At 38.6% G+C, this 129,065-nt stretch overlaps 2 protein-coding genes and 1 long non-coding RNA gene across 3 annotated transcripts; 1 reads left to right on the forward strand and 2 right to left on the reverse strand.

The window, feature by feature from the left end:
- Positions 1 to 6,304: 6,304 nt before the first annotated feature.
- On the reverse strand, positions 6,305 to 17,393 carry vtg3 (vitellogenin 3, phosvitinless). The gene is made up of 28 exons (XM_046392431.1): positions 17,254 to 17,393; positions 16,815 to 16,835; positions 16,565 to 16,716; positions 15,702 to 15,953; positions 15,452 to 15,613; positions 15,210 to 15,358; positions 14,967 to 15,117; positions 14,503 to 14,660; positions 13,410 to 13,575; positions 13,194 to 13,319; positions 12,863 to 13,081; positions 12,219 to 12,436; positions 11,975 to 12,072; positions 11,768 to 11,892; positions 11,578 to 11,679; positions 11,361 to 11,480; positions 11,041 to 11,230; positions 10,835 to 10,922; positions 10,462 to 10,647; positions 9,793 to 9,931; positions 9,529 to 9,697; positions 8,735 to 8,844; positions 8,556 to 8,642; positions 8,015 to 8,221; positions 7,413 to 7,558; positions 7,081 to 7,219; positions 6,845 to 6,958; positions 6,305 to 6,639 (listed from the first exon to the last, which is right to left on the reverse strand). Exons 1-27 carry the CDS (start codon positions 17,291 to 17,293, stop codon positions 6,851 to 6,853), a joined length of 3,828 nt encoding a protein of 1,275 aa, XP_046248387.1. The 5' UTR covers positions 17,294 to 17,393; the 3' UTR covers positions 6,305 to 6,639; positions 6,845 to 6,850.
- Positions 17,394 to 19,288: 1,895 nt separating this feature from the next.
- Positions 19,289 to 32,703, reverse strand: adgrl4 (adhesion G protein-coupled receptor L4). Its single transcript, XM_046392445.1, has 16 exons — positions 32,547 to 32,703; positions 31,951 to 32,100; positions 29,136 to 29,285; positions 28,286 to 28,435; positions 27,870 to 27,940; positions 26,746 to 26,925; positions 26,217 to 26,400; positions 25,931 to 26,044; positions 25,319 to 25,518; positions 23,661 to 23,840; positions 22,330 to 22,533; positions 21,700 to 21,920; positions 21,108 to 21,174; positions 20,879 to 20,970; positions 20,522 to 20,690; positions 19,289 to 19,766 (listed from the first exon to the last, which is right to left on the reverse strand). The coding sequence occupies exons 1-16, from the start codon at positions 32,590 to 32,592 to the stop codon at positions 19,704 to 19,706; spliced, it is 2,241 nt and encodes a 746-aa protein (XP_046248401.1). The 5' UTR covers positions 32,593 to 32,703; the 3' UTR covers positions 19,289 to 19,703.
- A 7,622-nt stretch (positions 32,704 to 40,325) lies between these two features.
- Positions 40,326 to 102,814, forward strand: LOC124061241. The gene is made up of 4 exons (XR_006843704.1): positions 40,326 to 40,652; positions 42,404 to 42,466; positions 47,158 to 47,297; positions 102,681 to 102,814. It is a non-coding gene; the product is annotated as an uncharacterized LOC124061241 (long non-coding RNA).
- The last annotated feature ends 26,251 nt before the right edge of the window (positions 102,815 to 129,065 follow it).

Here is a 129,065-nt window from a genome sequence, read left to right on the forward strand (position 1 = left end):
TGGTGCATCTCATGTTTGTGTGTGCAGCATCAGCTGACCCTCATCTCTTCACTGCTCAGAACGCTGATAAACTGTGGGGTTGCCGTGGCAACCACTGTTAACGGGCGGGAGGATCACTGGCCTTCTTCTTTCATTGTACACAGGGCCTATAAGACTGCACATGAAGACTTGCTGTGTTCTTGGCTGCTGACTGTTTAAAGCTACTTCACCACCACTCTTTCACTGTGCAGTTTCTGTTGCCCAATTATCAAGCATCTCTTGGCAGTATCACATTGTGCCAGAAGAGAAACAGGGGGATTGAGTTAGCTACTTTGGCAGGGGAGGCGATTTTCATATTGCTTTCTTTGTCCTTTGTTTAAAGTTTATTCAACAAACCTTCACTGCATACATCATATAAAATGTTTGCAAAAGCACTGATGCCGGAACCCTAATATGTTTATGCTTTGTCAGTTAAAAAAGATGATTTATATACAACAGATAGATGCATGCAGATGTTTCTATCAGGGTTGTGTCCATATGTTGTGCACTGCAAACTGTCATTTAAAATATTTAGCATTCTGTGACATGACACTCGCTCTGTTGTGCATATCCGAATTTCTGGGTCTAATGGGTGGAATGGAAGAATAGCACTGATCTGTACAGGAGGACATAAAATTTTCACAAGAAGTAAAAATAGAAAGGAAGGCATCACAAGTAAAGGCTTCTTACGCCACAGGCAAGATCAACAGTGCCCCCTCCTGGTGGTTTGACTAAGTATGTTATCTCCTCAGTAAAAAAGTACGTTTGAACGGTCTCAAGGGTAATTGAATTAGATCTAAAAGTTGCCCTGTGTTTGTCAGTAAACATAGTTATTATGTCTGAGCAGACAATGCTGATGCCAACCAGAGTAATGGATATTTAAAGCTATGCCTGTTGTGCCATCACACAATTACGGTGCTGGAGAATCAAAAGATTATGTACTGCCCACCAAGTTAATGTTTATCCAATCATCCCAGAATGTGGAGAAAATTGCTCCTGTTACTCCCATGAAAGCATGTTACACAGCATGGCTCCAAAAGCAAGACAGGCACATTTTGGAAACCTTTTAACTCATGAATACAACAGGCTCAATATGTCCGGGATAACCATGAGCCTTTAGAGGAGCAGGGGCAGCCTTTCGGTCCACTTCAATTAGGAAGAAAGACAATAAAAATCATTTAACATCCAAAATATTTTAGCTAATGTATGGGAGACGTGAGTAAACATTACATTTACATAATAAATTTAATCTGTCTGTATCTCAACTGTCACTGTGCAATAAAAGCAAAATGTAATGCCCCAGGGATGCAATAATCAGTGATTTGAACAGTGCCTTTATTAATGTTTTGCTTTGCCCGCTGCCTCCTGAGTCTGCAGTCAATGCAGGTACTGACCTCTGCGTGTTTTCTGAGAGAGTCAAGAGACAAAAATATCAAAAATATTGACTGGGCAGCTACAGAATCAGCATTTAGCTGACTGGAACTATTGATATTTGCTGTCTTATTTTAGTCTTTTTGAAAACAGTCACTATGCATCAGTTAAACCTGCAGTACTATAAGTTACTGAATTGGACGCACTGACACGTTGTCGGTTTTTAAGTTGATATAGTAAACATGTTGTCTAACATTTGCTCATTTTCAGTTTAAGCTGACAGAGCCTACTCATTTGGATTAGTGTCTCTGTCCACTTGGTTAATATGAGTATTTGCTCTCGTTTTAGCTGTGATCACTACCATCACCTAACAAAAATATCTGGCTCTTACTTGCTAAACACTTCACTATGTTCACCTGGGATTCACTAACTTTGTCTGTCTGCCGTTTGTGGTTTTCTAGAGCTTTTGTAGATGGAAATGGCTGCCTATTGCTGGGAGCGGTGACAAAAGAACCCAAATCAGTAAAGCTGCATCTGGCTGGAAAATTAAAATGATGAGCTGAAAGATGAAACTGCAGAGCTGAAAGGAGCCGCAGAGTCCGCTTATGGTTCTGCATGTTCTTTACAATCCACCCCTTTCACATACATGTAGTCATGTGATCTATTGTTAATATAAAAACACCATTTAGCTGTGCACATCAAAAAGCTAACTTCCATCCTCAGTCCAAAATTTGAGCCATGTGCATGCATGTGTCTGTGGGTATGCGTGGATGTGCATGTGAGTGGTTTTCTAAGTGTCGTTTAGACTCACTGAGCCGCTCACTTCACCCATACTCCCTTAAGACTAAATTAGGAACGCATCCTCCAAGCAGACTCCAGAGAATGGAATAAATAGAACTACTACGAAGTTGTGCGTGTACATTTCCAAGTATCTTCCAGTTCTTATGAGCACGTCTTGTGGATCATTACTGTTAGTGTTTAGGTCAAGAAAAGCTTATTCTTACTGGCTGCAAGGAGCCTCACTGCAGCTTGGGCCCACTGGCGGGGTTTATGGATTAGTGGTCTACTTTCTGGATAGCTGAGAGTAATCCCAAAAATATTATAGAAGCAAAAGTTACCTCAGGAAAACCATCGTGGTGTTTGGTGCTTCTAATATAGGATTCAGCAGACATTCACACAATAACACATGTCAGAGACTATTCAATTTTGCAACATGGGTTAAAACATGAACGGTCATAGACATTAAAACACATACTTTGTCAGCCTACTGTGCCTTTGCTACGGTGCAGATCCAACTCCCCCTTCTGACTAATTATCCAATTAGAACCAATTAATCAGAGTCTATAACAATTACCAAATAAGAAACGGTTAAAGTAAAACCTGAGATCAGACTTACAGTACTGCAGACCAGCAGATCTTGTAGAGCTCTGGAGGCACCAAACCTTTATAATTGCTTTTTGAGTAACAACAATATTCCAATCTTTGTGTCGTTCATCAGCCTGTCAATAAATATATCATTAATCCACTGATCTATGCACTTTCCATACTGCTTGTCCTGTTAAGGGTCACACAGGGCTGGATTCTATTCCAGCATGCAATTAAAAAAACATCCTCGCTTCATCAACGCTCAGCTTGGGGCAGGCCTAGAAAAATCAGTAATTTCTCACAGGCACGAAGGAACACTCCTAATTTTTTACTTAACAATAAATCACTGAGCTTAATTAACCGGAAACAGAAAGTCTGTACAGCTTTATCAGAACGACTCTTTTCTAAACTCGGAACAAGACACACAGTACACGCTGTCTAAATGAAGATAATAAATACAGATGCAGTATACTGCATCATCTAGAAAACTTAGTGTTAGTTTACTTTCATTTTCAGCTTTTAAGTTAGTAATTATTTTATCATTTGCATAATGGAAGCATGAAAGTCTAACAAACAACTACTCTGCTAAAATCACTTCTATCAGATGTAATCTTGAATTAAGCATTTTGGCTTATTATTCTTCGTGAAATGATATGTCTGTAGTCTTCAAGTTGGTCTCACAGCCTTTATTACCTTACAGGTCCTCAAATGAACAGTGTCTGTACTGGCTCAATAGATATCCACCCTCTTTGTTTCAGACAAGGAGCTCTTACAGCCTGCAGCGTGAAAAATCTCACGACAGCCATCTCACTTCAGTTCTGTTTGTGCAAAAGCCCCACAGAGGATGTCACCACCACTGCTGTTCGAAATAACAGCAATAACACAGCATGGTAATGGCATGGTATTCAAGTATTGACGTAACTAAAGCTAAAATGTGCAATTATCGTGATCATAAACGTATTCTTAAGATGACAGTAACGTCTCCAATGAAGGGGTCGTGCTATACCAAGCTCCTCAATAGTAAGGTCTCAAAATAAATGTGCCTCTCACTGGAAAAACATGGCACAGCTACTTAAGTGCAGGGCAACAAGATTCCTTAATAGCGTTCGGTGAACATGGCAACAAGCTCATTTGGTAAGAGCGGTGGTGAAATTATTGGGTGGAATATTGTGAGCTCAGTGGACTAACAGCAGGCGTGATGTTAGATTTTTTAAACCCCCTGGAGGTGTCGTGAAGTGTCCGTGACAAGGTGTGCCCACTTGATAATGTCACTCGCTCCCACTTGCATTTCACCCTGCATGGAAACCCTGTCTCTTAAAGCCTTAAATTAGGATGAGAGGCAGTTTGTGTCAGATCATATGTGCTGGGGAAGAAGCAGTTCAATTTATGCCTCTTCCGCATCAGCAGACTGATCCTTTGCTAATGCTCCTCTTCACCTGACACCAAAGCAACTCCTCTTACAGGAAATCAGCTAAGATGTGAAAGATATGACGGTGCCCCTGTGAAGTGCTCAGCACCAATATTTGCAAATCCCTTGGACATAAACCCCTAATATCTGTTTATTAATAAATACCTTTAGATACTGTGGTTAGGGTAGTGTGTTGTTGCCTCAGTTAGCATTTTAAATTTTTTAGATTTGAACAAAATGTGCCCACTCTTTGCGAGCCAAAGAGCTGTGGGAGCACTTTGACCGTGCCAAGACATATGTTTATTTATCCTCAAAATGTCAACATCCGCTGCATAGCCTGAACAAATACTGGTGCCAAGCTTTAAGCACTGTGCCAGGCATATTTTAATGTCTGGTAAACACTGTCCTCTAGTGCTCACACTCTAACACACACACAAACACACACACAGATGCATACCACAGGATTATACTCCCCGGTGCCAATACCAGAAATGTGTACTTTTCAAGGAATTAGATTTTTACAGCATATTGTGTCTTCTTTTAAAAACACTACAGACTTCAGGGAGATTCTCAGGATTCAATATATTCATCACACTTTATGTTAATTCTTGTTAACATGTGCTGTTTGTTCAAAAAGTGCTCCCAGTCATTTCCTATAAGGAAATTTCACTTGTTGAACTGGTGGCTTTTATACTAAAACCCGTCATCTGCATTGACCTTTTGTGCCTCCGCTCCATAGCTATGCTATGCACAAAAACATGGAGTAATGGCCACAATTGGACAAAAATGTCTGTAGCCATGCTTTTATTATGTGCCGCCCTCAGATGGCTTTTAGCGGGGCTGGTATCGTCTGCCTAATGAGGCAAGTCACAATCACAGAGTGAGCAGCAATAAAAAGGAGGGGATGGTCTATCCCTCCTCGTCCAAATTACCTGATCAATCATTGACTAATGCTTTCTAACCAGCTGATTTCACCTGTCAACACAAGGTCAGGGTGTCCTGATCTTCTAGATGACAGGAGGTGATGTGGATCTTGAAGCAGGCACAACAGATTTGCAATCACCCTGTCAACCCGCACTTGAAAGCCCGCAGGATATTAAAGATGTAAATGGAACATAATGGCGTCATTATAATTGTGCTCATCCTGTTCAGCCTTTGATGGCAGTGTCTTTTCTCTGCAATTCAACACCATCTGGCTAAATCAGCGTAGGCAGGAGAAGCAGAGCCAAGAGTAGTTAGGACAACCAGTCTTTGGTTAGGACGCAGTCATTATCTTTGGCTAGTGACACATCCCATTTGTTATGACTTTAAGTTGAGACTTGTGCAGGGGCCCAGTTCAGGCGCAGTATGACATTCCTTAAATCTGTTCACACAGTGACACCTTCAGATCTCTGAATGTTAATAAATGTAGTGAATACCAAAGGGCAGAGAGTGTTTTGTGTGGAGGAGACAGTGAACTTTAAGGACATGCATGGTGACTTTGTGTACTGATATCTGCAAACAGTTCTGTTGGATCAGTTGAGTCAACAAACACAGCAGGTCATGCAGACCTTGTAAACATCAGAAACCCTCCAAAAGAGGCATTTTTGAACCAGTTTACTAAATCCATAACTCACCCACAACATTTATTTTGCATTTTGACAGTCAAATGAGATATTTAGAGTACTGTTAACAAAGACTGTTTATTTGCCAAGTTGGCTGGTAAAGTAGACAAACCTGCCAGTCATTTGGCTTGTGTTTTCTGCAGTTTTCCCTCCCCTCTTACATATTGGGAGGAAAATTAAATTTGGCAAATATAATGTTATGCAGATTGTTCTCTTTTTTTTTTTTTAAACAAAAGCAAAAAGCGCTAGAAAGTTGACTTGATCAGCTTCTGCAAGATTTTCAGGATTTCCAGGGATTTCATCAGTACTGCTGAACACCGTCTTACTGAACAACATTGTGTGATATTAATTAATGAGCTCAATTAGTGTAATGTAATATATAAATAATTTCGTTCTTAATTGTCTAACATAAAAAGGCTGTAACCTTTCAATCTTTCTCATTGTATTAACAAGCAGAAACTGAATTCGGTGAAGATTCATTAAATGTTATTGTGGTAAAGGAAGCCTGCACACTGGACACACTGATACAACACACTGCTCTGATGAACAAAGGATTTATACTGACAGAATCGGAACAAGAAAACAAAACTTGCTGAAACACTTTTTGGTAAATCCAGCATTATGAAGATACAATATTTTGGAACAAAAGCATGAACTTACACAATGTTTTGTCAAACGAGGCAGTTCAAATATTAACATGCTTTCAGATGAATAAATCAGGACCTTTACAGGTTATTTCCAAACTGGTGACATCTGACGGATTACTGATGCATCTTTTATGATTTTCGCTTTCATCACGGTGGTGAGATTTTGGTTGCAGCATTACCACTCTGAAAAGAGACATCTGGCTCCCATCTGGGCTTTGTTGTGTTTCTGCAGCATAAAACATATTTTGTAAGGCAAGCAAAACTGGCACAAGTCTTTGCTTGTTTCTTCCTCATCTGCTTTGCATAGAAATCTGTCAAACCAATCCACGGCCATACACACACGCACAAGCACAGAATTATCCAGTATTCAGAAGGACTCAGTAAATTAGTAGGAACATTCAATTAAGCTTAAACGGGTTTATGTAGCTCACATGTTTTCATGCACGTCCAAAGCTGTCTGTTGTTGTGTTTCTGATGTTGTGCTGAAACTCCACAAAACTGGCAGGTGGGAGTGGGACTGGAATAGCCTGACGGTAGACTGTATACTAATGACAAGACAAATGACACATCCATGTAAATACAGCAGCCAAGACTTGTTACAAACAGTGGAGGGATTTCGAAGTTTTGCATAAAAAATGTAGTAGGTAGTGAATGTTTCCTCCAACACCTCTGGGAATTTAATCTTCACATCGATGCTGTCTGCTGAGGCTGCAACAACTGATGCAGAAACCTCCTGCATGGCATTTCTCTCATGTTGCTGGGAGAAACCGAGAAGGAAAGCCACACCTGGGATGTAGCTTTCAAATCTGGGAAAGGTAAAAAGCTCCATTAACAACACATGCCATGTTCATAAACAAGAAAATGTTCTTACCATATTCTGTCAGCCAAAGTAAGTTGCTTCAGTCATCTTCCACTTTCTTCTTCAGCTCACTCTCCTCATCCTCCCCCGACATATTGTTTTCACTGATGCAAACTGAATGTTATTCCACTGAAGCTCACCTTTTGCCCATTTCTGCCATGGCTTCAGGGATCCTGGTCCAGTGTATTTTGGCCTTGAGTGTTGGCTTGGAACCAGGCAGATGTGCATTTGCAGCCTTCAGTGACATTTCATAGGACTGACATTCAGCTCCCCATCTAATGTGTGTCTGGACCAAACACAAGAGATCAGTCATGAAGAGAGTCTCTTCAAACACAATGGCTCCAGCCTCAGTCTGCAATATACATATATATATATAACTTTAAATTGCAAGACTGGAACCTGCTCTCACTCCATAAGCAACTAATCTGTGTTTATATTGTTGTATGATGCTTTAAAATGTGACAAAATTTAAAAAGCATTGTTTAGACATGTACAGTCATTCACAATGATTATGATTATTATGATATGTAGAACTGAAGCTGGTAAAAGAGTGCATTCGTCCATTTTGAAAAAGGCCAGCTGATGTTGATGGTAGCTGGTTGCTGGAGTTTTAATCATGCATCTTTGCTGGTGTTGGTCTTCTCAGGGAAAACGTTGCATGGCATAAGCTAGCAACATTTCATACATCTAAATAAGAATGAAAATAAATATCGCAACAGTCCTACCTGTGTTTCATACCTACCTTTGCCTCAATATGCGCATTCACAATGGTGTCGATGCACATCTTCCAGTTGGTGTCTTCTCCAACCTGAGACACAATCAGTTGGGCATTCTGAATGTTTGCCTCAGGCGTGTAGTAGATGGCTGCATCGTAACCCTCAGGCTTCTGGTTGCCACTCATGGCAAAGGCTTTGATATTGAACACAGCTTCGGGTGTTGAGTCCCATCCCTATTGAATGAGACAGAAAGCAGTCCATAAGTCTGTAATGGCCTTCTGTGCTTCATGTCCAATATCTGTCCATTATGTCGTGTGTGGACTTAGTGGACTGGGGACTGTAAGGGGTAACTGTTGTGAAATAAAAAAAAATGTATTTACTGTATGAACATCATTTCATAAGGACAGACAATTAACTACACTTCTAACTTTCTTTCTAACTTTTTGTAGCAATGGTGGGATCATGAATCGTATGCATGGCCAAAACATTGTAACATGATGACATTAGTCAGTACAAACTGCCTATTTTGTGCAATGAAACATTATTTTGATGACATGTTTAGCATACTTCCATTACGATGCCATGATGGCTGCTATGAGATCCTCTGACGCTTGAGGATGAATCATGGGACAGATGTACGCCCTGGGTCATTTCCTATCAAAACAATTAAGAAATGGGAGAACTTGCATGGATGAAACACCGGAGCAGGTGCAGAGATAATAACATTGAAAGGGTAGTTAAAATACCTTGGAAATCCTCCTTAAAGTGTCAAGCAGTTGCCGTGTGCTCATTGGATGTCTGCTCGGGCCGGCATTAACCTCAAAGTGGATTTTGTCAACAGCTTTGATTGCCTGGACTAATACAAGTGGCACAGGATAGGTTAGCAAAGAATTTAAGACAGAAACGTACAGAGGCAGACCAAATAACACACGCTCACATACAATCTCAGTTTTATCCAATCATCGTCAAACTACTTTGACCGTCCCTGAAAGTCTGGCTTTTGCCGACCGTCAGTGGTTTCACCCACGGCAGTGACGTAAATGTGTACTCTCGGATGTGGCAGTACATTGTGACATCACTGCTTGGTGTGGTTCATTCACACTTCTGACCACACAGAGGAGCAACAGATGTGAAACACATGACCAGTCAGCCTGGTTTTAAAGCATCTGCATAACTTTGATGATTTAAAACCGCTTTCATGTTGCTTTTCTTTGTTGCAGTTTGAAAAGATGATTATTAGCAACCAGTCATCATGTCAGAATTGCAAAACATTGCAGCAGCCGCAATATCCATGGCACAAAGACAGTTATTTTCTCAAAAAATGGATCCTGAAGCAAAATGAGTGGACTGCTGGTGTTGGTCCATTAATAAAATGCTATAATGCATGGTGGCAGCAGCAACTGTGGTAACAGTGTTTGCAAAGTGGGCAGTAAAGTATTGTGTCTCATGTAAGCTTAGCAGCTGTCTGACTGAACTTCTAGATATGTAAGTTGTGATGAATCCAGGACTGTGGTATGTAATGTGTTGGACTTGTGGATACCTGGGACTACTTTGAATGCCATGTATGTGTATCCCAGGAAATAGTACAGGGGATATTCCTCGTGATAATACTCTCTCTTTAATTCAGATTCCACACAGAAACCAGCTCCATAAATGTCACTCGCAGCACACATTCTGCCTCTTGGATGCCAGGAGTTTGGTGTCAGGAGCTGTTGGATTTGAAAAATCACAGATATTAGCCCCTGTAAATCTACTTAATTAGTGATTAACTCTAACAGCAGTCTCCTGAAGGTGTTGACTGTACCTGATCTGAGTCAGGCCTCACAACTGCAGGATCCCTGTGGACAACTTCATCATTGGAGTCAATAGCGCTGGGTATTATTGGAGTCATCTTAGCCAAAGCTGGCTCTGCACTGTTCCTGGTGACTGCGTACACATTGGAGCTGTTGGTTGGAAAGGAAAGTAAGAATTCTTAGACCTCTCACATTGGAAGTATTGTGGATAGTGAGTGTAATACCTAAAGCACAATTTTAACATACACATATGCAAAGTAGATGGTTAAATTATGCTGCTGATTAGATTCAGAATTACTTTTGAACTTGAAATGACAAGTCAGTTTCTTTATTAAAAAATGGATTTCTTGCGGTGCTAAATACGTAAGTTGTGCCATTTTTAAGCCTTATATTGCAATGCAGTGCACGACAAACTATTTATTGATGTTTTCAGTACGCAGCAGAACAGCAACATTGTAAAATTCAACTCGCTCGATGTTCCCTGATCTGTCTAGATGCACTCGATGTGGTTGAGACAGATCATGTCGTTTTGTTACCAACAAGGAGGAGCCATAACATAACATGACGATTGTCAGACAAGGCTTGGATTTTTAGAGTTTGTGAATTAATTCAAAGCTGTCAAAGATAAGAGTTGTATTTCTTTATGTGAAGCAATTCTTTCCAGCATGAGGAAAACATACCTTATTGAAAAGAGTTCAAACTCTTTTTTGCATGGAGGGAAGTCGAGTTCAAACTTCTTTTCTCTGACATTGATCTTGGCTGCAAACTTCCATGGGATAGCGAGAGGTACTTTGCTCTTAAACTCAGAACCACACTGGAACAACTCTGTGTTTACCCCATAGAAAACCCAGAAATCCTTTGTGAAACTAAAAAAGAGAAAGAGGTTCATTTAGCAGTTGTGATTTCACAGTATGTATGTAAGTAGTATACAAATGGAATTGTGGGCAGTGGTGATCAAAATGCTGCCAAATAGCATAGTTTGCTTCTGATGACCTTAATTTAACATGCTGATGCTACATTAATTTTACAAGAAATGAACATGAAATGTTTTACCCAATAAAACCATCAGACTCCACTGAAATTTCAGAAGTCAACAGTTCTCCAAGACGTTCAGTCATTGGTGGATTTACTGCAGCTTTGGCTACACAAGGAAAATTGACTTTCATAATTCCATACATCAAATTGAAAAGGTTTTAGTCATTAATCAGCATTCATTTTATTTGTAAGGCGGCTGAATACTGCTGGATTTGGCTCCTCACCGTTAACAGTGATCCCATTGATGGTTTCATAATATTTGCTAATCTCCAGCGGGAAACCCAGGGTGGTAGCTTGGAAGAAGCGAGCCTCAAAGATTAAGAAAGGCTTTGTCCTATGCCATGATACTCCTCTCTGTAAATTTTCAATCACGGCCCACAGAGGGCTTTCTTTCCCTGCAGAGGGACTGACGGCCTGTGGGTAGGATCAGAGGAGAGCGGGCAACAAGCTTTGTACGCTGCATGAAACTCTGCTCCTGTTTGTTGACTGAACTGACTCGGAGATAAATGAATTATTCTCAGTGTGGTCTTTCTTTTTCTCTCACCCTGATGATGCTCCGAATGAACTCTTTGTTAATATCAGCAAAGAACCACTCTTGTCCAGAGGCACGTGCATAGGCAGAGAAGGCGGGCTTGTTGGCGGGCAGATTTTCCCAGTTTTGAAGCTGAAAAACGACACAGCACAATGGTCACTCAAACAAATAAGATGGGAAATCTCAGTACAGTAATGATACTGCCTCAGAGTTCCAGTTATCTACTCACCACATCGAACACAGCCTGAAAGTCACTAAAACTAAGATCCCCTTTAAAACCAGGAATGCTGGAGCCAAACAGATCCTTAATTCCTTCAGCACGGATACCCAACTTTAGCATTAAAAAACAGTATGTGATTATTATTCATGATTGGTAAGACACATTTATATTCAGTGAAAGTTTTCAATGCATGTTGTACCTCCAGCAGCTGTAGAATTCTACCAATGATAAAAAATTTTCCTTTCATCATAATTTCAGTGGGAAAGACATTTGTGGCACTTCTTAGCATGAAGAATTCTGTGGCTGTTCCAATTAGGAAATCATCTGTATTGGGAAAAATAGGAAGGGTTTTAAGGAAGGGTTTTTAGAGAAATCATTGGATTCAAGAACCTGCACATGAGCATACCATTGAACCAGTCCATGCGCATTGCTTTGCTGTAGCGATAGCTGAGATGACCAAACTTAGGGGCCAGGATTTTCACAGCTACATTGCAGGCAGTTGAGCTAGAGTGGAGAACACAAGAAAGAAAGTTTAAAGCTTAAAGAAAGAAAGTTTAAAGTAGTGCATATAATGTCCAGTGTTCTCCAATACTGGACATTATATGCGCTACACAATAATAAATTGATTATAAAGGTTTTGTTTTGCTCACAGGAAGTAATTTTCTGGTGTGTTGGATCTGGCAAGGCTTCTCAAGTAGGCATATGCAAAACTAACAACATGGAGGTCTTTTTCCTCTTGTAAATGTGCAGTCACTGTGGATACCAAAGCCAATGATGGCTTTGTGTCAAACAGGATCATGAAAGCCAGCATGCGTATCTCGGGAGGGAGGTTCTTTTGCAGGAACAGACTCAAGGTAATTTCTTGGACCTGGAAACAGAAGTATTATAATGAATAGGAGTTCAGAAAGACTGCACTTTCAACCGCCCACACTTGAGGGAATTTCCTTTCCATTCCAACACAGTCAGTTATTTTCTGAAGCGCTCATGAACTTTGAAACACTAATGTGACAATAGCATGAATCAGAATTGCCGTTTTCAGAACAGATTGTTGAAAATTATTCTTACCTGTCACAATGACGAAAATGAAAAACATGTTCCAGCATTAGAGTAGTCCAGTGCTTTGTGTGACTGAACTCTTACTTTGACGTTGACCTTGACAAACTATTTAATTTTCAACTTCACTATAGAACACAATGTGCAATTAGCATAAACCTCTTTTTTCATAAAAATCTAGTATGTAGCTGTACTGAATGAAGAAGAAAGTTCTGTATGCCCTACATAGTTGAGTTCTTACACTGTGAGGGTCTCTGGCAGCTATTAGTCTCATAGACTGCACAGCAGCACTCAGCACACGAGGTGGCAAATCTACAGGAGTGGCAGCAACACCCGGGAGGAACCGCATGATGGTTTTAATGCTGCCTGGATGACCTGCGTTCCCCAGAGCTTTCAGAGTGATGACCATGTCTGCTTCGTTGCCATTCCTCAGACTTTCCAAGGCCATGTCCAGCAGTGGCTAGTACAGATGTTAAACACATACCAAATGATTATAAGGTTCTGTTACGTGTTTCTGTTCTGCATCTTAAATACTTATCAGAGAGAAGGGATTTGTTCCTCTGTTTGATTACCTGAACAGCATTTACTGGACAAGGTGTGTAATAGGCACAGAGCTTGTACACCAGAGAGCCATAGGAAAGAACCACAGTGTGCCACAGATAGGTGTTGGATTTACTGAAGGGCATGTTCAGGAACATCTGGGAAAGAGACACGTTTTGACATGATATGGAGAGCATCATTCTCGAGTCTGCGTTCTCGATTTGTCGATGTCTTTAGCATGAACTCACTTTAGCCATCTCAACCAGCTCGGGAATAGCCTGGAGATGGTCAAAGGATAGCAAAAGAGTTTCCAGAGCTTCTGTCTCAGACACATCAGCAGCCTGGAACCTCATTTCCAGGAATTTCAGGATCCTGGCATCGTTGACCTCAACAATCATGTCTAAAAACCAACGTCTGATAAAGAAGAGAAGGTGAAAGAAGTGAAAATGAATGCATCGAGCAGCACTTAAGATAAGGATTATCCTTCAAATAAATTGAGAGAGCAAAGTTAAAAGATGAAAGTGTGAAGGACAAGTGCAGAAGTCAGGTGTTAGTGAGTGCCTTCATCTTAATGAACAACAGCAGTCTTTCAGTCATCACCCTTCTGTCACCATGTCTCGCATGATAAAACATCTCTCAGCAACTGTAATGTACCAGACTAAATCCTTCCAAGTGGGAGGATACTCTTCAATTAGCTTTTCAGGTCAGAGCGGATCAGTATAAGAAGAAAGAGGACCATTTCTTCACCATCTTATAACACTGTAATGAAAAGCTTGATTAAAGGATTTTCACTTTCGAACCTTACTGCAGTGTTGCATGCAGATAATGGTCTGGTTATAGTCAAGTTTTAGCAACAGTTTTGTCAAAGTTAGTGAATGATCACATGTTTGAAGTAACCCTTACACAGACATGCATCAAATAGCCTATAGAACGTGCTGTACTGCATGATTTTCGCAATATCCCCAGAACTGAAAATTGCAACAAAAAACGCTAAAAATACTTAGAAGTATAAAAGTATTATCAACAAAAAGTACTTACCCTAGTAAAAACACTCATTGGGCAGCTGAATGGTGGTCACTGTAATGCCTTTGTTTACTATATGATCCAAATATCATTACTGTAATATTACTATTAATGCTGTGGCTGGTTGATATGGATTGTAACTACAATAACCGTATAAAGTATGTAACTATTGGGTAGTTCAACCCTTTACAACAAATGACTTTAGAGAGTCGTTTAGTTTTCTATGTAAAATTTCGAAAAGTAAAGTGTAACAAAAATGTGCTGAAGCACAGAGTAAGTGTACCACTGAAAATGATATGGGCTGCCATAATTCTTCACCTGTACTCTTCATTTCCTGCAAATTGCTTCCACATAGCTTCCAGTCCTTCATAAGGCACCACTCTGAGAAGCTGATACAGCTTTATAGTATCCTCAGTAGTTGCACTGTCAATCTGGTATTTATTGGCTTCAGCCAGGTGTTTGATCAGCTCAATAGCCTGTAGAGAGGAACAGGGAGTACAGCCTTTGACAATAACAAAATGAATCTTTGACATTTTCAAATTCCAATGGAAATCATTAGTGTATGTCAATCTAATACGAGGTCCACTGAGCACGAGATTTATCCACTTTATAAGAGATAATAAAGACTTTTCATTTCAGTTCATCTTTGAAAAGTAAATTAATTCAACAATAATCTTAATATCTAGGAATGCAATTGATTTCATTTAAATATTGCCTTTTATTTCTGTATTTATTTTAATTGAATTCAGTTTATCTCATACTGATACATTTGTATACATTACCTTTGGTACTGGGTCATCCAGGTTCTGCATCATAATTGGGACATTAGCTTCTGCATTGACAAACTTGTAAACAAGGTTGCCCTTGCTTTCCATCGGCCCGAACGTGACGGCTCTCGCTGTGTCACTCACGCTGAGCAGCACCATTTCCTTCCTGCAGCAGAAGACATTTAAAGCAGACGATTTGTATTGCAGACAAGCCTGGTTGATGAGCAGGCGTAATGTGCTGATATTTTCTTGTCTTACATCGCTTCCATCTTGAAACTGCCGCCCTTCACATTGAAGGGACTGAAGTGTTGTCGCTCCAGGCCATGAGCCCTGGTAATGAGGCCTCCCTCTGCTGTTGGTTTGACTGTGTAAACATATCTCACTGTTGAAATGATAGATTCCCCTCTCTAGATTGGAGGACACATAAAAATAGGACTGACTTTGGTGTGTTTCATTTGTAAAGGGTAGATTCAGATGCATCTGCAGTGAGACAAACAGACCTGTCTGGAGACATTATCGAGCACAGCGGTTGCCATCCCCCTGTACATCGCTGCTTTCTCCCTGCAGCCGTTGATATCTATAACCTGAGTGATGGTCATTTCCTTTGTTTCGATGTTTTCCTCTGTTGCATAGGTACTCTGACACTTGCCATGGATGCCAATCTAAACACAAGATGAGACATTGTCTTATTTTTCATTGCATTATAGCTGTAAATGAAGAGAGCACTTTCTTTAGCAAGCAGTGACTTACCTCTTCAAGCTCATAGATCCTAAGTGTGGTCTTGACAGTGACTTGGAAGAAATCCAGGATCCCTCTCACAATGTTGACAACAGTGTCAGAAATGTCTGCAGGGGCGCGGATGTCACTAATGTGTCCACTGACGTAGCCAAACATGAAGGGTTTGACAAGCTGGGCGGCAATACGCTGGGTGAGCTTCGGGGAGGCATTAAAGCCGTTTTTCCCCGGAAAGCCATTGAACTCCTCAAAGGCCAAATCTGAAACCTTTCAACCAGGGATGAAAATAAGCAGTTTTATTGCTCCTGTACCACATTCAAGAGAAGTCAACATGAAAAAACGTCTCATCCTGTGCTGAAGTCCATTTCAGATGACATACAGATGAGGTAAGTAGCCCAACAAGTGCTATTTTACCAGACTAAAGTTTACTGTACTACAGTAAAGCAGAGTCTGAACACTGTTTACGTCGTTTGAACGATGACATAAAGGTACTGGAAGAAGACTGAAGCACAGCTGTTGATATGCAAACATTTCTAACAAACCGTAAAAAAAACTGAAAGATTTAAGCTTGTTAGGCGGTTATCAAAAAGCCTTCAACCTTTTGCACCATTCAAAGTTGTCTTAGGGCTGATGAGAGGCTTCAAAAGCCTGTTAAACCTTTCAACGGATGTTTATTAAACCAAGCTCCACATAATTTATGATACATGAATAAATGATAAATGACAAATCATGCACTGCCAATTACCTCACTTGATTTATGAATCAGACGTAAAAAGGTTTAATTAAGAGCCTGTCATTGTTACGCTGCATTACTCAGTCATAGTATTTCTAACATGTCAGGTATTCTGAGAAAGTTTGCAGTATCCTGTCACTTTTACCTGAAGGATGAATGTCTGTGCAGACGCACCAACGATTTTGACCCTGCAAGTCATTCTCACGCCAGACTCTGCGAGGTTTGGCATGCCCAGTCCAAAGTTCACCATTCCCTCATACTTGTACTCATAGGTTTTCTTGGGGTTCAGGTTGAGTTCTGGAATATATTTCCAAATTTGAATGTTATTCTTTTATTCACCTGTTGTTTTATGGAAAGTATTGCAAAAAAAGATTAAAAAAAAAAAAAAAACTCACCATAATGGACAATTTGACTCGCTAAAAGAATAAAGAAGTAAAACATATCGCCAGCATTAGCATGTTTGTGAATATAAACACACATTATTTGTTTTATATTTATGATCTACAAAAAGTTAGTTGTTAAAACGAGAAGATATATTTCTAACATGAGCCCAAAGTACATTATGAAAACAATAAAACCTTAAAAATAAAATGACTAATGACTAAAGTAAAATTCACCAGACTCCATAAATGTTTCTTGATTCACATCTTAAACTCACTCCTGTCTGTGCTCAAATCTCTTGCTGATTGTTCATGACTTTCACGTTGAAAAAGATTGAATGTACCTCAGAATTATGAATCAAAAACTCTGAAACTGAAATTAAAGAAGTCAGGCTGCATGATAATGATATCCTTTTACAAGTTAAATATTATAAGTCAATCAATAAAAACTTACTGGCCAGAGCCACAAGGCAGCAGAGAAGGAGACCCCGCATGGTGTCACAGAGAAGTGGAAGATTTTTCAGATTTGTCGTTTTTATACCAGTGTGGGTTTTGCCTGGGGAAGCTGGCTGCACTGTGAGCAGGACAGAAGTCTGGCTTGGACAGCCGACTGATTTAAAGTCCACACATGCAGCGAGAGCCACGCTGACCTGTGACATTGTCAGAGTGACATGGCACAGCAATAATACGTGAAAGATATCCAGTGGATAAAATCACTGGAATCAGGTCATAGTTTTCATATCTGTAAGTCAGAAGAGAAATTTGTATTATGCTTTCTCGCACAATCCCAGATCTCAAAGCTTGTTTTTATTCTGTACGCCTATCAAAGTAAAAACCTAATTTTTAATCACTCAGAAAATGATGTAAACAAGTTTTTCACAGCAGAATGGAGGAGTAAACCCAGTGGGATCCACATTTATTCCCTCAGTGAAACGCAGCCACTTGGACTGAAAGAGGGAAGAGAAGACGAAGGCTGGTTTACTCTTTCACTTCCTGAATATCAGTGCAACTCCTGGTCTTAAAATGTATACGCTGTCCCCTGGCTTCACAAAGCTCTCCTCGTGGAAACAACCAAGTCAAACAGTGTGACCAATCGCTGCACTTCATGCTGATTTTAAAATCTCCCTCAGCCTAAACAGCTGCACAGACGGCCGTCTTCGTACGTGCAGTTTGAGGGTGATGACATCAAGCAGCAATCAGCCTAAGTGTCTGTTCTTGCTGTCTTTTAGGGTTATGTTCGGATTGCACAGTGCAGGGGTCCCTTGCGTAATCGCATTTAAGGACACGCGCTTGTTTTATTTGTTTTTTTTCCAGCCACCTCATTTCCAGGCTTCAGTTCACTTCATGTCAGCATCAGCCAGTAGAGGGCTTCAACTTCACACTTTTGTCTAAAAAAAATAAATCCGGGAAGTTGGATTATTTTTTATATTATGACACAAAAAAGGGTGGAAAGTAAATTCGCTCAAGTACTATACTTAAATGCAAATTTGAGATACTTTTACTGCACTTTAGTCTTTTCTTTTCACCAAACTGAGAACAAAATACAGAAAAGTCATTTCTCAGGACTTAAAAATACACTCCACATCCAAAAATTATTCCTTAGAGTTTCAACTAAATCTAATTAAAGTGCCTAACATGCTTCTGTGCACAAAAAATGTCTTAGACAACTGTTAATCAGAGTTTAAAAGGACACAAGACTGAGAAATGTCCTCCAAAACAGTCTGAAGCCTTCACTTGAGGAACTGGTGTACACAGAGAGGCACATGAATACATGCTGTTCACACTGCATGCTGCTCTTCAGAAAAGTGATGATCATTCAAGAAATGTAAAGAGAGCTATTTTTAAATGTATTCATTAATAATGAATTAATGATATTTCATGTATTGTGCTGGCTCATCTCTCATATGTTTGTTAATTTCAGCATAAATTAAAGACTCTGGACTCCACTTGGAGACGAGACCGGTGAAGTTTGGATTAAATTGTCACTAAATATCATTGGTTTTTACACTACAGTTTTGTTTGTTTTAACTATTTGAGACTCTTTTGATCTAAAGTGAGATTTATTAGTCAGAACACTGGTTAGCAAATACAGGTTTTTATTTATGTGCTGTCCGGTGTCACAAAGCCTTTTAAAGGGCAACACAACAAACGTTACGTCATATGGCCCAACAAGCTGAAAACAAAAATAAAGACACACGTGGTGTGACATTTGTCTGACCATGCAGACAAATATAATAAACACAACATGTCGCTGGATGAGAGGGACCAGTGTGAGGGCTTACAGTGGAAAGCGTGTTCCTCAATATGTCCAGTAGATGGCGCCACTGGAATACCTAATTTGTCACACAGAAGAAACAGTCCTCACCACAATTCATGTAAGTTAAGGTACGTTTAGTTGTGTGATGTTCAGAAACGTGAGGTGAAGAATGCATTAAACGAGACAATTGATGTTGCACTTAAAAGAAACGAGCATCAGACAAATACGCTGGTTTGCCACGTTTATTTTAATAATTTACAAATCAATTTCGAACACAAAGAAAATAGACTGTGTAGATTATGTGGAGCATAAAGCCGATAGCTGCAAAGGTTTTAAATTAAATTGAAAGTATAAAAAATATTTTGATTCCTGTATCACTGTCAAGAATGTCTTTGTATGCATTGTACAGAAAGATCCTGAACATGAAACAAACAAACACTGTGTATAAATGAAGGTAGTCTGCTAAAGGGAAGACAGAATGTTTAAAAAGTACAAGTGCTACATTTTCATTTATTAGATATCTGTACTAAATTATTCCTCCCACATCATTTTCCAAAAATGAAAGCATGAGTCACAGGATTTTGCAGAGCTGTAGTGACGACTATTATTGTACAAGTGCAGATGATCAGGCATTTGGTCACATTAATTCATCTCAGGCATTCAAAACAACATGGCACGTTTTTGAAAAGCCTGTAGTACTCCTCCTGAATCTGGAACAACACATACAAGAACATTAATATAATATAATATAATATAATATAACATTCTGTAGAGGAAGTTAACTAAGAACATTAACATATTACATTACGTGGTTACATGTATTTTACTATTACTATTTTTTTTAAGTATTATATTTTTACTTTGTTACATTTCAGTGGGGAGATTTTGTGCTTTTTTAAAATTTACTTGTATTTTTGTGATCATTTTATATCACACACACACATGTGAAACTGTAGAATAAGTTGCTGTGGAACAAGCTGATCAAAAGCTTTTACGTTAAAATGACAGTTTGCAGAAGTACCTGCTGTACTTTGACAACATTAAATGCCACCTACACACACTCTATGTATGTATGTATGTAAGTAGTACATATATGATACTTTTTATACTCTGAATGAGGTCATTTTGCATATTGACTAGAGTTATTTTTGCTACAATACTTTTAGCACACTAATGTGTGCTAAAAGTAGGCCTACGTTACTAACGTACTAATGTAAAAGAACTCAGTACTTCGTACATTACTTAATAATAATATAACATAATATTCAAGGAAATTTAGCACTTTCTACACATCAAATAATAGTTTAATATCTATCAACACACTATCATGATTCTTGTTAGGAGAGCATTTATCTTCTACTGTCTTGATTTGAACCATCACATGATGAATGTTGACTAAAATATTTGCCAAACTCCTCAATACTTTTAGAACAAAATCAAAAAGAAGAAGAAACTTAAATGTTACCTTTCTGGATAGGACGCAGAGGAAGATGAAGATGAACATGCCCTGGAAGGCGTTGCTGATGGTGAACAGATAGGCAGTGAGGGTGGTCTCATTGAGGATGTGCAACACTCCCAAGGCCCAGGTGGCTCCCAGCACGAACAGCAGAGCCATGGCACCACGGGCGCAGGACCTGGGGGCGATAACGCTGACTTTAACAGAGTGTGGATGAATGCAACAAACAACAACAACAATGAACTAATTGTAATTTGATCATGCAAGGACACCACATGAGACCGTAATAATCCGCCAGATAAGAAACTTAGAGCCTGATTTTCTGTGTTCCTTTGACCTTCTCGACTAAAGTACATATAATCCTACCTGATGTTTTCATAGTGGCTGATTTCAGGCTTTTTCACAGCAGTGTGCCGGTACACTTTGTACATGATTACTCCAAAAGCCAAGAGATTAACCTTTAGTGGAGACCGACCAAAACAAACAAGACAAACAAACACAATCAAATGAATATTTATCTTTTAAACAATCCCAGTTTGATTATTTAAATTACTGCTTTCATTTTGAAGACAATGCAAAGACACTCTTATCTTACCAGAATGATCAAACATGCAGGCCCAATGAAGCTCCATATGAAGTGGTTTTCTGTGCTCAGCCAACACCTATAATGCAAATATTTAACGTCTTACTTAACACTTTTATTGACTGAATGTGTGTCTTTGTTGCAATAATCTGCCGAAGCAGTAGTCCAACGTTTTATCTAATCTTGCCAAATCTTATTTTTGATCTTACAGGCTAACTTTCTCGTCTCACAAGTACAAAAACAAGTGTTTAGAAAAACTAACTCTGTTTATAGTAATGAACAATTTCTGCTTCTTTTACATGACCTTAGTCTTTTAATTATAACTTGAATTAACAAACAGCAGACTGTTATTTAAAGATTTCCATTCAAACTCTCAGTGGTACCCAAAATCTTTGAGAATTTGTGCTATGCTAATTCAGTTATTACTTTCCTCTCTACAAGAATCTTCCTTTAGGTCTCTGCAGGCCAAATTCAATCACTGTCCTCTCGTATTTATAATTAATGTAATTTGTTTATCTTCCCGGAAAATGCTGCATTCGTTGTAGAAGAGCATTGTCTTCCCGACTCTCTGTACAAAAAATAAACCAAAATATTTTCCTCTTACACTTTATCAGTGCCATAATACTTGGAGCCGAGTGTGGCCGAGATGGCCACCACTACCGCCGGGCTTCCGTAGCCAAAGATGTAAAAATTACGGTGCAGGAAGCCTTTGTTGTAGATGACACCAACCACTATTAAGTACAGATGGATGCCCTCGATGCACATCCAGGCAAAGGCCGCAAGGAAGAAATAGTGCAGCAGCCCTGCAATAATAGAGCAGAAAAGCTGCAGAGAAACAAACAAAAGGAGAGAGAGAGAGAGAGAGAGAGAGAGAGAGAGAGAGAGAGAGAGAGAGAGAGGGAGAGAGAGAGAGAGAGAGAGAGAGAGAGAGAGAGAGGGAGAGAGAGAGGAATTTTACAAGTTAATGATGTGTAGAAATACTGTTATTGTGCTCCTACTGCACTTTTTGTGCATACTTGTTTGTCTAGCCTGATTTATGAGATGGGTTGTGTAGCTAATCTCTTAGCATTTCCATGTCAAAGGAGCCTTTAACAACAGGAATTCTGAAATAGTTGTTCATCATTCCTTAGAACTAGAAATAACAGATTTGTGGGACACACACACACACACACACACGCAAGGAGATTTCCTTTGTTTCACCATGCAGGTTCACCTTTCGTGGTCCCCAGCTCACCTTATGTGTGTTCATGTTGATCCCCACCAGGAAGATGAACTCGGCCATGAAGAGGCTGCAGCACAGGTTCTTGTGGATGGTGGTTCTGGTGCTCTGGATCTCACTGAAGAACCAGAAGGTGAAGATGCACATGGACAGACAGATGAGGGAGATGATCATCCCCAGCTGGGTGATCCGGGTCAGGATGGTATAGTGGGCCACCAGCTGAGAAGCAAATGGAAAGGGAGGTGTTTCATTCACAGTTTCATGGTATGCTGAGGTTGTAATTTGTTGTGTTTTCTGCTTGGAATCATTTCATATAACATGGGAATGGGCTCGGGCTGCAAAAATGTGTTGGAACGCAGCCATAAGAGGTCAGCTCTGATCCTGCTGTATCAGATATCAGCCTGTTGTTGGTACATACAAAAGGTTGGAAAATTTTTCTTTTCCTTTTTTTCCTTTTGATTTTTTATATTTATCCAGAAATTTTTGCTATGAAACAAGGACGAGTGTCTCTTTAAAAGTCGTGGGTGGATAACTCCTAGAGTTTGTCAGTCAGTACATGTAGTGAGTCACCTTGCCTTTAGGAGCTGCAACACGGACAGAGTTTCATTGTTTTTTTGATTTCAGTGGGGACTTTTTATGTTGCACGAAATGCCGTCTACCATCTTATCAAGAATATTATCCTGGGTGGAATTTTGTACTTGGAAATCTATTGGTAATGGTCTTGAAAAATCTTTAGAAAACCTTTGGAATACAAGAGCAGAGGCACATCTAAACAGTGTCTAAGTCTAAATAATGGCGAGATATACAATGTAGGTAAGAAAATTCGTCATGTCCTAAGTATTAATGTAATTTTCTAACAACAAAGATGTCATGTCATGTCAGTTAAACTGAAAGGTTATGGAATGGGGGAGCGCTCCTATTTATCAAACAAATAAACCATAACAGAACATCCATTTCTGTCGCAAAGCTAAATTTTGGCACAAAAGGAATATTTCACTGAATAAGAAGAAACATATAGACACCATTGATATTTTGCTCGTTTGTTGAAAACTGTTTACTGAAAGCATTTACTGGTGATGGAAACACTCGACTTCCTCAGTGAGGTGACTTACAATAAATCATTTTATACTGTAATTAGTAACATCTTGTGTCATTTTCTTCAGAGGAAAATAGAGCAATCTTAGGCGTCACTAAAATACTTGCAGAATCCACAAACGAGATCCATCTCGTGCTCTTGTTCAAACTAATTCACCATGATGAACCTTTCTTTTGGAAAACTGAATGGGGAAAAAAATGGTAATACCTTTGCAGTGTTACAGCTGTGATTTAAATGCATGATCACTCACGTTGGCTCGCCCAGAGGACATGAGGATGGCGAAGTGTGTGAGGTGATTGCAGGAGCAGGTGGTCGCATTGCTGTTGATGTGGATGGTCTTGCAGCCGTGAGTAGCCCAGTGGCCCTGCAGGCCGTCCAGCTCGTACTCCCAGAAGGCGCACTTGGTCACATCGGCTTTAGTGTCGATGGGCTTCAGGGAACAGAGAGGAACAACGATGATGTTAAGTGTGGACGTTGCTGTTTTTGTATTAGCTTTTGTACTGCATTGCTTAGAAATGATATTTAAAATCTTTTCATCAAAATTTTGAAATTCACTAATGTTACTCTTCATAGATTATCCATGGCTTTTCCTTTGATTGTAATCATCTCATTACTTTATGACTTACTAAAAATTAAAATGCTAAATAATCATCATGCATGACTTTGCATCAAAATGAAAGTCAGAGGACATTACGTGCAGCCATGTATGCTGCACACAATGCACTGAGGGAGCAACAGCTCACCGTAGGCAATTTTAGGGAAAAGAATCTCACTGGGATTACAGTGTACAGCAGTCTGGATACTCTGGGAAAGGGCAGATATTTTTGAGTCATGAAAATATTCAGATATTCAGAGGTCAACATACTTCACATGAATTATTATGAGCGTTACTTGAATTACAATGATCCACACAACAACCATGTTTGCAGTAAAAATTAACACCGTCAAGTGACAAGTTAGCATATTATACCTTTAAGTCACTGCATTTTTCTTTCAAATGAATCTGAGTGTTACAATAATACAGAACAAGTGCAAGCAAGAAAAAAAATCCCCAGTGCATCATGGGAAACACCACTTCACTGGCAGGAAGTGTCTGCCTGAAAATGGAGCCCAAATTATTGATTGTTGCTCTTTAAAGGCAATTTAGGGAGGATTTTCCCTGCTCAACATAAATCAACAGCTCCTTTGTTAGGTTTAAGCCTCAAGGGTCCAACAAAAGTAATGATTTCACTTTCTCATACATTTTAATTATCTTAAAAGAAAATAGCAGTACATTAACTTTTAGGGTTATTTCCCTCATTACTCTCTTTCCTCCATCATCTATTCACCTTTCCTTTTCCATTTCCCTTTAACTGAGAGGTCACTACAGAAATGCACAGAACCAAATCTGAAAATTTCACATATCTTTACACAAAGCACTAACTACTCATCCCATGTGAGTTTGTTTAAATTTGACTCTGATGGAAACTCTGGCAGTTATCAGATTATTGCCCCAGTCAGTCTGGGAATAAGGAAGCTATTCCTCACAGCGCAAAGGAGAGCACAATAAGGGCTCAAGTCTGACAAAGATGATTGGATACTGATGCTTCAACCTGAACAGGATCCTATAGGAAGCTCATTTAATAAATTAATCATTCAGTATATGACCCAGAAACGGTAGCAGTGGGTTTAAGGTAGGCAGGGAAATAAAGAAAAATAAAATCATTAAAGAAGTGAGTAAGAAAGAATAACAAAGATTAACCACATAAAAGTGGATCACAAATGCCAAGAAAATCTTGCGAAAATCTCACGCCAGATTGTCTTTTTGATTGTCACAAACACTGATACTCTGAAGCAGCATACATTTCAGGTATAGTGCAGAAGTGGGACAACAATGTAGCCAGCCTCAGCACTCTGTGCAGTCTTTACCTCGCTGTGTCTCAGAGTGAAGGTGACATGGTCAAGTTGGTAAACGTCAGCAGGTTTGACGGCTGCTGCTACGACTTGGGAGTTGACAGTGATTTCCCCTGTTCCTGCATACCGCGAGTAGTCGGTGACACCTGGGTCAGTGCTGGGCTTCAGGATGTCAGCGATGCTGTCATATCGCACAAATACCACCGACACACTTCCTGATGGACAAAAGAAAGTTTTACAAAGACAGGAGGCACTCAGAGTTATTGTATTTTTAATCAAACGTTCAGCTACTCAATTAACACTGTCTCTTAGATCTGTTTGGAAATATTACATTTACAGTCAGTGTGTATATTTGACTATTTACAATTGAATGTACAATAAAGGCATTTAACATCATAAATTGTCTTTGATAAATTGATCCATTTCTGTGTGTAAAAAAATGGGAATTATGTTGGATGTGTTTTCAGTACAAACTGGGGTTCATAATAAATTAAATAAAATAGTTTTTATTTGAATACATTTTAAGATATGGTGCAATAGGCATCAGCGTGTAAATTAATTAAGTGAATAAAATAAATTTGTATTTAGTCGGTCACAACTTGGATAAGGTTAACAGGACTACGTCACCATTTCTGTCCTCCTTAGGTCTCAGTTTTGGAGTTAGAATTATTTGATCTCCTGCCAGGGAAGCAGACAGTTTGGCTTTTATGTGACGAGCATCAAAATTGAAGAGTTTCAGTTCTGTGGGTAAAAAAAAAAAAAAAAAAAAAATTCTCAAAGATCAGAAGGAAAAGTATGAAAATCACAATTATCCCAAACCTCACCCTCCTGCTCACAGGTGGGACTGAGCAGCAGGACAGTTTAATATAGAATGAGCGTCTGTAAGAGCACTCTGTGTTAATAATTATCTCACCCATCTCGGTGGCTTTGATTTCGAGCTCAGCTGGAGTTTTGTAGTTGTTGGCCAGTGTCAGTGCACTTTCTTCAACGGTGTGTAGCAGCTTCGTGATGGTGTATTTCCGACGCTCCTCTTTCATTCTGCACCAAGCAACCAGCTCATCCCTCTCCACTAAGTTGTTTACCGCCTTCACTAATTTCTGTTGAAAAGATTTTTATGACATGTGTATGATAGCACATAATGTAACACATGCCTTTATTGCAGTATGGTTAATGTAGGTTAAAATGGCTCTCTTTTGATGTTTCATGAATAACTGGATCTGGTATGTCTCTTCTGATGTTTGCGCACATAGTGGCCTATCACAGATATATATATTCCCTTCTTGTGTAATTGATTGCAGATTCAGTTTCAATGCAGAAATGGACTGTACAAGATAAGAAGGAAAGGATAAGAACTGCATGCAGTTGCCATTTTTTTTCCTCCCTGCATTTCAGGCAGAACTCCAAACATTAAATGAGAAACAAGAATGGTAAATAAAGATTACTGTAAGAGTTGAGTTGATGACAGATGGTTTGACAGCATAATCCTTTTCTTCTGCAACCAGCGCTGACGCGGATCGACTCAAGACCTCAACATATGCGATCACTTCCACTGAGGTGAGCTCGCCGGACGTTTGCTTGGCAATTTCCTTCAGCAGGCTCTGGGGCTCGGTGAGGTTGCTCATCTAGGATGGAGAGGAAAAAAAGTATCCCTGGTCAAGGGTCAAGTGTTTCAGGGTTCCCAGATCAACTCAAATCCGTCATGGTTTCTTAATAACTACTGATACACTATAGATTTTATTTTGTTGTTTTCGTTTTGTTGGCAAGTTGCAGATTCCAAAGGTAAGCACTGCTTGGTCATTCTCAGATCAGACCAGCCAGGCAGGTTATTGGAGCTGTTCTGACATGTTAATATCACCTTTTACAAATAATGAAAGAAACAGCTAATGAACTGTAACACTCGAGCCCCCTGCAGGCAGGTCTTTTTTTTACAGCTGCTGTTTTGTTGTTTTTGTTAAATAAAATAGAATTAGAATAATGTTTTCACACAGACACTAAATCAATTTCATGTTTGTTTCTCTAACTAAACATCCATGAAATAAGCTTAACTTTCACCGTAAGGCGAGTCAACCTACTGTATGTTAACTGTCACCTAACCAGAGTTAAATATTTTAATCTCCTTCCTTCTCTAGTAACCAGGAGGACAATCCTGAAGAAAAGTGGATGCATAACATGGCACTCCTTCTATTATCCTATGCTCGAATTAAAAAAAAAAAATGTTCTAAATTTCCTGAAATACATATAGGCAACTAATTTACAGCTATTTATTAAAAAAACAAACAAACAAAAACAAAAAACAAAATGAAAGAAACAGCTGTAAGACCCAGCACCCTGCAGGTCCCAAACACTAATGCTGTTATTTTTCTTGCCTGTAGGTCCAGAGCTTCTGGTTTCAAACAGCTGGTTCTGGAAGTGGCTGGTGTTGTGTGTACTTTTAACACAATAAAGCTCAGTGGGTCTCATCTCATGCTCGTCTTGTTTCTCCCCAACAGAGGGCAGTGTTATCACATGTAATTTTTTGGGGGTTTTTTTACCTGATTTGGTTGGACTCCTGAGGAAGGGTACTTACATATTCAAGTGTTTTGTTGACAGTCTGTGTGATGCACCCGATGTTGTCATGGCAGTATTTTTGTGGATGCTCTGGAAAACAACAATTAGTATTTCTTTGATTGCTTAATTCATTTCCACAGTTTCACCAAGATGAAGAAAAGTAAAGTCTGAATTGCATAAAACTTGCGCAGGTATAACATCACATGGCTCTCTTTGCGATCAATATTGCTTAAAACATCAAAAAGCATTTAAGATTGCACACATTTACTTGAAGTATTGCGTAATAGATTCTGCCAAAAAATGTAGTTCTGTGCTGTGTGTGCATGTGTGAATAAAAAATAAAAAAAAAGAGAGAAAGATGAGGAAAGATGTGTGTCCTTGGATGTGAGCATCGGTGCACGTGTGTTTATGTGTGTCCTCCATCCTCATACAAACCTTTACATCTTACTCCTCTCTCTGGATGAAAGTGCTTAGTGCCTGACGCTGGGATGTAATCACGCTGACAGGTGCAATAGAAAGATCCATTCGTATTATGGCAGTGCGAGTTTGGTCCACAGGGCTGTCCTGACTTGCATTCGTCAATATCTGAAAGATGCAAATGAAGAGTTCGGCTTCGATTGAACATTAAAATAATGTGATTAAAGTGACCCTCTCAAAACTGATAACCAAAATGAATTCAGATGGTAAAAAACATGTCTTTAAAGTATTTTTTTTAACCACAAAATGAGTCAGAATCATACTGAAGTGAAGCAAATAAAGAGTGAGGCTCATGTAGTGCCACTCATTACATTTAATACACTGTGAAATTGATTTTGGAGGAGGAACTGTAACTCCAGCATGCATATTACACATCTGAATATTCATAAATCAGCCTCTGAAATCAACTACATGCTTCTGCAGTGTATATGGTAAATGGTGTTTGCCACCCAGTTGGAAGTCTGCAGGGATACTTTATGCAAACAACCCGGGTTGAAGGTGCTGTTCGGCTATTTGCAAATGGAGCAAAAGATCTCAGGTAGTTAGTCACAATAGCAGCGAACGGCCGAAGGAAAGAAATCACTCGCAACATGTTCATCCTCCTCAGTACAGCGAAATAAAAAACAATTCACACACACACACACACAGTCCTGATGCCTTCACAGCTGTGTGGTAGCTGCTTTCACACCAGCTCATGTACATTATATTTTACCTGGTTTCATGTGTCACTACAGTTTATAATATGAGCAGCATGACCCAAACTAATATTTGTACATTCGTAATGCTGAGCGAGTGAATGAAACGTTACCAATGCACTCCGTGCCGTCGTTGGGCTGGAAATCGCCCCGTCCTGTCGATGTGTATCCAGAGACACATGTGCAGTAGTAGCTGCCCGGTGTGTTGGTGCAGATCCCCCTGTCCCCACAGATATTAGTCACATTCTGGCACTCGTTGTCATCTGTGGTGAAAAGAGGAACATAGAAAGTAAACTGGGTTAGATGCTAGAAAATGGAAAAGGGAAAAAAAAAAAAAAAACAAAAAAAACTCATGTAGGATTAAAAACCTTTAGCCTCTTTGAAAAAGATAAATTGGATGAACAAAGAAAATAAAAGATTGATGACCAGAAACTTAGCCTTACTTACTACTTAAAAAGAACGTTAACAAATTCAGCAAGTTAGTTTTAGTTTTTTTTTTATCTTTGAAAATTATGAACTGTTCTTTCCTCAATATATGTTTAGTGCTGGCCTGTTACTGTATGTTATTTGATTAACTGGACTGTAATAGTTTCCTTTATACCCTTGTTCAGTCTACCATGTACTCTTCTACTTGATTTCCAGCATTTCCCAGCAAGCCCTTCCAATGTACTCTAGAAAAACAAACATGTCTCAACATATATATATAGAGAGAGGGGGGGGGGGGGGGGGTATAGATATAGATAGTTAGATAATAATACTTTGATTTGAAACACAGCAGCAAGTTATCTGTTCAATAAAAAGATAACACTGCCTGACAAGCTTAGGGCATAGTGGCAACAGTTCCTGACGCAAACATCCCACACCAAAACAGCACCACGCATTTAGCCATCAGTTCAGAAGTGATGATTTGGTAGGAAAAATGTAGATTTTCCATATTAATCCATTTGTCACTGTCAAGGAATGTAACCCCACACATTCACCGTTGTGGTATATTTCCAGATTCAGTCAAATTTAGGGAAGGCAGCTTGATTTCACACAAATATTGAATTTAACTGTCCTCCACAATTGGCTTACTTTATAAGGATGCCTAAATTTGATCTTGGTTCTGGATCTGAGCCTGGGTTTTGATGAAGTTCAGTTGTGTTGTGTGGCTCCTTTAAACCAGTCTTGATTAAAGCCTTGGCTGACTCCAACTTATGTGCCATTCTGTTGTTCACATTTGTGATGGGCGAGCAGTTGTCTGTGTCTGCGTTTGATTTTGAGAAACTCAAGTTACATCAAATATTTTTCACTTTGTTGTCCAGGTTTTAAAGCTCCAGATAGAAAATCAGTTGGCTGAGGATGCGGCACGCATTATGGGAAATATTGCTCAAGCTTTAATTTCAAACGCACCCTTGTCTCTGGTGTGCCATTTTATTGGAAGTGACCTGGTAAGACTTTCCACTGTTGTTTTCACTTGTGAAGGTATGATGGACATGGTGCTCTTCCTCTCCTCTGTACCTTTTGCACAAAAAGCTGTCCGGGAAGGGAAATCCTTTGCTCTGATCAGGGAGGTGACTGTAGCCAAAGGGGAAATACCTCCATAACACACGGGACCCTTGAACCATCATTGTTGCACAAACATTACATCCGCATACTTTATGAATCACTTTGATGTCTTAGTCTTCATTTTCAAGTGTCCGGTAGATACTGTATGTGCTTTTATGACTTTGTTGCTAAAAACACTAGAAACATTGAATGGATCAGCTTAATTCTGATTATAAAATTTTCTTTTTCTGAATTGTTTTCAGTGAAAAACCTTTTATACACAAAAAGGAAATGCAGCATGAACTAATTCATGGCTCCTTGTTTCACGAATTTTTATGTTAAATGAACTCACACAACAAATGATCAATAGCATTATGTAAATGAACATCATTTGTAAATCCACTACTACATCGTGACTCCACTGACCCTGAAGTTTATTGTGCTTTTTATGTTTTAAAATGATTTGCTGTAAAGATAGTATTATTTTGATTCACTTTTGGCCCTTAAAAAGGTAAGCGGTACTGGGATTGTGGTCAAATTTGGTCAGGAAACAAAAAGCGCTCCAGGAATTCTAAACAGAAACATAACAGGAATAACAATGCTGATTGAGAGGCAACACTGGCCATTAAAAATGCCCCAATAAAGCTGTATCACAGAGATATTGTTTCACACTGCAGTGTTTTCACGGTAATTAACTCTCACTGAGGTGACGTGGAAACTAGCTGGTGGGCAAAACAAAAATTGTGAGTTCCAAACCAACACCGCTGGTTAGACAAAATACAAAGTCTTAAAGTTCAGTCACAAAATTTAAAAGAAAAATTAGCTGGAAAAGATACGTTTCCTTGCAATTAAAAGAAAAATCACTGGTCCCTCGTAGGCGTGTGAACTAAGCAGTGCAGCATTTTGGCTTAAACTCTAATAAATGTTATGTGATTTTCTTTTTTGAGGCAAACCATCTCTAAATTTTAAGATGATAAGAGACAAGAGCCAGTTGCAGATCAGCGACACTGTACAAAACCTGCTCATTTATGCTGATCAAATGATCACAGTGTCATATTTGTGTTAGTGCATCCTGTTTTATATTTTGATGAAGCTGAGTTGCTTCACGAGCTGACATCTAAAGAAGCTTTAACTTTAACAGATTCAGTACCTGAGATATTTTTAACTGCTTGCATGCAAATTATTTTGCACTGCATAGTCAACACAACGCTCTAAAAAATGTTAAAGTAACCCACATGTGTACAGATGTTGGCCTATTGCTGCTGTCTGCTAAAGATAAGAAGTCACAAACAACAAAGGCTGCCTAAAATAGTCAAGGCTTCCATGACAGCTACACAGAAGGCTGGTAGTCTTGCATCATTGTTAGTACTCTGTAGCATACGGGTAGCTTTGTATATTCACCATTGCAAAATGTTGTTCCATCTCCGGTATATCCGTGCTCGCACAAGCAGGCGTTTTTTGATCCGTTCAGGGTCTCGCATCTTGCAAGTTTATGACAAGTAGGACAATTGTCAGAGAGGCTGCATGGATCGATCAGACTGGAGAGCCATGCTGTGTGGATAAAAGTACCAAACACAAGGCTGTTAAAATATATAAAATATGTCATTACAAATCAAATCACAAAGCATTACAAATCTCTGTGACGGTAGGACTGCTGTTTTAGCATGTGTGGTATCTGTGAAAATTGTATCTTTATCTGTGGCTGTGTTAAGCTGCTACTGTAACTACACAAGGTCCACTGAAATAATAAACTGAATTACAGTATATAGCAGTTTACAATACAGCAACATGTAGAAACACAAAAATGTAGTTGTAAATGAAAAAAATCTGTATAATTTAAAAATAATTTGCTATTCTTATATCAAACTCAGATGCGTCCCCTTCACACAGCTCGACCTCATCGCAGTTAATATGGAACACATAAACACATATACATCTAGTACTGTCTCCCTGGAAGACACCTGCGAATATGCCAGAGGTTAGATAAGCTCACATACCTGTCAAAAGTACAAGTTTCATTGGCGACTTGAGCAAAGACTCCATACTTGCGCTGGGTTTGGATTTTACTTTTAGCACAGACGGCAGTGGGCTGGCTGGTGACGTGGTCCATTTCCTTGCATCGGCTTTCCTGTTTCCCTAAACCTGGCCCTTCCTGTCTTGATCTTTAATCTGCTTTCAAAAACATTCAGCTTTCACCCTTCCTTCACCAACCACTCAACACAAAGCACCCAGCACACTTTTTTTTTTCATTTGGTTCCACTATACACCTAATATAAAAGAACTTTTAGCTGCATTCACACACTTTTTTGTGGCATTGTTGACACTGTGATTTATGTCGCCATTTTGGAAGCGTCCACGCCATTGTTCTCACTTGAACACATACAGTAGGTTATGTAAACACGGGTCAAAACAACACCAGCTAACTTCACGGAAGGACGACCCCTCCTCCCATCCGCAATGAACTGTACATAATTTCACGCACACATTCCAGTGCTATGTGTCTTCCAGTGACCATCTCTCTCTCAATGATGGACACTAGTGGACCTAAACATCTGAAATTCTTGCAGGGGTTTTCTGCTAAAACAAACTGATTCAGGCCTTTGGATTTCATTCTGCAATGCTAATGTAGTGCAGATTCTGTAGTGTTTTATCCATATAGGGTTACTCACCACTCATTAACAACTATATTCTTGCTTTATTGGTTTACAGTCACTATGAGTCACACTTTCTTCAAACAAATGAAATGAAAGAAAATATTTCCTACATGCAAATCTAGCCTTAACAATGGCCAGCTCTTTATTTCAGAATTTCTTTTAAACTGTCTGTTCATCCACACATTTCCTCGATCTATTGAAGATATCGAAGATGCCATTTATAAAGTTGCAGTGCTCTATTGTTTAACATTTATGTATAAGACAGAGTAATTGTACCTGCGTGGCTCAAGTAGCAGTGGTGTTGTACAGAAATGGCTATATAAACAGACTTTTACTGCCCTTTGTGCTGCAGTTATAAGCTGAATGTGCCTTTGAAGATAAGCCATAAAACAACATATTTTATTTTTGTTTCTTTGACACCTGTCATGGACTAATGACCCCATTCTCAGAGTAGGAAATGAGTAGGGCTGGGTGCTTGTTTTGTTTATATTGGTGGGTTACTGACCCACACAAAACAAAGTTGTGAGAAGCGGTTTAAATGACTCAAAACTATCCATTTCAAATGCAGATATTTATAAGGTCTAATTCAGCTAATCTGCCATGCCCAGAAATATCAGTACCCAGAACTGTTTTTTTTTTTTTTTTTATGGCACTGGCAGTGGTAGTTAGGAAACAGGTGAATTTATATGTGAAAGTGACAACAGTCCACAAAAGAACTAGCCATTCAGGTGTAACTGAACTCTTTTTAAACAGCCTTCCACTTTCTGGCACACAAACACATTCATTGATGAATAGTTTCAGTTGGAAGATAAGTTCTTTGTTGACTGTATTGCAATCTGTGGAGGTGGTTTGAATTGCTTAGGCAAGGCGTTTAGTTTACTGCTGAGAAAGGCAGCTGCTTTGAATGACACCATTAGAATTGTGCTGCATTACTGTCCTGGGAAAGTGCCTGGTGAAAACTACATCTGAATGTCTCTCTGACACTCTCCTAATAGTAAGGAAGGAAGTGATGTTGTCTAGAACAAACCTGGACTGATTGCACCCTTCCTCCTCCGCTTTTTTGTCTCAGGAAATCTCTCACTTAGTGAGAAATTCAGAAAGCTCTCACAGGAGCTTGCTCGCTCACAATGACATTGTAAAAAAGACACCTAAGAGAAAAGGTCTCTGCAACTGTATGGAGGCAGGCTTGTGTAAATGTTTCCTCTTTTTCTTTCCTCTCTCATGGATATGGAAATTTTGATTCTGCAATAGTAGAAATTTACGTGGGTTTCTCTCTCCCTCTCTCTTTCACTTTCTGTGTGTGTGTGAGCAGCCGAAGAGTGCTGCTTATGCCATTCAGACAATATTGAGATTTGCAATACAGACGACACTGGAGAATCTATTTTGACACTTCTCACACATATCTGCTCTGATGTTGGCCTTATGTTCAGCCATGATGGGAGGACTGAATGCTGGGGCACAGATGGCAGCAACTGTCTCATAAACTTGGAGCTCTTGAATATTTCAGTGCACAAGGTTGAAGAGACAAAGCATGCTGTCTGCTCAGGGTTCAGAGATGCCAGCTGCTGTGCAAGTGGAGACCCCTAAAACATTTACATTGCACTTAAGCATAGGTGGTGGTACTGCTGCTCTAACAAAACAGTCTGCACTCTATTCAGAGGAAATATCCCTCCTGAAACTGAAATAACACCTGTCAGGCATTACAAGAGTGAAAGGCAGGAAGTTCAATTTTGGTTGAAAATGAGATTTTGTCATTTTTGTTTGTCAGCATTTGGTCATGGGAAGATAAGAGGATCAAGAATATCCTCTTATAAAGTCAACAAAATAGCACCATTTCAGAAGTCTTTTGCAAGCTAGTTGCCTGTCCAGTAGAAAAAAAAAAAAATTAATAAAACTTAAATCAATTTTTGTCAGCTTAGATGTTTTGAACTGTGCTTTTGGTCACCACAAACTCTGCCTTACATACATATAAAGGCTGATTGTATGTAACAGGGCAATACACAGTTGACCAAACTGTGTCAACAGTACTACTAGACGTGTTAAGCAACTGTGATCTAGACATCATAAAGTGGTGGACTCTGTGTGTCTGAGGGGCAGAAAACTGTATTTTTATGTTTTAAATCAACTGAATAGCTACTGACATCAACATCTTAGCAGGGTTTTCACTCTTTTACTCCACTGAAATAAAAGACACGTTGGTTAATAGTGTAACACTACAAAATCAATCAATCAAAAAAAAAGATCCACAATTTGTTTCAGGCTGTGGCATGAGAGACTGAGAACAAAATGAGTTCATAAATTTCCTTCAAACATTGCAATATCTTGAAATAAAGCTGGGTGAGGGAAATCAAGAACGTTAAATGAAAACTCTCGACCCATTGGCAGGCTTTGATTGAAAATATGTATTATCACTACCTGAATATTAAACCTACCGAGTACCTGATTAATTAGGATGGAACAGTGTGTATTGTGTGAACATGACTATCGCCCAAACAGAAAATAAAATCATGTATTCATGACAGCCGATGCGCTTATTAAATGTTGTAGGTAATTCCTGTTCAGTCAAATATGGATTAAAAATTATTACATTTTGCAGCAAAATAATTGGTGGTTAATAATTTAATCCTTGCAATTGCTTTTCTGTTGAGTTAAAATTTGGTGGCACCAAATATGGACAGATGATGAATATCTTGAGAGTGGCGATGGCCTTTGAGATAAGGGAAAGTCTACCATGAACGAAGCTATTACAAGCTAATTTAGCAGCTAATTCACACCACTTTCTGGTGTAACTGGGCCTTGAGCAATACAACACGATACTTTTAAGAATGAGATGTGATATAGGTTGTTTATGTCCAGTGGTTTTTCTGACGTCTCGTGTGTTTTGCTTCTACAGAGGAAAACATCAATGGGCTTTTTTACATGAGAAATTGACCAGACAGAATAATTTGCAAGCAACCAATGCCATGCTATAAGGTGACACTCTTTAAAGCTTACATTACCAGTCTTTCTATTTGTTTGGCTCTAAGCTGAAGCTGCTGTTTGGTGGTCAGGTGACAGGTTAGGGTCTGCTTCCTCTCACATCCGAACAAAAGAAACATTTGCAGTTGCAGTGACCAGTTTCCTCTTCAGTCTGTGCATTTACTGCACAGCTGTCATATTTCACAGTTACGTGGTGTTAAGGATCTGATTGTTATTCAACATAGTCTAAATTCTAAGGGTCCTCAACTCTCCCTTTGACCTATTTTTGACCCCGATAATCTCTTGTTACAAATTTGAAGTTGAAACACAGGGTCTTGATTTAAATGTCATTGTAAAGGTAGTTCAGAGAACTTCAAACTAGACTGAACATGATGTAAAGAGGTCTGTAAGCTCTGACTCTTCTCTGTAAATTGGCAGGATAGGATGGCCAATATTATACAGCACTTGCAGAGTAATAACAAATCAGCCATAGTATATGAATGATTTTGAATCAGTTGAAGCTGGTCTCTTAAAGCTTTTATCCTCTCGCTTTTCAAGTGGCCTTTGATACACAAGTGGCCAAAAGCATTCATGACAGCTTCATATGACAGCTTCCATACAAGCAATGATTTTTCCACCAAGTTAAACTTAAGATACAATATTTTCAAGGCCATGGATTTTCATTTGCTACGCAGTAGCATTCAAGTGGTATTTGCTAAATTATTTCTTGAGTCAAAGTTGATGTCCCAGGAAATCTGTCAGGTTTTGCTAACACTCTTGAAAACACTTGTCGTAATTGGATAGGTCAGCAGATCAGCTTAAGTGTATGTGAGTATGAATGGACTGGACTGAGATTAGTTGTCTTATTCTGTAGTTTGTAGTATTGTGCTACTGAGCGAAACAAAGTCCAAAGTCCAAAAATTGTTTCAGTTATGAGAAAAAGAACATGTGTCAGTATTTTTTTTTTTTTTTTTAATTTTTCTTGATGCACCTTAACTTTGGTTTGATGAGGTCAGATTCAAGGTGATACAGAGTGAAAAACATTGGTTAGTTTAGCAAATACAAAATCATGTAGAGAGCATCGCTATAAATTCAATATCACAACTTCTTCATGGTAATTCAGGAAACTCACTAGTTGACTATTCACTTCTGTCTGGAAGCAATTCCTCTATATTGCAGTGATGTCTAATTTTGTTGGAGAAGGAGAGGGCCTAACAAGATAACAAGATTATTTACTGGAGGGAATGAAGGCAATGTTAATCAGCATGAGTCATTCTTCCAACTGGCAAAAGCCCCAGTCTATTATGGATATGCACCAATTGTATTAATATTTGAAATATCATATCACTTGGGCTGTTATGTTATAGCCAGACAAAACTTGCCAGGTTGCCTAATAAGTAGATGTGTACATGTATATAGGAAGTCAATAATTTGTATTTGGGCAGGTTGACAATTGAAGCTGCTTTTCACAGGGCCTTGTAAAATGTTGTGCCAGGAGGGCCAGAGCCATTGCTCAGCTGCTGAGACCAGAGAAACTCTGCAGGAGAGTCATTGGCAGAACTGGGGCTTCTGAAGGAATAAACAAATGGATACTACTCTGATCTTTACCAGTGGGAGGACAGCTCAGAGTTTACTTTTTTAAATTTTGGGGATTAAAAAGCGGATCATTACACTGAAGCAGTGTGCTGCAGTGCAATAATGTGCTGTAATTAGTCTCTCTTCGTCCTTATTGACTGCTAGTTGGAGGGGTATTGTTCTTGAATGGAGGACGGGGGGAAAAAATGCGGGGAAATAATCAAAGTCTCTGGTGTGCAGTGAGTTCAGTCAGAGGTGACACACACACTCTCAGTGTCTGCTGTTGCTTTGCTTTATGGCTTATGTACAGTAAAGTATTCTGGATGTTTGGAGCAAATAAACATTGTTTGAATAAAAGGAGGGATTGAGGTTCCCTAATTAAGACTCATACCCTTGCTTTTCCAGTATTAGCTAAATAACTAGCTAATGCTACCTGTAGCTTGGTGATCTGATGTTAGCTAATACTGGTGCTCAGTTCATGAGACAATGCAAGATTAATTGGTTCAGAGATGTGTTTTGACATCAGTATGGAGTTTATAATTCTTTTCAGTAGGTTTTTGTAGCTGTGTCAGTTTAGTTAGTCTGTTGTCCTTTTGAAATTAGCTTTCATGATAGACACTCAGGAGTGCAGGAGTTTGACTTGGATTTGGTAATTGGACCATATTAAAATGTTAGTCAGGCACAAATCTAGATGCAGTATAGTAGTAACACAAAACAAATGATCAACAAATGATCCAGCGGTCATGCTTGCGCAGGTATGAGACAAAATTTGCTTTGTTTTCTGTGTGAACACCAGCACAATTTCAGTTGTATTTAAGAAGAATGATAGTTGATTGCTGAATCTCATTATACCAACTGATGGCTGGTGATGAATGGCATCAGTGGCCTTTGTTTATATAAAGTTTATATGTTATTATATTGAATTTTATTTATGTTTATATTGCTGTAATTTGTAATGTTTTATAGTTCTTCTGCACTAAATGGAAGCGGAGTTTAACATTTGTTGTGAGTGTTTATGAAAGTGTCAGAGCTGTTTGAATTAGACACCTTTTAATTCATTTTATAAAAGTTTCAAAGAGATCTGTATGCATGTATTTCAATATTTATCATGTGACATTGGGACCTTAGTGCTCTGTCTACTCTCTATCTTTCTGTTTTTTATTTTTATTATTAGTCAATGCAGATTTTGCAAGTCTTACCAAAACGTGGGTCCAGTTAAGCAGAAATGTTCAGATGCTTTGAACTGGCAAGAATTATGAAGTCCATAACTCTTTTTTTGCTTTTTTTTTACAACTGCATACACCTGCATGCTCAGTTGATACTAAGATGCTACACTGCATGTTCAGACTGCCCTCCACAAACAATCCACACAGAATTTTGAATTAATTTTTAATTTAAAAAAATATACATATATATATTTTAATTAATCAATTTGAATTAATTTAAAATCCACAGTACATTAAAATATCATTTTCCCTTTTATGGAGTGATCAGTCTTCAGAAAAATAAACTTTGCCTAGGTAAGTGTCATAGTATGAAGCCATCTGTAGGTCCTTCATGTCAGGTAGCTCCACAAGTTAAAGATTTGCCCTTAGGCCTTGGTGATGCACACTGAACAACTTATACTTAACTTAGTATTGTGCTGGTGACCCCTGCCCTGTGTGTTTTACACATTTCTCTCTTTCAGCACACCTGATTCAAATGATCAAATCATCGTGAAGCTCTGCAGAAGCCTCATAACAACGCATTCATTTGAATCAGGTGTGGACAAGGAGTGCCCATGATCGGAACTGAAAAATACTGGATTAGAGACACATGATTTCAAAGGAATTTTGATAATTTTTAAGTTTTAAATAATCATGGTCTGATCAGGGTTGAACTGCCGATAGACCCTCATGTATTTGTCGTAATGTGCCATATGTGAAGTCACCTCATAATTCTGCTCAACCAAAGCACTTCTCTGTGTAGTTCAACATGACTTTGATGTGCCATTGGTAGTGAAGGTTGGGAGTTCAAGATCCAAGTGCTGCAGAATAAATATCCTATATCTACTCAGGCTGCGTGAATTAAAGGTGAGACTTTAAAGTTTAATGACAATTTTGGTCCTTACAGTTCTGTTAATGGACCTGCCTGTGATTCTAATTTTTCTTCTTCTTACTTTTTAAATCTTCCATCTCTTTATCCCTTTTCTTCTTCCACCTCTAAATGCCTGATCCCAACTCACTGCTGCACAGCAGCTATAATTTCATCTTCAAACATAAAGAATAATATTTTGTAATGTTGTGTTTAAAACTTGACCAGTCAGAATTTAAAATGATGGCAGCTTTACCTGAGATAGAGCCGACCTGACTGACACAAATATATTTTTACACAACTTGAAAAGTAAGTGAAAAAAGAAACTAAAATGAAAAGTTACTTTTTTAACAGCTGAGTTTTGCACTCATTGCACTACTAATACTAAAGTATACATCGATGAAGTCTCTGCCCAGTTGCACAAATAGGAAATAGGCTTTGTTCTGTGTCAATTGTGCATCTGGACTTGAATTTGAAAAAGGAGCAATTTCTCCAAACATCGGGTGCAATTTACAAATGAATTTCCTTCACGCTCGACTGCTTCATAAAAGAATTTGTCCTGACTCAGATTGAACACAGTTGAATGATCCTATCCATATTCCTGACTTCTTTACAAGACAATGTTTTCCATTTTCTCAAACACAGAAGTCTAAAATTTCCATGTTCTCAGGTGCAACAAGTGTTACTGATTGGCCCTTTTTTCTGCCACCAACCTCTTGTTAGGGTACCAACTGGAACAAAATGACACTGGAGAGAACTTGTGCTCTTTCAAGGATGAAGGGGATCCTGTTGAGGTGACAAAGATTTACACTGCCACTTTTCACAACTGCACCAGATAAAATGGTCAGTATTGCTTTCATATGAATGATTTTCCAGTCATGGCAAATGTATTTAGTCATCTAATCTAGTAGAGATGCCTCTCAGTAGATCATGAGTTAACTATCTGAAAAATCTGCTTTCATATTTTCTTTTCTTTGCACATTTTATCTGTGTGCGGAAGCATGACTGCAACCACCAATTATTTTCCTTATCAATGAATCTGTTAATTATTTTCTTGATTAAATGATGATTAAATCATTTGATCTAAAAATGCAACATGTCTGTGAAAAAATCCAATGATACTCTCTCAGTGAGAGAATGCGAGAACGTTTAGCTGACTAATGAATGATTAAGTGATGAATCACGTATTAGCATGATTTCCTATTGATTTTGAGGATCAAGGTAATTATTGTTTGTCCTTACACAGCATTGGGTTGCACAATAAAATGAAAGTTTTTATTCTCCTTTATTCCAGAACATATGCACGAGTAATAAAATTTAGTAAAGAATAGGATGAAAATAAATAGTTGAGTATGTGTGAGCATTCATGCACACATGCCCACACATAAACAAACACAAAATTTTCTCATATATGACCTCATACACCTGCCATTCACACTTCCAAAATTACTGCATGTTATAATGTTAAAAACTGCATTGATACATTCTGGCATGATGTGTTCTAACCTTTGGCACAATTGATTTATGCAAAGCTAAAGGTGAAGCCATTAGTTTCTGGTATGAGATCCCTCTGTGAGGCCGATTCTGAATTTATAAAATTTCAAGAAGCTCTGATAATTTAATTTGGAGTGCCCTTTTATAGGTTAGGTCACCTGCAGCGCGCCCTGCAAATTGAATAAAGAACAGTAATAGAAAACAGGATGTCAGGTGGGCTCCCTGCTTATAAAATCATTAACAACAGTGTGTCTTTTCTCATAAAGGAGCCCATTTATTCTGGGGAGGAAATGTTATGAAAGTGTAGGGAGCAACTCAATTTATTTTTCATTAGGAATTAACTCAGGAGAATCACAGAGAGGGTTAATAGCTGTACATGTACATCAGCAGTGTGAACTAATAGGTTTGAGAAAAGCCTGTTCAAAAGACTGCTGTACATTTTTTTTAAGTAATGCTCTCACCTTGTGTGCCTTTTTAAGTAAGTTGCTGTCCCCATGTTTAGTCTTAATTATATTGTGTATAAAATATTTAATAATGTGTGTATTGTACACATGGCAATCTAATTTTATTCTGATTCTGAAATTATTGCTTCTCAACATAATGTTGTTTTGTAAATTCCATGTATTCATCTTCATTGTAAAGAGGAATGTTAAGAGACAGAAACAGACTGCACCCCACCCCCCACCCCCCACACACATTGGTCTCATGCTGATGGCTTTGTTTGGGTCACATCAGAATAATGCAACAGCCAGGTCAAATCCTCTCCATCTTTAACAGACTTCCACAGAGCTCCTGGTGCTCTCAGCATGATTCAGGCCATGGGCCGCAGGAGGTAGAAAACCCTGCCTAATCCCTTCAGTGCTTTTACAAATATCTATATTTCCTCACTGAGGAGATCTGAAGATTACTGCTACAGCTTATGTATCTGTGGACAATGAGTTATTATTGTACCCACATGGTGGTTTTTCATCTGCCCAGCAATCTATTTTATGGCTCAAGCAGCTTTTCTGCCATGGATCTTGGGAATACAGTAGGCCTACAGTACATGTTGCAGCAGTTGCAAGACTCAGTGTTTCTTGTTCTTGTTTTTGGATTGCCAGGAGATTCAGCTGTAAACGAGAAACCCATCGTTTGCCCAACATCCGCGATCAACACCTGTTTTTGTAAGTTCCTAATATTTTAGTTCTATACTTTTTAAATCAAATATTAAAACAAAAAGTTTTGAAACTGCTCTGTCAGTAGAGTGAATTGGTTTTGGGAATAAGTATTATGGCAAAGTTACTTTTTATAAGGCTGTTGTGAGCTGGAAGTTGACACTGAGACCAGCAATGCTGTTCTGCTTTGAACAATTTCGGACCCTCAGGCAAAACATTTGGTCTTTTGGAAAGCTCTATTCCTGAATTATTTTGGCCAGATATTAAAGGTTGGGTCTAATTATAGTCCAACAAAGGCTGGATTGTTGTGGGTCATAATAGTATCAATGTTTGAGCATTTATGTTCTGCTCTTATATCACAACACATACTGTATGTCGATCTGCTGTCAGCTAGTATTGGGACAGTTAAATTATTGGTCAGACTTTGCTCCAAATGATGACTGGAGTAAATGAAAAAAAACTTGTTGTAATTTAAGATTGCCGTACAGGTCTGTGAGTTGACAGCGAAGCAAAATTAGAAGAACGTCATATGATCATTTTACAGTAGAGATTGTTGTATATTTAACTTCAAGGTGACTGAAATCTGGATCTGAAATGTTAAGCTTAGTCAATCAAACAAGAATTTTCAGATATTTTGTCTCAGTATCTGGCAGAAATGCAAGCTATTTGCTGGTTCCACCTTTTCAAATGACAGCATTTGATTCCTTTGTTTTTGATATATTGTAGTTGAACGAACGTTTCTGGCCTTTCAAATGGATTAAACAAGCACATTTCTGGCAAAAAATAATGAATTGAAAAAAATAACTTGCACTAGTTAATAATAAAAATAATTGCTATTTTACGCTGTAAAGAAATCTCCACTGCAGTTACAAGGTTTTCACCTAAATGCAGTGATAAGACGATGCGATCTTGACCTTTTACTTTAGTTACTGTTTTTACGCTTCCTAACGGAGGGGCTCATACATAATGTCTGGCTTTCTTTCCCCTGCCTCTGCAGATGTAGTCTGCAACTGAAGAAAAGGAAACTCTGTAAAAATAAACAGCTGTTTTACACACTGTCATCTGCATACGTCACAATATTAAGTTCAATCGGACTCACTGTTGCCCTGAGTTTTTGCACTGTTTGCGTTCAGTAGAGAAATCTGCAATGTAAGATATGATTATAATGTAAGACGGAACTCTGAGTATACACACACTTATGGGTTATTCATGCAGGTTATGTAGCTTATTAATTAGTATAGTGCCTCTCTGGTGTGTTCCAATAAGGACTGGGCGTTTGAAGTGTTTCTTTACCAGCAGAGGATGCTCATGGCATCACAGCCAACTCTGCAGAAGAGCTCCTCTTCCTTTTCCCTGAAAGTTCACCCACCAGGGAGGCTCTGCTAATAAGTTCCCTGGGCTAAACACAACCTGCTTTCAGCCTCGTCTCTCCAACACATAGAGGACCAAACATGTATTTGTTCTTGTGGATTTTTCAGTTGAGCTTCTAATGGTTGTACAAAATATTCTGCTGCCTAGTGTGGGATTTTAAAATTTGAGTATTTGTATCGTGAAATATATATAAAAAAATCTTTTTGTGACTTTCAGTGTTCGCTCTTCTAACCACTTCACAGCAGTGAATAAGGATTAAATAAATTGCCTGGGTAAGGGCTGGACCAGTAATGGTCATATTTTCATAGCTTAAATCTGAAATGGAAATGAGAAGCAATTATAACAGTTTTTAATATTACCATTATTCCATAGTGACCCTTCATTTCACACATTTTGGGCACTTTGGTTAAAGCAGACTTGTGGAAAGTCATTCAGGTTTTTGTTTTTCTTTCTCTATGAAAGGGGTACTTTTCTCCGCTTTGACCTCTCGGTGGAGTGCTTTGTGTGCTCACTTTACTATTTTATTTTATTTTTTTCTTTTTCTGCTCGGTCAGGGTGTCTGACTGTCCAGGAACAGTCACCCAATCTGCAGAAGAGGGCTTTTACAGGCTTCTGTGATTTCTTGTGGGGAATCACATCCTCAAGTGTCCTCTATGACCACTGAATTGCAGCTGGCGGCTGTCATTAATGTGATTTCTTTCTGCTGAGTGAATGAAATTGACATTTAATGACAGATTTCATTTAGATACAACACTTTAACATTCAAACTTCACAAAGCTGATAATAGATTCAAAGCAATGAGGCAATTAATGTATTTGTTGACAGAAAACTCATTGGCAGTAACTTTGATAATCAGTTAATTGTTTGAGTCCAAATTTGAGTACAAATTCCTGTACCAGCTTCTCACATGTGAATACTTTGCTTGGTGCTCTGTCTTCCATGATCGTAAACTGCATATTTTTGGATTTTTGGGCTCTAGAAAAATCTGATGGACCTTTTATTTACAATTTTCTGACACTTTAAAAACCACAGGCTTCAATGACTAATCAAGAAAATCAGCATATTGGATACATTTTATTAGATAGTTACATTTGTTGATGAATTAATAGAAGTGACAATGAGCTCGTTCTTAAATCACGATCTTGATTTCTTCATTCTGATTCTTAATCTTCATTTCTGAAATGACAGCGAACATGTATTTTCTTTCCACTGGCATCATAGAGCGTTTGTCCATCTTGAGCTCTCCCTTTGTTCTATTTTTCCTCCTCACTACATTTGTGTGAGAGTGATGCTGGTTGACACATATTTGGACAGGGCAGAGCCTCTTCTATCAGTGGAAGGTGTCCACATGCTTGTGAAGTTATCACCCCCAACAGATCAAAGACAGTTGGCACATTATTTATGCATTGCTGAAAGGTGAGGTATTCAGCTGAAGTCAGGCAGCAAAGCATAACCATCCCTTATTCTGAAGTAATGACTTCCTCTTGATTGAGTGCTCCCAGTCAGACTCTTCTTTGTGTCCTTTTGCTTTGTTCTCCGTAAAAGGCTACTCTGTGAGACATGAGACCCCAAGAAAAAGTACCCATAAACAGTATTATTCATTCTTTTTTTCAAAAATTGCACAGTGAACTATATTCAAAGAGTAGCATAATTAAATTTGAAGCTTCATGTCACACCAGCAAACTAGGATAGAGCAACACCAAATTCCCCTTACCACAGTTTTTATGAGGAGTGGACTTTTGTAATATATATTATAGCCAAAAAGTACATTCAAAGAAATAACTCTTATCTTTTGCTGACTCCATAAAACTTGATAAAAAAAATCAATAATGACTCAAACATACATGCTTAACTTCCAGGTTGCTTTCCCCACACTCTGATGATTCTCAAAAAACATTGTTTTATGGAGGCAACACAGTGTTGAGCATGAGGCTACTCTCGCTCCCCTTTACTCTCAGGTCTAAGGCAGCAACCATGGTCCGTACATTTCAGCAGCTTCCAGAGTTAGACGTACAGGGGCCAAGTGAGCTCAACACACTGCAACTTAAGGAAACACAGCACACAAATAGACAAAACTCGAGCAAATGAAGAAAAAAGAATTTCAGCAACTCGACCACAGATGCAGTGTTTAGAAGTGTGCTGGGTTTCCTGAATCAAAGCCCCCCTGTCCATGATGTTCTGGAAACAGTACAAGAGGTGACAGTAATGCCTTTTGATGTGACGTGCTCAGGTCTTATGATTGCATCTTGTGGCCAAACCAGCTTTGTGAGTAGTTTAATAGCCCTAAGGACCCTGACACACCAAAGTTGGGGCATTTCTGAGCGGCAGTGGCCATAGTTTTTCCTCTGCGTCTTGAACGTTGGAACTAGTTGACCTTTGTTAGCAGTGATTGAACATGTCGAATTTGCAGCAGGACCAGTTGATGAGATTAAATCTGATTGGCTGTTCAGCTGGCTAATACATAAATATTTTCAGAACGACATGGCCATCTATTATGAAGCGAGCGAAGACCAGCTGAAATCATCTTAAGTCAACACTACTGTATCATAGCAGCGGCTGTTTCTGTATTACTTTGTGTTGTGTGTATTTGCTTTGTGTTTGTATATTTGGTTGTTTTTGTTTATTTGCAGCACATTTCTGTGTTGCTTGAGAAAACACATGTTTTCATTGTTTTTTTAGTTACCACAGATATATGTATCTGAATGATTAGCTCATATGTTTAAAACTAAAACTCCTAAAGCTATTGCTAATGCTCATGTCACATTTGACTTATGCACTGTAGGAATTAAGCGATCACTGGTCTTGCTTACTGTTTTGTTTGTCTCAGCTGCTGCAACTGATAATGAGGCAACATTAAAAGATCAGTGCCACTTTAATCAAATGTTTCTGATGACCAGTGGAAGCAGATTTAAGCAACATGCTCACAAAGGACTATTTTCACTCAAAGGTCATCCAGGATAAGTGGGGAGAAGAAGGTACACCTCGTCACTTTTTGAAGGACTAAGTGTTCTGCACTGAAATAGACCACTGGGAGACTCAAATGACTCAAAAGGCTATATCAGCGAGCACTTGTGGTCGACGTTATTTATTTATTAATTTGAGGCCTGTCTACTGACACATCTGAGTGGTCTAATTGCTGCGAATTGACACCGGTTACTGTCCATAATGGGAGCTTGGGAGTCTTTCCTAACCGCGGCTCATTCAGCCGCCCCTCGCTGCAACTTAACTGCCCTTAAAATGTCTGATTGCAACACGGGAGCTGTGGGGCGAGACAGGATTATCAGTCTTTGTTGTGTGACTGTGTCTATTATCCTGACCTCTATTCACAGTGGGCCCTTAGGAGTGTCGCTTCCAGCCACACGGCAAACTACCCCATCCCCGACAAACAACAAGTGAACCAGAGATCTCTCCCTGTCCCAATGCACTAGACACTTACAGCTCCAACACTGGGCAAAGCACTCCTCTGCAGGTAAGGCCATCAAATCCCTATTGATTTAATAAAGATAAATTGGAGGCACTTCCTTTCAATGTTATTGCAGCAGAAACGATTGATTGTTTGTGTTGACTGGTGATATTGTCACCCAGTTGGGTGACTACTGTTAGTTTAGGAAGTTCATTATTACTGAGCAGCTGCTGGCAGAGCCTTCAATAGGGAGATAAAATGCAGGCAAAATGTTTGAGCAGCTCTTAGTGCGCTTGGTTGTTCAACATGCCAGTGATGAACTGTGTGAGCTCTGTAGCTGTGTGCTTGTGTGTGCGCGCCTGTGATTTTGGAGGAGGGATGGGCACGTCGATGTGAGAATATTTTTTGCAAAAAAAAAGTCTAACATTTATTTATTTTTATTCAGTATCCTCTGTTGTGTTTTTTTCTGTTTTGCATATTAAGATAAAAGTTGGCCACATACAGTTTGAGATTACTTGGATGATATTTTTTATTTTATTTACATTCCTGAGTAAACTGTTTTAACGTTTTAACATTGTACTTCTCAATATTGAAACAATTTTCCCTGTAAAACCTAAATTTAAGAAATGTGTGTTCTGTCACTAGATATTTTTCTTCAGTAAAATTGTCTGTGTTACAGACTACATTTTTAGAAATAAGTGTGAGGAAATGGGTTAGAATCAGCAGTTCAGTGGTGATTTTAATTCATTATTAATAATATGTTTTGGTGACCAACATTTCATTTGACATCTGATAGTAAAAAATAATAATGTTGATAGAGTACCTCAATTTGAGGGGAAATTTATCTATGAAGACCCTGCATCAGGAAATTAAACTTGTCTCCTCTTTTATAAATTCATAAAATTTTGACATTGTTATGTATTTGATGTGGTCACCTTTTGTATTAACATTTAATATTATTCTAGATGAAAATTATCTTGCAGTACAAGTTCCAAAGCTTTTTTTCTCTTTGTGCTACTGACATATGGTAGGTGGATGGAATATGGTATGGAATATTGTATATGGTATACAACATCGCCAGAGGACATACATACGGACCCTTTTAACTGCTCACAGAGGTTTGTGGACTGAGGTCTGGCACAACGCAGCACACAGGCATAGAAGGCTTTATAATCCAGTTCCATAAATACATATCCATTAAAGCACAACTGATTAATTTATTATGTTTATTTTCATGGTGAATGTCATGTACCCTATATAAAAACTCTCTGCAATCACAAAGATGTGAGGGTGCCAAAGGTTTTTTTTTTAGGGCTTCTGTGGCATATATTCAGCATTTAAATGTGACCTAAAACCTAAATACACACATGATGAATGAAGGATGAAGAGAGAGAATTGATTTTTTTTTTTCCTTCTTTTGCTTTTAGTGTTCGCATAGTCGATTGAAATGTCTTTGCTGTCATGGCAGGATAAAAAGAGAAAAGGGCATTGAAGTTAACATCATTATTCATTAAGTCTTTTATAAAGCCAAATATGGTGGTTCTTTGGTTTCCCTGAGTTTATTCTTTCAGAAAAACAATATGAGCATATTCTTCTCTATCTGCCTTGAAAACTTTCAACCACAGAAAGTGTGAATTCACTTTGTTTCTGCGAGGCCTGATTCACCGCAGATTGCTTAATGGTTTGAAACTCACCCCTGACAGCACCATTAGAGACTTGTACAGAGATAATTTCCAGTGAGGCCCATTAGAGATGTTTTATGCAATCTTTGTTGCTGAAGAGTATTGAAATGGGTCATTCTACCAGTGTATGCTGTTGGACAAAAGTGAAAAGAAAACATAAACCGGTTTGAAACAGATTAACAATTTCTAAAACCACAGCTTTTAGAAACCCAGAGCAAAAAGCACACATTTTAGGATAAAAGCCGAATGAATTGACAGATAGGGGCATTAGTTGGGTGGTTTTCTACCTCACACATACTGCGTAATTAGACACAGTTTTACAGACATTTGTTGAGAACAAATCGGCAATGGTTTGGCCTCCTCTGGTTACAGGAAATAACTCTTTAAACTCACTTGGTAGATTGTTATTGCTGGGGTTATCTCAAAGTTGTCCCACTGTCAAACAGAGCTGGTCTGCAAACTGCAGAGTCTTACTTATCCTCCCTCAGCCCACTACATCAGATGGGGATGATTGCAGTCTTGAAATCAATGAAACCACAAACCTCCCTGATAATATTCCCTCTTGGGGTGCAGTGGTAGATACAGTTGGGTCACTATTTATCCATCTACCGGAGACTATAGTGGAGACATTTGTGGGCTCATTTTGTGGACTGTTCTCCAAGATATGTTATGAAATGAAATAAGATATGGAATAAAATAAAATACTGCTAACCTGGATTCTCATTGATAATCCAGGTCAGAAGGTTTTGATGTTTGTGCTTTTTCTTCCTCAGTGTTGAGAGGAAACACTGAGGAACACTTGTACATGATGGCACTTTTGTTCTTTGGATTTGTGAGATCACGAGCCTCTGGAGAAACATCCAAGGATGTCTAAGTGGACAAATTTGACAATATAAAAGTCTCTCAAGCCCTCCGATCAATCTTTGCTTTTCACTGCATTATTCCCCAAACAATAAAAAGACTATCAGATTAATATATAGTCTTTTCTTGGGCTGGGATTTATCCTTGTGGGGCGGGCAATGTCTCCTTGCCGCTGAGCAGTAAGTAGGATTTGGTTGACAGAGCACAGCGGGCCTAGAGATGTCTCTGCATTTGAGGTCACTGGTGGAAGCAAAGTTATCTAAAGCCCCAGTTTGGGTCGATTTTCCTCCTCCCTCATTCCAGAGTGAGTGTCAGAGATTAGTAGTGCATCCATCCTCCGTGACCTCTAGGAGCTGAAGAGATACTGCGTTGCCATCTTGTGACATGTCAAACAATGTGAGGCCAAGACTGCCATTTCAATGCCATGCTATGCTACTGGATGTCCCTTTTGTTAAATGCTTTAGAATGGTGGCCTTGCATATAAATTCAGTCAGCAGGCCTATGCACCATCATAGGCACCATCCCCCATTCCCTGAACTGGCTTTTGGAGACTGCAAAGTTGTTCTGCAGAGGCATCTACTGTAGGGGCACTGAAGCACTGAAGTTATGCAGGAATGTTTTAGATGAATTTGCAGATATCTCTTGAGATTGTTAAGCGGCAGTTTCAGGAACATTTTTGTTGTGATGTACTAATTTAGTAAAACATAATTTTTCTGCAGCTTAACTTTCTATGTCACAGCAATTTCCTTTAAAGACATAATTTCACATACCATCTTTATTGTCATTTTTTTTCTCCATCTATTGCAAGACGCAGCCATTTCCTTGCCTCTTACCAACTTACTTTTCTGAAACTGTTATCCTTGCTTAGATGTCAATTGTAATCATACAGAACACAACTGTTGGGTAAAAATCATTCATTGGGGTCTCGCATTTTTTAGCATAATTTGCTACTTGATAAAGGTCCATAGTCTGATGATTAATTGACGGACCTTCACGCATGATTAATCAACCGTTATTAGACATTCAAACCCCAGATTCCGGCATCTCTCTCATTTTGACTGACAAGCTGGTGGTGGAAGAAGACTAAACTAATAGAAATAGTGTCAAAATGTCAAACGGACCATCTCTGAGAACATCAACAAAATGTCTGTATTGAATCTCTCTAAGGCCTCAGTATTCCCTGGCCCAAACCACAGAACTCAATAAAACCAGAAAACTAGCATAAAAACCTCAGTCAGATATCTGACATTCCCATTTCTGAGGCTGTCAGGCCTTCTCATAGTTCTGGCGTTGTGTGATGTATAAATCGTTCCCCTAAGGAAGTGCGAAGAGTTACTCAAAAACCATAGATCGCATCCACCATGTTAGACGTGAACATGTCAGGCCAAAAGGCATATTTTACAATATCTTGTGAAAAGATCTGCAGATATATATCAAGGTGGGTATTGGCATGGTTAATGCATTATCTCAGAATAACAAACTGTCTGTTCTGAATATCAATAGTGATAGTAAAACCCTCGAAAGTGACACACTTCCAGTGATGAACACAAAACCACTTTAAAAAAAAGTAGAGCAGGGGAAACTCCCGTTTTTTCTGAATACCATCCCTCCAAATGTCTCCAGTGAAGCCATTAACTCTGCTTTTAAAGAACGACTGCAAAAGTACATCATTCAGACAGATTTCTAATTTTTTTTCCTTATGCTTTTGTTTTTGATGTATATAGTATAGCTAGTGTGTATATTATGATCTATTATTTATGCCTTGGCCTTTGTATATATGGCCGAAAGTAAAACTCATAAACTCATCTCAGTAGGGACATGAAGAGCCTTCTGAAGCAGGATGCAGCAAGTGCTTCAATCAAAAACAGGAAATCCCCCTTTTGGTGGTTTTCCACATTTTAAACAGTGCAAATTTGTATAGATGGATCTGTTTATTATGTGTATGCATCTGATTAGCTGTTCTTTCTCTTTATCTACACCAAGATATGAATATTGACTTGACATCTGTTCTGGCAAATCAGAAAAGAAAAAGAAAAATGAGGTCAGCTCATGCAATGTGAGACAACTTCCTTTAGTAAGTAATCTACTGTATTTAGATATCTAATTTAACTGAACAGTCTCTTTCCTAAAGGAGTCAGCGTATGACCAGAAGTTGACTTTTAGACATCTCTTCTGTTTATCTGCCATTTCTCACTGCTTGTGGATGCTACATGGAAAGCAGAAATAATAATTTGGGGGAAAGAAAAAAAAAATGTGGCTCATGATGCCGCACTACACCAGGCAGCAAAGGTGTTTGAATTCACCTTGTTAATAGTGTGAGACATGGCCCTTCAGGTCATCAATTATTATAAATTAATGATTTTAAAAACTGCAATTACACCAGGGGTTGTGAATTATTTAATAAGGATTAGGAGGACATTGTCCTCTCTGTGCCAATGTTTTCAAGTAAAGTAGGTTATTTTGAAGGTGTTTTTATTGTCACTTTTCTGCATGGCCATTCAAGCACATGGAGAGAATATATAATTTCACCTATTAGTTTTTTACTTCAAAAATTGTCATGGGGTTCATTGGTTATATTCATTAAAACGGTTTCATAGAAAGTCATAGACAAAAATGTAAACTAAGATTGTTTGTGCTTATGTTATATCATTTGGAGCATTCCTGTGTTCTTACAAGTCAGGACACTCTGCAGCTACATGCTTGCTTAAAGTCTGATATTTATTTACTGGTGTTTTCTGGTTCATTTCAATGCAAATTACACAAGAGCTGCATATGCATAAATTCACAGCAGCGGACATTGTGAATCTCATTTCCATGGAGCCGCGCTTGCGTGCTAGTTTGTATTGATTTCAGTGGTGTGAAAGGAAGCCAACTTCATATACATTGTAACCTGACATTCAACTTCAAATAATATGTCACTCTTGCAGTGCTGCTGCATTTTGTTTATCTGAATCTTAAAGGAAAAACTCAAGTAGATGCTCTGGGTAAAGTAAAATAGAAATTGCTTTTCATTATGCCCACGCTCTTGACTGGAATAAAGCTTGGTGTGTGATGGGTCGTGTTTATTGTGGAGGTGTCAGCAGGTCCACACAGCCAGACTGGACTGTTATAATAAGCATATAATTCAAGTTGTCAGCCCCTTTCCACGTTGCAACATAGGGAAGAAGCTGTCCATCAAGTGCTGCAGCTTGCCTTTTTAAATGGCCCTTTTCAACTGATACTAGCCGCTCGGGCACTTGCATTCCAGTTTCATGCATGGCACTTTCATTACATTACAATTTTAAGAGCACTTTGAGGGCTGTTTAAGTAGTGTTTAAAAGGAAACTATTCATATTACTCTTAACTGGGTGGAACAGGCGGTCAGGACCTGAGTCATACTACCAATGATATGGCCTTGCCTCAATAAGGGTTTTAACAATATGCCTGGCAGTCAGGAGTTAATGATGAGTATTGGACGGAATGTCATTATGTGCTTAGTGTTCATTTCCAAGAGCTTTGCCACATAATGTGCTACCTGGGCCCAAGGCAGAATCTGTGTTTGTACCTAGATAGGACCCTAGCTGTGTGTTCCACAGAGATAGCAAACTACAAAAGTACCCATGACCAAAATGCTGATAATGGAATCTGTGACATTTGATGTGTTAGTTTAATCCCTCCACTTTGAGACTCCCTCACTTTATTTATCAATTCATTTTGCGAATTTGGCCCACCTTGGCTGAGAGGGGTTTGGATTTGTGGCTGCAGGAGGACTTTCAGTTGATTGATATGTTATTCATCTAAAACATGTCTTGATTGAATGTTTAGAACTTTTCTGCCCTCAATGGTAGGGATAGGTTTATAATTTTTGATTCATGAGGAACTTCATGCAGTAAAGAAACCATATCAATGTCTGTGCAAGTATGAGGTGGAGAGAGAGTCCAAGCATACTGTACAAAAAGAATAATCCCACTTAATGAAATGAAAAGGCAACCAAATGAACTGATCAACCAAGGCACCACAAGGCCTAACATCTGCGCTGGATTGTTGACATGATATTACCACGTATATATTAATAACACAATATTAGTATTAAATTTTTTATTTAATATCATTGTCAATACCGGTATATTGCAACACTTCAAATTTGAAACATTGTAGTTCACTACAGCCTCATTGGTTAGGCCGATACTGACCTTCAGGTGATTGTCATTGCAGCATATGATGCATCTTTCAATCAGTCTCTGCATATATTATGGGTTGGGACAGACATGGATGCATGCAGCTTGTCTGGTGTGGGAAAGATACAATCATGAGGCAGTTTAAGTTTTTATTGTTTGTTTGTTTTACATTTTTTTCTCTTGATTTGCAAATCAAACCAACCTCAATGTTGAGAAACTAAGCACTAAATCAATGAATACTAGATGGTGTCCAGTTGCTATCACTTGGTCAACATGAAGCGAATGGATGCAAAATGTCCTCTTAATATCATCAGTGATTTTGCGGTATAGGTCGCCGCTCACCATTTAGCATTAAGAATCAATTCGGAGATATTCTCCCTAAAACCCAGGCATAGGACAGCTGTACTGTGATTCATAGTAGCATCATGTTAGCAATGGAAACCAACTCCATAAAAAATAACATAAATACATTACAACTAAATCCTTCACTAATGAGCAAAGCAGATGCAACAAGGGCATGGAAGATGCTGAATATGAAAAATCAATGAATAAACTGTATGAGTGCCCAGATATCATAGCCTGCTACTGTACATGCTGTATGGGCTTTTTTTGAGATGAGTGAGATTACTATGCTATTACTAGGCTTTCTTCGTTGAATCGACTTCAGAGCAGTCTGTTTTCAGATGCCTCTCCAAGTACTACCACATGCCATGATTAATTCAGCCGTAATATATGTTAATGTATGTTAATCTGTGCCACTGATATGCTAATGATTACCTTACTCCCACAATCCAACTAGTCCGTGATGGCAGCACACACGCATTGAAGGAGGTGCCATGTTGAAATTCTGTGTGAGCATTGTCGTAAAATCTGTATTTATTCAGTAGACCTGTGCTGCTTTGTGAGTTGTTTGTGGCAAACATGAAGCTTCTCTTAACATTTCTATGAAATTATAAAATGGAAACAAATCAGGCCAGTGGTTGCATTATAAATTTTATTCATGTAAAATAAGTTGCTGTCAGAATCATAACCTCTTTATCTTTTTTTTTTAAATGTTTTTTCAAAGTCTGTCATACAGTGAGCAAAATGTTTTAATAGCATGCTGATGTTTCAGCAGAGCAAAATAAAGATTTCTTTGGCACCACTATAAAAACACAAACAAATAATACAAATAAAAAATGGCTAAATAGAGAGTACTTTTAAATATGTGATTTAAAATCTGAGCTGCCCTACTCCCTGTGGTTTTCAAATGCATAACATCCCCAAGCAATATGATCTCTATATTAACAGTAGATGGCACCAAGTCATCGTGATGTAAAGGGTGAGATTTAACTCGGTTATAATTTTGAATCAGTTTCACCATGAATAATTGGGTTATGGGGAAAAGGGAAGATATCTGGTCATCCAGATCCACTGGGTGGAATTATTTTCCTGTATTTATGTGTTTTAAACTTTCACATTTAGAAATGAAGACATAACATACGAGTGCAGTTTAAAAAAATCTGATCAGTCTTATACAGTGTGAGAGCAACCGTGCTGATATTGTTATTACCAAGGTTGATGTTCATTGGAACTGAATGTTCATTGTTTGTGTTGCTGAAGTTGTTGAGTGCAAGATACTCAGTTGGAGAGTTGCAGAGGTGTTTACAGTTACACAAAGATACAATCACTGTGAAATATGTTGCAGTACCAAGTAGAATAAATGTCAGGGACAGAGTGAAGGCTTGTGTTGGCTGGAGATAACTCTCTTTGAGTCTTGACCTGAGGGGTTCCAGAGTGTTGTTAAGAGGCCTGAATGCCTGAATCTGGTCCCTTATCTGGTCAACATACGTCATGTTCTTAAAGGAAAACAAACAAACAATAACAACAGCATATTTCTTTAAAATTGATTCACAGTTCAGGATCAAGTTACCTTTTTCTGTATGTCAACTCCTGCACCCATGTAAAAATGACTTCTGGAATTACTAATCTTCAGGCCAACACTCAAGTGAATATTTCATGATTCTATTCCACTCTATTTGTCTTGCTTTGTGACAATCAAGCCATTGGAAAACAGTTATCAATTATTCACATTTACTCAACAGGCTCATCAAAATTTATCAGAATGGTCAGATGATGAGACACCTGGTAATACAGGAAGAAAGCTGTTGAACATTTTTGTTGTCATAATTAAGTTTTTGAAGACAATGTGAAAACATAAGATTTAATGAGGACAAGATACAAGATGTTTGATAATGATATTGTTGGATCAGGATTGCAATGAGCGAGGAGGAGATTATACAAGAGAGTTGTGTTCAAGGTGAAGATTGGACTCATGTCTGGTTAACTTTCCAGCGTATACAGTACATCATACAGATAATTTAGAATTATAATATATGTATAATTTGGGCAATGCAATATTTTATGTGTTTTATCTTATTTTATGTCTTGCAGTAATAGCTCCTATATTTAACCTTACTAGTTATCTTGCTTTTTTTTTTTTTACTTTTGAACAAATCAATAATTCTACCACACCAGACTCAGTACAATTGAGCATTTCTCTTACAGCATCAAAGATTATTATAGTTTAAGGATTTCATCAATTTCTGATATATAATTGTCTAATATCTGTGCAGAGGTTTAAAGAATTTTAACTAAGAGTTAGTTTCCATAATGGCTAAATAAATGTAACTTCATTTTCTCATTTTCAACAATCAACAGTTTTCTTCATTTTGTTTTGTGACGCAGTTTTTATTTTCTTTTTTCATGTCCCTTCGTATACTTTTTTATCTATTTATTTTGACAAACTATTAATGATCGGGAGAACACAGCTTGCATTTGCATTCATAAACACACTCTGGCCATTTGCTTAGTCAATGTTGTAAAAGATAATGACATGTTGAAATTAAATGAGCCCACTCATAATCATGCCTAATCTGCCATTGCAGCCCTTCTTGCGACAGACATTAATCACGCCTGAATCCAGTGGGTTATTTTATTTGCAACGCCTCGGGATAGGTGAGTGAGTGTAGACACTTCAGCCAGATTTGAGTTGCACTGACTATAATACAATGACCACTAATTGCTAATTATGAAATTCTCTGATGAGCAGAAGCACAGTGGGTTCATCCCATTATTGTTTATTCCTCATTATGTTGAGCTTTGTGTTAATGATTCCATTTTATTCACAGCACATGCACAGAAGAGTTTACCTACTGTCATGTGCAATATACAGTATATACTGAGCTGGATATAGTCATTGCACATAGGTCAAGACTGCACGAAAACAAAGCCTCAAATGGACTGTTTTCACTGGTGCCATTTCATAGTCTTAATTGAATTTAAACGATTGTTTGCTTAGAGGGCCATAAAGTCCCTCAACAAAATGTCTCTAAAATGGAGCCATAACATCAAGTAAAGTCTTTAAAACAGTCAAGGACACATAACAACAAATCTCTGAACAGCTCAACTGTAAAAACTAATTGTTATTGTTTGTGGAAAAACCTTCCACAAAGCAATTCTGCCTTGAATCAAGACAAGATCTAAGTAAATATATGGAATGTAATTTTACAGCTTAGTTGTGTTCCAGCAATTCCCAAATGGTCACCCTCCGGATAGACTAAAGATTGCACCGCAGCAGGGCCACTAATGACTTTAATAGTTTTGGCATTGTGAAAATACTGCTCAGCAACCAGCACTGATCATACTATCTAAGGTTTTGAACATGCAGCGCAGACAATTACTGCATATGGATGCCTTAATACATCGAGTTTCACAGTAGGTCCCTGCCACATGTTGTTTCCGGGAGGCTCACAGGCAGCCGGTACAGCAGATCACCCTCACAGGGCCGCTCATCAGCACTTCTGCTGCCAGTCAGTATCATTACTAATGACTCCTAAAACAGTCATCGATTTCCATCTGCTTGCTGCCCTTTACATATTTCAGCTTCATGTTAAAGTCATTAACTCTATTGAGATATAGAGAAGCATGAGTCAATAACATCAGTGTGGAAGACGGCTACATCTTACTCCACGTCCTTTCTTGAAGTCAGTGTTGTTCTTCTTGAATTGTGCTTTTGTTAAAAATAATTTATATGGGGTAAATTATGTTGGCAATACACTTGAAGTCAGTCTTGAGGCGAGCATGAATACATATGCAGTAAATAATATGGAATAACAGAAAGGATGCTTTGTAAAAGTAATAATTCTGCCACATTGAACCTGCTAGTGCGTCTTTACTTGAACTTTGTCACAACATTGTGTAGTTAAATAAGGACACTTGCAGTTCTGACGTTGCGGAGCAATGATTTCTTTGCAAGCATATGAGCTTCAGCTCATTTATTAAAGTAGGACACCCCTGCGCAGCTTGCCGCTCTGCTCTGCAGTGTTATTGTACAGTACAAGAAGCATGATGTGACAAGAATAGTAATTTGTTCGAGGGGGCATTTTGCTCAGTAATTGACAGTAACTTCTTATCAGGTATATTGCTTCATGCTCGAGTATGCTGTTTATAGGGCATCTATCAAGGTTTTAAAGGGAAGGTCTTTTTGGTCTGGTTTTGATCTTCATTGTTCTTGTGTTAATAGAGGAGCCACTCGCTAATATGAGCAAGTGAAAAGCTACATAGTGAATTTGTCAACTGCAAAGCATTTGTCTATTAACCAACGTGAAACATGAAAATTCATGACCAATTAAGCATCAGAATTAAAATTAAACATCTGTGGTTATTATTTTTTTATATTTTAACACACTAAAAACCATCAAACAAGCTTCTTTAGGACTGTGTTGGTGTCACTTTATCAGATTTGATTGACAGTCACCAAACAACCTCCAAACTGTCTTCAGATTCTGATTCATCTCTTTCTATCTCCTGATTGGTTCATACAAATATATGACATCACAGAGGGGGGCAGAGGGAATACAGAAATCTCTGATATGAATGAACTAAAATGATCTTTTCCAGATAACAGTGTGGTACTGTACAGCTCCACCACTCCAGAAAGAACCACTTTGAGCAGATATATTTCCAGGGCATCTAAAGGCTGGAATGAGTAGTCATAGGAGTAAAGCTGCAACAATTATTAGGTTAATTGATAAGATGATTGAAAGATTATTCATTTTTACCATCTTTTCATGCAAAAGTGCCAAACATGCTGGTTGCAGCTTCTTGGATGAAAGAATTGGGCTGCTTTTCTTTGTCATTTATGGTGGTAAATGAGTGGGTTCAGTTGGACCAAGGAAGAAATCTGAAAATCAAGTCGTTGATTGAGAAACTGTGATGGGCATTTTTCACATCTTTTTGACATTTTATGGACTAAACCATTAATTGATTAATCAATAATGAAAGTAATTGTTAGTTGAAGTTCAGCCCTCCTTTAAGTCTGCTCAAAGATAGATCAAGTGATAAGGATTTTAGGTCTGAATTTGGATTAAATTCTGAGCAAACTCAATTGGAAAGTGAATTTCTTACGAGCTTCTTCCTGAAGAACATTGGATGAACATTTGTTCAGTGTAGAGACCAAAGCTACACATGTAAAGCTCCTCCAGCAACCAATGGGATTTTCTCAATCACTTTAGTTTCACATGACCTATTTAATGCATTCAAATGACTAGGGAGTAAAGCTAATTTAAATACTGGAAAGGTGAGCTTTATTTCACCTGCGGCCATTGAGTGGGCCTTAAATTATAACTCCTCAGTTACAGTAGCTCTCTGTTGTCAAGGAAATATCTTCAGCAACAGTGGTCATGGTCGGGATCACAAGGGTCCTTCTGCATACACTCCAGTGTGCCACAATCTCACACCTTTTCTCACATGTTATTTCATGTTTGCGCATAATAGTAATTCTGCTGTGAAAACATTTGCTGCTGCTGTCTTGTGGTTTTTTTTAAGGCATACAAAAGCAGGTGGTGACTAACAGGATGCTTTTTGACCAGATATTCTGTATTTTTATAACTGGAAGCAGAGCTCTTCTCTGAATGTTTTCCGCCTCCTGGTATTGAGACAAAAGCAGTCTTTATTCAGGTCTCTGAATTTGTCGGAACCTGACTTAAAGTTGCTAACATTTATTTCGTATGGCATTTACAACAGGGTGAGATACAGTATCTCATATTATCCATCCATCCATCATTAATTTTTTATGTAGTTGCTCCAGGGTAAAGAATGAAAAAGAATAGAATTCAGTTGGAATTTGATTTTTCAGGTTTTCATCATTTTGCATTATCAAGAGGAGTCATTTTTGTATCTCATTTGTGATGGCTATAATTTGATTGAGTCTGTGCCACCAGCTCAACTATTATATTCCAAAACACCTCTGTTCTTATATACTTCTTCATTTCTGACATTCCAATTATCTTTGCATCAATCATTAAAATCTATTAACATTTCATGTGTTTTTTTATGGATTATGTCATGCTGCAGTTCTAGTCTTAATGCCGAAAGATTTTTTTCTGGCAGAATAAAAATTTTACTGCTCATTATATTTGATTCTGTGTGTCACTATATCATGCAACATCCAAATGGACCCATATACATTTCCTATTAATCGTGATTATAACTGTATTCTGTGTTTTATGATATGCAGCTTTAATTAAAATTTAAGGTGTTTTTCCCTCCCTCCAACTTAGTAACATTTTTTTTATGAATATGAACCATGCTGTGAATTAACAGTTTTATTACATTGTGTATTTCACTTGGGTCACTAGTACTTTTAAGTACTTTTTGTGTTCTAACTTAACGTACGTGATGACAGAGCCAATATTATATACTGAATGCGACTTTGTTTATATGCATTCAGACAAGTTTCTGTATTTCTGCACTTTTCTCTGTAGCTACATGCCTGACTTTACTGATAATTCTTATTATTTTTATTAAGTTTATCTTAATATAAAATGTCAAATGTAAAAATGTCAGAAAATTGTAAAAATCTAAGGTGTCTTATTTTGCCCAACCAGCAGTCCACAAGCCAAAGATACACTCATTTCTAATTATATAAGTGGAGTAGAAGTAGAATGACCTCACTTTTGAACAGGGAATAAGGCATTTTTGCTTGAAAAATTCATTAATTTATTACCAGTATAGAGTATATTTACCAGTGAATTATCTGTTTTGATGAAGTGTATACAATTTGACACCATGTGGCAAACATCATTCACAAGTTCATAATTCAATACATATTACAGACTGACTGACTTGGCTGTTTTATTTCACTCCCATGCACTTTAGGGTTTACCAGACCAATAATGCCTTTGTATGACAGACAAATTTTTGTCTCCATCCCATCTGAATCTGTCACTCTTTGGGTGGCTTTCCAGAGAAACCTCATGGTAAGATTCATTACAGCCAGGAAGCGGATCAGTGCTGAATAACTAGCTCACGGTGGCTTTTAAAGGCCTCCAACCTCCGCAACAACAGGAACCTGAAACTGTACACCCTCTCCATTAAGTGCATAACTTAGGATGGACAACACCTCCACTAAATGAACTTGATAGAATTATATTTGTCAGCAGAGGATCAGTGTCAGTGTTAGACTTGGGTCTAATTTCTAGTACCAAGATTTTCCTTGAAAAACTCAGAGATTCGAGGTAAATTAGCCAACTGTACTCTTCTGTGGCTCAAACCAGTACAGGGAAGGTCACAGTTTGAAAATGGCAACTCCAAATCACTGTGAAAGAGGAAAAAGATCTTTTGTGTGTCAGTTTAACTGAAGCTCACCTGCTGCTTTTGAGGAATGAAACTCGTCTTTCCTTAAGTACTGCAACTGTGTACACTTGTGAGGGGTACTGAAATAGTTCAATTTTTTGCTACTTTTTGCAAATTAATATTGCACATGCAAAACATGTCATCACTTTATAAAATAAAATACATTATTACTTATTAAAAAATAAGATCTATAGTCACAGCAGCCATATCATTAAACTTTTGCTTAAAATACAGTATAGAAATTGTACCAGTGAAGTACTTTTACTTTTGATACTTGTGATATTTCAGTAATGTTTTGATTGCAGGACTTGTAACAGAGTAGTTTTACACTTTCTGCTTTAACTTATCACATCAGAAAACCTCTTTTAGCACTGCACAATGCCATAGTTTCATTCAAGTGAAAAAAAATAGGGTCTCTGTCAGGGGAGATAATACATCTACATGATATGATTTAGGCTGACAAGATTGTATTTTTCTTGAAGGTAAGGTTTTCACTTACTCTTGCTCTCTCATGCTCTCACTCTTGCCACCTCTCCTATACATACTTTAACACACATACTTGCACTCCTCCTCACTGGCTTCTGCATTTAACATGGGGTATCAAAGAAAGGCCACAAAGGCCTGTATCTGAAAAAGAACAGATTGCAAACTGTCACTTTTCACAGATACAAATAGATTTAAAGAGTTATGAAATTGAATTAAGAACAGAAAAGAAAAATGAATGAGGGTCCTTGGGAAAATAATACACTGTTTTTTTTTTAATACTGATGAGGAAAAAAAGCAGCTCAGTGCCAGTCAAAGAGATTGATTTCCATGTTCACAGGGGGGTCAGCTTTCATATCAAAGACGCTGAGATGTGATTTTGATTGTGACTGCTTCAGTGCAATCCTACTGAGCTGATGTTTTTGGTTGCCGTCTCAGTCGAAACTCCTTAAACAACAAAGTGAAGTGACAAACAGACAGAGAGCGCACGACTCACAAAGAAATGAAACCGATTTCTTAATTAAAAAGTGCTTGTGTGGTATTCAGAGTTTACAAATGTTGTCATGTCACGGTAGAGCAATGGTAGTGTTTATGAGAATAATGAAAGGGCAGTAGTATTCTTTGTTTCCTCCTTTCCTGTATTCCAACAGACACCCAACTCACTGCAACTATGAAGGCATCCAATTAAAGAAGAAAATATGGCCTTTGAGCTGGTAGTTACTGTTCCCAGAAGTGTTCTCGATACAATATTTTCATGGACAAATGTCTGATGATGGAAATAAATATGCTTCCCAGTGTAAAATCAAAGGCTTTGTGTGTCTGACTCCAAATAATGGCCAACCTTATGGTGACACAATATTTTCCTCTGTAGTGTGGCTGTGGTTGTACAGTTTATTATGGCAATAACAGCATAAACAAGTTCACAATTACAAGATGAATTCAGTTTTGTAATGCAGTTAAGCTGAGCTGATAAAGCTTTTTATATATACATATATATAATATAGAAAAATAAAACTGTGTTCAATGGCCATTGAGGATGAATGTGAAAAAAAAAACCACAACTACATTGTGTACACAGTGTACTCAGGCAGTTCATGATTAACTTTTTTCTCAAGATCTATGGCATTAGATGTGTGTATAATTCATCACCTCAAATTAAAGTCATAGCCATGAAGTCATTACAGGACTGATCATTTTAAAAGTGAGGTCACTGTGGTCATTGTAAATCACTGGAGCTGTCACAAATATTTCGGTCATCATGGTAATGGTGTAAATTGTGCTCCAATAGTAAACGGACCGACATTTGGTCTGCGAACGCCTTACACCTTGTATGAATTAGTTCAGCTTTGCCTCCATGCCTGTAATTACTGCCTCCATCTGAATGGGCTTAGCAGGCTAGTATGAAGGATTCCTAGTGGGGCCCAGCGTGGGTCCTTTCAGCCTTGTATATTCCAGCCGTGCCATTTCAAAAAAATGTATTACCGCCTTGCAGCTCTGGTAAATGTCATGCCATTCTCTCCTGTGTGGGAGGAATTGCAGCCATGGCGGTGGTCAAAGAACCCCAGCTCTCAAACCAACAGGAGGCCAGGCATTTTGAGAAATGGGAACAGATGAGCAAACAATACGTCTTGCTCTTTTTTTCTTAACTTTTTTGAAAATGCAAGAGAGAGAGAGAGAGAGAGAGAGAGAGAGAGAGAGAGAGAGAGAGTGACAACAATAAAATGGAATGATGAAGATGTAAGTGAATTTTCAGTATAATGACTGATCAAATTTACATGCAACAACTTTGTTTTGTTTGGCACATTTGAATTTGTGCAGAAATTGGTTAAGTCAGGTCTCTGTTGTTTAGATGGCATTACTTTTGGTGCAGAGCGCATTATGAATCCAGTGAGTCCTAAACAACGACAACAGGAGAAGGAGAGGCACACTATTGGGAAGCTACAGAATGAAGCATTCTCTCAGTTCAAAAAGAATATTAATGTTGAGATTATGAAAATGTCTTGTCTTCACATATGGCAGAATCCCAGCACACATTGCAAAGTTTTTAGGAGAAAGGGTTAATGCGTTATATCAGTCAACTAACCGTTCCAAACATCATGACTTCACTGCAACTTTGTTGCGTCTTGTTGGATATTAACAGATTGCTGATGAGTGGATGTTGGCTTTTTGAGATAATCTTTCTATCTCGTCTCATTTGACTGTCACCGAACATTGCCTTGGAATCTTGACATTTGGTCATTATGAAAGGTGCACCACCAAAAGGAGTATTTAGAGTGGCTTAGCTCTGTGGATGATGTATGTGTTTACGTCATGCCACGCTGAGCCTGAGGAATGGCTTGGAACCAGAATGAATGAGCCGTTGTGGTTTATATAAAGACAAGAAAGAAAAAAAAAAACAGATTGCCAGAGGTAATTACAGCATTTTGACTGCTTAATAATCTCCAAGCACATAAAATCGACATGTTGTGAAACTCAAATGGCATAAAGCAATACACACATACGGTCTTATTTTTTTCCGTCAGTGTAAGATATTCATAATTGGTCAAACATCATTAAAAATAAAGCTCAAAGTTTATTTGAAATATGTACTTCTGTGTTCCAGTTTGAAAAATAAATCAGAAAGATCAAATGAATCTTCAATATGCAGAGGCAATTAGGCAAGTAAGAAGGTCCCCCATGTGCCAAAGGATTCGGAGTGTGTATTTTTACTCAAAAGTGAGCATTCATCATATCGCAGCTTGGTTTCCTGATCAGCTTAAAGTGTCCCTTAGGTGATTCTTCTTTAAGACATTAATCATAAATGCTTATTACACATGACCTGCTGATACCAGGTTTCTCCATTTATCTATGGGAAGAAGACTCCCCTTGTGCACGGTCAAATACTTACACCTGATCCTTCTGAACCCCAGAAACACCTCCCATCCTGCTCCTAATCCCCCGAATAAGGAGAAATAACTTGAAGATAGACTGGTAGTCTGGTGAAAAATGCTGTTGTCTCATTTCTATGGAAGACCAAGAGTCACAATACTTATAATACTTACAAAACACAATACTTACAAAACCGAGAATGTATTGTTTAACAAAGACCAACATTGAAGACCTGTTTAGTAGTCCACTCATGACAGATTTAACTGCTTTTACTTAGTCTTACACCAAATTTGTATCATGTGCTTAAAACGCTTAAAACACATTGTGGTTTAAAATTATTATGAACAGAGGTAGCCAACCAGCTTTATCATCCATTTTAGCTACATTATTGAAAGATATGATAAGTAACATTTCTGTTTTAAAATGTCTTCAGCAAGACCTTTGTTATGTATTTTGTTTAGTTGTGTACTTGCATCAACCCAAATGTTTCAAACAATGTACAAACCCAAAGCAATTCATAATTTAATCAGGGTAATGGCACATTTCATTGTCTGTCAAGTCAGAGAGTAAGAAAGTTGCGACAAAACGTAACGCAAAAAATGTGTAAAACATTAGCTCATCTGTGAACTTAGATAGTTTTTCACCGACAGTGGTAATTGTTTAATAATGCAGACAGCAAGTTCCATGATTCTATATTGGCTACTTAAGTCTTTTGTTTTTACTGAGACACTACATACTGTGCGTTTAACATTAATCCAAACTACTCGCAGGGATGTAACAAAAATAAATCAATGAACGTGTTTCACTTTGACCAAGTTGGAAAATAAACATATCAGCAAAAGTATCTCTTTTCAAGAAAATTCCCTGACGTAACACTTATGACAAGGAAATAAACATGTTCTTTCTTATAAACACTGAAATTCGTAGACCTTTCTCTTTGAAATTGTAAAGTAAATGCTCTTGTAGCAGCAATCAAAAAAGACAGGAAACAAAACTTAGGCCTATAATAGATAGTGCCTTGATGTGGCTTTTAATATTTCATTTTAGCTGGGGCAAAGAAGATAAAAGATATTGTTTTTCAACCTTTGTACTTACTGAAGTTAGTAAAATGACAGAAACCCATTGTAACTGAATCTAATAATTGCCACAGAGGTTAAATCAACAACCCTCTGACACAACAAACAGTACTGTTACTGTAGTGCAGGGCTATATTCCTCAGTTTCACTATTTAATACACTGTTTCTGTTTCTCACCTCTGTAATTCCATTATCTTTTGTGATTAAATGGTATATTAAAAGTTTTTTTTATTGCCTTCTTGTGGCCTTTGAAATGACACTGGTGGAAAGATCTCAGTCACTCTTCTATCCTACTAGCTTGTATTGTTGCACCTCCAAGCCTTAGGACATAGAGCTACCAGGCAAACAGTGTGTCTCTTTCAGTGGCTTGTGTACTGGGAGGGTGAAACAAAGGTTATGGAAGCTCCTCAATATTTTACAGAGGAACCCCTCCCCTTGCCATAATTAGATAGATTACCTGTTAGCCATGCTCCTGTGCGCACAAACGTTTTTAAACTGCTCTATCCTCCAGGCAAATGGAAAGGAAAGTCAAAAAGAATTACACGCTGTTCGGGCAGCAGTGAATGTGCTATTACTGGCCACAGCCCACCCTTCCACCCAAAAAAAAAAAAAAAACAGAGTAACTTTCTCATGTCGAGTAGTGATTAATTTTTTACTGGTTTTGAGTACAAAAGGTTTGGTTAAAAATTTAAAGGCCTTGTGGCTGACAGTGGCAATCAGATGTCGAGACAGTTCAGTCACTCCCTACGCAGTCTGTTTGTGTGCTGTAGCTTCACATGGGATGAAACAGTGTTTATCTACATCCACAATACAGTTGCATATTGGGTAGTACATTACAATAGCAAATGTTGCTGTGGTTGTAAAGTACCAAACAACAATCAGCTGTCAAGTTTCTATCATAACTAAAACGTAACCTACCAAAACAATAAACACTTGGCTAAAAGGAAAATCTTCTCAGTCAGGCCAGCATATAAATTCCTTCTTTTTTTGCAGATAAAGATTTGCCTCTTCATATTATTAGCTGCAGAGCAAGTCTGTTGCATTAGCTCCACCTACCCTCTCTGGCAGACCAACCACTGCTGAGTGATGGAAAATATGTCACTAATTGTGAGCATCTTCCATCATATTTCTGGGAATGTTGCCACAGTCAAGCAGTTTGTAGGCTGTAGACCAGTGCAAGGACTTTTCATCAATGGGCCATTCTGTTACCTCATTAGCAAGAAAAAGTGATTTAACAGAACCTTTTTAAAATGAAAATCTTCATGATTATTGCTTTAATGTCCAACTATGTTATAGTTGCCTGATAATGCAGTTTCTAGCAGTTTAGGAATCTGTCCTTGGTGATATGTTCAAGAACACTTTGACGTCTGAGATTTGAGAGTTATAAAAACACTTTAAGAACAGTTACGTACTGGACATCTGCACGTGCATCCTCTCTCTTTTGATCATCAGTTCACTCCGTTTTCCAAGTTTTCCAATAAAATCTTGGGAGTGAGATGCATTGAGGCGCATGCATACATGTGGCAAGAAGCTAAGAGAGAGGAGGGTTCATGTTCCAAGCAGAAAAGTTTTTTTTTTCTATTTAGTCAATTATATTAGCATTTTTAAGTTTTTTGACCAGTATAAAGCTGAATCATACTTGACAACCTTTTTTAGAACTAAAGTGAGGATTTCAGTGGTCTGTCTGGGTGTCAGAATCAGATTGATTTCTCTTGGTGGTAGGGAAAAGAATCGTTATAAGGTTCACCTTCCTTAAAACGTTTTGCTGTGCTGTTCAGTCTGCTGTGGTGCATCAAGTAGAAAGTATTTCCCTCATACAGTGCTGCAGTAATTAATTGCTTTCTTCTTTTCCAATATAATCACTTATTCTATATTTAAACCGAGTACAGTCTGTATGATGTTTCCCCTGTGGACAGCAGGACCATCTGTGTTGTCATTTTTTTTACTGATGACACCAGTGCTACAGTTGCACAATGTTTCTAAACTGGGCCCAGGCTGGAAGCAATTGCAGTCTGTTTTTTATTTTATTTTATTTTTTTTATTTAATTTTTTTTTTCCATACTGTTTCCTAGATCATTTGCTCACAGAGGTGAGCACTCACATTAGCTCACATTACGTCAGATATTTTCCTGAACATTTTCCAGACTGTGTGGCAGAGTAGCCAAATGAATATTTATCCATCGCGTTAAAGTTTAGAAAATACTGTTTCACTGCGTGGCAACATTTTTGTGTAGAGGTGGCAGCATTACGCTATGATGCATGCTGATGATGGATGGGACACTGGAAGGGTTGTTAAAGGTAACGTGATTGTAACAAAATGCTCTAAAATCCAAAAGGAAAACTAACGACTGCAGTTGCTAATAATACACCAAATATATGGAATAGCTTAAAAACACCTTTGGATGCGTTAATGTCACGGTAATGTCCAAAGGTGGCCAAGTCAGATTTCAATCCTCTTTTCTTTTTGGACCGGATTCAAAAAATTGTTATTTTCCTACATGTCTAGCAGAGCTAATACAAACCTCCTGACATAATTGACCTGCCTGTGTTTGTTATTTAGCATTTTCAGATTTTGACTTTTTTTTAGAAATACTTCTCATTATTCTTTTTCCTGTTTGTCAGTCTCAAACGATTAAAACATTGAAGATGTAAAATTCCAAGGAAGATGAACACTTTCATGACAACTTATGTGTGTGATCATGTGTACATGTGTGCAATTCATAGAACATAATTGAGTTTTAATCTATAACTCTGGCTCACTGCATTAGGGGCAATTTAACCCATACCAGTTAGACTTAGTATAGATAAGGCTCAGATATTTCAATCACCAAACAGTGATTTCTGTCATCTTATATTCATCATGCACCGACACCAGACCCCTGCCTCGGGTGCTTTGATTGAATTTTATTGAGGTCAATTGTAAATGGCAGGAGGGGTTTTAAAAATAAAAGTAGTAGTGAAATCCTGATGCAATATTTCATCTCGAAGAGAGCCCAGATAAAGCCTTTAAAAAAAAAAAGAACCCATCACTGTATACTGTGCTCCTTCGGATGGCAGCTGCACGCCTCCTCACTTAGTCCATCAGTATGCAAAGCAATGGACAAGAGGCGCTAGAATCTTGAGCCTCATGGGACTCCACCACAGAAGGGTTGAGGACATGCGAGTACCTTTCTCACATTTAACTAAACCAGTCCTTTTCACACAGCAGGAAGAAAAGGGGAATTGCGTAAAGAGATGGTTGATCCAAAGGAAACAAGATATGCAGTGTCACCACCAGGCTATCGGGAGACTATTGCTTTTTAATCAAAGGCCCCTATCACAATGTCCACAAGCCTCTCTGCCTGTTCGTTTGCAGTGGTCCGTGCAGAGAGTTGCAGAACTGCCGGCATACTGAAAGCTCTCGCTCTCTTCCTGCTGCGATTCTCTGTAGATCATCTTTGATTGACCCAATTAGGCGAGTCCACTGGGTGATGCTTGCTGCTTATTAGTGTTTCACATTGGCTTAATCATTGGATGCAGTACGTGAATGAGGTGCAGAGTAACCTGGCAGAGGGCTGACACAAGCCTGCTTTCAAGTGCAAATGAATCCAACGGATGATGACCTATGGTAACAGCTGCTTTGGGTACTTATCAAAACCTTTAAGAGAAACCTGACTTAATACAATTGAGAAGGTCCTGGGTTAGAGGAAATATTTACCAAAGTTTGTATTAAGTATAGTGGGGCTTGTTCTCAAACAAGCATGCAGGCAAGCCAATCTAATTTTCTCCCCGTGGCAGTTTTTTTATTTATTTATTTTTTTTTTAATGTTAAGGTTGTATGTCAACCAGCATTTTTTTTGCACAGTATTTTTTTTTTTTAAATTTGTAGCATTTTTGACATTCTTTCAAGACATAATGAAGCAATATTTTATGAGGTGAGGTGTAGAGAAGCTGGATGTGAAAGAGGCGAGCAGCAGAGCATTGTGCTGCAGATGCAGGTGAACTCCCCTGTGTGACGGATGGAGGGGAAAAGGTAATTTGTGAAGAGACCTACCTGCCAAGATGATGAAGAGTTCTCCTTTGTTGATTTTCCCAAAAGTGTCTCCCAGTCAGGAGTCATAAGAGAGCAGAGCTTACAGTGACACCTTGACTGGTAATCAGGGAGAGGTAGTCCATTCTTGAAGCTTTGTGTGTGTTTAAAATAAAGAGTATTATTATGTTTTGATAGGTGTTCTCTGTCATTTGCAGAGGTAATTCCTCTTCTGTGTGTGACATAGATGCCTCTGGGCTTACTATATGACAGTATTTGTAAATAGATTAAACTTTCCTTAAGGAATGCAATAGGCATTCATTGAGACTGTAGTTTCTTGTTTGTAAAAGAAATTGCTCATGCTGCTTCTTTATTGAAGAGTGACTGATGTCAGGAACTTTAACCCAGAGGCTGCAAACACTGTGATGATCTTTATATAAACAGTCATAATTAAGAATTGAGTTGTGTTTTAAAAGTGAAACGCGCCATTCAAATTTCACTGTAGAGTGACTAACGCGCATATCCAACTCGTTGTCCAGTCCCTTATGTCCAACAAGTTATTTCAACAATGCATTTTGAAATTTTGTTTTGACAGTTTGAACTTTTTTACTGCAGTTTCAGTCGGTATTAGTCATTTCTTCTGGTGCGACGCAGTGGGGTTTTGTCTAAAATCCAAACATATTTTGGCCCCTGCATGTTTGTTTTACTGAATTTAATAAGATGGTTACTGAGCTGAGGCATCAGTGCCATTGCCCATGGCATGTTTTTTTTGTTTGTTTGTTTGTTTGTTTAATGCACAAAAGAGCAAGAGAGAGAAAAAAAAAGACCACTGATTTTTATTTCAAACGCATTTTGCTTTAGTGAACCAATGAGTATGGAGAAGTCTTCTTTTGCCACTTTGGTTTCAGAAGCACCTCATAGCAGAGCCTTTCTCATTGATGCCACAGTGTATTCAGCTAGTTAATTCTCCCATCTTCTTCATGGTATCATCAGATATTAAGGACAAAAAGATGTCTGTGTGTTGGGAGCAGATTTGTCATACACAGTTTTATTATTATTTGAAGTGTGATGAAGTGGGTGTCAGCTAATTATTCAGGTCACTGCAGGGTGTCTGTAATCTGAATACTGTGTTCAGAGACTTTGCCATTTTTTTGTTCTGTTTGTCTTTAAATGCAACCTTTTTTTTTACAGGCTTGTACATCTCTTCAAGCTCCTGTATGTTGCATATGTTAAATTCAAAGCCAAAGCTATTTGTTGTTGACTTCAGAATGTAATCGCAAAATGATATATTTCAGTGGGCACCAGTACTGCATATGCAATAGGTGTTTATGCAGAGGTACTTAATATTTCACACATACTGAGACGTACAATAGACAGGTGTTGTTTTAACAAACAGCATGTGCCTGAGAACATCCCTTAAGTGAGATGCAGTCAGGAACACATCAGGATTGCCATCTGTCTTAAAGGGTAGGAGGCTGGCCCAGAGGAACACATACAGGTAGACTCAGTAAAAATCAATAATTGCACTCTCTATGCATGTGTAATGTGCTGTCAAACTTCATGATGGTGCAACATCCTCATTTGTTTCCTCTCAAATTTAATTAGAAGTTTTAAAGGCTTCATGACACACCTCCTTCGAGCAAACTGTTCAGAGATGCAGTCAAGTTGGAATTGCCTTTCCAAAGCTGAGACAATGTTGTATGGCAATGCTATATATTTATTATTGCAACATAGTCTTACACAGCCAGTGAAGGATCCTGCACTCAGTGATTCAGTGATGAATGTCAGGTACAAGCAAACAAATTGAAACGCTTCCAACAGATCTCCATATTAACTGCATTTCTGGGACTGTAACAAAAATGACTACACAATTGAAAATTACAGATTCATCATTTTCTGTTTAAACAACCTGCTTTATGTTGTGAGCAGAACGTTCTCCGTATCTAAACACAAGCTCCTCACACATTAAATTAACATCTTTCTGTGAGTGAAGTGTTGGGCATGGTCAGGAATTTCTGAAAAATCTTAAAAATATTCACTCCTCTGGCCATTCAACTACAAGGGTGTTTGAGGCGACAAGCTCTGTCCTGTTAGAAACATATTTATCTTATACGTATCCTGATATATGACAAAGAATCTAAACTTTCATAACTTTAATGACCTTCAAGCTGTTGAGCAAAAACACTCATTTACTCATATAAAAGGTTAGTATTCTAACTATTTGCTTTATTTGTTCTTAACTTGAGATATCATCGGTGCTGAAAAAACAGCATTTGCTCTATTTGGTACCCATAATACCATCTGTCAGGAGAGTGACGCCCTCTCACAGTTGTCACAAGTGCTCTGTCTCGTGTCTCCCCTCGGACTGCATTAGTGTCAGCATGCGCTCTGCTCTCCTCATTGTGTGTAATCATTGCTTTGTCTCTGGTGCCCTGACACACACCTCACTGCATGCAACTTCCGCAGTCCCACTGGTCCCCCACCACCAAATCTCTTGCCGTCCCCTGCGCCACTGAGCTGCACCCGCCTCACACCTAAAGGGATTGCTGTCACATTGAAAAGGCCAGGCTCGCTATGCCTGACAACTTGCGTATTTGTACGCTGCGATGCAAATGTTTCCTCACTGATATTGTTTTGTCACTTAATGGTGACCCCCACTAGAGTGCCATTAAGAGCCAGGCATTCCACAGGCTCACAAAAACGAGACATTTCTGTAAACTCGTCCCCATAGGACATTTTCAATAGTTGTCCTTCTTGTTATCTATGTGCTATTGTATGCTGCACAAACCCATTTTCTGCTTTATTCGTCCCCCGCTGCATGATGTTGCTAGGAAGCCATGGGGTGGGTGGGGGTAGGTGGGGGTTGGGGGGGCTGACAAGGGCCTTCACCACTTTCTCACTGAAAACTTTATGCTTTTGTGTACAGTCTTATTTCTGTGTTAAGATGACACCTGGGAATAATCCTGGTGGTTTTGGCATGAATGGAATTCAAATTAACTGGATTAAATGCTATAATCATAACAGCCATAATAACTATTACAACTTTGGATGTGTTTTTGGTCATGTCCTTCATTTCATTTTCACTTTTCTTCTTCACTCAGCTCTGAATAAAGGAACATAATTTGAACGAAAGATGTAAATCATATCCTAATAAATATATGTACAATGCTCTACAATGGGAAAATAAAACAATTAATTTAAAATATGTATTTAAACACAAGTTTGTTTGTGACTCCAGTTATTCAGTATTTGCAACCTTGCTATAGTTGGTGTGACCCAAAAGAAATTTCAGCAGAAACTCATATTGCATTTGAAACAATTTACATCCAATAGGAACAGTAATAAATCATGTGTTCCACTTCCTAATGCAGTGTGCAACATATGAGCCATATGGCACCATATTCCTTTGCTGCCACATAAGGGATTGGCCTGTCTCCACGGTACCCCGTCACCTGTCGCCACCTCAGCTTTGTGAGACTTCGTGTCAGCAATCATTGTCATGAGTCACGTGGTTATGAATAAATCCTAGTGCTAACGCTTTAAGGCTTTTCCTTCTCTTGGTGGTGTGCAGGCAAAGCTGTCACGATTGAGTTTTATTTTTAGAAACAATCATTGGTCGAGAGCTTTAAAGCCTTCCTTATAACATTTTTTACATTGTTATTTTAACTTAGTTTGCTGGCTGTAGGCAGCCACAGCGAAGATGCTATTTTGGACTTCTTTCAATAAAATCACTCACAAGTTTGAGGAGCTTGACCTGTCCTTCAAAGTTAATGAATGTCATTACTATTAAAGGAATGTGTGTTGACATTGTTGAGATTTCAAATTGTTTCATACAGCTTCTTTTCACGCCGGTATCGAGTTGGGTGTGTGGAGCACGAGTAAGCTTGTCTCATGAAGTGTTCACTTAAGGTCAGAAAGATTAATTGAATGTATTCCACTTTTTTATACAAGCGCTCTGAACAGTGAGAGGCCTTGTCTCCATTTTATGCAAAAAGTTGAGGATGTGTCAAGGGAAAAAAGTATTCTGTCTATTGAAACCTTGCTGCTTTCAAGGACATGCCACACATAACACATAAATACCTGGGGGGATATGTTTTTTTTTCCTTAATAGTACATCTTTTACAGTATATAGAATGAAGTGCATCCTGTTTCATCCCCTTTTTAATTAATTGTGAAGACTATGGTACTTGCATACTTATGTGGACGCAGTTTCTAAATAGGTAGAGGAGAGCAGAGGAGCCATATGGTGTTGTTTGACATGAAGAAATTAGGCCACCAATGCTGTCTGTTCGTTGTCATCAACCTGGCCACCTGCTTTGCTTCTGCAGCAGGTAAACTAGCATAGACACCCCCACCCCCCCATCACCCACCCACCCGCTTCCCCAGTCCAACTTGTTATATCTTCATAAAACAAGCTTTAACAGAAAGCACAACTACTCAGGGGCAAGTCAACTTTTAATACAAATTAGCTGGAAAGGCCAGTGGAGGTTGTCTGGCGTTACTCCACCGAGTTCAGCACTTTCGTCTAATATTAAAAGTAAACAGATATGTTTGTTTGTGGCTCGAGCGTGATGATACAGATGGTTAGATTGGCCCCTGCCATATCCTCTTAGGTTGTGTCCTTGACGTAGGGATTCTGCGTGGTGGTGCCAAAGCCCACACACAGAGTATGCTTACTTTTAAAATGGCGTCCAACCAGTATTTTTTTTTCTTCATCACAGTCTGTGTAAACGGGACACATTTTTCCTCTGTGCTTGTGAGATAGATGCACACATTTTACCAGACCCTCCAAGACATTCTCCCTCTCAGGCCACCTTGCTACTCTTCATTTGTGATGTAATTGTTTAGTTGAATTTTAGAGAGTCGTGATATGAAGGTGGGAAAACATATGGTGGGACTAAAGCTCAGACCAACAGTCAGCAGGCAGTTACTTAGGTCGCATTACAAGCTGCAGGGTTCCACTCAGAATAGACACATTTAAAGCAGACCTCAAGGCCAAGAGAACAACCTCCAGGGACAGTCTACACACTCTTCCTGAGGCACTTAATTTTTTTCGGTGTCCGAATTAATTTTTCATCATTGTGCTGTAGACTCAGCGAGGCTCCATGGTTTCACTGATCTACAGTGCAGCAAACTGTCATATCCATTTGGCAACAACTCACAGGCTACACCCAGCTGCTACGAATGTGGCTTTGGTATGATGATACAGATTTTTATTTAGATTGTCCTCTGCCGTATCAACTTAGGCTGTGTCCTTGACTTTTGAATGCTGCGAAAAAGTGCCAAAGCCCACACAACACCAGGTAGCTTGGGTTTTAAAACTCCTTCCAACTAAGTCTTAACTCTTTGCTGCCACTACTGAACACCATTAGAGCAAGAATTTGCTCTAAATGTTTGCCAAAAAAAAGCAAAATGGAATTATCTACCAATTTTCAGCACATTATCAATACCATTGTGTTTCGTGAAAGCTGTGGAATGTATTACTTATATGATCTGCCACAAAGCTCTTATGAGGCTGTAGTCCAAACAGTAGATGGATATTGGCACATGTCTTAGCCACTGGGTGAAAAGAGTTAAAAGGTCTCCTCAGTTGATTTGGCCCCATCAGCTGTCAACAAGTCTTCCAGGCCTTTACTTGAACCTCGAATGTGCTGGATTCCGGCCTTGTTCTGGTTTTGCAGGGAGGTTTTTACTCACCCCACGGAGCCTGAGGAAGGATTAAAGATTGATGAGAGCTCTCAGAATCAGTTTATTGCACCAGAGATCCTCGCATGTGTGATGAGTGGGAAGATTGTGTTGCGGTTTTGCTTCATAGAAGTTCATGAGGCTGGCACAGAACTGAAGTGTTTGACAATCAGGTTGGAATTTTTTTTTTTCTCTTTTTGCACAGCAGATAGCCTTTGGATTGCCAGAGAGCTGTGAGTAGGCAACAGTGCATTGTATTCTGATGTGAAATGTGATGAAATGCTTGTTGTATCAGGAAGAGAGGCTTTCATATTTCCACAGACTCATGCATTTTGCCTGACTTCAAAGTTGATAAGGGCCACATTCACTCACTATTGCAGATAATACCTGGACCATCTTGAATAAATTCTCACTTTTGCCCCTTTGCTGCACTTCATCTGTCTGAAAAGAACATGAAGCGTATCAGTTCAGCTTCAGTGGAGAAATATAATGCATCTCAATACTGCTGGATTTGGAGGTACTTAAGTTGAGACTCCGTGCTGTTTATGAACCCTTACGAGAACATTCAATGCATAGAGAAGTTAGTGAGCCCTAACACTCAAACTAGTTTAACATTTTCCAACAGTTTCGACCATCTGAGCATTTTCAGTTTATGCATAATCCAACCTGAGTGGAAACACTGGAAATTGAAAAAAAAAAAAGAAAAAGAAATATTGCAAAAGTGCTTGGCTTAGGTGAAAAAGTTGGTGTTTTTACTAAAGGAAATTGCAAACGTCCACTGAAATCTGCCGCTACACAGAAGAGCTGAAAAACTGTGGCTGTGACTGTAAAATATCAGATATGCGTGGAGGGATGAAGAGTCTGTAACAAAGCCATATTTCCATCACATTTTTCTCACCGTCCTTGTTCATTTGAGGTATCCTTGAATAACTTTGCCTGAGCTCTTCATTATATCATCTCATCACACCTCCTTTTCCTCCAATAGTTTAATGGCATGTGGCTGGAGAAAGACAACCAACTGCTTGACTTGATGCAGCTCCCTCCTAACATTTAATGGATATGCATTAATTTTTTTTTTGGAAAGTTTTTTAAAAGTACTATTAAAATTTGCTTTAAAATTGAGTGGTAACTGTACAATTTCAAGCTGTTGAATTCTGTTTATAGCAGACAAATTACTGAGGTAAGACTATGGTAAAACTGACATTTCAATTTGCCATTAGAGCAAATTAAATAGACACTGGTCTCAGAGCAGCCACATTGCAAGTGAAATGACTATTTTTTTTTTCTTCGCACATTTTGTGCCCTATTGAAATATTTTTTTTATTATTGTAAAGACATGTTGTTTCCCCATAATTGTCTCTACAAATAGGATTATTTAAACATGCTGACTATATAAACCTTTCTTTCTCAAAAAATGAAAAAAGAAAGGAAAAAAAAATTTTGCCAAAATGTTCCTTATAATTTCTCTTTCCTTGTGTTACAGGTTTCTACTCTGCCACATATCGCGTATTACCACAAAATATTGTCTGTCAGTAACTTCAGTTTGTCTGCAAAAACTCATATCTATCAAGCCTTAATGGATACATTTGAAGCAGACCTGAGGCAGTGATAGAAATCTCTGTGGGGACAAATAACAGACTGTATTACAAGACGTTAATTTTTTGGTGTTGAGTTTAATTTTTCATCCATGTGCTATAGACTCAGCACGGCTCCGTGGTTTCACTGATGAACAGTGGAGCAAACTGTCATCTCCATTTGGCAACTACTCACAAGCTACACCCAGCAGCATCCTACAGCACGGGGTGTAGGGGGTGGGGTGGGGAGTCCTCCTAACAACACAGGGCTTTATTACCTGGGAAATTAATGATCTGAGAGACTAAGATATAATGGCTGAACCATCTGCAAGAAATCATCCTAGAAAGGACCTATCCCCTTTCCTATCTGTACTTTTCTATTCAGCTGGAATGCTCCAGGAACATAAATCAGTGAGCTAATTCATATTGTTAAGGTGAAGATACCGCAGTTAACAAACACAACAATATAACTGATTACCTGCAATTATGGTTAAGTAGGTTAAGTCGTGTTTTGAGGATGTTGATGATTTTTCATGGTAATTTATAAATGTCATCGGTGACTGAAATATATATAAATTTATGTTGTTATGTTGATTTTGATTCTGGTCTTTCTACTTTTTTGTCATAATACTTTGCGACTTTTAGGTTACTGGGAGAAGACTGGAGCTCAATGAAGTTGTAGTTGATTTCATTACTGGTGCAGATCTGGTTTCTATGGAATGGTAGAGCTGGGCCATTGATGATTGGCTGACAGGGCATAGGAAAGAGCCAATGGGATCACTCTGCTTGATCTGTGGAGCACACGCTCACCAATAGTGAGTGGGTAAGCATCCCCTGTTGCACAGTTGAAGAATTTCCCCTCCTGGCTCCATCTTCAGCCCTGCAGGGGTGTGCTAGTCCACAGTTTTTAGAGATTATAACCTCCAGTAACAGGCCACAATGCCTCAACAGTATTCTTCTTTAACGGCAGATTTACTCCATAAACCCTGAGGATCCTGTAGCTGGATTTTGTTGCGCTGCTACTGTATAGTCGTGATTTGTTCTATGAAGTAGGCATTGTGTGCTCAGAGTCGGGAGAAAGGACTGATGAGACCCAGGCAATTGCACTATGGCTCTCTCTGTGAAATTTGATAGGATTATGCAGATGATCACACTGTGGGAATGGAGCCTGTCACCAACCTCTGTCCATTTCTGTTAACTGCCGCAAGAGTCCATACAGTATTTGCCGAATTTTAAACCTAACAATTTAGTCACTTGGCCATTTTACCCAAGATTAAATAACATGTTATTAATTTGATAAATTCCATTATTGCCTATTAACTGTGTAAACATGATGATAAATTATTTCCTAACTTGTGAGAAGAGAAAATGACTTGAACATAACCTGCTTTCAGGTTTTGTTGGTTCAAGAAATCAGAGCTACAAGTGATATAATGACTCCTCCAGACCATCCACAGCTGCCTTTTCTAAAAAAAAAAAAATTTATTGACTATTATTATTTTTCTTTAGTAAGGCCATGTTGTCGCTGCTGTTTGTCACATATCTTGTGAAAACATCCTCACCTAGACATCCTTGCCCTTTTAATTGAGCTGTTAGCCAGACTGCCATTCAGACTTATATACTGTACACGTCCCCTCAGCTGACAGGGAGCAGAACCAGGCGGTTCCCCATATGAAAAGCTCTGACCTTTCTTTTGTGGTGCAATCAAATGGGGCTGCCTTGGTCCTTGGCTCTGAATAATTAATTCCTCCCCTCAGTAGGAGTGTTTGCTAAACAGTGGGGTCCTCTGCAGTTCACTTTTTCTGCACCACTGCCACTGCACCCTAGGGGAGAGACGAGTGTATGCTTTAGTCAGACTTAAGATGTGCCTTTCAGAGAAAAGAGAGACAGTCAGGAGATATTGGAAAGCCTCTTTCCTTTTTTTCTCTCTGCAGAGAAAAGACGACTGCATACAAAGGAAGGTAGTGAGCAAACTTTGCATAATTCTTTGCTTCTTTTTATGCTGTTTACAACAGCGGGACTATTTGTAGTCCAAATGAGTTCAAAATGGGACACACTTTTTTTTTTTCAAAGATTATGCTCTTTATCACAGCAGTGTGTGTCTGCTGATCTAGTAAATTCCTCTGTAATGTCAGCTTACTTGCAAATACACCCGTGACAAGAGGTTAATTTTACTTTAGGAGTTGTAATGTAATGGTCAGCCCTGAAGTGGATTGGTTTTCAGGAAGGCCTTAACCCAAATCATTTGTTACTCTTGCCGTCCTGCAAACCAATCCCCTGGGAGGGGGTCCTAATGGAACGCCCCCTACTGTATTTGCCTCGTAACAGTGTCATCCCCACCCTCAGAATGCACTCTTTCATCATCCATACAGAAATAATATATTGTAGGGAGATGCTCCTGAACCGTCTTCCACTGGCAGTGCGTGTGACAGCCACTTTGATCTCGATGTGAGAGGCTGAAGCTCCAGGAGAAATTATCAATGAGATGGGGAAGCAGAGAGACAGGAAAAGAGAGGAGGTGGGCGCGGTGCACAGTGCTGTGATGTGCTATTTGTGTGTGTTGGGTGTGTTAAAAGTGCCCAATCCAATTAGAAAGTGTTATTTATTATTTAGTGCCCACGGCTTATGAGTTGAGGCAAAATGAAAAAAAAATATATATATATATTAAAAAAACAAAAAAGAAGTCACAGCATTCATAAAACACTTCTTTGTTCTTAAATTATAAACATACAAAGCAATAGAAGTTGGTAGCAATTTATTTTTAAAAAACCACGTTCCCTGCACCCTGCAAACATCTAGCTCAGCGTATGCAAGGGGGCAGTGCAGGACTTCATTAGAGGAGGCAAAACCTCACAGCTCAACTTCCATGAAGTCTTCATTGAAGCTCTGTGATGAAGCATTAGCAGTGATCCAGCTCCACACTGGGTCTGCATAAAAGCCAGTGGATTTCGACACAGAATTACTAATAAGCTAACCTACTTTTCACTGGCAAAATATCAGATGATTACATGTATTTCTACTAAACTTCAACTTATTAATGCAGTATTTGTCATCACAGAATAGTGATGCGCTCTAACTTTATTTATTCATAAAATATATATTTCTTTTGTCTCTGAGTAGCCCATTTCTACAAATTATATTTTTGACAACGTATTTCAGCCAATGTTGGCATGTTGCTGCTTCACTTAAGAATGAGATATGCACACAATGCAAGGTATCTTGTTAGAAATCTATTCAGATTTCAATTGTACCTTGTAAAAGATATTAACATAACAGTCTTGACCTTGGCCAATAAAGGGTTTAGAAAACCTGAGAAGTGGACCTTGAGTTAAAATTATGTTCAACTAAGTCAGCGCACATGCACTTTTAATGATATGGAAGCCTCAAATTTACACTAAAACAGACATATCAAGTCAGAGCTGTTCCATGCAATAGTAAAAGGCTTCAGATAGATTTTGATTGACCTACTTAAGACTTTTAGAAAATGATACATAAATCTCAAAGAGCTGTATGTCCACACAGGAAACAATAGAGAAAAAAAACAGACCTGTGAAAAATAAAGCAATATGCTGGCTTTTTCTAAAACTACGGGAAAAAGCTCCACTTGGCACATCTGCATATGAAAAATTGCAGTCTAATGAAGACATATTAGCCTGTAGAAATGTTATTACGGGTGTAGGGAGGGGAATGTTTTTTCATAGGGAGATCAGTGATGGTGCTGTCCTCAGAGTTGCTTTTAGTCCTGATCTCATCCGTTTGGCATGAAGGGGGAGCTGTGGCTCCTCCTGTCTGACCAAGGTTACGGATCCGGGGTTCACGGTATGCCTTGCACATTTTCTCACACTTTTCTGGCTGCGCTGTGCCACATTGATTTAAATGTATCTGTTGAGGGGAAAATAATCAATGCAAATTCCCTGGCAGTGCAGCCAACAAATAAGACATGTCTGATTCATCAAGCGGACATTGCTATAAAGACCACTCTCTCTCCTTTGTCCTATTTCTCTCTCTCTCTCTCTCTCTCTCTCTCTCTCTCCCTTCGTCTCTCTTGTCTCTCTCACCTCTGGGCCACTTCACCCTTTTTTACTCTGTTCACCTTTCTCTGTCTAAAAACTCTTAGCCCGAATTAGTGGAAGGAGCTTTATACTTATACATATACCTGTGGAACTGCAGCATAGCCTTTTAAGGTTTACCTTTTATTAAGGTAGGTGCAAATGTACTTATTAGACATTATTAGTAATTTCTGTGTGTGTGTTTTGCTATTATTAAAATTTTGTAACATTGAATGAAGGTAAAATTCAATAAAGCTAGTCTCCGAACTTTTTCTCAGCTCTTAGTAATACAGCATAAAAAGTGTTCTTTAAACAATTAAAAATCTTAATAATAATAATAACTTTATTTCATTGTTTATCAAAGCGAGCTAATTTGAAACATGCCTCTAGTTCTCTACCACATTTAAAATGAAAGTAAGTCAACATGTTGAACAGGAAGGAAGTCTCACCTGACACCTAACCTTAACATTTTGTTTTGCTCCAGCGTGAACTTGGTCAAACGGTCTGGCTCCTAACAAGAGCAGAGTGTAGCCTGTGTATGTAAATTCACTACATGTGTGAGAGAAATAAAGGCAGGGGCTATTTGGAAATTCCTGTGTGATGAAAGGGAAAGAATATCCCCCAAAAATGATTAATGTGGTGTTCAGGTACACAGAAGATTGAGTGATCCTGTCATCTCACCATATGGTACCAATTTATTCCAGCAAGCATAAGGCAAACTCAGTGGAGGAGCTCTCACTGCTGTGCCTCCGCAGCTCTCTTAAAGTAGAAGAAGAAAAAAAAACAAAATATGTATATATATAGTTGTTATATTTAGATTAAGAACATTAACAAAAGGAGATGCCCAGACTACATCCAGATTTTAAAAATTGTTCAGTTAAGTGGTGATTGTTATCTGTGCAGTGTTATTTTTAATTTTAAAATGTAATTTATTGTGGAGGTGCAGGCTTAGAGAGAGGCCATAAGTAATTGCTCTGGACACACTGTTAAAAACCACTCCCATTATAACCATTATTTTTTTTGGCCTGTTCCCACATTCTTTTTCTTTTATTCCATGCATGGAAAATTACAGTAGCCACTGTGATGCTGGTTCGTACTGTAAGTGAAGGGTGTCTGAAACTTACTGCAATACCAAGTATTGTGAACAGCATCTCATATTTTCCTCCTCCTCCTCCTCCCTCCTCTTCAAATATCAGTGAAGCCAATTCAGATGAACGTTGACTAAGAGTGTTGCACTAAAGAAAAAAAAAATAATAATCTGCCTGTTTTCATATCGATTAAGAAATTCCTCAAATCTGCACCAGCAGATGCAGAATGGTGGAAATGTTTTCAACAATACAGCTTATTATTTTGACAGCAATTCCAGAGGTTTCATGCAGGCTGTACAGTTGCTTTTTCAAATATAGCCAGGTAGGAGACAGAAATGTAGTTTGGATCTGACAAGCCTGTCGAATCAGGCTGAGGGCTATAATTTGACATGGTTTGTTCATCCTCTAGCACTTAAATGTGTTATTTTTCCACAAATAGAGATTTGGAAATGCTCTCTGTAGCTGAACTGACCTAAAAGCGACCCTGCATAAAATATTTTTGGTACAGCTATTCTTATGCAACAGTCTAAATATTAGAAATACAATTTTTTTGCTCATGTTAGGATGTTGTTATTTATTACAAAATTTCAAATTTATTAGATAATGTGTTTTTTTGTTTGTTTGTTTTTTTGTTTGTTTTTTTTTTTTTTTGCCTGCATAGTTTAATATATATATATTGTTTTAAATAAACTATCCAGTAAGATATGACTATCACAGAGGGCAGGGTAGTCTTTCACTAAGCAGCCTATGCACTGCTTGACATTTTGTGACGTTTTTGAGATGCACCAAGTGCAGATTCTTTGAATCACGTGACTGCGATATCTCCTTCTAATGCTTCTCAAACATGACTTTCAACTCTCTAATCTCCTATCTCGAGTCTTAAGCGGAAATGAGTGTTTTTTGAAAATGCAGATGCCATTGGCAGAGGGGAAACAGGTTAGGGAGCTGGACTCCGACCATTTTTCTTTTTCACTACCTTGTTATTTGTCGCCTCACCCCTGCAGGGCATGCTGACAGGAACTGATAAACCTCTTTATGGGCTGAACTGAATTGGCTCCTATTATCCAAGGTGTGGAGCTGCTCAATGGTGGAAATAAAAGACTTTATCCACTGCCCATCTGCCCACCCATCACTCTCTGCCCAGTTTTCGGGATTCCATGAAGCTGTGTCCCATTTATGTTTGCAATAGTTGTATATAGCTAGGTCTGAAAAAAAAATGCCACTGTCCTTTGAGAGAAATGTATTATTTGCCAAATGCCTCATTTGAATACTGGCCTAATAGCCACAGCTTTTGCCATGAAAAATAAATTGCTGTCACAAAAATATTTTAATTTATGGGTGTAACTGCAGTTTTATTATATGGGTGTATATTTAGGGCATAACTGTAACATTGAACAGAGAAAAGCGATTTGCTTATATGAATGGAGCCAGGCCTTTAATGTTGGACTTGTAATCAAGCAACTGATTCTTCTTCTTCTTCTTCTTCTAAAAACAAGGAAATGTTCAAAAATTCATTCTTGTGGTTTTCGCTTCTCTGAATCCTCTTTGTGATTCCACTTATATCATATCATCCTAACAGTGTTTGTTTGAAGAATATTGCTATTGTAGAACTGCTTTACATACTAAAAAATAAAAATAATAATCTTTTTTCTCAATTTTAGAGATGTTTGTTCTTGACTGTGTGCTAATTAATGGAACTGTACTTTAATTAGTAAGGTCACACACAGTCAGTGTTCAAATTAAACAACTGATTTTGTTAAAGAAACAATTAGTTTTATATCAGCTTTATTTATGAATAAGAACGAGGACTGGTTAGTTATTAGTTTTATGTACTCTCAGCTAAATTACAGTACTGCAGCCCTGTTAATCTTTTCTTTACCGGACTGCACTGAGATTTTTCTCTATACTTCGTGTGATCTTTATCACATCAAGAGAATGCTTTTCTGACAGCCTTGTTAGATGAATACTGGGACAGTTAACCAACCACAGAAAACACTAAAAGTATTATTTATTAAATGACTGTGTTAGGGGAGTGATGGTGAACAGATTGCAGAAAATCAGCACTATATATAGACATGCATATATGTGAATATGTGTGTGCGTGTGTCAGTAAAAGAAAAAAATATTAGACAAAAAAAGAAGTGAATGTAGGCCAAGAAAAAAAGCACTGACTGGTAAACACAGATGTAAATGTGTTGTGAGTATAGACGTTTATTAGTATTTTGAGTGCTATTGTATTATTTTGAATGCTGAATATTGACATCCATTAGTATTGAACAGCACCAATCTGAAATGATTGCAGTTTGGCTCCTGACTGCTAAATGGTTGCCTACATATCCAATATGTACGAAATATGTCTTTTCAGTCTGATTATGGGGTGCTAATTACTGCATGTTCTTTATAAAGATGAGAAGATGCAACATGACAGTTAAAGCATATTGCATTGAAAACATATGTGAGCCTTAAGGCTGAGATATGTCTAGCCAGTTTAATGTCTGCTAAGTGCAGAAAAATCACTCTCTAAGTGATTTGTGTTCTAAAACATGCTAGTTTTACAATTTGAGGCTAGCTTTACATCCCAGATGTTTGTTTATTTGTTTGTTTGTTTTAGTTTCACCAGCTGATCAATTCTGTATCTCAGCAGAATAAATTGAGCAGCAGGTAGTGTACAGCTTTGTACTCATTGAAATGCAACAAGGTTCTGCTCTTGATTATAAGGCTACCTGAAAGTAAGACATACTTCATGGTGACTAAGGGTTGCAGACTTTCTTAAGTCACCGAATAAATTGTCATGCTTTGAAAGTGTCATTTGTGGAGCTATATTAAATTATCAGTTACTACTCAAATACTTGAGTCACCTTGAAATGATATAAATATTGAGAGTGCTGTAGATGTGTAATTGTTCTTCTGAAACTGATGAACATGGCATTAAATTCAGGTGACTGTCTGTGCTCCAAAGTCATCACTGGAAATCCAAAGAAATGACTACACAGCCAAATCACTTTTGAATTGAATTTGGAGCTCACCGTTAGTCTCTATTTCAAGTATAAATACATTATTTCACCATGTCAAATAATCGTTTTGGGATAAAACCAGCTGTGATTTGATTTTCAAAGCTCATCCTGAGCAGACTGGTGTTTTAAAGCTGTATTTTTTAACATAGTGCCTGGTACTTCACTTAAAAAAAAAAAACAAAAAACAGAAAGATAAAACAAAACTTATAATATTATATAAGCTATAATATATAATATTGTGTGGCTTATACATTAATTAGCCATTTGTTTGGCATGGATCTTATGGATTTACAGAGGCATTGCTGATTTTGATTTCAAGGATCACATTATAAAACTGTGACTGTTTGTCTGATTTGTCAAAGCAGCCTTTTGAGGGGTGCTTTATTAGATACCCCCATTTTGTAAAATGGCACAATGTCAGAGTTCAGGCTTGGAACAATATGAGACCTCCTTGTAAAAGAAAAAAAGTTAACTTACTGAATGTCACTTTCCACAGATGACGAAAAAAAATGATGTGTCTGGTAAAACGTCAGATTGTTCAAGGTGGCTGGAACCAGTTACGCTCACTTAATATTAGTGTCAATTGACTGGTTTAAGAAATACAGATGACAAGGATCCAAATCCTCGAGAGGAGAGGGTTAGGCTCTGTGACAGGGAATCTCTCCCCAAAGCCAAGTGTATAATGACTCTGTTTGTAATGGAACAAACAGAGCCAAAGATGGATGTCTAGTTTACTGTAGCGCTATCTGTGGAGTTTTGGACCGCTTTAAGCAAGTTATCAAAGCCATCTGTTTGGGCCTACGGGCCGAGACTGATTAATAAAGGCAGGGAATGAGACTGTCACAAAGGAACTAAAGTCACAGGAACCGACTATAGAATTTTGTAAACTAATTGAAGGATTTAAAGCCTCACACCAAACATTTTGATTTCATTCCTTCACCAAGGTAGCATCAAGGATGTTCAAGAAAGGCGTGGCTTCAGGTCATTGTATCATGACTGACTCATTAGAAAAAGTCTGCTATGCATACTTCCGGGGTCATATTTGTTGAATATCCTGTAATCTTTATGGGAGGGTGTTTGAATGATGCACACCCCGGTGAGAAAAATGTGAGTGGCTCTTTGAAGACAAAATTTGGGTCGGAACTGATTCATGCGATGGAGGAAAAAATAAGGAAAACAGCCCTAAGCCAACATACGTATATATAAAGAAAGTGCTTTAGTGAGAATTAAAGATGCAGTGTCCAATTTAAGTTGCCACAAAGTTACAGTTAGTTAGCAATCAGTGAATTACTACATCAGTTATAGTGAGCAATTTTAAAACAGCTCTAATCTTATTAGCATTTAGATAGGCATGCTAAATGGGATATTGCACAAGGACACAATATTAAAAGCAACACCCAATTCATTGACTCTGTGCTAACCACTCACAAATACATCAATAAAAACAATCACGAGTAGTACACTGCCCATCCTTGCCATTTGAATTATTTCAATTCAATTTAACTGCAGTGTCCCACCCTCCCAAGCACCACAACAACATTCAAAGTGCTCAGTGACTTTCTATTTTGGACTAATAATCCAGAAAACAGATTTCCCTTTCAGACCAGTAAGCTAAGCGTCATTGATAGTTAAAGGAAGACATTAGCATGAGTCGGTGGTTAATGACATTGTTTAATGGTGTGTTCACTTTGTTAATATGGCTGACAACACAGACACATTATGCTCACAACTTTGAGTTGTTGGGAGTTCAATATGAAGAGTCACTTTCAAGGATAAGTTCACAAATTTTCAAATCAGTTTTCAAATGGCTTCTTGCCTGGAGGCTAGTCTACAGGGCAGGTGAGTAGGGAGTGATGTTTCAGTCAGAAGTGTTAAACATATGGGGAAAATTGCGAGGGAGTAATTATATGGATTTTTGAAGATAAAATACCCACCCAATGATGCAAAATGATACATTTTAAGACTAGGAACTCGTGTTTTTGAATGATGGCTCACCTGAGACATTGTTTTTGACGCTTTAGATATAAAGACTCAAAGATAGATTCTTCATTTGTGTGAGCTGGTTATGCCATTGTTGAAGTCTGGCAGATTCCATCCCTGAGTTAAATACTCGATTTAACAGAAAGCAAACAAGGGTATATGTTTGTTCCTCCAAGAGACCCATATGACACAGAAATACACACAGAGAGCTCCGATCCTATAGTGAACCTCCAAGATAGCTCAAGTAATTAGTATAATCTCCGTAGGATGCATTCACTCCTTACAGTTAATTATAACAAATTCCCTCTCCATGATCCGCAGTGTGTGAGGATCAAATGTTCCAACTGCAATGGAAAGATAGAGGCATCTGTCACATGTCTCTATTCAGAAACCCTAAGCCCTGTGTGGTCATCGAGAGCTGCATCTCTTAGTCTTCCTGTGCTCAGATGAGGTTATCATTTCATATCTCTAGTGTACTTACATTGCTCTAATTGTGGGATTCAGACTTGAACTCACTCCTTTTCTTTAAAATCCTTTTCATAGAATTCAGAACCCATCAAAAAGCATGATGCACTCAACCTTGAGAGTGTATCAATAATTCAAACACATCATCCTCTCATGATGTAGCTGTCTGAAATTGGGGAGACTGTGTCTGGGGGATAATATTGCACTCTGTCACATCTGAGTAGTTGTCACCTGCTAGAGCATGGCTACACCCAGCTAATAAATGCAGAGTCAAAGCAAGCACATTTTCATGATTTGCGGTGCAGTAACTACTGCCCTTAGCGGGAAATGTGACTTTCATATCCCACAATGTTCAGATAGTAAATAGCTGGGATCTACATATATTACTGGACTGGTCTTGAGTATAAAATTGATTCCAGGAATGCCCTGATCATGCCCTGATTTTTTATTTTTTTTTTATTTTATCTTTTTTTTTTTGGCTCCGATCCTGATCAGAGTTCTTTACTGTTGACCGTCTGCCAATAGTGACTCAAATCCACTACTTCTAAAAAATTATTTGTACTTGTTCTACACACAGCAGTGCAAACTCAGCAAAAAGTGGGCCAACATTAAAATGAGAAAAGAAATTTCATTATGTTTGGAGAGCATCAGTGTGGCCCTGTTGCCAAAGGACCTTCGGGCAGGATTTGGTCAATCTTTTATCAACCCAAGCATGAACAGTTCTACATTTGAAGTTCAAATGTGAAAAATGTTGCTGATTTTTTTTTTTTTTTTTTCTTTTTTAAACTCATTGCTGGCACAGTTTGATAACACATGCTGTCATATCATTAAGTGAAACTGCTGGCTGCTGTTTGTTTGTTCTGTGTGCTCTGCAGTGTGCTCACTCACAGTGCTATGTGGTTGCAGTGTTGGAAAGGTGTGTGTTTCAGGATCTTTTTGACACTTGACATGCCTGGCACAAGCAAGCAAAGAATCTGAAATATATCAGACTTTATGTACAATATTTTAATGATGATACTATTGATTTTTAAATCATGGATCAGCTCTGATCCTCATCCTCAGATTGTGTGAATGTCTCTCTCTAATAAATGCTGCATCTCGGGATATTTATTTTTTTCAGCAAAACACTGTATCAGAAGAATTGTTTAAGTACAAAAATAATTTGTTGTGGACCTGAAAATAAAATTACGCTGAAATTGATTTCACTCCAGAACAAAATGATTGGACAAGATGTCAGTGATTGAGAACTCTAAAAGATGTAAATCAGTGGGGTTAGGCAGCTGAAACTTTGATTGGAGATGAGGTATGGCCTTAGTGAAATAAGAGGCATTTTAATAGTAAGTGTCCACCTCCTTCCTAGCACATATTGACAGTTGAGGGAAATTAATAACTATCACCATTTTGACCTTCCTTTCATTGTGCCTCTTTATTGTCAAACCACCGCCTGCATCTGGAGCTAAATATCCTTCGTATAATCCTTTCAGTGGGAAATGTATATCTCTTTCAGCACATGGAGCATGTTATCTAATAGTGCACTGACATCAAAAATGTCTTGATACTCTTCTGTTTCAAAATCCCTTTGCTAAATTCACATATCATTAGCTCTGTTCTGTGATCTACATTATATATTACACCACAGTAAAACCTGCAGTAACTTAAGCGAAACACTTGAGTTAGCTCTTGAATTTTTTATTGGGTGTGATGCAAGAGTTTGGTGCTGTTCTGTGTCTGTAAAAGGCTATCAATGGAATTCATTATCCATTATATCAACTGTATTAAATGATTCACCAATTGAATGGTGAGGTCTGAATATCTTTTATCTGTTGTCATTTTCACTGATGAGATAGCAGTGGATTTGACTTGACTCTTCAAATTAGATTCATTCATCATTATGGATGAAAATTAATACAAATTTTCTCGATCAATTTGGCCCCCCTCCCAGTAACTTCTGGTACAAGATAACCAAACATGGATAATTAGTAGATAGGAGAAATCATTACCCACTGTTAATCACGGTGGAAGTTTGTCTTGTTCATTGTCGTTTCAGTATCAGCACACTTGTGAGACAAGAATATTCCACTGATGTAATGTAATCAGAGATGTCTATCTCTGAGAAGTTTTGGCTCAATTAGTCCTCCTGAACACTCAAGGCTGAGTGCCATGCTAATTTTGTCCTCTATCCAGCACCTGCAGTGCAGTCAATGCGCTCACTCACAAACTTTGCAATAAGACAATATTCATGAGGTATATCTTGGCATAGGTTACTCACAAGAGATACAATTTTGAGGAAAAGGTACTGTCATCATTTTATTCAGGAAAATTCATGAAAAACTGGAAGTCTGCAGGACAATAAACACATTAAGCAGATTACATCAAACGTAAACAATCCATGTGGTCTGAATTAGAGAACACAGCCATACTCATCTTTGTCTATTTGATAATCTTGTTTGGTCTCCTTTCAACAAACAGTTCTGAAAATGAACAGTCACAGAGAGATAATACCGTTAAGTTTCAGTGGGAACGTGCTCAGCCTCCCTTGGGCTGGAAGACATTTGGACGGTCGAGTGAAAAATTGCCCTGAATTCTGACCAATGAATCGTTTTACACATGCTTTAATGCATTTCATAAATAATCTGCCTGAGAAGGTAATTAGTGCAGGTGTTTACACATATTTCTGCCATCAGGGTGCACAGTAGGATCACAGTTGGCTGAGTGAGTTTTAGGTTATTAAATTAGGCCCAAGGTAACAGGAAGAAGGATGAGCTACAGTTGGGCAGGTATGAGCAACAACATGTTTCCCAATTCATCATCCAAACAAAAAATACACATTCAGGAAATTATGCAGGTTCAAATTATCTTCCATCCAAGGAACAGATTCAGTGTTTGCATAATCAGGCCTGTATGCACAACAAATTTTTCATATTCAAGAGAGGTCAATCGTAGAGACATCTCCCTGGGGGGTTTTCCAAAGACGCAAGAAAGGTTGGACCTAAAAATGTAAGAATTAAGCTGCTTAACTTCACACTACCAAACTGGGAAGTAAATCATTTTCTCAGAAATAATGCAGTAAATAATGTAGTGCAGAAAGCTCAAGAAAATAGGAAAAGTGATCATATTGTTTGTCATTGTCTTCTAAAACTTTTCTTTTGTGGCTCTAAAGCCGTGTAGAAGATCTTTAATAATATGAGAGATGTTCCTGAGCTTGGAGACATAATACATTCAAAACCACAGAGTCTATCAGCTTCTAAGAATGACTGCAACCTGCCGGCTGCTGGATGCAAATACCCTTCTACAATTACTGTTAAAACACCAGTGCTTCTCAGTTTTTCATAAACTCTGCAGGTGATGACAGGAATTTCCCTGAGGTGCATCTGGTTGCTACACTGCCCTCACTTCTTTAACGCAGACAAAGAGCAGCCATCACATTATTGGTTTTTACAAGCCACTTACAGACCATAATGGATTTTGACATGAATGTTAACGGGCGTTGTTACTTTTAAAGGTGTGAATTGATTTGTAAGACTTACATGACATATCCATTGCTGCATAAAAACTTAACAGAGATCTATGACATGAATCGCTTGGAACCTACAGTCCATGTAATGCGACAATAAAGGGGTATTTTATTTAAAGCAAAAAACTGACATTGAGAGAGATGATTTGTTAATAACTCTGGCGTTTACTTTTTATTTTTTAATGAAGGTGTTTTCTTATTCCACATTTGATGACTAAGCAACACTTAAGAATGTTCTGTCCAAAGGAATTATTTATTTTCACAATTTACAATTAAGTGATCCTAGCTCTATGTGAAAAATGCCGGTCTGATGAAGCACTAGGGGTGCCAACATCAACAGCTCCATCAAAATGCTGTAAGATCATTCAGTGAAAAAAAAAAGCTGAACCTGCATCAACTTTTTGGTGCCGTGCTGTCCATGTCATCCAGCAAGGCAATGTTTTGGTCGACCAACAGCATATTCCTGGTGGATTGCTTTGTAGTGCGAATGCGGTATATGCAAGGTTTATCTCACAATTCTCTTGGATTTTGTACCTTGGATTGTATTTTAATCTCTGATGTTACCTGAAGCTACATATCCCCACGAACACATCACTGATCTAAGGTGAGGTTGATTTCTCATTACCCTCTTAGAGAGTCAAGAGTTGCTTTATAGCAAGATGGTCCTGCTTTTCATTATAGGCATAATCGGTGGGCGCAATACTGAGTGGGAGTGGGAGCTCTGTGTCCTTTCACATTATAAAGAGTCAGGTGAAGTGGAGATCATAAATTGCTCACAACTATGTCACTGTTTGTCTCTCTATGAACTGACAACCCTTTCAGCATGCCATGAAGGGAGATAGAAGCCTTATGATGCCTGAACTGCATAAAGCAGACAACATAATGGTCTTTAGTTGTGAGGATGGTAATGTGAATGATTTGGTTTGCAAGTTCAAACACACATTGGTACTGCTGGTGCTAATGAACTAAAAAGTTGGGGATAATTAAAAAGAATTAATTGTGTGGGTTGATGTAACTATAGTCTATCGCCTGCTGGTATTCCGCACCTTTCCACTAACATAACACTATGTTATTTCAGATCCATCACAGTGACTGTATGCTATAAGGATTCCTGAGAGTAACAGGAGATTTCATTAGCAACTTTGTTGAAATTTAAAACATGGCACTGAGCGGTAGTTGCTGGCAAACTGTGCCACTTTGCCACCCTCAAACTAGTATCCAGTAATTGAGATATTTATTAAAGCTGGTGTCCTTCATTAGTTGTGTTAATAAAGTAGGATATCCATCTTTATGGCACGTTAGCTGTAGTTGGAGAAGCTGTATGGACATTGCCATACAGAAATGTACTTTGGCTTGTCAGGTGACACCAGTTGACAGTGCCAGTGAAGTCAAAAGAGAAGCAAATTGTGCTGGAAGAGATGTTTCACACCATGGTTCTATTTTCATTTATCAAAATTAAAAGCAACCCAGCAATGCTTTTCACACTTTGCTTTTTGACACATCTTAAAAGTCTCGCTCTTGACTAATTCAAAATCATGTAAAAGGTAGGCTTTGACACATCCTGACACAACAAGTACACCATGCTTCCATGGATGTTCACTCGGTATATTAGTTATGAAAGGATCCAGTAAATGCCTGACATGTACGATCTAATAGATAATTACATGCTAAGAATAGTGGTGATTCGGTCAAATGGGTAATTAGTCTGTGTTTTATGTTTCTCTGTGGAAAATGTGCCTTATTTGGTAAATTCTAAGTTAGCCCGTCAATTTACGCCAATTTACAATTTTTTCATCTGAAGGAAATATAATTCTGGCCACATACATTTTCTAGTGACATAATAAAGAAATGTTATTTAACACAATCTTGTTACAAATGTTGATACCGAACATATCAGTAAAATGTTGACCAACAATGGTGTTATAGTTTTCAATAACTTCTGATACTTTGAGGTATCAGTTATGGGAATGACAGTTTGTTGTTCACCATCCCATTGCCATGGCAACATCTAATGGAGATCCCAATAAATTGTAAAAACTCAATGAGAACTTTTGACTTGGTTGACATGCTTGAATATGGCAGACATTAAGTGTGACCAACACATAGCTGTTATTACAACTTGTTGCCACGTAAAACTGTAATCAGTGGATATTTTTAGGACATTAGCAAAAGTTTGTATGTGCATGTTTGTACAGCTAAAAGGACTTGTGGAAGATCATGATGTTGGTTAAATACAGAAAAAAAATCACACACTCAGAAGAAAATAATGGGACATTTTGGACATGGACATCTTTCAGTTCAGTTCTGTAGATTTCAGTGTGCTGAGCAAATAATCCATGTGTGTCTGTCTGTTTAGGTGTGTGTGTGTGTGTGTGTAAATGCAGATGGCAAAGAGATCCTGGTGTCACTTTTGGTTGATAATGGCCCAATGATAATTTGTCTTTTTGATGGTTTGTCTTTTTTGGGACTTAATATAATTCCTTTCAACTGAATGGCACAAATTGTTAAGAGGGAAGGGGATTGGCATAAAAATGATCAGTTTGTTGTGTACTTTTATTTTCAAGTTACCACAGTATGTAATTATGTTGCAAACATCTTAATATGCACCTTGAAGCTGTTAAAAAAACCTTGACTGCTCATTTATGAATCTGCTTTGATAGTTTTGCCTTGAAGCTTGGGATGATGTAAACCAAAACAAAGACAAACTTAGCACTGTGACCACAGATACAGTGAGTGCAAGAAGCAGTACAGAAAACACTATTGATTTATAAGCAGCCCTGCCTTGTTTATAAGCTGTAGATTTATCCTTGAAGTCCAAGAACTAGAACACTCAGACAGCACCACTCAGAATGTATTAAATCAGTAACAGAAAATGTTTAGAAATTTAAAAATTAATCTCGTCCAGACGTGTATTAAAATACACTTGATGGGCTGGTTGCTGCTATGACTTTTGCAAAGTAAAAGGATGAGTTGTGTCAACTTCGAATGAAGTCAGTGTGATGACCTTTCAGTTTGGCCATTTTGTTATGCTGCTGAAACACCACATTGGCAAAAATACCAGTTAAAAACCAAATGTCTTAAAGTTTTAACAGACTTTATAAATAGCCACACTGGTGGTGTTTTATGATCCAAATTGTTACCAGAAACTAAGTTCCTGTTCTTTGTCTCATGACCAAATAAAATCCGATCCCATTTAAATTATTAATTTTTTAAAAAAAATAGCTTCCATGGACAAATGCACTTATGCTTCTATTCTGAACATTCAAACTAACTAAACTCCCACCATCCACAAATTGCATGCTCCTGATTCAGCGCAATAAAGTGTGCTGCTAATTGGTATTAGGAAACATCAGAAATATCAGATGCCAAATCTGTGCATGTAATCGAAAGCAGGTATGCGGAATATTTGACATCAAACGATACCTCAGTAATCAAAGTCTGCTGTAATACTGCTTGTGTCATTTGAATCCGTCCACTCCATCAGATTGCTGCATGTGGAATGTGGCTTTGCCTCGGACCAGGACTTAAATTAGAATTGACTGTTTTGAAGTCAGACTGGTCATTATCTGGCTAAGAGAAAGAGGACTTTTTAGAGGAAATATATATACATAGATTGTGTTTTCAAAGCTTAAGTAGATATGTATCAAATAGCCCAACCGGTAGATAAATGTGATTCCATGTCTTGCCTGACATTGTTGCTAAGCCTGTCTTCAACATTTTCATGCTACTGTGAAATTACTCGATTCACAGCTGCTTCAGGCACATGTGAGGTCAGGGACAAGTGAGTGGAATGAGATTGCAGATGCCAAATCTTTGCAACACCACCAATGATTTAGTAGGTTAATTTATTACATAAACGACTGACTGTTTTAACTGCAATCCAAAATTTAATTGAAAATTAGCACTCATGATAAAGTTGTAAATTATTACTGTTCTTTTTTGATCATCAGAAGTGTACAAGCTTTACATCTGTATTTTTTAAAAAATGGTGCACATCTAAAAAAAAGGTGAAGAAACACAAATATAAGGTCTATTATAAATATTTAGACGATTTTACAATTTAAAGTCTAAAGCCTCTCTAATGGAAATGTTAACTAAATGTAAAGATTGAAACATAGCTGTATTCAACAACAAAGAAGAATAAAAAAAAATCAAACAAACACATTATTCCTTACAGTGTCAATTGTAAGATAACATTATCATAGTTGGATAATCACTGCATAGGCTTTTGCCAGCTATTTTCAACAGCTTTACAGTGGATTGTGTGCTGGAAACGTAAAAAAAGAAATAAATAAAAAAGCCCCCTTTGGCCATGTGGCTTAGAGTCTTCAGCTGTGGTCTTTAATTACAGCTGGGACAATGGGTCAGTTGTCTCGATACAGTTCTGAGGGTAACATCTTTACAACATGGAGAAGCACGGAGAAAGCAGCTGTCAGCAAGGATTTCTCTCTCTGTGTCCCTTTTTCTCCCTCTTTCCTTTTTATCTGTTCGGCTTCGATGTTGCTAAGCACCCCACGCCGATGCAAGCTACCATGTTTGAACATATATTTGAGTGAGGAAAGCCATCCACATATTTATCCCATTTCTCACTGCTGGAAGAAACCACTTAGCATTTAGAATATAGGATGAGTTTCATCTATGCAGGTATGCCACAGCAGGCAATCACCAAACCACATGATGTTTATGTGGAATGGAAGGCTTGTCCGACCAAATTGTTGTCGTAGGATTGTATTTACAGATGGGATATGAATATTTATAAAAACAAACAAACAAACAAAAGGAGATCTCTTGCATAAAGTCCCATTTAGCATTTGACTTAGATACAAGAGGATAGAAGGGAACTGGAGAAAGATGACGTCCTTTGCTGTTTGGTGTGCTAATGCCGACCTTGATGAAGCTGAGGTTTGGAGGATTAGAGTGTAGCCCAGAGAGGTTCTGCTCGGCCACATAGGTTGTGTAAGACATTTTTTATCAAAAGAAGATAATAATTTGATATTTTTTCATACCTTTCTGAACAAGCCAAACCAGCACAGTCTGTTTCATTCAGTGCCTGAAACAATCACAAAAGATGTGATGGGAAATATTGAAAGAGAATCCAACTAAACCCAAAAGCAGAAGCACCATATTTATCAAAAAAAGTGGCCTTGGACAAATTCAACCAAAGAGTTGCTTTTAAGTTTTTTCAGTGTGAAATGTATTTATCCTGAATGTTGCCCCAGTGACTATTTTATAACAATAGAGAAATTTCCATAGAATACCAAGCTGTGCAGTGAATACACAGCTCGGTGGGTATCCAACAGTCGTACTTATGCATAAAGTAGCTTGAAATAAGGTATAAGCTAGTTTACACCCAGATAGTTGCATGTTATGTTGCATGGAGTCAAATTGAACAGAACAAAGTAGTGTTTAACTGTCTCCCCTGCAGGGCTGAAATAATGACCCATCTTGTGTGTTGTGATCTCCCCCTCTCTCCCTCTCAGTTTATTCCTCTCTTTTTTTCTTTCTTTCTCTGACTCTCTGTCATTTATTTATTTCTTTCTTAATTTTATTTTTTTAATTTATCTATTTCACGTTTTAGCCGATTGACATATTTAGCTCAGCGGGAGAAAAAGCTGCTATATTGAAACAACACCATGAATAATTAAAAACGGTGTTAAAAATGAACTTTCAGACATTATGTTAGTGAACGAAGTCTAATTTGTCAGCGCAACTTTTGTTGTCTTTTCCATCACTTTTCTATGCACATTAAGGAACTATCGTAATAACTTCAATTATGTCAGGGTAAGTAGTATCAAAGTACTTTTGGACTTTAGCTTAGATAGCTTTTAGCTTAGATAGATGTAATGTAGATCTAATGTAACAAAAACCGCTCTCATCATCTCTGTGATACAGGATTAACACTTGTTTTGGTAAACTATTACATTGCAGAAGCAACAGTAATACACTTTGTAATTCAAGTGTGGATGTCTATTTGAAACAAAACAACATTTTCCATTAATGTTGAGCCTTTGTAGTTCAGACTGGTGAATTTAATCTCCAGGCTGGGTCAACTTCACAGTCACTCAGTGACAACATCAGTTTTTGCTGATTGATAGGGATTTAATCCCCCTTCAATCAGCCCCTTCCACAACACATACATCATCATCCACTTCCTCCATCTCCCATGAATATTATTTTCTACCCATGTGCTGCAACACCAGTAACAGGCGGCTGCTCGTTTGGAAACCAAGAGAGTTGCAGCAAGTGTGGAGGGAGTTTCATGCACAGCCTGATTTGTGATGTCTTTAAGCGTGCATGGTTATTGCTCATGAATGAACGTGTGCTATCGTGATAAGTTACCGTACAAGAAAGAACAATGAGATATCAAAGGAGAAACAACGAATTCACAGATTAAAAAAACAGAGCAATCACTCACCATACTACTGATCAATGCCTTTGAATACAAAAACTGGTTCTATAATCAAGTGGATAAATATTTAATCTCAAAGCGCAACATTACAACAACATGGAGTTATCTTACAGTGAGTCTGTGAGTACCGATTGTGTCTTTTTGGATGGTACGACTGAGACTGAAGATCCCAAAGATCCATTAGCATCCTCTTTTTCATTTTGACACTGACTTCTGGATATCTGCCATCACTTAATATTATATTACAACATCAACAACCCCCCGTTTATCTTTATTACTGGTCCCTAATCTCTTGTGACAGTTAATCATGTTACAAGTTCTTTGGGTTGCTTCAGTTATTTACAGCATTCAGCCGTGTCTTTGTTTCTGTTACACTGCAATATTCATAACTTCTGATCACTGAACGGCCCATTATACAGCGTATCCCTCGTCACAACTTGTGTCTTAATAACAGAAGTCACCCGTTCTCCCTCAGTGCTGGTTAGCCACACTGTGATTAATGTCTTCATGGTCTGGTCAAACTGTCGATATCTTCAACAGCTGGGCCCATCTGTCATCTTTTTCCTGTGACACCCCTGAACGTAACTCAGGTCCTATCAGGGAGGCCATCCATCAAAGTGGTAAACAGAGACGTCTCACATTAGCAGCCCTGAACACTTCTCATCATATACCATAACAGACAAGCAATCATCTGGTATTATGTCGCACCACAGGCTAATGTGAAATATTAACAGAAATATACAGCACACCAGCTGCCGATTGGATGGGGCATCTGTGCTTGGTGTAATGGGTGGGTAACAATTTAATATTGTGGAGACAGAAGATTTTAGATTTTCTCTAGAGATTTGTTCCAAAGCTGTAACACTGGATCAGGGACCCCGCCAATACAGAACAAATGATTTTCGGTGAAATTGTTCTCTCTTTACCCTGTTTTTTCTTACCCCTCCTTTGTGTGTGTAAATCAAAGGCACAGAGTCTATTTACTCTGAATAGCTCACGCCTGTATATTGATTTGTGCTGTGTTGTAAAGTCTGAGAAGCATAGCAGAGAAGAGCTTTTCACTTGTAGTTAAACTAGATCTGTTTTATAAGAGACTCATAAAAATAATGTCTGATACCTGCAACCACCTCGGAACATAGAATCTAATTTTGCGTTTGGGTGCATTTATTACATTTGCCCATCACATTGTTTCCCCTTGGAGGCAGCAGAATCAGGGAAGGCCCATGTTTCTCTTTACCTGTGCGACTGGTGACAGGTTAACCATCGTTGCTCAGATGAATACTCAAATGTTGGGCCAGACATTTAGGGATCAACCTCATCGTTCTCTCCTGCAACCCTCCCACCCCCCATTTCCTTGTCTTTCTTGCAGTTCTATGCAGCACTCACTCGTAGCAGGGATTATGCTGACACTATAGTGGGAGGAATATGTGCACGTTGGAAATCAAGATACAGAGCCTTTGTCACTGCTGTTGTCAAGTGATGGAGATAAATGCGTGTTAACTATGTGTTTTCAGCATTCATTTTGGAAGCTCCGCCTAACACCCAGCTCTTTTAAATACCAAGAGCCATATTTCTATTTTGCTCATCCAGCAAGGGTTCTTTTTGGTATTCACAAGTAGAATATAGATAATGGTCTCAGCAGTGGGGATTCTTAAGAATAAACTTGTTAGAGTTAGAGATAAAACTGTGGTGAAATCATAGATAAAATTTCAGTCTCTTGGCTCCTGTGGCTGACCATTGTGGTCCATTATTTGGATTCAACCAACAGCAAACCACATGGTATTTGAAAAAGAAAAACTCTATTAGATAAAGGAGGCCAAATTAAGCACAGGTCCCCTGAAATTGGAGCAAGATAGTGTTTCTTTGACTCTTTGAAACTCAAGCACGATCTGGCACACATTTACGAGGACGGCTAATTGCATCAGCACCTCTGCATAAAAACTCAGTCAGTTATGAAGACATAATGGGAAACAGGGTTCCTCTGCAATGCTTCATGTAATGCACAACTTTTTTATTTCCGTGCTGAGAGGATTTTTTTTTTCCCATCTGCTGTGGTCAAAGCAGAGATACCCACTGTAACAGTAGGAAACATATCACATGTATTGAGGAATGAAGCAAAGGAGGCCAATAAGCAGGGCAGTTAAATGAAAATAGTTTCATTTCCTTTGGTGTAAACAAATACCCCATGTGGGTAATCGGCTGCTATAACTCAACAGAACACTTTGCCCTAAGCTAAACATAATACTTCCTGCACTTAACTAAATCCATTTTTCAACCCTCAGAAGAGTTATGACACACCAATACATTGAAGTACAAATGTCTGACAAAGTTAAACCTGCACAAAACACACACACAGCAGTGTTTATTTAAAGAAATACTGACATTTTTAAGAGATTTCAAAGCCTTTTTTTCCTTTCTGCATTTCTACATTTATTCTTTAGTGGACTGAAAATAATCAAATCAAAATGTGAAAATGAACACCCTGATCTCATCTGTCAGTTTTATTCTGCTCATTTTCAGTTATCCATGTCACTTGTACATTTCAGTAGGTTAGTCAATAGGCCATTTCCCATCAGTATGGATTCTTTTCTCAGAGCTCCAGTCTTTGATCTTCATACTCTGCATAGCCCGGATGCTGACTGTGGCAAATTCAAATAATTAATCAGTGATTGCAGCTACAGGTCCATACGAAATCGTACAGATTTACAGAAACAAGATGTGCAGTTAAGAGGAAAGTGGCATGGATTGAGCAGCAAATCAAAGAACTGCTTCTTAATGACAAAAGAACTATCAAAAAATTCATTTAAGGCACCTCTCTGAGACCTTGACCTTGTCATTGTTTTATTTTGTTTTTTTATTCTGCTCAAGTTTTTAAGTTCATCCTTTGGTAATTAGCACCAAGCATCTCTGAGAGGCGTTATAACTGACTGCACCACTGTGATCATTTGAACGCTTTTTTTCACCCTATCACAGGAAGATGCGGGAGGTCTTTTTTCACTTCTGCAGGTGGTGTGAATGCTATTGCCACACCTTCTGGAGCAGCACGCTTGTATCCAAAGCCAAGATAGTCCTATGATTCCTCGCACTGGTGATGCTGTTTGTACAACCTAGCATGAACACTTTGTCCATTTGTTTCGCTCAGGTTGTAATGGTGCTTGACTAGCTCCTCGTGCCTGCACGTTTCAGTTCATATCTCAGCAGTAAAGTAGGAGACAGGTCGGTCTAAGGTCCTGCTGTGAGGCATTGGTAGATAAAGTACACTGCAGGTAAAAGCATGCATGGCCAGTCACCATTAGATCACTCCCCATGCTGCCCCTGAGATGGCGCTCTTAATTAGAAAGTCCTTGGATCTTGCTGTCTAACCTAAGGTTTTACTGCCAACATTACCATTTTATATAATACAGTTCCTCATGAGCCTCAAGGTAAAACATGACCGGTGCGTACAGTATATTATGAACACATACTGTAATTGACACTATTTTGGAGCTGCTTTATGGCTTCATTTTGAACTTCTGCTTTCTCCCGAGCACCGTCTGCGTTGTCTTTGGTGATTACCCTGTTACTCACCTGTACTTCCTCCCTAGACAATGGCCTGTTCTGCTCATGCAGATGATGAGGTGTAGTATCAAAGTCAAATGAGATGGCTGCCAATTAGGGAAGGCTTCCAGGTGCATTTCAATGCAAACTCGCACCAGTAACTGCACCCTGTGGTTTCTCCTTTCAAAGACACTTTAGAACAGGGACTTAAACAGAAACTTATGAAAGTATTTCAGTAGCCAGAGTAAATGACAGACCTATATTCAATACTTAGCACGGGGGGGATTTTGATCTCTGTAATGATGTCTTATGAAATGCTCTAAGCAGGAGGTTAAATTGACTTGCCACCAGTGCAGTTTGTGTAACCTCTTTTCCATTAATGCTCAAAGTTAGGTGAAATTAAAAAAAAATAAATAAAAAAATCAAATAATTTGCCTGTGGTCTGGATGGAATCCAGTTCAAATGCTTGGAAGCAGTGTGAGACCACACAGTTATTTGGACAGCCCCCACACTCCCCAGGGACACAAAAGTCTTTTATATAGTCTCTACAAGTGCTGTAGCACAAAAGACAAATTCAGTCACCAACCTGACAATAGCTTAAAAACCTGTAAAATTTGGAATAATATACTAGGTGAGGCTGTTGTTGACAAGTATAATCTTCCTGTTCAGCATAAAATTAATTGGATATATATTGTGTTAAAATGAAAAGCAAATGCTGCCCTAAAGATGAAAAACATCAGTGTGGACTAGAAATTACCATTTAAATCATTAGTGATGAACCAGGAACTTACCTCTTTTAAACACCTTTTCTCCAAAACAGGTTAGGTCATGACAGAAAAAAAAGAGGCTTTCCTATGTTCTTGTGAGTGTGTTTCCTGAATCTGCGAATGCACCGTGGTGCATCAAAGTGGCCTTTGAATCAAAATGTTTAGTTATTATTCAAATTAAATCAAGTCAGGGCAGACGGGAAGAGCAGTCAGAAGAAGCTTGCTGCTATAAATCTCGAAGCTCTACCTCTGTGATTGCTCAGGCCACCGTGGAATAAAGATTAGAAGAAAATCACTAATCACAGCGGATGTCATTAGCATACTACCAATAACGGGATGCAAAAGGGAAAAGAGGAATTGCCTTATAATGCTGGTTAAAGTACGAATCAATGCCATGTATGGATGCACACAGCTGCTTGACAAACAGATATATTCACTTCCAAACATGGGTAAAGGAAGTGTCTAATAATGATGTTTTTTTCAATGTTTTTGTCTGAGTCACTCGCTGAAGCACTTGATGCTAATATCACATTCCCCCTCTCTCTTTTGATCAGCTTTTGCAGCTGGGCTGCCCTGCCTCACTTGGATGCATCAACAAAGCTTGAAGTGGCCACTCTAATCTGGTTAAGTATTGCCTGGTTGGGGAGAAATTAGCCGAATTCTTTTAACTTTTCAAACAAACATAATACAGTCAAACTTGCTGGATGAGAATCAATTACATGAACTGAAAATAGGTTCGGCGGGGAGGGGGGGAGGGTATCATTTCATTTCTGGAAATCATCTAATACATCTATTCAATGGCATATGCCTGTAGTGTCACATCGGAGCCATATTTCAGTCCAGTGAAATGAATGAAGCAGAGGAGTCTCTGTTGAAACACCGCCGGAATATGTTTCACAAATCTTTTCCACCCAGCGGTGATACTGCCATTATCAGCATTACTTCAAAAATAGTTATTCCCTGCCTAAATCCATAAGATATTGGAGGGAGTAATAGGATGATTTTAGGGTAATAGCATAGTTTCTCACCATGATTGGTTGGATTTGTGACCTCAAACTATTACCCTTGTTGTATTGGTCTATTAAATGAAACGATATGTCTTAAACATATTCAATTTATTCAACCTATTTGGTTCTGTGAAGGCTGAGATACATGTTTTCAAGCACCACCAATATGAACAGTGGGGGACTAATCCACCAAAGGGTGTGTTTTAGGTATCCAAATATATGTAGTAAAACTTTGATTTAAGTTGTGCAACCCGTGAAGCGGTTCTCATTAAAATTCCCTTAAATATATTACCTTTTTTACTCTGTCATATATGTTTTTCTATCTATTCATTCATGTCCATTTATATCCATCTACGAACAGAGATATGTGTAGATTAATGACTACGGAGATAGTAAAAAGAAACATTTATTTAGATACTATTTTCAACATCTTCTCTCTTTAAGAGGCAAGACTCTGAAAAAAAGAACAGAATTCTTTTATTATCGACTTGTCTAACAGATGGTTTGGAGGAGAGAAAAGAATATTATCACAATACAAACATTTTTGTTGTATTGAAGATTTTCTCCCATTGGATCTTTAGGGCAGATTGTCTCCATTTTTCAATGTGTCTAAACCCTTTGTTTGAGAGAGATCTGTTAAATCTGCCTTGCTGCTAATAAACTGCCATTATTCCCTCCAACAAGGCTGCGCTCATTAATAATGCTTCTGTCAGATGCTCATTCTCTTCTGTGAAAATAGAAAATATCATTAATTACAGTTTCTGTCACCCTCTGACAGCTCGAGCAATTGTTCTAGTCCCTGAGTTCTGTTTCATTGTGTCCATACCTAGTGACCACCTATTCTTTACTGTCTCAATGGGGATGTCCAGCATGTGAGAGCCACAAAGGGCCTTGGAGATCTCACCACACATTGCAAAGCTTCTGTCCCAGCAACGCATTAGTCATCCAAAGAGCGATTGGGTTTGGTGGTAGGCTCAGAATGTAGATCTATCTGACTCTCTCAAGCAGAGATCAGGGAAGCGCATCAGTCAAAACTGAGTCGGTTTAATTTTCATTGTTGATTTGTTGCATTTTTGCTACTCAGAGAAATATCCTCCCTGGAGAAACACAGAGAGGGATTTTCTTATTCGGTTCATCAAGGGGGTGGGGGGAAGGTTAGACTTAAGATGGCAGCAGTTGAATGTAAAAGAGTACATTCTTGAATGAATGAATCCACAAGGATTTCACTCCACGTGGAATTTTTACAAGTCAAGAAATGGCAAAAGTGAATGCAAGGAGCAGTGTGACTCTCCCAACATATCCACGCAGCGTGTTAGCAGAGGGAGTTGCCTGGGTTGTTACATTATGTAAACAACAGAGAATCCCACACTCACGCACCAACTGTTTCCCGGAGCGTCGTCATGTCAGACGAATTTGTGGCTTACTTTGGTGTGTCACTTTTACTCATTTTAGTGAACTTAATACAGCAGCTACCAAGCATTAGTGGCAAATTCATAGCAGAAACGTTTGAGTCTTTTAAACGCTGTCAGTCGGTCACCAAGTTGTTGTGCAGCACCAGTTTATAGCAAGATATCAGCATTCATGCAGAGCTCATTTTAGTTGTTTTTCTATCAGGGGAAGAAAATAAATAAACACAAGTGTTTCTGGTCCTCACACTGTCGTGTTTTACGAAATTTGGGAGAGCATGTATTTGTGTCGGTTAATTTTTGTACATATGCATGAGATTTCTGCTTTCAGTTCTTCCATTCACAGTCTGTATAATTAATTAAAAATGGTAATATTGAAAGGATTCTTTATGTGGAATAGATGGCAAAACATTCTGAATCGATTATGCTTATCTGTGGTGCCTTTTTGTTGCCTTAATGTTTGCCTGTACTACACACAAGTCATGTTAGTGCATCAGTAGATGAATCAATACAATTTCATTTACATGGTTAATGATGAAATAAGTCTATGCAGTCTATACAGGACCAAATAGTAATGTTAAATAAATCAAATTCAGCAGGAGAATTGTGAAGAGTAAGGGGCAGTGATAAATTGATATGAAATGGAAATTAAATTGATGTTTTCCCACTTTTTTGGTATTTTTTTCTTCAGTTACAAGGTTCAGCATGTTTAAGCAAATAACATCCAGTCCTATGAAGTTAATCTTGGATAAGAATGTCCCTGTTTAATGTCTATCAGTAAACTGAAGGTCTGAAGGTCAAAACACACAACTCATTAAAAATGTACAACTACACATGAGATGTGCATGTAGGAGGCAATTTGGAGATAATGGTGTGAGTCATATTGATTTATTTCAATTAATATTGTGGTCTTTTAGCTGCAATGAAAGAAGTATTCAAGCCTTTTTATTTTTCTTGAAGTAACAATACCACAGTGTGGAAACAGCCTGTTACAAGTAGAGGGCCTGCATTCAACATTTTATTAAGGTACAAAAGTATTGCATCAAAATATTCTTTAAATACTGTAAAGTAAAGTAAAAGTATTCATTATAGAAATGATCCAATTCAGAACCATGTATATTTTTTCACTGGATGATAATTGCTGATGCATTAATATTTTAATGCTACAGCTGGTAAAGATGGAGTTTATTTTTTATTATATATACTGCTGGGTAGCAGGTGAATTTTGTCTTTATCTGTTATAATACACCACACTTAATTTGTTGACTGTATTTTGTATTTTCAGTCCAAATCTATAAAGTAACTAGTAAGTACAGATATCAAATAAACATACTTGGGTGAAAAGTATTGTATTTGTAGTGAAGCAGAAGTATTAAGTAACACAAAATTGAATAATTTAAATAATTTCAAAATTGTACTCCATTAAAGTACTTCAGCAAGTGTACTAATGCATTTATTTGTAATATTTTAATGTTTTAGCTGGTTGAGATGAAGCATTTTATTGTGTCTTTAAAACGGTTAATCAGTTAGTCTAAATTAAGTTAATCTAGCACAACATTTTCTTCTCCAGAGTAACTAGTAACTAAAGCTGTCATATAGATGTGGAGCAATAAAAATTAAAATAAAAAAAATCTGTAATCTAGTAGAGTTTAAGTATAAAGGAGCAGGAAATTGAACTACTCAAGTAAAGTAAAAGTACCTCAAACTAGTTAAGCACAGTACCATTGATTTTTAGATATATGGTCTTGATTATTTGGAACACTCCCTGGGTTATTTTTAATACAGTGAATTCATTTATGTGTAACATATGTTCTGCAGTGTTAAAATTTCATTTGATTTAATTTAATTTAATATATTAGAACATAAAGGCAGTGTGAAGAAATGAAATGACATGTGATAATAAACAACACTGTGCTCAAATCAAAATCAGTCACTCAAGAAAAAAAAAAAAAAAAAAAAAAAAAAAAGTCATTGTTCTTCAAAGGCTTTTCTGGGAAATATCCAAATGTGCTCTTCATCACTCATTTCAGGCAAAAGGTTAAAGAATTCATTTTGTATTTTGTGGCTGTGAGACACAGTATTAATGGATATGCTGTCGAGGTACCATACTGTTTCTTAAGTTATTGCTGAAATATTCTTTCACATATTCTGTCAAACACAGGATTATATGACACAATAACGCAGACTTTGGTGAAAGTTTCCCATGATGAATAAGCTTTGTAGGATATGGTACCAGACCCCATACATGGATGTAATTAAACAAGGGCAAGTGATAGCGATAATGTATCATCCACTGGAGCTGAGGTCCTGGCTTCCTACGAACCAGTGTTACCAGAGACAAATGACTTGCAGCAGTCGCCAGCGTCGCTTTTAACTTTGCATGGTGTAGACACAGGGAGGGAGTGTCTCCCTATCCGTGGTGGCCCAGCCAAGACAAATGGACAGTCATAATCCCCCCACTGGTAGAGAATGTGGTTTATTAGAATATGATACAGTGGATGTGAAATATTTTTCTTGCGGCGCGATTTTAGTTTCCAGCTCGTTCTCCACCACACACAAGTCATACTTGACAGTTTTCAGTTTTTTGGGAGCAGCTTAGCCATCTTGGAGCTACTGCCTTCAAACTGAGATAAGTTGTCTGTCAAGGAGGACAGGCTGGAATTTATTATTACTGCCTGTTCGGTCCCCTACTAGACAAACAAAAAGTGTGCAACATTCTGCGTAATTAAGTTACACAAAATGTACAGTGGGTTTAACTAAAGAGAAATATGCATTCCTAAGTGTCCTGAATTTAGAGGCTCATTCTGGTATCTCTTGGCAAAGGCTGTTTATCTGTTCAGTTACAGGATGCTCTGTTTGGGCCAAGCATGCAGGAACTGCTGACATGGAGAGATTTACCTATTATTGCATATCATTACATGAATAAAATATGTGTATGATTACATGCAAAAGTTTGTTCAACGATTCTCCAATTTAGGTTTGTTGGGTTAGAGGGGGAAGGCGGAGAGCGGCTCGTTTTGTCAATACCTTGAGAAGTAATAGGTCTGTGACCTGTGTTAATAATGAAAAGAGAAATCACAAAAAGTAGTTTTGTAATTTTACAATCGAGAAACGTGTCGCGTGGATCAAAACTTCCTCAAGTCGTCTTTTAACTTCAGCTACAAGAAGAATCAAAGGAAAAAAAAATACTCATACTCTGTGCACCTACACCTGTGCACGACAACCTCATGACTTCCATTCACCTCCGCAGTGCGTTTCCCTCCTCCCCTGCTCCTTCAGCCTACACCCTCTACATTGTCATTCATGTTACTCCGACTCTTGGGGCTCTAAAACACGTTTGCTTTTATCTCATACACTCTGGTCATTTCCTTTAACACAGTAAAGACCTGCGGTGCTAAGAAAATCATTTATGGCTCCTTGTGTCCTGTCCAGTCCTCCAGGGGTTGTGCGGTTTCAGGAGAATGTAGATGAGTCCACCTCAGACCTCTTTTCGCCATTTTTTGATAGGCTTGCAGATGGTTCCTTGCACATAAAGACCGCTGATGGGACCTTCTCTCCTTGTTCTATAAATGACCACCTGAGCTCTTGATCACAGTTGGTTCAGGAGAGGGTGAGTCCTCATTTAAACCCGTCACTTTTCAGCAATTCCAGTTGCCCATAAGCGACATTTCACATTAAGACATATTTGCCTGGACTGAAAGACATTATTCACCTGCTTTTTAATATCTTAATGTCACTGAATCTGTATTTAGATGAAAGTTTTCTGTGCGAAATGCAGACATGAAAGATTAATGTTGTAATTACTTGAGCATAATTACCGGGGAAACAGTTTATCAGCATAAATTAACAAACCAAGTAGTTTGAAACATGCACTTGAGCAATAAACATACTATCAATTATCATGAAAAACAAGAATTGGGGATGCTGAAAAATTGCTTAAAAATTTTTTTATTCCACATTTTTCTTGGGAGAAGAATGTTGAAAACTTATCAGTGTTTGTTTGTGCTCAACTTTTTATGACACCTCAGTCCCACAGATAATCCTTCAAATATTTTTTCTTGCTATTTCTTGAGTTTGTTGCTTGGATTGTTGTTACTAAGCCACATACGCAACCATATTAAGTGTCATCACTGATGTAGTGGAAAGCTCACTGATACACAAAATAGTTTTTTTGGTTTTTTTTTCTGTAAGTGTTTAACACTGATATCCAATATTCAGGGAACTGGTATTTTGATTCTTCATATTTTGCCAAAAACCTGCAAATGTTCCAGCATTTTAACAGTTAATGGAAACACCTGCCAGTCTGTCACAGGACAAACCCATACAGACACCGTCACATTCACACCCACAGGCAATTTAGAGTGTTCAGTCAACCTGTGCTTTATGTTTCTGGACTGTGGGAGGAAACTGGAGCACCTGGAGGAAATACTCAGGAACACAGGGACAGGCACATGAACCTTTTAGCTGTAAAGTGACAGTGACACTCAGCCACCAAGCCTCCCCCCAATGAAATCCAGACTAATTCAATCCTTTCATAGCAACAGTTCCACAAGGCAAAGTGATGCACCCTGCCTTTTCACTGGAGATGCAAATTATGGGATACATTAATGCCCACCAATAGAAATAAGAGCTTTTACTCAACAATAAAATAAAATTTGTTCTGTGCATTTAACCCATCTTCACTCCTGGAGGAAGTATTCAGATACTTGAAGTAAAATTATAAGTACAGCACGGTACAAATGTCAGCAGTTTTACAGAAGTGCTGGCTGTCGACTGAATGGCTTAACATTTAAAGCATTTCCAAACAACTACTTTCTGTTTCAAATCACTGTCACCTTTTAGATCTTTTTAGATATACTAACTGTATATCTTTTCAACGAATGAAGGATTTTAGCCATCAGACGTCTACATCGCAAGAGAAACAAACTCAGCTCGTGAATATTGGTTTGTAAAGTAGTAACTAAAGCTGTCAGCTAAAGTTGGTGAATAAAAAACTACAATATTTCCCTCTGGAATGTAGTGGCATGTAGTGTGACATGAAAAGAAAAGACTGAAGTAAATAATAAGTACCTCAGATCTGTACTGGAAATCAAACTCAGAGTCTTCTAGCTGTGAGGCCACAGTGAAAACCTTGAGCCACTGCACTGCTTTTGCTCACATTTGATTTCCATTGTGTGCAGCTACAAGAAACACATCCAGTATTTTCTCTGTTCTGTCGAATGCCTGACGTTATAATCCAATACATCACAATATGCTAGGATTACCACTGAATTTATCTTAAATTCAGTGGTAATCTCATCCTTTCTTTGCAGATTATAGAATGATCTTGTGAAAGGGATTTAGGGAAATATTTGTAGATTATGATTAAATCCTGAATTGTAGATACACAGGAAGAGGCTGCTGTTTGGAATCAGTTGGTAAGAACTTTAACAGTTTGAATAGAGAGCTTAGGTGGCAATTTATTGTAAATCCAACCATTTAACATGTTACAAAAATCACTAGCCTTGTTTTCTCATCCACAGAATGAGAAATGAGTCTTGGAAATGGTATGAGTCATCGCTTCCTAAAAATATGCTGTCAAAAACTAGTCGATTGAAACTAAAATTGAGCTGAAACATGTTCAAAGTTACTAAATGCTGATCGAACATGACAACCGAACATAGAATATCCATTTTAATCTCAGCGCCTACTCCCCAGTAATTCACTATTTTAGAATACTAAAGGTGCAAAAGCGTTTACTGAAGAAGTTGCAGTAAAGCACGAAATTGTGGCTGAGCATGAGATTGGATTTCATTTGGCATACATTTCCTCTCTGAGTCAGGCACTGTAGCATGGATCAGCCCTCCTTAAGAGTACAGTTAACAAACTTCATGTGTTGCAGGGGTTAGTGCTTATGGGCTCAGACAAGGTACTGTTTGTAGTGCCTCCTAAAGGAGGCTGAGCACCTTGGATTACAAGCGAGGCTAACATTTAGCTCCCACCCCAGACAACATGACTCATAAGCTCTAAAGAACAGCCGCATATGTCTGCATCGTTAGTCTGTTTGTGATATGACAACATGACCTTTGGATTCAGACCCATCTGTTCTGCCTCAAATGTTTACATATGAGCAAAGAAGTGCTTTGTCTTCGTACTGACTGGGGTTTTAGAAAACATGCTCCACAAACACACCATTTTTAATAAATTAAGTGAAACAAGCAGTGAAGAATGCTCGCTCAAGGAAAACTGCACTTAATTTTTCCTATAGTGTTAGATAAACATTTCACAATGCTATGCATTCCTGGATTCAGTATTACCTCCAATACAACCGTCAAAGTATGGCCATGTATGCTGAATATCATTGTGATCATAGTAGTTCATTTAATTTCTTTTAAAACTTCATTGCCTTTTTTGGCCACTTTTAAACAAAACCCTGAAATGTTACACTTTATAAAGATGATATGGTGAACATGTTAGCAAACAGCTGCCTGTTTACACATCCAGCGGACACAGAGAAAGAGTGACACACAATATTCACTCTTGACCTCTATTTTGGTCTGGTTTGAGTGCTCTCAGTTCGTATACTTAAATATATCCAATTAAATATGATTCTGGGTGACCAATGAAAAGTGCCCTTCATATGAAACCTCAGCTGACTGCTTGATTGTGGGTTGTAGCAGTCGGTCAAGTGATATCAAAGGGGTGTCCTGTGACACGAGATTAGAGGGTTAGGGAGGTATGTTGTGCTTTCAGCTGATGCAGAAAATCTTTTTTTGTGTGTGTGTGTGTGTGTGTGTTAAATTTTACACAACATATCATCCATACAGTAAAAGAATGATGAAGGCAGACAAACTATAGGCCCCGTTGGATGATGTTTCTGTGTTTGATTCTGTTTTGCTGCTGCTCCAGATCTTGAAGAAGAAAGCGTGGGTTAACAAAGATTTGTGATACTCATCATCTCTCATGGGGGTTTTAGGTTTTGTTGAGAAAGCTCACGCTTTATGTCAAACTTGTTGTGTGGTACATCCCTCTGAGGTGCATGTTTGGATCTCAAAACTTTGTTCACATCTCCAAAAGAGAGTGATCACTCTCTAGTTAATTTATTTTTTCCCATGCCTCTCTGGATTTAGCACCTTGGGTGAGGGATACGTGGGTGGAGGTCCACGGTCCTCTACAGCTCTTTATTTTCTGCTCCGTATTGTATGTAAGCCCACTTTTGAAGGTACTTCAGCTGTATCTGAATCTGAGAAATCCTCAAATTCTATTCTCCATCCGTGACACGCCTCCAGTTTAACAAATGGGTTCAACGAACGAAAAAGGGACATTTTTAATTAAGATACAATAAATTAATAAGTTTGCTTACTTCTTCTCTTCTCCCTGCCTCGATGTCGGCTGAGCCCCCATGTGCTTTTTCAAATAAATGGCCCAAACAATAAAAACAAGAGGCAAACCACTATTCAAATTAGAATTACGGCCTCTGTGGGCCCAGTGTAAAATTGTTTTCACCTCCTCCGTGTTGATCGGCAGGCCAGGTCATTACTGTAATTCCACTGTGAATGTGTTTTTGCTGCATATGAACTTATAAGCTGTGGAAATGGAACAAATCAGCATAGGATGGTTGAATTTCTCATTGAGAGTATAAACATTGTCTGAAACGTATGATAATTAAGGTGAAACTAACCAATAAGCATTAAAAAAAAAGGTTACAGTCAAATTTCATCCCACATAAAAATACCTCGCTCAGTTACTGCCATCACTGTTTGCAGTTGTTTACTATCACATAACAAAGAACAAAGAACAGTAAATATTATTATTTAACTGCAGTTGGTCCAGTCTTCCAGATGTGAAGTGGTCTGCGTATCTCCCTCGTTTTGACATTTGACATCAAGACTACACAAATGAAAAAACCTAGCATGTCACTCGTTAGCCCCATCAATCAAACGCGTAAAGAGGTTTAAATATACAGCAGTGCTGACATGTGGAACTACCTGTTGACACAGCTCCGATACATTAGGCCCCTAAACAAACCGCTGCTTGGGAATTCGTCTGTTAACGTCACACTTGTGGCAAAAATGTCTTTGTGTTTTTAGTGTCAGTGGGTGCTCTGCTGTTTAATCAATTGGTGACCATCATCATTCTTAACAGTGCTATTAAAGAAAGTGTTTTGTTCTTGCCAAATGTGTATATGTTGCTCATAAACCACCTCACATTTGTTTACATTTCTCATCATTCACCAACACACACACACACACACACATGTTCTGATTTGTTGGGATCCATTTGAACCCGATATTACCATAAAACTGTAACTTTCTCATCCCATTTTAGAGATGTTTGGAGTTTATGCTTTGGGATTCACACAAAACTGAGACAATAACCGTTAATCATTCGACAGTTAACTGGCTTCCACCGACAAACATCTCAACAGCAGGTAGACAAGCAAACAAATCAGCAAGGAGCCTATCACTGGCTTGTCAGTTGGAGTCATCACAGTTTATGTGCAACGTTTATCTTACTGAGGAAACTGATAAGTGAATAAGTCTCAGGGGAAGGGAAGTCCTCTGATAATGTAAAGGAGGGGTGATGGTTTTAATGCCTCATTGGATAGTTTGTTTTTGGACAGGAAGTGGCCCCTGTCCCAGAGAAATTTGACCTGGTCATGGGGGGTCAGCAGCTTGTCACTCTTATCCTCCAGGTCCTTTTACTTGCCCACTGAGGAGAGAGAGGGAAAAAAAGAGTTAGTGTCTCCTGGAGCTCTTACCCTGCCTTTGGCTAATCAGGAGTGTCACAGGAAGGGAAGAATCCAGTTAGCAAAACCTTTATCAGCCCATCAGCACCACTGCATGACATGGGACGACAGCCAGACATTTTTTTTGTGCAGGAGATCAGTTTCTTGGCTCAGCCTGTGTTTTAAGTGGGTCCTTCGCCACTTCCTTGTTGCTGATAGTAACCCATTTGGCAGTCAGACATGACCCGGCTGTCTGGAGGAGAGCTGAGGTGCAGGCAACAAGCAAATCCAGTCAGTGAAGATTTCTCTGCAGCCATTCCAGGAATGTTCTGAGAGCCCTTCATTTACCATATTATTCACTTGGTTTCTCAGAGTTTCTCTCTTTACATCTCTCCAAGGGATAATGTACATCTCTCTGACCCAGAGCCATTCATTTCAACAGAGAGAAACCAGCACACCTGTGTTGTGAAACGCTTCAGTGTGTTGGCTGATGGACACTGTGACAGGGGACTTTTGCTCTTGCAGTTATCTGTCACTGCCCAGTCAGAGGCAAATGTTTCAAAGTCACAGTGAAGCCCTTCGATATTTTCAGTATTTCAACCTCAAATCAGGGACTTAGATCTCTGAAGGTTTCATTAACCTAAGCCACTGTGGTATAAAGGACAGTAAATGTGTGATGAATTTCAGAATTTAATGTAGATATTGTTAGCACTTTAAGGGAAAAGTAAGAGGGTTTCAACCAAGTTTGGGTTTTAAAACTTTCATAGTGTCATAATAGCATATGCATGGTTATTGCAAAAATATTGTTTTTGTGTTTATGTTTATGTGTTTATGTTTATGTTTTGCATATCTGTATTATTTTACCTGTCGGGTACAGGCATATATTCACACATACATTAATGTACAAAACAATTATTTTCAATGCTACTGATAATTTGAAATAATCTACTGACTTTTGTCTACAATAACTGATTAACCATTCGGTCTATAAAGTATCAGTTTTAACACAGATTCTTGAAGCTCAAGGTGATGTCTTACAGTTGTTTGTTTTGTTTAATGTACTGTCACATAAGTGAAAATAAAAATACAGCAAATCTTCAAAACTGAAAAGTTGGAAGCAGACAGTGTTCGACTTTTGTGAAAAACCATTTGAATGACTGAATGATGATGAATTAATTAAAATAGCAGATTTATTTTATGTCATTGAAGTTCTAATTTCAAGATACCATTTAGATATGGCAGAAACCAGTTACTAGCAGCCAACTAAAAAGCTGTGTTGTGTGGGAGACATTTCAAACACACACATCAGTTTCTTGAAATAACGCGAGTGAGATCACATGCAGACATTTTCCTACCGAGATGTTTGCCAATTCGTATCTAATAAGCCAACAAGAGATCAATAGTCATTCAGTAAAACTGAGTATTTCTGAAAGCCTTGTGTTAGATGAAGTGTGTCACACATAAAGCACATCATTCACTCTCTGATGAGGCCATGAGTATGCACGGCACAGCTCTAACTCGTTGTTAAACAATTTAATTTTTTCGAAGATCCATATCGCAAATGTGAAACAAATGATAATGGTTTCATTGGTTTCATTACGTATGACGTGATACCTTTTCATCTCATGCTAAATATATGATTGTCTGAATTGTCATTCACGCAGGTCATGCCGGTATGTACCTTGCACCTTTTTTTCCGGCTCCGTGCATGCTGGGAAAAGCTCGATACAACGATGACTGTGAAGGAGTAGGCAGGTAAAGAAAATTATGAAAACAACGACTCCTTATTCTTGGCTTTATTTGAATTAGTGCATACGAGTATACAAACTGACATACGTCCAGATGGGGCCTGATGCTACGTCTTGTCAGCAGACAGGAGGTCTTTGTGTTTGTTTGTGGTTTGTGTAAACTTTGCTTCACCACGGGCTTAAGAAGGATGTGTCAGTTTTGCAAGTTCAAAGCCTCAATCCAACAAAGTACATCTCATTTTAATTTCCCTTCATTTTCAACAGCTGACCACCAATCAATAGAGTTTTTCCATTTTTCATGGGAGCGGCAGCAGCTTCCTTTGAGGGTACAGTTGAGACATTCAGAAAATCAGCACTTTGTTTGTTTAACAATTTGTGGGCAGCCCTCTGTTTATATGCTGTTGTGTGAGTGAGGCAGCTGTTTGCTACTGTGATTGGTCTGGATGTGTTTAGACCCACTGGGAAAGGCAACAATGAAGTTTAGAAAGCTGTCTCAAAGACAAATGTAGTCCAGTGAAACTCATCATACAGATGTCTGGCTGCAGAAAATTAGTGAATAATCATCACTTAGGAGGGAAAACAAAAATAGACGATTCATGAGACTTGAATTCAGGCCAACTCCTCCACCCTGCTCTACGTCAGAGTCTCTCCTGGCTCCACTTAGCCACTGTCCTGTTGTTCCTGCGCCACTTTACTGCAGATCCAGTGCCATCCTGCCCCTCTCCACTTTCAGAGAGGTAATTATTACCAGAGTGCTGGGGGAGAGTCAGTGCAGGGGGGTTTAGCCTTGGACCTGCCCTCTGAATTGTGAGCTATAGCAACTTCTCCATGTTCATCTTCAGGGATGGCTTGCAGAACTTTATAAATAACCTTGCCACCGGCCTTTCAGAACCAACGCAACAAACCACAAGTGAGCCTAAGTGCCACTTTTCAAGTTGCCATTTGTCAAAGGCAGTAAAATTGTTTCATATTTCTCAGAGTGCCAAGCCTACATGTTGTAATTGACAGGAGGAATAAGTCATTTGTGAGATATAATTTAAACGACTGCTAAAGGTGCTTTTTGATTCGACTGATTTTGATCACGTGTCTGGTACACTATTGTTTCTCTTTGGATATTTTAATGTTAGAAAAATAAACTAAAATGCAACATTGTGCAGCTTTTATTAACTGCAGATATGTAGGTGGAATTACTGATATGTTGTGCTATTTTTATTATTACACATCCAAAGTCACTGACATAATGTCACAAATTATGAAATTATTATGTTTGCTTTCCTTGCCACTCAAGTGATTGTGGGTTTTAATAATTTGTCATAACCTTTGTAGTACTATGATTAATAAGATCCAATCCAAATTCAATATCTGGATTTGTTTTTTTTTTTTTTCATTTTCATATGCACAAAATGTTTTCAGTAGTAGGGTTGACAAAATGGCACATACAAAACCAGCAAAACGTGACACAAACTGAATCCGTACCACATTTGCGAGACATCTTTTGTCTCATTCTAAATTAATGTTGATATAAAACATCTTTTATGAATGTAAACAATAAAAATAATAGAAATATACAAAACCAGCAGGGGAAATTATTGCTGCTCAGTGGCAAATATATTCAGTATTGTGTGAGAATGATTATGGTCGAGCAGCCACTGAATCCAGTTACATAACGAACTAGAGAAAACAATGCTAAACATTCTAAAAGAATAATATAAACAAAAGTATTAGTATTTTTGTCATAGTTAAAATACATTTGAGGAATAAATTGAGACATAAAGGAGGGGACTGTTTACCTATTTCAACTTTAATTGAGGGCAGAATTCATTCATTCTTGTCCCCACAGAACCAAGGTGCTATAATGTTCTTCTGCTCTCTTGACAAGTTTAGATCCTGGGCCTCTAGATGTTGAACCAATAGATAGCTTATTAATAGAATTTATGTGCCATATACGATCTTCTCGGGGACAGGCTGCCTAATTATCCCACAAGCTGAATGATATTGGTGTTCTTTATTAATGTTCCACGGTATTGCTAGGGACAACCAATAAATACGACACTGGGGATTTCACCAAATGAAATGGGAATATTTCAGTCTTTTAATGAAGCACTGTCAATGTGCACCATATATAGGCCTATCCTTATTTAAATATGCACGTGATCCTTCAAAGACATATTATTCAAAGGATGGGTAAGTGATGGTAGCTAACTTGCCTTTTACAACCCAGGAGCTGCTTTGAGCCGCCTTGGGTCCTTTCTCATAAGAAAAACAACAGCATTGCAGATAAGATTTGCCGCATCTTTTTTTATTATCATGATATTGTCCGCTAGGTGGACTTAATGAGCACCTTGGGGCCTTGGCATCTTTTTTTCATGTTATCTAATCCTGTTGGAATTAATGAGAAAAGTTTACATTACAGACGTGAGCATTTACAGCTGTGGGTCAGGACATCACAGTATGAGCTTTTGGTCTCTCCTTCCTCTTTCATTGGAACATAATGGAAAATCAAACATCATTATCAGTATATCGAGCCATAAAAGACAAATGTATGTGTTACTGCTCACACTCTGTTTTCCTCAGTGTTTTATATGCTCCCTTAGGAGATGTTAGGGCCAGTTGCAGAATGGCCATAAATCCCAAACTTAGTCTTTTTGTTTTTTTCTTTATCGCAAAGGGAGGTTGCTGTCTGGCTGAAGATTGACAATGGCTCAGGGCTGGATAGAGACCTATATGACAGGCCCCACTGTGGACTGAATGGACAGCAGTGTCTGATGAATGGCTTGCCTCACTTCTTAATCACAAAGCACTCACACCAAGTGAGACACCAACAAAGGCAAGTGTGGCAGCGCTAGGCAAGTCCAAGGTTCTCAATATACCTTTGGTGACACGCTCTGACTTTTTGCAGTATATCAGTGCAGTGCCTGTTTCACGACCGGTCCTACGTGCTCGGTTCAGCTGGAAAAGTTTCTATTTGAGGATGTTTGTGTGTGTGTGTGTGTGTGTGTGCCTGTATAGTGAACATATATGGGATGAGGGTGGTGATATACCAGTAGCTTCTATGGAAAGACCAAATCCTATATTGACTAGTAAAAAGCCTGACATAACTTATTCCTCTGTGGCACAGGCCTCCATTGTCTAAAAACTATAAAACAAGAAAAGAAAAGGACCTGTACTGATGCACTGTTTAGTCACGATCAAGGGTGGGTGAAATCAGGAGTAATTGTTGGAAAAGGTTTGTTTAGATTTTTTAAAAAATGCTAAATCACATTAGTCTTACCCTTTAAAATGTTAATGCTTGGGTTTGCCTTTAAATTTGAATACATTTGAACAAAATTCCATAAATACAATGCACATTTACTCACCAAAATTACAATGTTGCAGTGTGTTGTTTTTCAAGAAAAGATTTTCTGTGGAAATTTTCCTGTTATTCTGGGTCCAATTTAACACTAAATTGCAAAATGTAAATCTTAATAGTCAGCTTGTGTCAGTGGAAAAAGGTGACCCTAAACACATCCTTCACTGTCTGCACATTGATGAGTAGAAGGAAGCAAAATTGTCCTTCAGAGCCTGTTATTATTTGAGCAAGCTATTGCAATGCACGATGCACAGTGGGTCCGGAGCATGGCTTGCATTTGCTGTACACTCCACTGCAAAATGAGACTAGTCAAGCCCTAATGTAACCAGCAAAAGCTGGATAAAAATCTATACAAACTCAATTATGAATCAATTTGAGTTTGTGTCAGACAGTCTGGTGCCAACAGAGTGGATTTTTTATTAACTTATGGTCTGGGAAGAATGAAACACTTTTCATTTGTGTACTTCAGTATGTTGCTTCATGATTCAGAGGAAGGGTGTTCACACTTTGTCTTGGAGGGACTTATCTCTCATGGTGGACCGGGTCGAGAGGCACAGCACTTTAGGTCCTAATTGTGATATCATAATTCTTTTATTTTCAGTTTCTTACTTCACTGCTCAAGATTGTCAAATTATTAAGATGTGAGGAGATGGAGAAGCCCTTTAGTGCAAAGCAGAAGGTAGCTCAACAGTTGATTGAGTAATTAAAATGAAATCCCTCCCACAATGATTGATATTACCACACTGCTGTAGAATGTTTGAGCTCAGATGGATTTTTATCCTGCACCCCACTGTCCTGCTCTGCCTTGTCAAACTAGGTCACATGCTTGAATATTCATGATCCTCTATGACAACTTCCCGCTATTCCATGTCAAGACCTATGTTAATTCTGAGATTTGCACATTTGAGCTCACTTCAAACTCTTTAACTTCACTTCCTCAGATTCTGAGTACCTTGAAAGCCAGTTAGACAACTGTAGACAAGACTCTTCATATTATCAGTGTTTGTCGTACTTACTTATCTGCTTTACTGGACATATGGCTGCCATTTTTGGTCAGTCACTCAGGCTCCAGCTGTGATAGTTTGAGATGCTATTGATTTGAACAAGATAGCCAGGTGGCCAATGGGATTTCCAGAGGATTCTGTTGTTTTGCACGCAGATAGATTGTGCTCCGATTCTCATGTGTCACCGGAGAAATGACAGTTGAGGCTTAAATATTCTGAAATGTAATGGCCAGTTAGACCCATGGCTCATCAACATTACAATCCATCTGTCAATCATTGTCCATCACGTCGTTATCATCAGCCAGTTGTCGTCTCTATTATATTGTAGTGTGCACGCACGCACATGAGGGGACAAAGCATTCGTACGTGCACACAAACACACACGGGTCCCATTGGTTCCATTAAAAGTTGCCCTACAGTAGTTTGTCCTATTTGGTCCCTAACTCATACACCTTCCACTTGTCAAGAATACCTGGTCTGTCCCTTAAGGTCAATAAAGCACTAAAGAATTGTTGACAGCATTTTCTCCTGACATTTATACCCAGTGTGAGATGACCTCTCGTTAGTAAGAAAGTAGGTCATATAGGATCTAGTAGTTATCAATTCTTGAGCGAGAAACGGAAGTTGTGTATACTTCGTCTTGGGAAATAAAACAACCCTCTTGGTAGTCATTTACTACTTCGCTGCCAAGAGCAGCATCATTAATTGGAAATGGTGTGGAATACTTGGCATGGTCCTTTTCTAACAAGTTGACTGAGAACTGAGGCTTTCACAGCCAAACTGTGGGTGTGTTCAGCACAGAAACAGTAGGGAGGAAAGCAAATGTGATGGGAGCGTGCAATGTTAGATGAAACGAAAGGAAACATTTTAAGAGGAAATGTATTTAAAAGAACCATAATTCTACATACAATACAAGCTGTCTTGGAATATACTGTCCCATTGTTTTTTTTTTCTCTCCTCTTTGCTTTTTTCCCTCTATCTTTGCTGCTTTTGCACATCTCTTTTTTTCTTCAATTGTTCAAAATTACAACCGCCGTGTTGATGTATCTTGAAGATGATTATCCACTGAGATTCGGCTTCTGTAGCTGAACATGCCCAGGGGAGCTTCATCACCCCCGCTGTAATAGACAAGAACAAAAGGAGTGGAAGGAGAGGAGAGAGGCAAGAATTCCACCGAGCTACAACAAAGAACACAGTCAAATCTTCAACCCCACCACCCCCCGACGCCGTCTGCGGCAGCCGCTCAACCTGCTTGCCGTGAAGATAGCTCGATCCTCATCTCACCCTGAGAGAGATATACTGAGGCATATTGATCATAGTCTGCTTACAGCTGTCATTAATTCAGACAACTCGGAGCTTAATGAGAAGTTTTATTTCTGCCTCTCAGTTTCTTTGTTACTGTTGCAATAGGTGTCCTCCCCATAAGACCCCTCCTACTTAGTGTGACATAGATGCTGCCCCTCTCCACCTCCCCCTGCCAAATCCAACATTTAAAGATTTATCTCTTAAATGAGAACCTGTGGTAAACAGGCTAATCTGTTTGGCAGCACTCACGGTCATGGCTGAATAAAACATTTGACAACGCTAAGCCCCTGAATCTTCCTATCTCTCTCTGGCAAAAGGCCTCTCGCTGCCTCCCTTCAGGGCTCCTTCATTGTTAATCCCACCGATCACATTCTTCTAGCTTTTTGCCGTACTGCAGGGGTGTGGCTGGACTTTTGTCTCGTCTGACAGAGAGTTTATTATGTGATTGGCGAGGAGCTAATGCAATAACGCTCATCACGTGCCGTTACCGGGGCCAAGTCCAGCCATTCATGCAGCACTCTGTTCTTCCTCCTCTTCTCTCTCCCTCCTGTCTTGTGGAAGCAGTCTGCCACCTCTCCTGTGGTGACAGGTTCCCTCTGAGGTATTTAACCACTTGTCTTGCAAAACCCCTTTTAATTGAAATTACCCATTGGCTGATAAGCTTCTGGAGTCTTATCAGGGAGATATAGTGGTTAGGGTCTTTCATGCTGGAAGGTTTTGCTGTGACTTGCTCTTCTCGCTCTTTTTCTAATTGTCTTCCTCTGTCTTCAGTTCTCATCTTCCATCTGTCTCTCTCTCTCTCTCTTTCTCTCTTTTCAAAACAGATGATCTTTTATTTCCATCTGTTGCTCGCTTCTTCTACCTTCTTTTTTTCTTCCCCTCCTCCACTTTTTCCAGCTTTGATAGTTGCCCAGTCAAGCATCATGTTTTGTCCGTTTGGTGATACAGGTTCTGTTGTTGCGACCCCACAGTGTGCAGTATATACTACATGATCCAGTAAACATTTTCATTTTTATCTGACATACACAGATATATGAACCAAGATGGTACACCTCCTCCCCGTTGTGAGCTGTCAGGAGTCACCGGTTAACAAAGCTAAAGCTGCCCCAGTGTCACTAGCCCTGTGTGTTTTCAGATCAAATAGCTTTGAAGCGTTCTCGTCAGTCGGCACACATTCAGTTGGTTCGGGCACATGACACACGAATAACACACCATAATTAGGTCAGTGACAATCTGCTATTTAAATTCTGTCGCAGTCAAAACTTGATAAACCTCCCTCCTACACACACATACACACATACAACTAATGAGACAGCGGAATCAGTGGCAGAGTTTGTTTTGTTTGTTTGTTTGTTTTAAAGTGACAGAAAGAAATTTAAGATTGCATCATTTTTGTGTTAAACAACTCAGCTTCTGCCCGGCTGAAACCATCTCTATAGAGTGACATTCTCACATAGAGTCCCCTTGAGCATGCAGACGCCTTGTGTATAACACTGCAAGAAGAATGATGTTATCAAGCCAGAGAATTCTACAGTGCGATGGTTTGCCGATAGAAAAACACAATGGCTTTGTTCAGTATCCACTCTTTCTGGCTGCAGCAAACAGCAAACTTTTGAATGGACTCCAACTCAGCAGACTAAATTCAATATGAAAGGATAATCAGCATAAGGCAAGGTAAGCAACCTCAACCTTATTCTTACTCTTCCAAAGATGACATGAATGGACGGTCGGTAGGATGTGCTCACGAGTACACACAGCTCAAAGGATGTTTGTGTGCTTAACAAAACACATCGCAGCTACCTGGAAAGATAGAGTCAGGGATTTATTTTTGTTGTTTGATATTCAAATACTTCTCCTACGAGTCAGTAAATAAACTTCAGCCTCTGCCCTGTTGAATATAATTTGAAGGCTATGGCCTGCTGAATTTAATTTGATGAGTACTTACTATGCTGAAACCCACATCACTCTTCAGGCATGACGTGAATGAGCAATTCAGTGGTCATTTATAATGAAGAGGCTGTTTTTATCACAACTCTTGGTATGAACAAATCAATGTGACACCAGTGTTACATCTGAATAATTCATCAGCGGTTATTAGACCCTTTCATTTACATGTGATAATTGGAACGACTGCTGCACACAAGCCTGTATGATAATAGTTATGCTTAAGCTGTCAAGTGCTTACAATGGCCAATAGATCTCTCATACTTTTTGCTTTATATGTATGTGCTTAACTGTTTGATTACTGAAATGATGTGTAAAAGTCCAGGATGTTTGATTAGCAAGCAGCACATGGCTAACTGAGCCACAAATGAGGATTTTTTTTTTCTTTCAAAATTCTTTCACAACGTTAAATACACACAATTCAGCCTGTGCGAGTCAACCCCATGACTGCTCTAAAGAATTAGTGGATTTTCAAATTAAAATATTTGAAAGCTAAAACCCGACAGAACCAACAAAAGGGGAGAATTGCATAATACAGATGTAGAGCAATATATCTGAACAAGAGCAGTCCTGTCAACTAGAAATGACATTTATATAAAACTTAATAGCAAACACAGAAACAAAATAGCTTCTGGATTATATGTTCTGTCAGCAGAAGGAGAAAATGTTGGTAAATAACAAATCTGCAGAGAGTTTCAAAATACAGAAGATGAACTTTCATTTTCATTTTTTTGCCTTACAGCATTGACTCTTAAGAGCTAAAACAAAATGTTTTTTAAATGGTACATTAGAACACTTGGTTAAGAGAAAGACTGTGACCTTGGTTAAATATTGAAAAATATAAAAGTGGCTTGAAGAACAAGACACTGTGTTTTTACTTTATTAACACTTAGCAACAACAACAACGACAACACACAAAACAAAACATTTCCCAGCCTAAACCAATGAGGAATGAATGCGAGCCAGAATGCGCGTCTCCGATGTCAAGGTCTTTGTTGTCCACCACCCAGTGTGGTGTGTAAATGCAAATAAACGTTGACTGTGGACATAATTCAGGCAGCGTTTGTTTTATCTCAAAACACATTCGATAATCAAGAAAAAGAAAATAATTTGTAGCAGATATTAGGTACATTATCCAATATTTGACAAAAAAACAATGACAGCAAATGAATTTCCTGCTCAAATAACCATCTCATGATCACCCACATTAATCTTGTGACCCTGTGTGTGTGTGTGTAGGTGTTGGGGGTGGGGCGTGACCTAAGGGTCCAGCAGGTCAGGTACCACTGAACTAAGTCACCTAACTGCTTGTCAAAATTCCAACAGTAACAACAGAAGGCACAATGATGCATCAGACAGAAATCTAATAGTGTCATACATGATAACAGCAGTCAAGCAGCCACTTTCTGCACAACAACTGCCTTTACTTTGGATGGTTTAAAACACATTTTGCAGATTCTTGAATGCAGGACTTTAACTTGTGGTGTAATTTTAGTTTGTTATTTTCTTAGTTTTCCTCAAGGAAATAATCTGGATTCTTCTTCTACCACTGAATATACAAGACTACAGATGTAAAACCCAGATTCAGTATTTTTCACTTGTACAAATTCCAACAGAGGAGCATAAATCATAGCTGTACTGTAAGAAGGTATTTTTGAGTGTGACCAACAAGCTAAATGAAAGCCTTGGGTATTCATATTTGAGATGTACTCATACATGCTTCAAGGAAACTAACACAAGTCAAGGGTTTAAGTGGTAAAATGAGCAGATTAAAAGGGCAAGTAAAGACAGGGAAAGAAAAGGAGCTCTGTGCTGCAGATGGTGGAGAGTGTGGAAAAAGCGTCGGAGCTCCGGACGGGCGTGACCCAAGAAACACCATGTGGAGGTAGAAGGGCCCGCTGGAGCCACCTGAGCCTTGACTCTTTCTGAAACAGGAGTGTTTTGTTGACAAGCCATCACTCAGAGGCTCCAACGGTGCTTTCAGCAAAGCCCTGTCCTCCCCTGGCCCTTCTCCCCACGCCAGCCCCCCTGACACACGCTCGAACCCTACACCACAATGTATGTCAGCGCTGCCATTAGGGTAATTGCTGATTACATACCCAATTGTCTCACCCAAGTCTGCCAGACGTGCATCAATCTACAGCTAGGTTTTCTTACATTTGGTCTGAAAGAAACTTGTTCAGAAAGTTGACCTCTTACTTCTCTGACAAATTTTGTCTTCTGGTGAAAAGGGAGGATTTTTTTTTCTTTATGGAGAGAATTTGTTTTAGTGTAATATTCACGCCCTTCCTTCTCCAGCAGACTGAGATGTGTGTGTGTGAGAGATATGATTGGCTAGACATCACAGGCAAAAGATGAAAACTCACAGCAAATGCTTTCGTTTTGAGGCTTGCTGATTGATAAGTGGACAATGTGTCATGGGCAGGTAGCTGTGAAAAATTGCCCTTGTTACGCCTGTAGACAGTCAAGGTATGTGTGGAATTCAAAGGGGTGAAAGTCCTTGCAGGCTTTTTTTTTTTTTTTGGAAATCTGTCCACCCTAGTGGAGGGGAAAATAGTATATATTAAGTTGGCTGTTTATTTGTTTTGGTTTGTTTTTTTTTTCTTTTTTTGTCTTGTATTTAGTTACATGGTCTGTAATAGAATACAGTCAGGGAATAGTCAACTGTGCAAACAGATGGAGAATCCATCTGGTTTTCACACCACTAATATCTTGCCAAATCATGATTTTTAATTATATCTTCATTTCTACCTGAATCCATTTTAAAATGTTTAAACCACAGCTTTGGCAGGCTTAGTGTTGAATGTTGGGATTAAAACCACAACCCAAGAGCCTCTGTTCAATCAAAGTCCTGAGCCTGAGTCAATTTCCATGTACATTTTAGGCTGAGGCTTACAGACAGTCTTACAGTGCAGTAGCAAGGGGATATTCTGTGCCTTGCTGAAGCAAACTCTGGAAGAACAAAGTCGTTCGTGTGATTGTGCGTGTGACCTTTCTGTCACAGGACTCTCCGTTGATGGAATCCGCTCTTGATGGAGAGCAGGTTTCCTTGTGGAACTGAAGCAGCATCGTCTTAAACTCTTCGTCCAAAACATCAGTTTGATCAGCTGTTTTTGTAAAGCCCAAGCAGTCTCGCTGATGAATATTTCAATTTGTATTTCGGAACTAAATTCAGCACTCCTTTTTAAAAATGCATGATTTCATAACAGCTCCGTGATAACAATATTAACCCATTCAAACAAAGGCTCACCTTTGCAATTACACCCATCAGTGTGGATATCAAAGGGAGCGCATGCTGATCTGGCCTTCCGCAGTCAGTCTCCCTATGTCTTTATCATGTGGATTTCAGACGATCACACCTTGTTGCCTTCAGATGTGTTATTTATGGCTGTTTGTGAACATCACTTGAGTAGAAAATTGCTCGTGCCTTACACCTCTCTGCTCATCTGTGTGGTAAGGGCAAAAACTGGTGGAGGTGGTGAGGGTAGGGGTATAGAGATAGCCTGTTGAGGTCCTCCATCAGTACCAGGTGATGAGTTTATGCGTCCTCACTCCCCAGAGTCCCTGCGGCCATGACCTCCCAGCCACCCCCTTACGCTCTCATTCATTTCACTTTCATAAGGACCAGTAATGACTTCCCTCCAATGAAAGGGAGAGGAGGAGGAGGAGGATGAGACACTTGTTGGGCAGAAGAGGAATCTTCTTCCTGCAAAGGCAATTGGTCGAGCTCTTAGAAAATGCTGCAAGCGGATATATTGCTATTACTGAGGTCGAGCAGGACAGGAACAACAATCATTTTCACCTTCTCATGTACACATATTGCTTTATGCAGCTGGCACTCAAACAGACTGACATATGCCTAACTGTACACATGCACCCACGTAGGCTGGTAGCGCGTGCACTCACACAGTGGCCGATGGGCCGATGGCTCTGCGCATTGTAATATGCTTGGGAGCCTGTACACGGATTAGCAGCTCATTTCAGTGGCTGCACATTTGGCCTTCACAGTATCCCAGAGGAGGAGACAGCTGTGTGGGGGTGCTGTTTAGAGAGCAGTTAACTCACAGTGTGTGTGTGTGTGTGTGTGTGTACATTGAGGGGGAAGGGAGAAGCACAACGTATCCTTATCTGACACCAAGGGGCAAATTTGAGATTCTCCAATACCAGCTTAACCAATACACACCAGTGCACTTAACTGAAACGGGACCAAGCCCAGGCAGCTGACTCGCACGTCTCAGGAGATGTCTTATCATATTGCCCCTCACTTTAAACAAACTACAAGTTTGTCAGGATTTAGGAAGGCTTCAGCACAGACATGTGATGAAGCATGAACGTGTGTGTGAGAGAGGATTTGTGATGATTAAAAAAAAAAAAACAACACCCTCAGAGATCCAAGTTAATTTTAAAGAAGGTTCCAGCTAATTCAAAAAGATAAAACAAACATTGGTTTCTGTTTTCAACAAAGTACTCTGGGTGCACAAGGCCCAGTCTTTGTTGTCATAATTACTTGTGAAACCACTAACTTTAATTACATTTTGCCCAGACAAACTGCTCTGGTGACTTGTGGTGATGGGATCCAGGTGGATCTTATTATGAAAATGCAAGAAAGGTCTTGAGTGACGAGGGGTCATGTGAAGATGTGCAGTTGTGATCTTACACAAACCTCATCTGGAAAGAAACAAGAGGTATCTGCAGGCACCCAAACCCAAATAAATATTTAAGTGGAAGTTAGCTCCTCTGTCAGCTGGAGACTGGGTTTCTTGACTTATGGCTTCTGAAGTGACAAGGTGTGAATTCTTGGATTTGATGACCTGCACTTGAGCCTCTTTGACTCCTCCTGCAGTCATTCTCTCTGTTTACTGTGTGTAGCTTCTTTGGCAATATGTCTTTCTTTATTTTGTGTTTAAAGCTATGCACTGGACAAAATACCGCTACAACTTTCACTTTCCCAAAGAAAATTGAAACAATTTGACATGTTAACATCCCAACGTTTTTTAGCATTGAGACTGCCAATGATAAAAATGTTGAATCTTAGCGGCTTTGTTGTTACAGGTTAAGATTTCATGCCTGCCGGTGGGCCGCTCGCCGTAATCCTAAAACGTCAAATGCCAGCTCCAAAGCAAACACTGCCGACTCCATGACGGAAAGGGAAAAGGAAGCAAAGAACAGATCCAGAGTTCAGCACTCCAGAAAACTTCTAGCAGAGTAATACACTATGACATGAGTCGGGGACACACTCCTTTTCGTTATTTCCCAGGCACTCTGAGAGTTTTACAAAAGTGAACAAAAAAGAAAAACAAAATCCCTCACCAACTGATATCACCGTTTGTGATTTTGCAGACAAAGGAACTTTTTACTGTGTTGGATCCATTCTATTATGTTGGACACTATGAACTGTTGTGGCATTTACATGAGAAATGGGACTGGTGGTGAGCCTGGGCTCCATCTCACAGTTATTTGTCTCTCTAATCCAATCTAGTGCTATGGTGTTGGCATTGCAGTACCAAGACCCCAGCAGCAGGGGACTGCTTTGTGAAGAGAAGACGGGTGTTATAATTTTGAGACCCCCAAACCATGAGGAGGTCACCAGCTTTGCTTTCCCGGCTTCCTCTTACTGTGTCGACATGAGGCGTGGGATCGAGTGAGATTGTTAATCCAAAGGCAAGATTAGCATTGAATCACTTGAGGTACCCAGGTGAGGAATAAGACTAACAAATAAAAAATAAGAGTCGAGTAAATGCCTTCTCCGTTAATGGTGTATTTTGTGCAGCAAGAAAAGAAATTGTCAACAAACAGGAGCATTCAAATGAGAGTTTCCTGCTTCTAATGCCTCTCAAAGTTGGACACAATGAAACAAAAATGTTTACCAAGTCCTCAGAGGCAGTGTTATGAGACAACTGCTTGCTGCCAGACCTCCACCAACTGCAGCGATCCCCCGCACATCTTCTGCTGTGGTTTTAATGTTTGGGTGCTGAAGAGGTTGGAGAAGACTCCCAACCTCATTGTTCCCAACACAACAGCTGTGACTTAATGAGACCATTCCAAAGTGCTCACCCTTTGCCCAAGTCTGAGCTCCTTCCACTGCTGCCTCCTCATTGACCACATGACCATTGTCACCAAGGTATTCACTGGGTCTTAATGGTAAGACACACAAGAATGCAGCGGTGGCTGAGCCTTTGCCACCTCGGAGCGATGGTGGGAAAGCTCCTGAACTCAATTCCAACGGCTTATGTTTACCATGACAAGCCAGTGACCTACGGGTTCACTCAAGTAATTTGGGGAAAACCGCCCACACGCAAACACACACACACACACACACACACACTTACACAGATATATTCGCCCATCTCTCTCTCTCTCTCTCTCTTGTTGTCTGTCTACAGCTCCATTTAATCTACCTCGATGTGCTTCTTTCTATGTATCCTAATAAGCATGTTTAGAAAACAAACATCTGTGTTTCTAGACTCAT

Source organism: Scatophagus argus, chromosome 6, assembly GCF_020382885.2.
Source record: "Scatophagus argus isolate fScaArg1 chromosome 6, fScaArg1.pri, whole genome shotgun sequence".
Classification (NCBI taxonomy): Eukaryota; Metazoa; Chordata; class Actinopteri; family Scatophagidae; genus Scatophagus; species Scatophagus argus.

Bases quoted from the DNA above. Each gene is read 5' to 3' on its own strand.
- adgrl4 (XM_046392445.1), bottom strand. From the start codon at position 32,592: ATGGAGTCTTTGCTCAAGTCGCCAATGAAACTTGTACTTTTGACAG. The intron at 32,101-32,546 runs GTATGTGAGCTT...TTATCCACACAG, and splicing joins GAAACTTGTACTTTTGACAG to CATGGCTCTCCAGTCTGATC. The intron at 26,045-26,216 runs GTGAGATAATTA...TTTTACCCACAG, and splicing joins AATCAAAGCCACCGAGATGG to AACTGAAACTCTTCAATTTT.
- vtg3 (XM_046392431.1), bottom strand. From the start codon at position 17,293: ATGCGGGGTCTCCTTCTCTGCTGCCTTGTGGCTCTGGCCA. The intron at 13,576-14,502 runs GTGAAGAATTAT...CTTCTTTATCAG, and splicing joins GCAGGAAATGAAGAGTACAG to ACGTTGGTTTTTAGACATGA. The intron at 8,845-9,528 runs GTATCCACAAGT...CACTTGTATTAG, and splicing joins GGCATTCAAAGTAGTCCCAG to TCCAGGCAATCAAAGCTGTT.